The 144,179-nt window shown below is 43.5% G+C and overlaps 4 long non-coding RNA genes and 1 pseudogene across 6 annotated transcripts in view; 3 read left to right on the forward strand and 2 right to left on the reverse strand.

The window, feature by feature from the left end:
* Positions 1-15,432: 15,432 nt before the first annotated feature.
* LOC119865851 lies at positions 15,433-56,465 on the forward strand. 2 transcript variants are annotated; one of them, XR_005378254.1, is made up of 3 exons: positions 15,433-15,535; positions 16,184-16,298; positions 56,346-56,465. It is a non-coding gene; the product is annotated as an uncharacterized LOC119865851 (long non-coding RNA). The 2 variants fall into 2 exon arrangements; XR_005378253.1 differs by lacking the exon at positions 56,346-56,465 and adding an exon at positions 25,356-25,613.
* A 21,126-nt stretch (positions 56,466-77,591) lies between these two features.
* LOC119865852 lies at positions 77,592-82,461 on the forward strand. The gene is made up of 2 exons (XR_005378255.1): positions 77,592-77,756; positions 82,358-82,461. It is a non-coding gene; the product is annotated as an uncharacterized LOC119865852 (long non-coding RNA).
* Positions 82,462-98,796: 16,335 nt separating this feature from the next.
* On the reverse strand, positions 98,797-98,915 carry LOC119866007 (annotated as a pseudogene).
* A 4,328-nt stretch (positions 98,916-103,243) lies between these two features.
* LOC102154345 lies at positions 103,244-124,057 on the reverse strand. 2 transcript variants are annotated; one of them, XR_005378697.1, is made up of 5 exons: positions 123,911-124,057; positions 121,362-121,514; positions 116,460-116,522; positions 104,060-104,193; positions 103,244-103,921 (listed from the first exon to the last, which is right to left on the reverse strand). It is a non-coding gene; the product is annotated as an uncharacterized LOC102154345 (long non-coding RNA). The 2 variants fall into 2 exon arrangements; XR_005378698.1 differs by lacking the exon at positions 116,460-116,522 and having other exon boundaries at positions 103,245-103,921.
* A 43-nt stretch (positions 124,058-124,100) lies between these two features.
* Positions 124,101-144,179, forward strand: part of LOC102154197 — a 26,616-nt gene continuing 6,537 nt past the window's right edge. Inside the window, exons 1-2 of the long non-coding RNA XR_005378699.1 lie at positions 124,101-124,197; positions 134,565-134,705. This is a non-coding gene — a long non-coding RNA (uncharacterized LOC102154197). The remainder of the gene's footprint in view (positions 124,198-134,564; positions 134,706-144,179) is intronic.

A 144,179-nucleotide genomic window follows, 5' to 3' on the forward strand; every position in this document is an offset into this window, starting at 1 on the left:
CATCTGGGCAGGATGGAGAGTCATGTGGCTATCCAGGGTTGCAAAGAAGAAGACCTGGGAGCCTAACAGTTCCACATGTTGACTTCAGCCAACTGATATCTCTTTTTTTCAGCCCTGCCTCACCTTCTGTTTCTGAGGTAGCTGTTGCTTCCCATTGCCAAGACTTCTGGGGTCCTTGCAGGGAAAGCCACAGATGTGAGAGCCCCTCTGCCCCCTGTAGAGTACAGCTTTCTTAACTCTGCTACATCAGTTACTGTGCCTCTATTTCCTTTTATTCTTGAAAAGGGGAGCTGAAAGGTCTCTGTGAGGCACCCTGAACATGGATGATGGCTCTGCTCTTTCTGTGCTCAGTTTGGGAGTAGGGATCTCAACCAAGGTTCTTAAGCCAGTGACACCATGTTTATCTCCTGCAGGCATCAATGTACTCAGGCTTCTACTGAAGCTCTGACCATCCTAGGGCACTGCAGGAACTGGAACTCAGGTCCTGTTGCTAAAGATACTCACTCAGTCCATCCTCAGTCTCACCCAAGGGTCTGAGGAGCCTATCCTTCTCTTTTTATTGGTCACCACTTCTTGAACTCAATCTCAGTTGAAGTTTATCATCCAGGTGTTTGACATTAACCTCTGAAACATAATAATATTATATAATATTATTATTAATAATAATATAATGGCTAATTAATAAGTAACATAACAGCAACAACATTGACATAACCCCATCGTGGGGCCTTGGAGTCAAGGTTTGGAACTAGGTTAGCCAACTTCTTATTTGGGGGCTGGGAAACACCCCAATACTTTTGAGCCTCCTATAGCAATGAGAATAAAAAGCACGTTAACATCTCAGTACATATTTAACCATACTTTGCAGCTGGAAAATCTGGTTATATTTAACCATGGCTTTTCCAACCTTACTTGGCAACAGAATACCTTTCCCCCTTAATGTTTATTAACACCTGTATCAGTTGGAGCCCACAGGAGACAGTTGGCACGCTCAAATGGAGATAATATAAAGGAGCTTAATTTAGAAAGGGACCAGATACAAAAGTATGGGCAGGCTTTAATGGGCAAGGTGTGAACTGAGGCCAGCAGCAATGGAGTTGCTCCTACCCCATCCTGAAGGGCAAGGAAGGAACAGGGGTAATTTGGCAGGATCACATTGGTCAACCTTGTCAGTATCTGTCCGGAGTTCCCTGCTCTGTATCTTGACCGTGCCTGTGCTTTACATCTGCTGTCTGGTGGGGTTGAGAACTAGCTGATGCTGGGCCTCTGCAGCCCCAATTTTGGGCTTCATCCTTACCACATCTGCCCCTTGACACCTGCAGGAGGTGAGGAACTTCAACACTGCCATGGGGTCTCTGTTTCTCCAAGCATTATCTTAACAATATGTTCATAAATTTCTAGGGTAGAAGGAGGAGGAGTGAGGGGTTTGATGTCTGATGCCCACTCCCAGACAACTAGGATCCCAGGACAGAGCTCGGCCTAAGGTTTAGTGTCCAAAAGCCTGGCTAGGGCACTGGAGTGGGAGTCACTTGTCTAGAATCTCAGGCCTCTGGAACCAAGGTTGATGCCTATAGGAAGCACATCCTTACCAGCAGGCAAGTGGTCAACCTGGAGAGATGAGGCAGCGAGGGGTGCCCTGGATATAAAGCAATGGGGCAGAAAGCAGGACAGCTATACTGGAAGTGGGCAGGAGAACATGGAGCAGGAGCAGCTCTCTGGGCTGGAGTTCCTGGTTGCAGTGGCCTTTGATGTGTTCTTTGATCAGCACTTGGGCAGCAGAGGCACTCAGGCTGCTAGGATAAAGGGCACTGATGCTCATTGTCATGAGGTTTCCCACGTCTGCAAGCAGTTCTCTCTCCTTACCTCTACCTCATTCTCTCTGCTCTTCTCCTTTCTGTTCATTTCCCCTTCTCCTGTTTAGTTCCCCACCTCTGCCTCTATCTTCTCCCGAATCTTGTAATCTCTTTTTTTTTTTTCTGTGTTTCAGTGTCTTCTCTTTTTGTGATACAATTTTTGTGTTAGGCTGTGCTATCTATATATTTTAAATCCCAGAGGTGTATCTGCTAATTGTATTTTTAGGGAAATAATTATGCAAGTTAAGATGATTAGATAATGAAAGTGTTCTCTGGGGCTGGCCTCTTTACAAAATGATGATGGGATGGTGATGGGAATGGGGATCATTTCTACTTAAACTAGCACTACGGCACAGCTTTTACCAGAACGCTTTAGAAACATCTGGGATGTAATCAGATCCAGAGGGCCAGCTCTGGGAGCTGCATCCTGGGAACAAGAGTGGATATTTGTGGCCTCCCAGGAAGGCAATGATCAGGAAGCTCTATGATATGGCTTGGGGCTTACAACTCCATGAAATTCCTATATCCATGTGAAGACACTGGAGTTTTGAAGACACTGGAGTTTCTGAAATGTGTACACTTGTGCCTGTGTGTGTGCATGCACCCACACTCACACACACACACACACACACACACACACACACACAGGCATGATTATGGCTTCCCTCAGGCAGAGGGTTTTGCAGATACTAAATTGCTGAAACACATCAACTCTGGAATTGCTTCATTGCACACTAATGGTGGCCGTAAGCTTCCTGCTCACTCACTCTTGACATATAAAAAATGTTCATAAGACGCAGGCCTCCTTCTCTGGGTCTACTCAGGATCCAGCACTGGGTACCTTGCGGGACCCTCCTGGCACTCCTGGACCATCACAGGTGCCTGCCTTCCTTTGCACCCAGCAATGTGTCAACCTCCCTAGGCAGGAAGAGATGGAGTACATTTAATCTAAGGTCAGTGGGCACTGGAAGAGGTGGTGGTGAGGAGGAGGGCCTGAGCTGGGAGGGGGACAGAGGAAAGAAGTTTTGATAGTGTAGGGTGTGTAGGGGAGGAAAAAGGGGAACAAGGAAAGCGTGCTTCCTGCTAGGGAATGGAAAGTCTGGAAAGAGTAATTGCAGAGGAGAATGGAAGGGCAAGGGAGATGAATTCTGGGGGGCCTGCCATTTTGCAAAGGGAGAATTCAACGCTCAGGAGGTTAAATTACATGCCTGAGTCACATGGTCAGCAAATAGGGGGCAGGGATGCAAATTCAAGTTTCAAGGTCTTCACACTGGTCCATTGTCCTCACACTGGTCCACCCTGCCCAGGGAATAGGAGTTATATTAACAGATTAATAGGATTAATAGGAGTTATATATAACAGATAGGAATATCTGTTATAGAGTTAAACCACTGCTCTCCATGACTTCAAGAAAGGAGACTGTAAAGACCCTTTGACAGGAAGTACCCACTGAAATACACACTGTCACTAGGAATTTGTGATCCATCCCAGCCTTTAACCACAAGAGAAGGGCATTCCTTTCCAGAATTAACTAGAAATTCTCTCACTAAACCTTAAGCCCTTCTGCACTGTCCACCTTCCCATAACCCATACCCTGCCCCTGTTGTCCCACAGCCATCTTACACTTGGAGTCAGTGCTCTTCATTGTTTTTCACAGGTAGGAGAGGAAGTGAGTGGTTTTACACCCAGTGTGACAGACAGACATATTGCCAAAGACACAGTAGAAGGAGGAAGTATCTCAGATAACAGATTCCTATTCTTATGACTTATTTTGTTCCTCTGACTTATTTTTAATTTGTCAGGTACAAGCACAGAACAGCCTTAATCCAGGGGTGTTCCTGATTTCAGAGCCTCCTCCTCTGCAGCCTCCAGTAAGGAAAAACATGGAGCTGAATTCTTCCATAAAATTCTGCCCCTGGGTCCTGACCTCTCACCCACCTTTGTAGCATTCCTGGTGGGGGTCCCAGAGCCCCTACCACATTCACTGCAGGCAGGATTGCCAGGTTCAGCAAATGAAAATATGCAATGCTCCATTAAATATGAATTTCAGATAAAAACTAGATACATATTTAGTTTAAGTGTGTCCCATGCAATATTTAGGACACACTTACACTATGGAAGCATTTGTTCTTATCTGAAAAGATTTTATTTGGAAGATGTATAGCTGGGGATGCTATTAGCCTGATTTCACCTGATTGGGTCCAGCTAAACCAGAGTTAGAAGCCAAGCACCCCAAGCCCTAGGACGAGTTTTGTAACACCATACCATTTCCTTTGGGAGCTGCCTTTTCTTCTCAGACCTCCCTAGTCTAGACTGAAGCACTGTGTCTGCAATATCAAGTTCATGGAAACAAATGCACAGCTGAATTTTCATAGACTTCTTTTTCTCAGTGTCAGTGAGTATTTTTTTCTGACTTGTAAAATAATGCATGTGCATTGTTAAAAATTAGAGATTAAAAAAAGACAAGAATTAACAAATACTGGTAAGGATGTAGAGAAAAGGGAACCCTGGTGCACTGTTGGTGGGAATGTAAACCGGCACAGCTACTCTGGAGGTTCCTCAAAAAATTAAAAATAGAAATACCATATGATCTAATAATTCCACCATCAGGTATTTACTCAAAGAAAACAAAAACATTAATTAAAAAATATATAGATACCATATTTATTGCAGCACTATTTACAATACCCAAGAAGTGTAAGCACCCTACATGTCCATCCATACATGAATGGATAAAGAAGATGTAGTATATACGTATACGACGGACTATTACTCAGCCGTAAAAAAGAATGAAATCTTGCCATTTGTGACAACATGGTTGGACCTAGAGGGTATTATGCTAAGTAAAATAAGTCAGACAGAGAAAGACAAATACCATATGATTTCACTTACATATGGAATCTAAAAGCCAAAACAAATAAACAAAAAATTGAATAGACTCTTAAATACAGAGAACAAACCAGTGGTTGCCAAAGGGGAAGTGAGTGGGGGGTGGGATTTGCAAAATAGATAAAAGAGATTAAGAGATACAAAATTCCAATTATAGAATAAATAAATCATGGAGCTGGAAAGTATGGCACAGGGAATATTGTCAATAATATTGTGATAACGCTGTATGGTGACAGATGGTGACTACACTTATCATGGTGAGCACTGAGTAATGTATAGAATTATCACATCACTATGTTGTACATTTGAAACTAATACAACATTGCGTGTCAATTATACTTCAATAATAACAATTGTGGAAATTATAAACCAATTAAAAGAAAAATAGACATTCAGTTTAATTGTAGCAGATAGACTGTAGAGCGAGACTGCCTAAGCTCAAATTCCAGCACTTAATAGCTGTGTGGTTTTAGGCAATTTCCTTAACCTCTCAGTGTTTCAGTTTTTCAATCAGTAAAATGCAGGTAATAATAGTGATTTAAGTGGATTTTTGAGAGCTAAACATGTTTGTATGTGTTCAGGTGCTTTTAAAAGTACGTGGTACGTAAGTAAGCCCTGTATAAGGACTTGATAAAGTAAAATTTAAAAAATTGTCAGCCAGAGGTAAGTATTATTGATGCTTTTTCTATGCATTTATATATGCATTCTATTGTGCAGGTTTGTAACACAGGTTTCTATATTGTGGCAAATTACATTTTCCAACTTTGGTCATACCAATTCTGCTTGGCATGCTCTTCTATAATGTGGTCTGGACACTTCTCCATCAAGACGTGGAATGAACTCCTCTCCCCTTGAATCTGGGCTGCCTTTAACTGGGTCAATAGGATGTGGTAGAAATGGTATGCTGGTACTTCCAAGGCCAGGTGACAGGAATTTATTATGGTTTCTGCTTCCCTTCTCTGACACACTCACCCTTGGGTTTTTCCTCTCACAACTCACCCCTATGTTGGGGTAGTCCAAGGCACATGGAGAGCCCTCCTGTGGGTGTTCTGCTCAGTGCCCCAGCTAACTAGTCTGCTGGCAGCCAGCTTCACCTAACAGCCTGTTGGGTAGGTCAGCCTACCTGAGCCTTCAGTGACTGCAGCACCAGCTGCCACCTGCCTGCAGCTGCATGAGAGACCCTGGAGCAAGAGCCACACAACCACGCCCAGTCAACCCACAAAGATGTAAGGGATAATCATCAATTACTATGTTATTATCAAACAATTATTTTTTGGAGCCACTAAAGTTATGAGATGGTTTGTTATGCAGTGATAGAGCTGGAAATATATTGAAGGAAAATAATCAGGAACCTAATTTTAAATATGGGCAAAGGGTCTTCTGTTCACAGTTTCACAATTACTTTCACACAATTACTTTCAAGAAAAGGACATTTTCAAATAAGCTGCCCTGACTGAGCAAATATATTCCATTCTCTTTGGACAAGTTAATGACCAGCCAGGCTTGAGCCCTAAGTCATTCATGCTTGAAGGCAACTTAGAGATCAACTATAGTTCCTTGTCCATTTGTTGGTTTGACAGATGAGAATCAGGGAGTGGAAATGACTTGCTCAAGGCCACCTGGGTATATACAACAGAACCTGGGCTAGGGCCCAGCTCTCCTGACTCCTAGCTTAATTTTTTTTTAATTGCAGCATGCTACTTATTTATAATGATGGTTAGGGGCAGGGTAGAATTGGGGGTTTATTAAGGCCTGACAAAGATGATGAAAGGGTCTGGAGTCCTGAAGTCATTTGGGCTCCTTCACAGCTATATTTAGCTCCATGCTTCTGGAGTGAACATAGCTTCATTAAAAGGTGCCTTTCATGCTGTCTGGTGAGGAACATGTGAACTATGGTGTGTCAGGATCAAGTCTGTGGAGAAAAGGAGGGGATGGTGGTTGTGCTGAAGGTCAGGAGGAGTAACAGGCCTCAGGACATGCTGTTGTCCTGGGATCAAAGGGGTCTGGCAAGGGTGGAGCCTGTGGTGAGTATGGTTGCTGGCCTGGCCTGTGTCAGTGGGACAGCTGCCCCTGAGGCCTCCTGCTCACCACCATTCCACATGAATGGTTCAGATTCAAAGAATAGCAGAACTTGGCAGATAAGGAGGCAGTCGTCCTCATTCCAGGAGGAAGAAGACATCAGAGAGAGGTGCTCAATGAGGAGACAATGTCAAGATGTTTGTGATGAGTTGGACTATGTTACCCACAATTTGCATGCTGAAGTCTTAACTCCCAATGCCTCAGAATGTGGCCTTATTTGGAAATAGGGTTGTTGCAGATTTAGTTAGCTAAGATGAGGTCATACTGGAGTAGGGTGGGCCTCTAATCCAATATGATTTGTACCTTTATAAAAATGGACCAAATCTTTGGACACAGACACACATATAGGAGGAAACCACATGAAGATGGAGTGGGAGGTTGGGGTGATGCTTCTATAAGACAATGAACGCTGAATATTGCTAGCAAATCACTAGAAGCTGAGGGAGAGGCATGGAATAGATTCTACTTCAGAGCCCTCGGGAGGAACCAACCTTGCCCACACCTTGATCTTAGACTTGTAGCTTCCAGGACTGTGAGACAGTAACTTTCTGTTATTTAAGCCACCTGGTTTATGGTACTTTGCTATGGCAACCCTGGGAAATGAATACAATGTTATATAGGTCAAACATAGAGTTTTGAGATGAAAAAATAAGATGAAAGGGGCCCGAGAGTAATTGGTTGGAGGAAGAAAGGATGGGTAGGGGTGACCTTGGCTTATGGCAAACTCCAGTGGGAAATTCACAATGCAGGCCCCAGGGATTCTGGAACAAAGTCGTGCCATCTGCACTGGAGAATTATGCACCCTTTGAGAAATAGCTCTTGGCATGTTACTGGATCCTGGTAGAGACAGAGCACTTAGCCATAACCATCAAGTGACAATGCATCTGGAACTGTCTATTATGAGCTGGGTTCTGTCAAACCTGCCAAGTTATGAAGTCAGACAGGTCCGTCAGGCATCCATTGTGGTATGGAAATAGTACATCTGGGGTTGAATCTGGGCAGGGCCAAAGGGCATGAGTAATGTGCAGGAATAAGCAGCCCAGACCTCCTTGTCACTCACCCAGTTGAACCAATGTCCTTTTCTGATTTGTGCTTATAGCCATATAGGAAAATCCCATATGTCCTGCTAGAAAAGAAAGAAAAAGCCTGAGCTTGGTTTACAGATGGATTAACTCAGTACATATGTGCAAGTCAAAAGTGGACACCAGCTGTGTTGTCCCCACACTTAGGGGTGGCCTTAATAGGCAGTAGAGAAAGAAAGTGTTCCCAAGGGTAGAGCTATAAGTGATACACCTGATTATTTTCTTTGTAGGGAAGGAAAAGTGGCCCAAGCTGAATGGCCAATGGTCTGGTCCAGGGTCAGAATGCAAAAGGAATAGGGGGCCATAAACAAGGAAGTGTGGAGTAGAGGCATGTGGTGGACATATGGGCATAAACTGTGAAGATTTTTGTACTTCACTCACCAGTAAGTGTATTTGCATTAACTCTCACCAGCAAGCATCCATCATCAGCTAGAAAACCAGGTAGGTCTAAGGACTTGTTCTGTTGACATTATCCAACCTTCATCATCAGTCACCCCAGACTGGCATATAATGGGCTCACAAGTAGAGTAGTTACAGTGTCAGAAAGGAAGAATCTGTGGTCCCAGCAGCATGGACTTTCACTTACCAAGGCTGACTTAGTCACTGCTAATTCTGAATGTCTAAACTGTTATCACAGAAATCAATTCACTTAGGCACTATTCCTCAAGGAAACCAATGGGCCACTTAGTGGCAAGTTAACTATATTGGCCCCCTTCCATCCTGAAAGTGTCATAAGCATACTTTTTCTGGGGCTGGGTTTGCCTTTCTTGCCCACAAAACCTCAGCTTGCATCACTATCTAGGCTCTTGCAGAATGCCTGATCCTGAGGTATGGAATCCTACACAGTGCAGCATTTCATCAGAGGATCCACTTCAAATTAAAGAAGGTGTTGGAGTGGGACCAAGACTAGAGGATACAATGGTCTTATCAAATACTGCATCACTCAGAGGCAGTCATGCTAATGGAATGATGGAACAAATGTCTGTAGGCACAATGGAAGCCCTAGCTTAGAGGGAACATTCAGAAGGGATTGGGTCATCATTCAGGATGCAGTATTTACTAAATCAGTAACCCTTATATGATGCTCTATATCCCACAAGAAAGACGCAGTTTTCTAGGAATGAAGGAGTAGAAGTAAGGGCAGCCCCATTAACCATCATGACCCACGAGGAGATATTATATGCCCTGTCCCTGCAACTTTGGCTTCTGCAGGGTTGGAGGTTCAGATTGCTGAAGGGTGTATACTTGCCAGGCATCACAACAAGTGCACCATTGAACAAGTTATAGAATGTTGCCAAAGCACTTCGGACTCACTGTGCCCAGAGACAATGAGCAAGGAGAGGAGCCATTATACTTACAGGGCCAAATGACAGTGAGCAACAAGAAGATGCCTATCTACTTTTACACAATTATGATAGGAAAGAATCTGGGTGTTATAGACGAATGTGTTCCTCCCAAGTTTCTGTTTTGAAGCCCTAACCTCCCATGTAGCTATATTTGGAGATGAGCCCTCCAAAGAAGGCTAAAAGAGGTCATAAGAACGGGGTTCTGATCCCATAGGATTAGTGTCCATATAAGAAAAGATATCGGAGAGCTCTCTCTCTCTTTGTGAACATGAGCTAAGAAAAGGCCATGTGAACACACAACAAGAAGACAGCTGCTGACAACCCAAGGGGAGAGCTCCTGTCAGACACCAGCCCTGTTGGTACCTTGATCTTAGACTTACAGTTTTCAGAACTGTGAGAAAATTAATTTATGTTTTTTTTAAGCCACCCAATCTGGTGTTATGTTAGATCAGCCTGAGCAAACACTTCAGGTGATCTACCTGGGTCTCTCCTGAAGCTCCATTTCCTCATCTTAAGTATGAATGAACATATGCAATTGCCCTACCCTGAGATAAATGACTATCATGGGCTCTTAACCCTCAGGAATGGAAGTTTGGGTTACACCACCTGGAAAGGCACCAAGACCTGCCAAAGTCTTGGCGAAGCATAGCTGAAGTTGAGAAAAATTTTAAAAGGGTAGTGGAAAGGAAATTAGCTGCGGCCTCATGGTCAATTGCAAAGATAGAACAATAGTCCCAGAGATGGGGCACCAACTTCCCTCTTCTGATTCCCCCTCAGGAAGAAAAGTCCACTGGAGCCTTTTAAGGGATGCTGCCCAAATCAGTATGAAGTAAATTTGTTTGGTGCAAGAGGTGGACTGTAGTGTAGAGGTGGACTGAATCCCCAACTACAGGAAGCACAGATGACCAAGGATGCCAATTGCTGTGCTATAAAATCTACCATCACATTATACTGAGGACTCACTTCCCATGAGCCACTTCCAGTCAATGAATGAGTGTGGTAGCTATGGTAAAGAAGGTCAATTCTTGGATGACACAGAACTGTCTGATGACTGCCATTGACTTGAGGGCTCGTGAACTTTCTTAAGACTGTATCATCCTTAGGATGCTTCTACCTTCTATTCCTCTGGGCTTCCTTTAGGGTTAAACTGGCATCATGGTTTGACTGTTCTTCCAGCCTTCCCAGAGTCCCCTCCCATTTTCTCGTATAGATATTTCCCATAAAAAAATTCTTGCAAGTTTAATCTTCTCTTGGCATCTTCTTCCCAGAGGGCCCAGAAAAAGCAGTTCATTTAACCTTTGCTCATACCTCTGTAAATAGACATTTTATTAAACATCTCTTCAAACATCCCAGCTAAGGGTGACATCTGTTTTCTGCTAGGACCTTGACTGATATAGATTGTTATAGACCATAAATACCATAGCGTTTCAGAGAAGAGAAATTAGATGGTGTGGTGAGAATAAGCAGCAAAGGAGAAGTAGATTCTGAAATATGGGATCAATCTGGGATTAGAGATGGGCATTCCACACAGGGGTATGAGTGTGTGTGTGTGTGTGTGTGTGTGTGTGTGTGTGCATGCCCAGCATAAACAAAGGTATTGGGGCAGAAACAAGAACCTATGACATGATTTCTCCAAGAGTCCACACTTTTCCCCAAGGATCTCCAACTTTCCTAAGAGAAGGAAATCCATTAAAATGCTCATTTCTCCATTTTCGTTGCCTGGAATCCCTGAGGAAGCTTCATCATTTCCCCCTCTCTCACCTCACTGCATGTCTTTCTGTGTGTATCTAGAATTCTTGTTCAACAAGTGCAGAAGCAGTGGCCAAGGCCAGATGGGAGTCCAAGAGAGCACATGAAAAGCAGGGAAAGGAACAGAAGAAGAATGAGTGCCTTGAAGTTCTGGGGTCAGAGGCTCAGAGTATTGGGACTGAAATGGAACTGAAAAGCTCCATTTCTTAGGAGCCAAAGAGCCTAGCAGTTTCCTTTAGAATTCAGAGGGTGAGGAAAGGTGAGTTTGACCAGAGACACAGAAACCAGAAAGCTAGAGAAAACAGATATTTGGACAGAAACTTCTATAGTTTAGCTATCTTTAATCCACAATTTCTTACTAAGGTGGGGGAAACTGTATTCTGTTCATTCATTCATTTAGCACATATTTGTGGAGTACCTACCACATGCTAGGAACTATTCAAGGCAGTGGGGATACACTATTAAATAAGACAGATGAAAAATCCCTCTCCTGATGGAGTTTGCATCCTAGTCGGGGGAGGCAGACAAATAAGTAAACCAGTAAGGAAAATAACATGTCAGAGGGTGGTAAGTCCTACAGAGTAAAGCAAATCTGGAAGGGGAATACATTGTGATTGGGCAGCCAGGGAAGGCCTTGCAGACCAGGCAGCAAAGAGCAGACATTTAAAGGAGGGGAAGGAGCAAGCCCTGTGGATTCCTTGCAGAGTGGTTCATGTGGTGGAAATAGTGAGTGCAAAGACCTGAAGGCAGGGCTGTGCTTGGTGTTCTCATTAACATCCGTCTACTTAGTATCTCTGTAGTTGTCCTCTTGTACACAGTTGGGCTGTTATGTGTAATCTCTGAGTTCTAGGGGTTTTCATTTCCAGATTGCATTAATTTCATCTAACTGTAGCATCTCAGAGGCACCAGTAGTGTGACAAAAAGTTCTCATGATGGCATCAAGCCTGAAGTCCATAATCTCATGATCTGCATCAGGCTCAGAAGCAGATAAGGCTCCTTAAGTATAACTCCTCTCGTGTCATCTCTCTTGATTCAGAGACTCTGAACCACTAAAAGACAAGTAGTACCCTGGTTTTTGAAATTAAAAAAAGTTGAGTCCTGGTTCAGTTACAGGTGGCATGGCGCTGAATAGTTACTCATTCTCTCCCAGTCTCTGTTTCTTCATCCATAGATGAGATGATGGCAACACCTATCACACAGGTCAAGGAGGAAATAAAATAAGACTGTGCATCTTAAGGTGTTTGTGAACAGCTGGCTTTTCTATAGCACAGATACACTCACTGGACCATTACTCTATTTCTTAGTATTTTAGTTATTATTTGTGTGTAACAAACTGTGCCAAAAATTGTGGCTTAAAACAACAATCAATTATTTGCTCACAGTTCTGAAATGAGAGCTGGGCTTAGCTGGGTGGTTCTTCTACTGGTCTGGTGGCGGCTCGCTGTTGTGGTTACGGGCCCCATCCCTAGCTCAACGGGGGCTGGATTTCTCAATGTGGACTCACTCTCATGCCTCAGCTGGAGCTTTTAACTGGTGTCTGGTTCTCCTCTGCATAGTTTCTCCCTTCTTAACAGGAAAATCCATTTTTCTTTCACATGATAACAGCCATTTTTCAAAAGTGTGAAAGCTGCAGTTGTTAAGCCTTTGGAGGCCTGGGCTCAGTAGTCTCACACCATCACTTTTGTCACACTTGAGTGGCCAAAGCCAGTCACAAAGCCAGCGAGATTCAAGGGATGGATAAAGAGGTTTCACCTTTAATGAAAGGAGCTGCCAAGTCACATTGCAAAGGTGTGCAACACAGATGGAAGAAATGGGCCTTCTTTAGAAACAAGATACTGTCGAAGGGTTGCAGGGTTCTTGTCTCATAGAGTCATGAATTTGCAGGCACAAAAGAATGAAGTGAAGTGAAAGTTTATTCAGTGAAGGTGAGAACAGAAAGGAAAGAAAAGAGCTGTCTAGAGTGAGAGGGGTCTCGAGTGGCTTGCCACAGGACTTTTATGGTTGGTCTTTTACATAAAATTGATCAGGGAATTGGTAAATATGATGTCAATAACATGTATGACAAACATGATGGATTTGCAAGTATCATGAGACTATCCTGTCTGTATTTTGAACAAATATGGTAGATTTGTTACCTTCCCTTCTCTTTGGTTAATATATTTTTTAAAAAAGATTTTATTTATTTATTCATGAGAGACACACACACACAGAGGCAGAAACATAGGCAGAGGGAGAAGTAGGCTCCATGCAGGGAGCCTGATGCGGGACTCGATCCCAGGACTCCAGGATTAAGCCTTGGGCCGAAGGCAGATGCCCAACCGCTGAGCCACCCAGACGTCACTCGGGTTAATATCTTATCTATAACATTTCTTCACATGTGGGATTTCTGTGGGCCTGGTTACATAGCCCTCTGCATGAGCCTAGTTACGTAACCCCTACTTGTCCCTCCTTACCTAGCCTCACCTGTCCCCTACTCAATACTATAGTCTTATCTTCTGGCTTCAGCAAATCACTCCCTGTAACATGCAAAATACACTCATCCTTCTCAGGACCCCCAAAAGTTTTATTATGCCATTGAACTTGAAGTCCATTATCTTACAGTCTGCATCAGGTTATCCCGCAGATGAGATATCTCAAGTGTGGCTCTCCCGGTGCAGCTTCTCTTAATCCAGCAACCTTGAACTCAGAAGACAAGTGCTCTGCCCCCACACCCTTAAAATGCAGTGGTAAGAAAGGAGCTGGATAGACCTGATGGATACTTTCATTTAAAATGGAGAAGGTGGCAACCACAAAACAGTCACTGTCCACAAGACTTATGAAGTCTAGCTGGTCACATGATGGCTTCTCTATGTGGGTAAGAGAACATTCCTTGATTAGGGCCTAATTCTCCTCCCTGAGAGGGTTACCTATTCGGTTGTTCTCTGCGGCTTTTAGATTTTCCCCATGGGTTCTTGGCTCTACTCTGTGGCATGTTTTTTTCTTTTCCATAGGAAATTATCCATGTTTATAGCTAAGTACCTTCTCAGCCTGATTCCTGCTTGTAGCAAGTGGACATCCAAGTTCCTTTTTATTTTGAATTATCTCTTTCACTTGTAGTCTGATCTTGTAGTGCTTTCACTGACAAAACTCTCTGAAAAAATTTTTAGGGTTTTCTACGAATCTTATCAGGATTCGCTCCATAACCCCCATACTTCATCATAATTCTTTTTGACATAGACCTCAAACTACTGAGGGACAGTGCCCTCAAAATTCTCAGACTCCCTTTCTGTTCAGCTGAGAGGGTCTGCAGGCAACTGCCTTTCAGAGGTCTTATAGACATGTCCTTGACTTGATCTTTGTGTTGAGGTTATTGTATACTTGAGAATCTTTGTTTGGCTGGATATATAAGGGATGAATTTCTCTACATTTCTTCAGAAATATGCCTGAATTCTGAACAGTTTCTTCTTTAGCTTATTCCTTTCTGAAAGGATCTTATCGTGCAATAGGAAGCATCTAACTGATGCTATCAACATTGTGTCTAGAAATCTACTTAGGCAATTCCATAAGTTCATTAAAAATGTCATATCATTTGAGTTACAACATGCAATATTTCTGCCAATGATCTTGCCACTATGTAACACGGCCTGTCCTTCTTCTAGCTTCTAGTAACAATCCCCTCACTGCCTTTCTAGCACACACTAAAAGCCTGTCTACCATTTATCTAGTCTTTATTAACAATTGATTCCCTGCTTTCCCAGCTCCAATATGCTGTCTTGTCCTCAAGCCACCACATCTTGTAGATTTTTGTTACAGCAGCACACCTGTACTAGATAGGAACTGCTTTAGTGGTTTTCTAATGCTGTGCAACAAATCACTGCACATTTTTTCAGTTTCAAACAAGAGCCATTTATTTGCTCACTCTTCTGTAGTTCAGTGATTTGGGCAGGCTTAGCTTGGATGGCTTATCTCTGTCCCACATGGTGCTGGCCAGATTCAGTCATATGCTTGCACTCAGCTGTCAGCTCATCTGGGGCTGGCTGATGGAGATGGCCTCATACACGTCTTCCAATTGGCTGGGGCTATCAACAGAGGCGCCTTTGCTCCTTTCTAGGTGGCCTCTCCAGCAGAAAGCCTAGACTTTCTACACTGTAGTGGCAGCATTCCAAGAAGGCAAGCCTCAGTGGGCAAGCATTTATAAATTCCTGGCTTGTGTCACATTTGCTGATGTCTCATTGGACACAGAAAGTCACATGGCCAAGCTTATAGTCAATGTGAGAGTTAACTAAGCAAGGGAACAGATTCTGGGAATCATGGTCCATTGAGGGGCCATTAATATAACAATGTATCACATATGATGCCCTTATTGATCTGTTTTTGCTGACTTACCGATTTGATTTGTGGTAGAGAATTCTAACACTTACCCATTTCTTGATTTTTGTCCTCCTCTTCTTCCAGGCACATAGGAGGATTTCAATTACTCTCCTGTCCCTCCTTCTAGTGGAGTCATGAGACCAGTGGGCTGTGTGGGTTGTGGGTGAAAAGCTTATATTTTTTCCAGGTAGGTAACTTAATTGCTGGTGTGTGCACCTCTGGTCTCTTCATTTCTCTCACACTTTGTGAACCCTGAAGTCCCTGTTGAGAGCGTGGTAGTTTCTGTTGGTCTGGGTATGCAACTGAGTGATGGCCATGTGAAGCAGAGCCCCCGCCCTTGCTCCCACACATTAATTGCTAACCTACAGAGAGTTAGCAATTAATCCTTACTGCTTTAGGTCCTTGAAATTTAGGATTTGTTACCAAGCCTATCCCGATGGATACAGAAGGCTGAGTCCCTCTGTGCTCTATAGTTAACTCTAGTTCCCTCCCTGGGTATTTTTTCGTTGTAACTTAAGCAGCGAAAAAGTGAGGATATAGATAGCTAATGAGTGTCCAATGGGGAAGATGGAGGAAAAGGGGAAGGAGAAATGCATTGGGCCACTGAGGTCCTTGCTTATTTACTAAGCATTTATAAAGAGTCTCCTATATGCTTGGGCTCTGTGTACTGCCTGGGGCATGCAAAAACGAGTAAGACACGTGCCCTGGAGGAGGACACAGGCTACCACGGGAGGCTGGTCCACAAACAATGAATCATACTTGAGAGCCATGAGTGCCACCGAGTGGTGGGACTGATTTTCTATTTTCTTTTGTATTTGGCTAATTGTCCCTGCAGGCCGTTTCCATAGAGAAATTCCAGTAATGGTGTCTGGGTGGCAGCCTCATTGGAGTATGTGGCCAGCCTCCCAAGGTGACATCTTTGAAGGCCAGCACTCATCTGGATTCATAAGGTCTGTGATTTGTTTAAAAGTCAGTCTCATTACTTTATAATCACATATCAGATTCAATCCTTGCAAATGACAAATACGGGGACAAAACAAAGCTCTTCTGAGGACTGCAGTTTGCAATTTTGAGGCAGGAGCTGTGGCTGAAATGGGAAAGTGCTTTTGAACATTCAGTGCCAGCTCAGAGCGGAGGGCCTTAGGAAGTTGGACAGCATTCACGACAAAGCTTTGAGACTCTGACATTGTAAAGCCGCAGTACAGTAAGGGATTAACCCATGAAATATTAACTTCTAACTAGTGTTGGTTCATGCATTTTAAAGGCAGATCTGCCTTGCAAAGTCTGGGATGCACGAGGCTAAGCTGTAGAATGGTGGGCACTTCCTGAGGTCAGACCGTACAGGGATGCTTCCAGTTGCAGTGAGGGGACTTAACCTAAAGGGGTTAAGTGAGGTGTGGGTTGTGGGTGGGGCAGAGTTCAGCTCTAGTGGGTATGAGTTTTACTTTTCATACAACATGAGAAATAAGAGAAGTTTTCCATCCCTAACTCTAATTTAATTTATTGTGAGCCCACATCCTGCCAGGCCAAAGGACAACTCAATCTTAGCTGCAACTGGGGCTCCTTCCCCTCACTCTCTGTTTTCCTTGAGTCAAGAGTCATAGTTTCTTAAAAAGTACAGAATATTTGCTGGTCACACTCTAGTTCCGGTGAACATGTCCAGTGAGTAAGCCCACACAGTCCTTGAAGCTAGCTGCCTCTGTGCAAGCTGGCAAGGATGGCCTTTGTGAATGCCAGCTGCCCTGAGCCCAGGATCTCATCACCTAGATGTGCCTGCAGAGACAATTTGCTGAGGTCCTGATATCTCCAGGGCATACCAAGGAGTAGGAAATGGATCCACATTACTCCCAGAATCTATAAATCTTTGTCCCCTCCTAGTCCTGTAAATCTTCCCAGCCCTCTCCAAGGTCTACATTTGTCACTCTGCTCTCCCTCTGCCATCCCAGTCCCAAGCCCCAGCACATGTTCTCTTTTCAGACAATCCAGTTTATTTGTTTTTTTTGAGGGTTTTTTGGTCACAAAGATCACATGCTTTAGAAAACAAAGGTCTTTTAACCCTGCCCGGTGGGCAAAAGTGTTGCAGGGTTCTTAGACAGTTGAAGAATTAACCTCATGGACACAAAAGGTGAAGTGAACTGATATTTTATTAAGTGAAAGTGCAGAAAAGAAAGAAAAAAAGCTCTCTAAGGTGAGAGGGGTCGTGACTGGGTGGCCATGAGGGCTTTTATGGTCAGTCTTTTATAGAAAACTGATTGAGGAACTTGATGTCACCACTGGTAGCACCGTGTTTACTTCTCCGTGGAAATTTGGTAAATTTCAGTGGTCAGTTCGTAACTATCATGAAACTATCTTGTCTATAACATTTAAGACAAACAAAGTGGTCTCATATTTCCTTATCTCTGGTTTTGTTTGTAACTATCATGAAAATATCTCATCTATAACAGTTCTTCACATCTGTGAGCCTGGGATCTCTGTGAGCCTGGTGGTATAGCTCCCTACCTATCTCTCCCTACCTAGCCCTACCTGTCCCTTACTCAAAAGAAACATAGTTTGTATGACTCGGAGCCCTACTTACCCTCTTGAGAAAGAAGAGTAATACCTCTCATTTTTCCCTTTTTCTACAACAGTAAGACCAAAAATGCTATATATATATGTATATGCATGCATACTTATTTTTCTTTTTAGTATTTTCTCATACCTACATATTCTTCTCCTTCTCTCCCTCCTCCATGTCCTCTTTCTGCTTCCCTTTCTTCTTTCCTTTATATAGGTAATGAACCTTGAGTGTGGGTAAAGAGAAGAGTCAGAGAAAAAGCAAGGGCTGCAGACTGGATGGTCAGAAATTAAGCAGGGTTTTTATAAAGTGGTCATTATAGAAGATGAAGAACTGCTTTCAGAAATATGGATCATCCAAAGGGCACTGCATTTATGAGTACCCTCATGGTGTTTGACCGGCTGGGATAGTCTCATAAAGTATCTAATTGGAGCTAGACATATAGACTATCAGGGTTTAGGAAGAAACTTCTACTACCAGCAAGATATATAAAGGCATGACATTCTATTCAATGGCCTTTAACAAATATTTATCTAGGGCCTACCAGGAGCCAGGGAATATGCAAGGTACATCAGGGGCTTTGTGTAGGCAGAAGAAACTCATAATGTGATGAATTTCAAAGGCAGGAGGACACCAATAACACACGGTCTATCACAGCAAGCAGCTCTTGTAACCAGCTCCAGTATGTGCTGGTTATGGGGGAATCCACCAGAAGAAACCCTTCCTCTCCCTCTTCTTCCTTCTCTTTTCTCCCCTCCTCCGCCCTCTTCTTTTCCTCTTGATCCTGCTCTTTTTCCTTCTCTTCATCTTCCTATTTCAGGATAGGTCTCAAGTATCATAACACTTCTGACCACTGGGGATCTCCGGTCCAGAGCCAGCCCAGAGTGGAGAAGTAAAGGTTTATCAACACCATAGATTGCTATACCAGGTTATATTTAATCCCATTTTAATGTTACTATGAGTAATTAACTAGTTTTCATGATTTTTGAAAGGGTATAGAAATACAGAAATATAAATAAACACACCTCATGCCGTTGATACTCTGAAAATTGGATTCAGTTTTCATCAATTTTACTCTGAATTCCTTTCCTTTTGAGTTTGAGGACTGGTTCATGATTACATTTGGGTAAACTGCTACTTGTTAATTTCTCTCTAGGCCTGGCTATTCCAATGCATTTGGGGAGTTTGCAAACCAGTCTTCATTTTGAGTCTGAATTTCCAAGAAAGAACCACCAGGGTTTTGACCAGTGACAGTAAATGGCAGAGAGAGCAAGAGACTCGCTGCTGCAATGAGATATAATTGAGAGACATCTCCTTTTCTGGTCCAGAGCCTTGGTTCATGTGGGGATACCCTATGACAACAGTGTGTTAGAGCTCGCTAATTAACAATATCAGCATCCATAAGAGGGTACATAGCCTTTGGCATTTTTCTTTGGGAAAGAAGATCTCAGGCTAATCCAGACCCCACTTCTCAGGTCCCCAGAAAAAGCTAGCCAGAAGTGGGACCTGCTCCACTGGGATCCAGATTCTAGGCACTGAGTTTGTATAAATCTGCCTTCTCTTCCTCTTCCAGAGAAATTCTGTATTCTTCTTTGATAGAGGTTTGCAAATGGTTGTGTTTTAGGGGAAGTCTTGTAATAACTGCCTGATTCAATGTTTTATTTATATGTCAGTTCCTTCCTTCCTTCCTTCCTTCCTTCCTTCCTTCCTTCCTTCCTTCCTTCCTTCCTTTTCTTGTTAAAAAATGGGGTATCTTCTGAAGCCTTAGAAATTTCAGAGACCAGTAAGTGAGGAGTAGCCGAAAGGTGGGACTCTATCTGGGGTGTGGTGGTCAGGTGAACCCTGGGTCTTTTTGCTTTTGTTACTCTTACATTCATATCAGTGCCATGAAGTCATAATTGGTTCAGGTACGTTTCGTCTTAGTCTCATATGCTGAAGTTGGCTGTTCATACTGGAAGGCTGTCAAAGGGTTATGGGCTCGTTCATAATTCTAATGCCTTTGATTAATGCTGGGGCAGATACTTCATGAGCTTTTCCGTCAGAGAAGGAAGCAGACATATGGTTTTAGACTAATATGCCCTGCAGCTTCCTGCTTATTTGCCCATGGCTTACATTTTTCCCTGCTGGATGACTTTAACTTTTCTGTAAGCTCTGATACAAAAGGTCAGAGGGTGTGTGGCCTCCCTTGTGTTTGCAGTAATCAATATATTTCATTACCTGTCACATAGTAGGTACTTAGTAAATGTTTGAAGCTCTGGGAATATAATTTCTACAACAGCGCAGCAAGTTTCTTGGTCACTTTGTCATTTCCACTTGTCCTTCAGGACCTAAATTCAAAAATGGAGTTTGGACAAGTAACTCTCCACATAGAAAAAAAAAGGTTTCAAAAAGTAGGTGATAAACCCTTTAAATTGCTGTCTCTTTTCAGATTGTCTGACAGTTGAGGAGGTCCTGTCTCCTCTCCAACAAAAGTGATGTGATGTTGACTCAATAAAATAGTAAATGGTAATGGCAAGATCTGAGCAGACTCACAACTTTGATTTGAACATTTATTTCTGGTTAAAAATCTCTCTTGAAATTCTCTTACTTGGATCACTCCACTCTTTTCTTAAGCCACCTGCATTCCTTTGTTCTTCTGAATTGCTGTTTCACTGCCACATTAATGCAGATGTCTGGTCCCAACAACTCTCCCCAGCTCACACCTTGGGAGTTCATCCTCTCAGGAAACTAGTTTCTCCCAGTGGGCAGCTCTAGCAGGAGAACTTTTGGAAGAAGCAGGTTGAGACTCTTGATGAAGAGAAGGGGATTAATTATGAATCTCATTCAACTGCTCCATCCCTGCCTCTCGCTGTCACCAATAATTAAGAGCTGACAATACAGCTGTTTTCAATGAGAATTTTCACCTGGGAAATTCCAAGTTCTTTAGAAACATCATTTGAAGATCAATTTTAACACCCTGGTAGCAAAGTATAATGAACCCACTGGATGCATAAATGTAAAATCACTTGAAAAAGTATTAGAAAGAAACCATGTGTTACAGGGAAAGAGTACAGGGTCAGTGGCAGGAGAGGGCCAATTCTGAGTTCCAGTTCTCTGACACATTACTTGTATCATATGAAGCAAGTCACTTAAACCCTTGGATTATTCATTTCCTCGGCTGTAAACATGGAGATAGTGAAATACACAGGATTTAGTGAACATCTACTATTAATTATCTGTGAAATGCAGATAATTAATAGCTACATCTTAGTGAATTTCTTGCCCTACCAAGACATGTTACATTTTATTATCTGTGTCTCTCAAATCTATAAAGCATTTGAACAAAATCTCTCTCAACCACACACACACACACACACACACACACACACACACACACACGCTTCAAGAGAATAGCACACATAGGCAAGGGTAAAAGTAAGAAAATAATAGAGGCAGGGTAAGCCTGGCCCTCAGAGATGTGTACCTGTATATGTGTGGAAGCATTAGTTGTCCTGTGTCTTATCACTGTAATCCCTCTGCCAGCTCCCATCAGGCCACCCCTGCTCATCTGGCCCCCCACAGTCCAGGAACCTTACAAATAGAAATGCAGAAACTATTCATGCCTACATCAGCTTTGGCATTACAACACAGATCTTTGCAAATCATAACTGAGAGAAAATAGATGCTTAGGACCAAAAGTCAAAGTCCGGAAGGACATAAGGTAGAATTTCTGGAAAGAACAAATGGGGAGCCCTACTGTCCAATCCTAAAAGACAGAGCTTCCACAGGCCAAGAAGCTGAAGCAGCATGAAGGTGAGACATTGTGAGCATCCCAAATAAGGCACCAGAGTAAAGCCATGAGAAGGGCCTGAGTGATGGAGAGAACACAGCAGGAGTGAGGATGCATTAGGAGATATCACAGTATAATTGATGGTCTGGGCCAGGTGCAACCCTCCACGCCTATTATGGACTGATGTTTATGTCTCCCATAAATTCATATATTGAAGCCGTAAGCCCCAATGTGACAGTATTTGGAGGAGGGGCCTTTGGGAGTAATTAGATTTAGATGAGATCATGAAGGTAGAGCCCTCACAATGGGATTAGTGTCCTCACAAGAAGCAGAGAACAAAGTTCTGTCTTTTCATGCTTCCATAAAGAAGAAGTCATGTGACGACACCGTAAGATGGCAGTTGTCTGCAAGCCAAGGAGCAGGCCTTCACCAAGAACGGAATCTGCTAGCAGCTTGGTCTTGGACTTGCAGTCTCCAGAACTGTGAGAAGTTAATGCCTGTTGTTTAAGCCACTTGGTCTATGATATTTTGTTATAGCAGCAGAGTCATCAGCCAATGCTCCCAGCACCCAAAATGCAGAGCTCCCCCCATCCCCCGCAGTAGACAAAGGCATAAGGGGGAAAACATGCCTAATAGGCTGGGAAACCCTGAATCAACCAGAAGCAAAACCTCACCAGTAGGCAGGACTGAGGCTTGGGATAGAAAATAAGTTGAATTACAGAAACTTAAGAAAATTCCATCTTTGCGCCCCTATTTTTATGGCCTGAGAAAGCAATCCTTGCTTTTGTGAGGTGTTTCCATCTAGTTTCTGATTTCTGTCTGTGTTAGGATTAGCCAATGTATCCGTCACCATCCCTCTTTGGGCTCATTGGCCCTCCATCAACTACATTTGAGACTGGAGAGCAGGAACGTTTGAGGCTCTCTCTTCCAACACTCTAGGATGTAAGGAGCATAGGGTCTATTCCTTTCTGCTGTGGTGCTGCCTGGGCATGCTGGCACGAGAGGTAGGGGACCCTGTGCATAGCTCCTCTAGGCCTGCACCCAGGTCTCTGCTTCTCTTGGATCTACAATATTACTGGCTTGGGACCAGAGAAGGGGGAGGGAGAGCAGGCTGCAGGTCTTGTATTCTTTGTTCCTCTCTGCTTCTGGCCACACATTCCCATCCTCTGGTCTGTGCAAACATCAGCTGGTCAGAACAGGGTAGTCTGGCACTTTATTAGTTACTTCCAAATTTATTATTTATAGTATAAACCTTATGCCATGATCCCTTTATAGCTGTGGCATTTGATCCTGCCATACCGGGATTTTGAGACTTAAAAATGTGTTCTCTCATTTGTTTTCTCTGCTGTGCATCTCGGTAGATTCTGAAGTTCATAAGCCGAGCCTTGGTACCTTTTGTTTCCTTTTGTTTTCCTGCTATAACGAAGCTTTTCAGAGGTAGCAAGTGGATGTTTCCGGTATGGTTTCAATGGAGAATCACTAAAATCATCCAAAGTAGTATTCAGCCACAGATGTGTATCATTTATACTCAGTGATTCTAGACATAAGACATAAAGTTAGGCTTATGTCTTCTTGCGGCCAATAAGAAGAGAAAAGTCATTTCAGGATTAATAATGTTCAAAGATTTTTAAAAAGTTGCTTAGGAGTAGCACGACTTTTTCTGATTTGAGATCCATAAAAATTCTGCCAGCGATCTCTATAGAAATATACAATGATAAGTTGGTAACATTTAGGAACTCTTGACAGTGAGTAAAGCATCAGATTTTCTACATCCACTACTTCTGGTATCTTCCCCCTGTGCCAATGACATAATGAAGTGTAAAGCACCAAAATAATGAGATAATAAGTTAAAACAACATTACCTAAAGACTTGACTTTGATGCTCTTATTTGACCCAAGAGTAAAGTTAAGAATTTCTAGAGCACTTTTTCACAAAATGCAGTCCATGAAAAAATCTGTGCCAGTATCCCTTTGTATGCTTAAAAATGCAGACTTTTGGGTCCCACCTCTGACCAACTGAGTCAAATTCTCTGAGGATAAGTTTCATGATTCTACATTTTCAACAATAGTCCCAGGCTATCCTTCTATACACTAGATTATGTAAAACAGGAGTTCTTCACCTTTTTTAATGCCATGGACACTTTGGCATCCAGGTGAAGACTGTAAATCAGAGCCACATTTTAAAACGTAGAGTATGAAATGTACAAGATTGCAAATGAAACTGATTATATTGAAAAACTCTCAAAATATTAAACAAATATACATTTGATACATAATGCCTGTACTTCAACATGAATGCATCAAATAACAAGATCTAAAAGCAGATGTAATAACCACATAGCTTTGAAGAAATGATGATTATAAGTGCTGTTTTGAGGTTCTTGCAACCCCTGTAATGTGATATGTTTTGAAAGTCTGTGATTTCCATTAGTGACAAAGTCACAGGTATTGCCATTGCTACATTTGTTGTTTTTTGCCTACATTAATAATTAAAGGAAGTTAGTGAAAAACTAAAGATACTTTTTATTTCTCTTTAAGTTCATGGATCCCTCTCCATCCATAACCATGGGTTAAGAATAGCTATTTAGGGACACCCGGATGGTGTAGTTGGTTGAGTGCGCAACTCTTGATTTTGGCTCAGGTTGTGATCTTGGGGTCTTGGGACCGAGCCCCATATTGGGCTCTGTGCTCGGCATGGAGTCTGCTTTGTATTCTCTCCTCCCTCTTTTTCTCCCTCTGCTCCTCCCACTTGTGCTCTCTCTCTAAAATAAATGAATAAATCTTAAAAAAAAATAACTGTTTAATGGGGATGAATGGAATGCATGAGGTTTGGGACATCCTGTATAAACAAAAGTGGGTGTGTGTACCCATGCAAATATATGATATTTTTGCAACTATATGTGACATAGATTGAAGTGATTTAAAGTTATAGGCTTGGTGAGAATGAGCTCAGCTAGTCAGTGTTAGCATTTAAAAGTAGATCCATATGCTTTAGCAATCAACTAGATGGATACTAGGTCCAAGGTCTGCAAATGAAAATAAAAGAACCTGTGTAAGACATGTGACTGGATGAATGCACCCAGTGCTTTCACACTTTCTCTGTTGAGAAGATCTAATCTATTCTAGAATACACACATGTAGGTGAAAAAGGGCCAACCTCTATAATATGAAGCATCATAGCAATGACTTTGGCCTGGAAAGATTTCAAAGCAGGTGTTACCACTCAACCACTGAGACCATAAAAACACAACAAAAGATAGCAGTGTGTCCAAAGTGTGTTCTGCTACACATGTGTCTTGGAGAAGAGAAGAGGTTCAATTAAAAAATTGTTTCTCTGGTCATGTAGGCTTGGGAAATTCTGCATCTAAATAATCCAATAATCAAGTAATCCATAGTGTATTCACTAGGCTGGGAAATTAACAAGTAAGGAAACTTGTTTAATTTTGTTCACTGTGCACCAGAATTTCCTGGGAGCTTTAAAGAAATACCTAAAAAAGTATCCACCCCTCAGAGATCGTAATTTCACTGGTGTATGGTGGGGTACTTAAATTTTTTTTCAGGGAGGTGCTTGGCTGGCTTTGCTGGTGGAGCATGCAACTCTTGATCTCAGGATTTTAAGTTTGAGCACTACACTGAGTGTAGAGATTACTTAAAAATAAAACCTTTACATTTTTTCCCCCTCAGGTTAAAGACTCTCGTGAATGCACCATTTCTCACAGACCTTGTATAATTTCCTGTGGCTGCTTCAACCAAGTACCACAATATGGGTGGCTTAAAAGCAACAAAAATATATTCCCTCACAGTTCTGGAGGCCAGAAGTTCAAAATCAAGGTGTTGGCAGGACTGTGCGCTCTCAAAGTTTCCAGGAGAGAATCCCATACTATGCCATCCAGGATGAGCTCATCTTTAACTTGGTGACATCTACAGAGACCCTGTTTCCAAATTAGGTCACATTCACAGGTACTTGGGTTGAGACTTTAACTTCTCTCTCTCTTTTTTTTTTTTTAATCTTTATTTATTTATGATAGTCACAGAGAGAGAAAGAGAGAGAGGCAGAGACATAGGCAGAGGGAGAAGCAGGCTCCATGCACCGGGAGCCTGATGTGGGATTCGATCCCGGGTCTCCAGGATCGCGCCCTGGGCCAAAGGCAGGTGCCAAACTGCTGCGCCACCCAGGGATCCCTAACTTCTCTTTTGAGGGGAAACAAATCAACCCCTGACAGATCTCCTTTGGGAAGAGTTACTGGAACACACTTTGAGAAGTGGTGCCCACTAGAATTTAAAATTTTGGGCAATGTAGCTTCCTAGTAAAGCCTCCAAGATGCATTATTTACACATTCCTTTTGTTCCCCCCCAGTAACTGAACAATTTGAAGTGCGCTACAGAATTGTTAGGCAATAGAATGCCAAAAGAATGTTTTCCTGTGAAGATGATTTTGGTTTTAGAGTGGTTGATCTAAAGTCATTCCTTCTGACCTGAACAAGCTTGCCAGATAGATTGTCTGCTGTGACCACGCCTACTGCAGACAATAGCCAGTTATCATCAGCAGAGGAAATGGTGCTTACCTATATGTCCTCAACAGTAGGCAGGCTTGCTGCTGGCGCATCCAGGAAGAGTGTGACAAGCCACTCAGGTGCATGCTTAAATGAACAAGGCCCCCAATACACCTCAGTCTCATAGCCCTTGAAACTGTTACCTCGGCTAGAGGCTTCTATTATCTGGGAGGCAGAGTGGCCTAGTATTAAAATAAAATCAGGATTGGAACCCAGGCTCCGACTCTGAGGCCTGTGCTCTTCCTATTGCTGCACTGTATATCTCTGAAAATAGTAATGACGCTTGCCTTACAGGATTGCTGTGAGGATTCAGTGAGATGCTGTGGGTGCAGGTGGGTGTAAATGATAAATTCGGAAAAGAACAGAATCATTCTATAGAGTGATAGAATCAGCTGGAATGTTGGTCTTATTGTTGAGGAGCACAACACTGATAATTGGCATTGGCTTTGAACATTATGAAGTCAGATTTGTAGCTGACTGCCTACCCATTTCCATTCTCTGATACTTCTCTCCTTAAATCTTACCTGCCCTTGCTAAATGCAGCTCTGTGGTTGACCTGCTGATTTTAGTTCGTGTGGTTCTGGCTGTATAAAATGGAATTGCTGATTTCAACAGCCCTGTTATTAGGGTCAGAGGAGGGCTCTGGTTGGGAAATAGGAGGAAGCGACTCCTTCCTGTAATCAGAAGACTGAGCTGTCGGCAGGGGCTGCAGGGAGGGAGGGCACCTGGTGGATGTCCTGCTTGCCCTTGGAGGGAGCTTTCTTAGATGCCCAGCCTCTGAGGATTCTTCAAGATTCTGGAAGCATAGTCTTTAGGGGAGCTGGCCATGCTGGCCATGTGGTAGAGATGAATAATGCTAGGGCTGGTCACTGCAGGAACAGAGCCTTCTCGCAGGTGTGTGTGCTTGGAGTTCAGTGACTGTATCCAGTGGCCAGTCATAAAAAAGAGAGGGAAAAGTGTCATCTTAAAAATCTTGAAAATATCCAAAAGGCAAGTCTCATCTCAAATGTCTCCTTGTTGTAGGATTGCAGCGTTCTTGTCTCAAAGAGTCAAAGAATGAATCTCATGGAATAAAAGGGTGAAGTGAAAGTTTATTAAGTAAAGGTGAGAACAGAAAGGAAAGAAAGAAAAGTGAGAGGGCTCCTGAATGGGTTGCCACCGAGGGCTCTTATGGTTGGTCTTTTATAGAAAACTGACCAGGGGACTTGGTAACTTTCAGTGGCCAGTTCGTAACTATCATGATAATATCTCATCTATAACATTTAAGACAAGCAAGGTGATCTCCTTATGTTCCCTTCTCTCTGGTTTTGTATGCCTTAATATTTCCACATCTGGGATTTCTGTGAACCTGGTCATACATGCCACTAAGTGAGCCTAGTCAGGGAAGTCAGGGGCCTCCTATCTCTCCCTGCCTGTACCTTAACCCTTTCCTTACTCATCCTCAACTGGCCTACTCCACACATAGTCTGAATTTCCATCATTGGGAGTCCCTTCTTTGGAGCTGAGACTTGTTGGTGCAGGGTGTTTCTCTGCCAAAATGAAAATATCCCCAGATATGGGTGGGTTATGTCATGATTATCTGTTATCCGTAATGTTTTGAGATACATTTATTTGTTGCCCAAGAGTCTTGGGAACCTTACAACTACGTTGTAAGCCCCACCGTGCCAATGCAGCCCTCTAACAGGTCCTTGGTAAATGTTTGTAGAATTAGGATTGGGTTGAAAGAGATAGAAACTCTTACTCTGTGAGGGAGAGAATAAGGGAGAGATGGCACCAGTGTGTGCAGTGCTACTTGGGAACTTTGTGATTTGGGGGAAAGAGACATTCAAGAAGCTACAGAGCGCAGTGTGACATCAACGATTTGAAGATAGGAAGATTTGGGTTGACCTTGTAATTCTATGATCATATGTAAGGTTATGTTAAACTCTCTGGTCTTGGTTTTGTCAACTGTAAAATGGGAATACTGATACCTTAACACCTCACGGAACCACTGTGTGGTTATGAAGATATGATGACAGTATAGTTTGTCTGTAAATGGTGAAAGGATGGACACTTTTTACTATTATTAGCATAGCTGTTATTGTCACTATTTAAGGCAGAACATGCTCAGTGCTGTTCTGCCTTAAATGAACAATAATTTGTTTATTTTTTTAAGATTTTATTTATTTATTTATGAGAGACACACACACACACACAGAGACACAGAGGCAGAGGCAGAGGCAGAGGCAGAGACACAGGCAGAGCGAGAAGCAGGCTCCATGCAGGTACCCTGATGTGGGACTCGATCCCGGGACTCCAGGATCACACCCCGGGCTGAAGGTAGACTCTCAACCACTGAGCCACCCAGGCGTCCCACAGCAGCCATTTGTAGAGAATATCAGAGAAAGCACACCTGGAAGGGAGCCCGGTGGGGAAGTCTCAGCAGCACTAAGGGGGTGCTTTGGCTAAGTACGGCGGCCAAGTACAAACCTGAATGGGCCACAGCATCAAGGGCTCTGAGCAAAGAGGGCTCAGAGGACAGCCTGCTATGGGCAGAAGAGAATCTCAATGGACAGAATTCTCCCTCAACTACCATCAATGGGGGTTACTCCCAGCTTCTAAGGATGGAGGGAGGGGAGGCTGATATCCGAACTGCCATATGGCCTCATAGTTTCCTCTAGACAGGAATGTGTTATGCAGGAGCATGGTTTCCCCTCAGAATTGGCATGACCTGACTTTTAACCAATCCATTGTCATTTTCATAAAATTCTAAGTGCAAGAACTGCAAGGGTGTTGTTGTATATGAACCTGACCTTGCTGGATGCTGCTGGTTTCTGGCGCCTCTATAGATGGCTAGGCCAGGTCAGGAGCTTCTCTTTAAGAATGTCATCTTGGACTGGCTCAGTTTCACCTGGGAGAGCTAGCCGGGGGGCACAAGGGGTTAAGAAGATAAGGAGGAAGGAAATACCTGCCCCAACTGGGAAACTGAGGAAGGCTTCCGAGAGGATATGGCATTTGAGCAGGGTCTTAAAAAGAGTGAGATTGGGACGCCTGAGTGGCTCAGTGGTTGAGCGTCTGCCTTTGGCTCAGGGCATGATCCTGGAGTCCCAGGATCGAGTCCCACATCAGGCTCCCTGCATGGAGCCTGCGTCTCCCTCTGCCTGTGTCTCTGCCTCTCTCTGTGTGTGTCTCTCACGAATAAATAAATAAAATCTTAAAAAAAAAAAAGAGTGAGATTATAACACATGGGATAAGTTGAGGATGAAGCATGGTCCAGGGAGGATGGAGTGGAGGTGGTTTGGGATGGGAAGTCCAGAGCAGCAGACAGGCAGAGGCTCATGTGGCATGGGGCTGGGAGTGGGGCAGTGATCAAAGGGTGGGGAGACCTGCCTTGTTGACAATGATGTCCTTTAGGGAAAGAGCAGAGGTTGAGGTCTTGCCTCAGAAAGATGAGACATCTTCGATGCAGGGTGGACTGAAGAAGCCAGCTCTCCAAGGGCAGGCACCCAGAGACGTCTTGCCTTGGTCAGAGGTCGTGCCTATGGTACGGACATGCCCTTACTTTACATGTACCACGTAGGGCTCAACTTTACATGATTTCCCTCCTCTATTAGTAAAACAAGTTTTGGCATTTTTCTGGAATTACAAGAGGGAGCTTCTTACACTTTGTAAGTGCTGACTGTTATCATTTCTGCTAAGTAGATGGAGAGCTTAAAGAATCCAGGGCAGTAAGCAAGGAAGAAAACTCTGCGCTGGTGGTTTCAGGAACTCAGAGCTCTCACATTCTTCCTTCTCTGCTCAATACCTATATGACTGCTTCCCCTGTCTGTGTCCTCACCTGTCAGGAGAGAAGACTGGTTAGGATGGTTGCTAAGAAGCCTCCAGTTCTGGAAGTCTAAGTGTCTGTATCCTGTTGACCTGGCGGTGAGGGCAAACTTGCCTACACAAAGCATGACAAAGCTGTCTGCTAGCCAGTCAGTGCATACTGGGGGTATGCTTTTAGAGCTGGACTGTTAGAAAAATAAGCAAACTACTTGCTTGTAATAACCTAGATTGCTTGGTTTAAGTTGGCCTGGTGTCTGCCGTTAATGTTTTAGGAAGGAGTATCTCCCCAAACCCTTGGCAGAGCAAGGAGCTAGTGTGTGGAAAAATGCTAAGTAGGAAGAGAAGGTCTTTGTTGGTGCCTCTGACTTTAAGAATTAGAGGTCATCCAGCCATGTCAGTCTGACCTTTGGACTCACACAATCTGGGGCGGGTTGAGTCTTAAAAGACTGTGAGTCATCATCCCCTCTCCTTTGCATTTTCCCAATGAAAATTTCCCTCAAAGAAATTCTAGTAGCGGAAATGATTACATAATTGCAACCCTGTTCTGTTGTTGCAATGTTTTCCAGCTGCTCTTACTATTTATTTCCCCTCAATACCTGTTTACGTTCCAATAGGAAAGGGTGCTCAATAAAAATGTTGCTGAAGAAAGAAAAATGTTGCTGAAGACAGGTTACTTCCAGGGAGCAAGCGATTGCCCCTGGGATGTCCCCAGCCCTGAAGGCTGCTCCATGTCAGCTGGCCCAGGGGATGACTCCATTAATTAGCTCACACTACGACCCCTGGGGAGGACTAGCCTGGGCCTTTGCTCCTTGCCCCCTCTCTCTACCCTTTCCCCCCAGGCTAGGTTGCTAACGTGGATGGCCAAGTCAAATGTCTATAAAAAAATCCCGCTTCCTGGCATTCCCTAGTGGCTGTGTGACAAATCAAGGTTACCTTGAAAGGAATGCAGGGGGGGGGGGGGAATCTATCCATCTGTCAAGATGTGAGTCACCAGCGTGATGTCATCTGAATCTCAACCTGATTCCATTAATTTTAACTGTGTAAGCACATAAAATACCAGAAGAAAATGAAACACGTCGAGTTACAGAGGCACACACACTCACACTCCACGCCCCCTGCACCCCCCACGACACACATACACAGATGTGCAGACACTGGCTTCATGTGCCTGGGCATAGGTAGAAGGTCCTATTAGTGGAACAACTGGTTGTGCGGAGGGATGGCTTTTTTTGGCATCGCTAATGAGGGTGACCTTCGGGTGGGGATATGCAGGCTGCACAGAATGGAAGGGAACTGGAGACCTTGGCATCCCTCTCTCTCGAAACATGGCAGGGCTTACACAATTAGGCTTAATTATGCTCTGCTCTGCCTTCACTGAATGTGTTCCATGCAGGTGAAGCCTGGCTTTCTCTCCCCGTGCCTTCCACAGCCTCTTTTCCTGATGCTCTAAACCTGACTGGCCTCCTGCTTTAGTTTTTGGAAACCAGACATGGAGGATATTGTAATGGTTGAAGACCTGCTTCCTTGGCATTATCTGTGTCCTCTCTATTCCTAGAGATGAGTCTCTGCCCACTTCCCAGTGGGTGTTGTGGGACATCTTTATGACCTTAAGGACTGTTATGTTGACAGAGACGATTGGGGCAGCCTTGTTGTAGCCATAATGGCTCAGGGCTGCAGCCAGGAGATCTGAGTGTGAATCCCACTGCTTCTCCTGGCCTCAGTTTTGTCCTCTAAAAATGGGAATAAGAAAACCTACCCAGCCTACAGTGCTGCCACATATGGCTGCACAGGCTGGGCACTGCCCCGCCGAAGACTCTAGGAGGCATATGACTATGCGGTCCATGGAGCCCCCTGGAGTTGTGCAGAGCAGTGGCCCTGTGTGCCTGCTTCAGATATGGGGGTCACATGAGATAAATGATTATTTACTGTCTACAGCTCCCTGCTTTTGCTTATTTTCCTGGAATGTGACCTCTGAGCTGCCCGGCTAAGGTAGAAACCCATTGTCTCCCTCTCTGTCTAATCCTCCATCTTATCTCTCCCAGTCAACCTTGCATTCTTGACACCTGAGCCTCGAGTTTCCAAGAGGAAAAGAGAGGTGGAAGGACCTGCAGTGACCATGGCTTTGCTGGGGCTGTCCTGGGAAAAAGTGCATCTTATCGAAGGGCTTGAAGGAGGCAGCTTACTGAATAGAGGTTGGACGTCATTCCAGGGTGGGAAGGGTTGAGCAGGCCACGGGAAAAATGAGCACATTGCATGTGTTCCCCCACTCCATGCACCTGCCAAACCACTGGCATCCTGACATGCACCATTGTCTGTGGTTAACTGAAGCCTGGGGCAATGGCAGCAGATGAGTCTCATGTCATGAGACTCATGACAACCATTAGTTTTCACCTCACCTTTATTTATCCTTGGTGGCTCTCCTCCTCCATCATTCTCCAGCCACCAACAAAATGGTGGACAGCTGGATTGGCACTGGTTTGTGTGATAGGATGCAGCTACGGTACCATGCTACGATAAATGGGTGATTATACACTACAGTGAGCCCCCAGAGGACTCTGGGATGGTTGAGGAGTGGAAACAGGAGCATCCTAGGAACACTTCTGTTCTGGGGACTCAGTCTCAGGGAAGAGGCTCCACATAGAGGAGCAAAGCAATGCTTCCTCAATAGGTTGTGCAAGAGAAATAACCTGGAACTTTTGAAAAATATGAATTCCAGGGTTCCATTTCCTGAGACTGATCCAACAAATCTGGAGTGGAGCACTGAATCTGTATTTTTTTTTTTAAATAGACATTTAATTTGGGGATAATTTTAGGTTTACAGGAAAGTGGCAAAGTTAATTTGTATTTTAATAATTTTTAAATTGTGAAATATAAAGCACATATAGATAAGTGCCCCGAACAAAAATGATACCTTGATGATTTGTTAAAAAGTGAACGCCTGTCTCATCACTATGTAGCTAAGAAATAGGACATGGTAAGTCTCCAGAAGCACCCCCTGTGGCTCTACCTTTTCCTTCCTACCCAAAGTTTTACTACTTAAGCATGCACCCCTAAACACTGTAGTTTAACTTTTCATCATGAACATTTAGTATGGTTTTACCTATTTTTGAACTTTTCATAAATGCAATCATATAGTATGTATTTTGGGGGTCTGGTTTCTTTTACTGTATGAAATCCATCTATGTCCTTGTGTATAGGTGCAATTTACTCTTTTCCACTATTCTATCTAATTCACTGTTACCCAGCATAGTACTCACTAGGGGCATGGGGCTATTGAAATTCAAGCTGATTAAAACGAAATAAAATTCAAAATTCGGTTCTTCCTTTGCACTAGTCACATTTCAAGTGCTCAACAGCCACTTGTGACAAGTGGCTAGCATCTTGGACACTGCAGAACAGAAAATTTCTCTCATTCCAGGAAATGCTTTTGGACAGCTCTGCTCTGGAAATGCTCAATTTTCTGAATGCATCAAGATTTACCCATTCTACTGTTGATGAACATTTTGATTGTTTGCAGTTTTAGGCTATAGTGAATAATGCTGCTGAAAATGTTTTTGTACTGATCTTCTGGTGCCCACGTGTAAATATTTATGTTGGGTGTATATCCGAGAGCGGACTTGTAGGTCCACAAGTGTGTGTACATTCAGCTTTAGTAGATAATGCCACACTGTTTCTCTAGTGCTACGCTAATTTATGATCCCACCAGGATCTCCTTTCAAAAGCATCCCAGATAATTTTTGAAGATCAACCAGGTTTCACTGCTTAATTTATTCAAGGGGGTGGATTTTCTCTTGATACATAGAAAGAGACTTCTAATGACTCAAATTGTGTGACCGTAAAATAGACTCTTAGGAAAAATACTTCATCAGGTAGTGAGGACCCTGTCTTTAGAGGTATTCAAGTTGATGATGCACAACGTTCTGAAATAGCAGCTTTAAAAAAGAATTCCTAGACTTAGGAAGAAGTCTTCTTAAGTGATGTAGAAAGTCCTTTTCAACTGTGAAAGTCTCTGATTCCATGCCTTTTCATGACAATGTTTGGTTAGATACATGCTCAACAGTGAAATTCTTCATAGTTAGGCAGCAGAAGGGAGAAAAGGCTGGTGCCATGGGGCTGGATTAAACACAAATTGGATCATTAGCCCCAGAATAATTGAGTTAGTTGTCTTGATGATCAATGAAGCACCAGGTACTCACTTAAGCCCACTGTTCCTACCTGCGCTCTTGGGATAATGGGACTGATGACCACCTCAAAGTCACTCTCAGCAGACGTTTATGTGTCCTCCTTATTTCTAGTTTAATGGCTTTATTGGATATGTGCCTATTATTATAACTGTCTCAAATCATTTTTGGAAGCAAGTGTGGCCTAAATTATAACACTTGTAAAAATGCCCTCATTCCAACATTGCCTGGTAGTCTGTTCTCATGTTTCTATGTTCTCTCTCTCTCTCTCTCTCCACTCATTTTTCCTGCCCCCCCTGGAATTCCCTTCCAGCCTTGAGGGGTTTGGAAATGAAGGGATTTATTTTAGGTCACAAGAGGAATAATCTTCCTGCTCAAGCACTCAACAGGCTGCCATTTGGGATAGAATGGCTTCCTTGTAACTCACTTGAAGACTGATTGTTTCTAGTAAGAATGCTGTTAGGGGATTTGGAGAAAGGTCTTAAATCTCTCTGGGTATGTGTGAGCAATGAGATTTCAAAGGGAAAATGAGAAGGAGGCTGCTCTACTAACCTGAGCCAATGCTAGACCCATGAATGGCAACTGTTTCTGCTCCCCTGATGATCTGCAAGCAGTGCTATACTCTGGATCTCCCCTCAACCCGTAGAGTATTTTGAGTGGACATGTCAAAAGCCACCCATTTAGGATCCCAAAAAACCTGTAGATATAGCTACAACTGTGCCAACATAGAGATGGGATCATGGTGCTTGCAGGGTGGTGGCAGCTATCACTCCGGCCCCACAAAATTTGAACTAAGGGATGATGTGTCAGGCTTTGTCCACCTAATTTTTCAGATGGAAGGGCCAATTGGGTCATGAGAGAGAATCCCAGAGAGATAACCTTGGAGCCTCTGGGGAGCCTTGGAGCTCCTTCTTATGTCCATTGGTTTAAGGAAATGTCCTTGAAGGCTGCAGATAGAAGCTGTGAGAAGAAACTTAAGAAGTTGGCATGGTCAGACCTAGTACCCATGGTGTCTTTCTCTGTGGCTTTTGGCTCAGCCCCCATTTTCTTGGCTCTTGGTTTCCCTAAAACCATAGGAACAAGGACAATCAAAGGGATATGTCTATAATGCCCTCTGTCCCAGGAGACATATGAGGCTTAATTAGCTGGTACCCACAGGATGTTCTGAAAATGAGAAATGCCTAGGATTATTATCTATCAAATGTCACATACAAATATGCTCATGTTCCCATTATGGATGTGTGTGTTGCAAACTTGTTCAATCGAGTGTGACCCGTTTGGTAGTTTTAATTACAAATATCAATAAAATTGGTTGATATTTATGGGCGCAGACCCTTCAGATCTGGGGAAAGGAAGCTAATTGTGCAAGACAGTGCTGTGATTGAACTCCAAGGGAGGTGCGGGCTCCTGCTAGCTGGGTGTGAGGCTGAGACAGCTCCAGTCTCTCCATGTTAATTAAATGTGATGAAATGAATATTAACTTGTAAAATAGAGGCCTGGGCTGGGTTTACTAGGTGGGTGGGACTGAGGCTGGGGAAGGGGGCTGAGGTGGCTAGACTCAAGTGTTGATGTCTTCCTGAGAGGCAATAGTGGTTTGCATAGTGGTTCTCAACACTGGTTGCACACAGAATTGCCTGAGGGGCTTCTAAAACATACAAAGGCCTGGACTGTATGCCAGAGATCTGTAGGGGTGGGGTTGCCCTGGTTATTCTCATGAGCAGCCAGGACTGAGAACTACTGATGCTGACCCATGAGGCTCTGGGCTAGCCATGTGTCCCTGAGTCTCTCACTCTGAGCCTCAGTTTTGTCGTGCTTTGTTTTTGTCTATAAAAATAAGATTAATCAAAGCTACATTGCATATCTGTGATGACCAAATGAGATCAAAGGAGTAAAAGGGCTGGGTACCTAGTGGAGCCTCAGAAAGGGCTGGCTGGTTTCTGCAGCTCTGAAAGATTAGTACTCTTTACTGCTGAGAATAGAGTCATTAGCATCTTTAATCAGATGAGAAAGTCAATTCCAAAAACCCCAGAACCAATTCAGAAAACTCATCTTTACATTCTGTTTCTCTGGCACCACTCTTAGCACCAGGATCTATATTAATCAGAATTTTCCAGAGACACCAAACCAATGGGATATCTATGCCCACATGCACACCCACATTCACACCCATGTCCACATCGACACCCACATCCATATCCACATCCTCACCCATGTCCACATCCATCCACATCCATACCTACACTCATGCCCATATCTACATCCACACCTATATCCATCCACATCCTTACCTATGCCCACACCCATGTCCACATCTATCTACATCCATGCCCACACCCATGTCCATGTCCATCTACACTCACATCCACATCCATCCACACCCACACCCACATCCATACCCATACATACCTCCATATATGTGTGTATATATGAATACCCACATACCCATGCACATACACACATATAAAGAGATTTGTTATTGAGGTACTAGCTCATGTGATTTCAGAGGCTGAGAAGTTCCATGATCTGCTGTGTGCAGGCTGGAGACCCAGAAAAAGCTGGTGATACAGTTCAAAAGCCAGAGAACCGGAGAGCTGGGAGTGGGAGATGATCAATGTTTCAGTTCAACCAGTCAGGGGAGAGAGAGAGAGAGAGAGAGAGAGGGAGAGAGAGAGAGAGAGAGAATGAAGAGAATCCTCCTTTCCTCTACCTTTTTGTTCAATTCAGTCCCTCAATAAATTAGATGATGTCCCCCTGTACTGGGGAGGGCAATCTGCTTTACTAGGTCTACTGATTCAAATGCTAATCTCTTCTGGATTAGCAATGTTACAGACACACCCAGAAATAATGTTCAACCAGATAACAGGGCATCCCTTGATATAGTAAGGGTGACACATAAAATTAATTGTCACATTTCCCTTCCTAAGATTTAAGTGCACGTGAGCCAGGATGAATTCAGAAGACTGCAGGCCCCTGGCAGTTTAAGCCAAGGTGAATTCTTCACTGAGCACTGATAGCATTGCCTATGATAAGCACTCATCTTTCAACCGCTCATTTTCCATAGGAACAAAAAGACATGTCCAAGAAGGTGAGTGGTGCCAGGTCACAGGCTCAGAGGGCGTGGCTGGGAGTTGCTGAACCAGCACTGCAACCCCTGTTTGCTGAGTTCTAGCCCCCAGCTTGTTCCATTCCAGTTCCAAAAATTTGCCTTTTATATCAACTGAGGAGAGCTGTCCTGTTGGTTTGCTTATTGAGTCACCTGAGATGCGGTCCCTTGGGAGAAATGCCTTGAGAAGCAGGGAAAGATGGTGTGTGATATATAGCTTTTGACTTGCTTTCTCACTTCTTCTATCAAGGTGCCCTGATTTCACCCACCTTCCTCATATATCATATCTTCCTGGCTTCAGACCCACACAATGTGGCCAAACAGGGTTGTTCAACACTCCCAACAGGCTCCATTGTTTCCTCTCATGCTGTTCTTTCACCTGGAATGTTCCCTAGAACATCTGTAACCAGTCATCTCCAAAAGCCCAGGGGAAAAACAAACTGCTTCCCTGTCCCCTAATCCTTTCCTGAAATGCCCTCCTTTGGAGAAAATACAATAGCAGTGTGTATATCTTGTACCTTATGGACTGCACATCCTTGCTTTGTTATTTGTGAATGTATCTGTCTCATTCCTATTACTGGACTGGATGTTGATGAGGGTAGGACAGAGCCATAGGAAAAGCATGATCTTGGGAATTAGGCACACATGGGCCTGAATTCCGTTCCTGTCACCATTAGCTTTGTGATCCCAGGAGAATCATTTAGATTCTCTAAGCCTCTGTGTACTCATTAATTAAAATGAGGAAATAATTCCTACTTCTCAGGGCTGATGTGAGGATTAGTTTGATACATATTTATGAAAGAGTCTGGCAAAGAAAGGTTTTCATAGATGCCTGTGGAATGATTAAATGAATTGATATAAACTATCTGGCATGAATGTTGAAAAATCACTCTCACTTACCCTATAGTTAAAAATTGCATTTTGGGATGGTGGTAAGGAATTTAAAGATCCCTTTGAGATGCTCAAAAATTGCAAAGTTTGGGCCAAAGGAAAGGAAGGAAGTGGAATTTCGGGTGGCCATTATGAACCTAGAACCCTCACTGAATCCTTAGGACAGCCTCATTCTGAAGTGGGGATTATTTTCTAGGAAAGACGGGGCTATCGTATTGACTCTGCCACTTACCATGGGCCCATGGGAATTGTTTGCCTTCTTCAGCTCTTAGTTTTCTAATGTATGAACTAAGATAGCCACTCCTCTGACACATGACTTACATCTATAAGAGAGTGTCTGGGATGTGCCTGGCACTCCACAAAAGGCAGCTATATGGCTGGTGTTACGATGATGTCTGTATTAGGAACAGCATGTCGACATGGCTGGAATAGCAGAGTTGGTGTGGCAGCCCTTGTGTGTCTATGCCAAGTGAGCCCTCTTTCTGTTGAGTGGCCGCTCTGGGCAGCCTGTGTTAGCCCCAGATCACAGCATCACTGAGCAGGACTTCTCTATGGGTGTCCATGGTGCATCTTTTCAGAATTCTTTGGATTTGCTCCAATGAAAGTTCCCTCCCTTCCTGTGTTTTCCAGAATCGGGCCTGGCTCCTCTCTGGCAAATCCCTACCCGACTCCATTTCCCTTATCAACCTGCAGATCGTCTCTCATTTGTCATCTTTATTAGCTTTTAATCTCCCATCAGTTTAGTGCTGGGGTTTAAGAGTAGGATTAGTGAGGGGAGTTTAATTGGATGATCCTCCATGGCCCCTTGAACATCGGATTCAATAAAAGTTTATGAAAAGATAAAATCGCAAAGGGTTTTACAGCCCCAGACACAGCAAGAGACTGGTTCAAGAACAAGGTAGCTGTTTTTCAACCTCAGATAATCCATGTTTCAACTTGATTAAATGAGGAAGTGAGTTTTTCTGTCCCTCTCCTTTCCTCCCTCTGTTTCCTTATCCTTTTCCTCCTGGTGTAAGCAAGAAGCCACTTTCCGCCAGCCTCTCCTTCCCTCTCACTTTGATTCTCTCTGACAGGAAAAATAATGAAACCTGGGTGCACCAGAAAATAACATTTATTTCACGCAGAAATATGCTGAACCACCACTGAAGGTGGCTGAGGTGATGCATTTGATGGGAAAGAGGCCAGTCTTGAAGACTGGGCACGTGGTCCATGAGGGAGGAGGGCGAGAAAGTGCTCCTCAGCTGTGAAGTCCTGCTCATCCTGTACCCACCCTCTCCCACTTTCTGGCTTCCATCCATGGAGAGGGTGAGGGTGGGGTAGCCTGTGGGGTGATTTGTGAGTTTGTTCATGTATTCATGCAGCAAACATTTATTGTGTGCATACTATGTGGCAGACACCGTGGAAAGCACAGGAGACATAAAGATGAATAAAACCTCTTCTAACGACAGGAGGACATAGTCTCAAGGGGGAGATGGAGGTTTACAAGTAAGTTCTATTTTCTTTTTTATACTACAACCACAGTTGAAGGAAGGGATGGGCCAGAAGTAGGGTGAGGAAGGGTTCTGCACAACGAAGAGCATAGAATTTGGAGTTCCTGGTGGGAATCTGGTAGGTGTGATGTGGGTGAGACAAGAGAGGAGAGAAGCAAGGGAGGAGGTAGAAAGAGGATCTAATGAATGGGTGTTAATCTGTGGACTCCCTGGGCTGAAGATGTAAGGAAGATGTCCTGGTGTGGATGGCCCGAAGACATTTAAAGAGTAGTCTACAATACTCATCAATGCATTGTGGGAATCGTTATTTATCCATCTATCCATCCATCAATAAATGTAAAAGCTCATAATCACTGTGACCATGAGCATGCAGCTTCCCAGGGATTCACAGAAATTTGAGATTGGTTTTCGGATTTCCACGGGCCACAAACTGGGGTTCACATCAATCTTAAAACACCAAGAGACCCTCAAGGATGTGTGATTTACACAACTCTTATCGAATATCAAGTGCAATAATGTCAGTGGTATAAAATAAAGCCAGAGCTTAAGTGAAGGACTAGTTGGCCCACCTTGGTGAGGTGATCTAGTGGGCATCAAATAAATCTTCACAGAGGGGGCCATGCTGAGTTAGGCTTTGAAGGATGGATAAGAGTTTGCTAGATGAATGGGAATAAGTGTGGGGCACGGAGCACCTCAAGAGGAGGAAATAATAAGGAGACAGGAAACACTAAGATAGTCACAAATGCTGGGGTGCCTGAGCAGATGTGAGTGCAGCAATGGGAGTCAAGCTTGTAGATATAAGCTGTAGAGGGAGTGATGGGAGTCATGGAAGACCACTCATGCCAAATAAAGTGTGGTTGGTGGAAGACCACTGAAGAGTTTGCTTATAGGAGGATCAGACTAGTATCTTCATTTTGGAACAACCATCCTGGCTCAGCATGGAGGATAGGGGGTGAGACTGGAATCAGAGTGGCTAGTCAGGAACAGCAGTCCAGCAGAGAGGTGACACAGGCCTGGATAACAATGTAAAATGGAAAAACTTTATAATTGGTCGAATATGGGGATGGGGCACAGAGGAAGGTTGTATCTCCAGCTCCCAGTCCGGTGCCCAGGTGATGCCATTGTCTGGGAGGGCGATGCAGGAGAATGTTAAGGTGTGTGTAGGGATGGCTCAGTTTTGGATATGGTGAGATTTAAGTATCTGTTAAGTAGGAAAATGTGCTGGAAGACATGTGATGCATGAGATGATCCAGAGAGAATGTACACCGTGGTAAAGAGAAGATAGGGAAGAGAAGAATGGGGAAGAGAGAAGAAAGGAAATGTGACCCGTGGATTTCTGATCTTTCTCCTGACAGTGTTATAGGATCCTGTCTGCTTCCACACACCTGTGGATGGAGATGTTGGAAAGGTTTTACTTGTCGCAGCAATAGAGGATGACTCCACATTGTTCACAGATGTGTGGGGCAAGGGATGGGTGGTCTGGGTACATTGCTCTTGATGTCTGGACCTGGTGCAGTGCCACTCCTGAGCAAAGCCTCACAGCAGCACAGAGCCTGTGTGTGGCTCAAAATGAGAATAATTTGGTTAGGAGCTGGATGTTTGATTGGAACTTTTGGAATAGGAGCTCCAAAAGCTTTGTGGAGCTTATAGCTTGAATGATCATTAAAAAAAAAAAAAAAAAGAAAAAAAAAAAAGAATGCAAAATTGTGCATGTAAAGTTGGATATCAGACTTTGGAAGGGGTCACAACACTGAAGAATTCTGAGTTTATTAGCTTTATGATAAATTCTTCTTTTGAGAATGCTGGAAAGCCCAGAAGGTGCATATGTGTGTTGAAGATATGGTCGTGGTATGGTGTGTGTGCACATACTGCATTAGTTTGTAAGGATGATCTAGGGAAAGAGGGAACCCAAGTCTGGGTACTTCTTGGACCTTGCCCCGTCTAGCAGGGTGCTCACATGAAGAGGGGTCCTAAGAACATGCATGGAATATATAGCCTGGAAGTCAGCTGGAGCAGCTGTCCTTTAAGCTCTAGATAAGATTGGCATGGAACTCTTGTTCCAAGTTTAGGGGGGAGCCCAGTGCTTTCCCCAAGACTTCTATAAATTCCTGAGGGACTTATATTCTCATGGTCACCTTTATTCTTGAGTTGTACTGCTATCAAATTAGTTATGGACCCTCTCAATATCCTTGCTCCAGATTGCATTGACTCAGATGTGGAACTGATCCTCTTTCTGTGATTTATACACACATGTACACACTCATCCACTCACATACACAAGGTCTTTATGTATGAGGCAGGCTTTACTGAATAAGGATGGATATGTTGAAGTAACACAAGTGATTTGGAATTGAGTATTAGGAATCATGAATTTCTTTCGGCCTCCTCTTTCCTTCCTGCCATTCTTTATCTACTTTGCTCTTCTCTTCCTAACTTTTGTTCTTTGCAGTTTAACAATCCCTTTGGATCACTGTTAACCAGAATCCTCTGGGATTCACCTTCTAGGCCAAGTGTATCAACTGACTATTGTTGTGTAAAAAGCTCCCCCACCCCAAATTCTGTATCTTAAACAATAAGTCCTTATTGTTTCTGATGAATCTGTGGGTAGTCCTGCTGATCTTGGCTGGACTGGGCTGATCTTGACTGGGCTTGTTCAGGTCATCAGCTGGTGGATCATGGTGGGGATGACTGGTCTAAAATGGCTCAATTCCCTTCCACGTGTCTCTCAGACTTATCCTGCATGCTACCCCAATGGGGTTGTCACAGTGGCTCATGTTGTCACTGTGATTGAAAAGAGGGAGTGGAAATGTGTGAGCATTTTGCCTAGGCCTCTGTTTGTATCACGTTTGCTGTCCACATGGCCCAGCCTGGAGTCAGTGTAGGAGGCGTGCTACAGAAAGGCACGGCCATGATACATCATGAGAAGCTGGGGCTCTTAGTGCAATGCATCATTTATACCATGTCTTTCAAGAAGTATTTTCCTAAGAAAAGACTGTTCCCTCTAAGAGGCATCCTGGTTCCAGCTGTTAAGACAATAGTTTCACTCTGGTACATCTGATGCCTGCTTGGTATCTTATTAAGCAGCAAAATAGCCCATGGTATGACATTTTATAAGGGCTTAAGCATTTCTACATGAAAGGGACATTTTTGTAAAGTATTTATTTACTTTCCTAAATCTTATTGGCAGATCTAACCTCTATTTTCAGGGACCTGCCTGAGTTCCAATAGACTGTTGAACAGAGGAAGGAGGTAAAGCTGAAGTTACTTTGCCAGCACTTGAGATCCATTCACCAAAATAAGAAACTGAGGCAGTGAGAAAAGTCTCGGTGATTCTGAATTCTAAAATGCAAATGCAATCACATATATACCCCCATCCCCCTCTCCAGGAGCATGAGGGCAAAATGGACATCCATTATCAAGGCAAGGTCTTGTCAAGGTGCCCCTGGAAGGGCCTATCTGAGGAGTTGGAGAATGAGAGTCCCGGTGGCTTTCTGATCATTCTGAGTTGGGGGGAAAGGTAAGGTTGGGTAGGGTGGTTCTGCTCTGCACCTCTCTCTTCAGTACATCCTTCTCAAGGTGTGTGTGTGTGTGTGTGTGTGTGTGTGTGTGTGTGCATGAGAGAGAGGCAGGGGGAGAAGAGATGGCGTGTGTATATTCATATGTCTATACACACATATATCAACATACCTCAGGGCTTTCTGCTGAGAGAGGCACAGCTTTGACACTGCTTTGCTCTGCTTTGTGTTAAGCCAGACAATAAAAGAAATGATTAGGGGCTTTCAGAGCAAGCACCTGACAATAGGGAGAGGTGAATGTGGGCTGATTGAAGCTCCATTTACCCCCTTCCTGCAGAGCAGGGAGAGGCAGGCAGGGATGGTCCCACACCTGCATTTTGCAGGACCAGTCCCAGGATGAAACCTTGCCCTCACTCCTCCTCCCTGACTCCCCCGGGGCCTCAGGGTTGGTTAAATTTAGTGTTCTGGCGTTTCCAAATCCATGCGATTTCTTCCAGGACTGTGAGTCTAAATGTCACCCTCGCTGCACAATCACTAACACATTGTGCTGATGGGGGTGGTTCAAAGGCTGTGTGGATGTGAGGGAAAGGAAAGCGCAGGCAAGTCTTAGGAAGGGGAAAGGAGAAAGAAAGAAAAGGAGGTGAGGGGAAGGATGAACAGGCTTGCTTCTCTCACCAAGCCCAAACCAGCCCAAATGGAGTCACCCGGAAGGAGACTGGCCTCCTTGGGCAGAGCTGGTCACTTTGTAGTACTGTCTACAGGCACTGCAACAACTGTATAGCCCATCCTGAGGGGCTACCCATGAAGCTGGAGATGGGTGGTTGTTTCAATGAGCCCGGATCTAAGAGTGGTTCCCACTTGGATTCAGTAGGACTGTTGACAGACTTGGATCTGCTCCTGAGGGGCCTTCCCTGGGTTCAGTAGGGGAAGAGAGAGAGTGTGGGGTAGTCTGGAGCCAAGAAAGTGAAGCAACGTGGGCCATCACCAGTACTTGGCCACCTGTTAGCTGTTTGACCAGGGGCTAGCCATTTTTCTGAGTCTTGGTTTCTTATTTTGTTAAGTGAGGATAAATATCTCTGCTCTACCCACTTTGCAGCCATGTTGTGAGTATTAGATGAGATGATGTACAACAAAAAGTTCGAAAAGAACTCATCTGGCCCCATCAGTGTAAGGCTTTACGCCACTGCCCAGATGGAGGAAAGTAGACTTTTCAAAAGGTAGAAAGGCATGTAGTACCTCAGATCTGAGGCAGGACTTCTGGGCTGAAATCCTGCCCCACTGCAGACTAATTATGTAACCTCAAGGTGGTCCTCATATCCTTTCGATGCTTCCATTTCGTAATCTGCAAAGTGGGAGAACAGCGACGCCAACCTTATGGGGTCACTGTGAGATTTAAGTGAGTTGAAGTGTTTTAAGTGCTTGGACAACATCTAGAAAATAATAAGCCTTCAGTCAATATTGGCGATTATTATTTACCTTCCTGGACTATCTTGCTTGGGGATCCCAGAGTTCTTTCCAGATAGATTTGATCTGATGATTCTGGAAACATTAATCAACCCGTGTAGAGTTTCTAGCGCTCCCCACAGCCAAGCTGGGCATTCAGTTGTTGCTCAAGGTTTGCTGCTTTCTGTCTCTGTCCCTTCTCATCCTGCCTCATCTCACTGGGCCATGGGCTTTCTATTCTGTGGGTCCTGGGAGAGAGAACTCACAAAGGCCCTGATGAAAAAATACATCAGTGGTCTATTGTTATGGCCCCATTATACTCAGTCTCTCATTCTCAGGCCCTGCCCAGAATTCTTCTTCATGCTTTTTGTGCTTGATTAGAAAGAAACCCCATGAAGAACATACAGCAATCCTCCTCCTCTACATATATAAACCTTGAGAGAATTCACCTCTCTGGGCCTCAGTTTCCCCCTCTGACCAGTGAGATCATCTCCAAGGGCTCTTCTGGCAAATCATGACACTTTTGACTTCATTATTCCTAGCAAATGACAGGCCCCGGCCCCTTTCCATGACTGTATCCCTGGCTATTTTAGTTCTTTTTCTCTTGGTTTCTTCCTCTGGAACACGCCAAGTGTTTATGTCATTTTGGAGAATCCAGTAAACTGCATTATAGGGAGGAGACTGGGAGTAACACAGGCAAAAATCTGCTATTTTCACATGAATGCTTTAGGCAGTCAGCCATGATGGGAAATGAAGTGTGTGGGGAAAGTACAGGGTGAATAAAGAGGGCCTTAGTGAGATGATGAGCCTTTTATCGCTTGTGCCTGCGCGTGACATGGTGCCGATCTGTCAGCCCAGGGGCTGTGGCGTGTGGGGAATGGTTCTGCCTTGAAGTCTTCCTCTCCACTCCCACCGCAGGTCACGTTTTGATGGGGGAAGAACTGGTGGTTCTTTACCCAAGTTCGGCTAAGCATAAAGCAGGAGGAGGAGGGGGGCCAGCCTGGCAGCTTGGGGATTCACACTGGGTGTGGGGAGCTGTTCCTGTGGATTACGAGATGCTGAGAGATTCAGGGTCCTCCACCCATGGATGGAGTGGCAAGGGCTCTTAAATCACAGTCCCTACCACCTTGACCTTGGCGTGGTTTCTCTGCTTAGCAGCAGGGTGGTCTAGGCCAAGTGCCAGGGCGTGAGGATCAAGAACAGCTGGGGTTCTGACTAGCTGTGCAGTTGGGGGAGTGGGTGGGGAACAGTCACCCGGTCTCCTGCTCCGCACTGAGTGTCACTCAAGCTCAGGCCTTTTGGAGAGAGGACAGTGCCTACATGTTTTCACTCTGGGCATAAGGTTTTTTGTTTTTTTAATTTTTATTTTTTTGTTAATGAAAACCCTTTATTTTTTTAGAGCAGTTTTAAGTTGTCTTTTTTTTTTTTTTTAAGATTGATTTATTTATTCATGACAGACCCAGAGAGAGAGGCAGAGACATAGGCAGAGGGAGGAGAAGCAGGCTCCCTTCCCTGCAGGGAGCCCGATGTGGGACTCGATCCTGGGACTCTGGGATCACGCCCTGGGCCAAAGGCAGGCGCTCAACCACTGAGCCACCCAGGCGTCCCGAGCAGTTTTAAGTTTAAAGAATAATTGAGGAGAAAGTACAACGAATTCCCCTATATTCCCTTTCCTTTCTCGCAGGTTCTCCTATTAATAGGTTGCATTGGGGTGGTCTCTTTGTTACAATTAGCCAATATTGGAATGTTGTTATTAACTAAAGTCCTTAGTTTACATTAGGCTTTACTCTTGGTATGTATTTTGCGGGTTTGGACATGTGTCCACCATTACGGTATCATACAGATTAATAGTTTCATTGCCAGAAAAATCCCCAATGCTCCACCCGTTCATCCCTCTTTTCCCTCCCCACGGAACTCTTGGCAACCACCAACCTCGTTATGGGTCTACTATAGTTTCACCTTTTTCAGAATGTCATATGGTTGGAATTAGACACATGCAGCCTTTCGACTCGCTTTTCTCACGTAGCAAAGCGTATGCATTTAAGAGTTCTCCATGTCTTTTTGTGGCTTAGTAGCTCATTTCTTTTTAGTGCCGAATAATATGCCATTGTATAGAGGTGCCAGTTTGTTTATCCACTCACCTGTTGAAGGATAGCATGTTTGCTTCCAGGTTTTGGCAATTATGGCTAAAGCTGCTATAAACCTTCATGTGCAGGCTTTTGTGCGGACATAAGTTTTCAACTCATTTGGTTAAATACCAAAAGCGTGATTGCTAGATCACATAGTAAAAGAGTGTTTGGTTTTATAGGAAACTCCCAAACTGTCTTCCAAAGTGGCTGTACCATTTTGCATTCCCATCAACAACGAAGGAGAGTTCCTCTTTACTCCACATTCTTGCCAGCATTTGGTGTTGTCAGGGTTCTGGATTTTAGCCATTCTAGTAGGATGCAGTGGTCCCTTGTTGTTTTAATTCATATTTCCCTGATGACATATGATATTGAACACATAGAACAAAGGATATATATTTTCATTTATGAATAGTTTTAATAAGTTTTTAAAATCTGTCTTCCCCACCCCCACCCCAGCCAATAGGAAATTAGAGGCAAGTCTGTGACAGGGATATAAGAAGCAGGCGTACAGCTGATAGGGTTGGGAGTCAGAAGACTTGACACTGGTCTTTGTGCCCCTGAGCCGCTTGACCTTGGGAATCACTTCACTTCTGGTGCTCAGCTTCCTCACTTGCAAAATGTGGCTTTTGTACTGGATCAAGGCCACAAAAATTTTCTCAGGCCAGTGCCCACCAGCTGGAATGAAAAGGGAGAGGTGTGCAAGGCTCGATATTGTGCCTGAGAAGTGCCGTGTTGCCAGACAAGACAGCTGTTCTCGAGAATGATCTCTAACTTCCTGTCCTGTTTCCAATTCAACTTTAAGTGACAACTGACAGCCTGGCAGAGAGAAAGAAAAGGTAGACTTTAAAACGTCCATGTGGTGGCTCAAAAAAGTTCATTAGTATGGGGCAGACAGTGTTGTGAAGTTAGCAGAAGTCCTACCTCGTCACCTGCTGGAACCCCCTACCCCTGACATTCCAGGCCCATATAAGCATCGCTGGCTGGACTGTGAGCTCTGCCTAGAAGGAGAGGAATCCATCTGTCTCCTCATCCCTAGAGCACTGCACCAGAAGGTGCTTTGCTTATGTCTTCTGGACATCTTGCTAGTACCAGCCATGGTTCTAGGTACTGGGGATGCACCAGGAGGCAGGGAGACATAAGTCCCCACCCTCACGGGGCTTCTATCATAATGATGTATGTGAATAACAACAAAAAAATTATTTTTTTTCTGTATATTCTGTTTCAGAGAGTAGGAGATTGTCATCCAATTTAGAAAAATGTCCACCTTAAACATTAAAAATAAGAGAGTGAATTTCAGTTACTTGGAAGCATCTCAGAAGGCGCCAACAGAGTGGTAGTGAAGGACTGACTGATTTCCTGGCTGGGTGCAGATGGGTGACACTCTTAGGTGGCTGCAGCCTACTGTGCCATGCCTACCTTGGCCCAGGCCAAGGACCCAGCAGCACTTGAGTAGCTTTTGTGGTTGAGGACTCCCCAGTCCTCTGAAGGTGAAGGGAGAGTATGGGGAGGATGTGTTCCCACTCTGAGCCCAGAGGTCCCTCTGGGAGGGGCGTGCCACAGCGAATGAGCTACACATACAGCCTGCAGCAGGCGTGGACTGGGAGGCTGCGGTGAGCGCTGGCTGCCCATTGCCTTATCTCCCTACAACGTCCCAGGGAGATTATTTAACCCACTTGAAGATCGAGTCACTTTCCTAGATTAAGTGTTGCCTGTAAAGAGTGGAAAAAGTCTAGGAAAGCAAGGAGATGCTTATCAGTGTTTGGGTGCTGCTGAACTCTTCTTTCTTAGCGGAGTGGTTTGGTAATGGCTTTCTTCCCAGCAGAATGAGATAATTTCTCCTTTTTGCCATCATGAAAACTTCCTGTGAGTAGTGACCTTGGCCCTCTCAGGAGAGGCGGGAGAAAGCTTCAGGTATCAGACAGACTGCCCTGCAGGATCTGGAAGGTTCAGGAGGCTCACAAGTGGCTGTGGGGTGTTTGGGCACTCCCTTAAGGACAGAACAAGAAGAGACTGGAAGATGGTGAGTGTTGAAGCCATCAGGGACTACATTGATCTCAGGCTCTGATGTGCCTGTGACTACTTGAGGACTTTGTTCAGAGCCTGATTTGGTAGATCTGGGTATGTATTTCTAAGGAGATTTATTTCTAAGGAGGAGTACCCAGTAGGTGCAGCTGGTCCAAGACCACACTGGGGTATGAGAGGGTCGAGTCACCTATGTTATTTTACAGAGGAGAATGTGGCTTGACAGAAGCCACCCAGCTAGGAGGTGATGGAGCTGGAAGAGGATCACAGGTTTCCAGAATCCTAGGCCCATGTTACATTTTGTTTCTTCTTTGTAAAGACAGGGAGGTGTTGCCCACTTGCAGGCAGGCTCTGGAAGACCTTTAAGGTTGTTTGGAGTTCTTTCCTAGAACTTCAAGGTTCATGTACTTTTACCCCTATTTAATCACTCAGACAATTACAAATATTTATAAACTCCTACATATCCTGAGCACTATGGTGATTTACAGGAGTAATGGGTAGTGCACAAATTAAAAGAGGAGATGCGACTTTTCTTTTTCTTTCTTTCTTTTTTTTTAGATGCAACTTTTCTATGCAAAACATAGTCAAGGAAAAACAGATGATTCAGGGCTGATAGCAATGTCAGACTGCATTCTTCATGAGTCTGAAGGAGAGAGAGCAATCTCTTTGGGTCCTGGTAGTCAGGGAGAGCTTCTTAGAGGAGGAGGCCAGCTCCAATGGGGCTTTGAGGGATGCATAGGATTTGAAGAGATGGAAGGGAGAGGCAGGTGGCTTCCCCTCTCACTGGATGGGCCCTTCCCATTCATTTCTTTCTGTTTCTTCTCTATCTTCCTTCTCCTTTCTCTGCTTGTGCTCTCTTCCTTTGCTCTCTTTTCCTCTTATCAGTGCCATATAAGTAGAAAAATAAGGAATTTATGATCAAATATCTTCCCTTATCTGTTTAGCTTAACAGTCCTATAAGGAAGGCAGCACAGGGTGTTAAGCCCATTTAACAGATAAGAAGAGTGAGGCTCAGATTAGGGATTGAGGGTTTTCTTGGGGTGTCCAGCTTTCATTGTTACAACTAGGAAGCTCTTGAGCAAATGAGATGAGTTGGTCACTGGAATTTTGTCCTTACTTGCCAATCCCTTGGTGCTGGGGCATGACTTTGGCCCATTGGGCAGGCTGAATGAGTCATTATGGTGGGCTAGTCCAGTACATTGTCTTTTCCTTCAGAATGGGGAGCTGGCCACATAGAATGGAGGGTACAGAGGCATGTTCCATGATTCTGAGCCTATCTGCAAGTACAAGTAGGCACTTGTGAACCTGATCTCTGGATCATCCCTGGGGTGTCCTTTGTCTTGAAGTTGAGCACTCCAACTCTTCCTCTTCCCCTTTGCCTTGCTAGGATGACCCTCAGCCTCTGGAGTTGAAGTTCTTCAACTTTGATGCTACTACTTAAGGACTTTCTCTCCCAATAATAACAGGTCAGCTATAAATGCACAGGTCTGTCCTCTCAAAATGACCCAAACATGAGCATTAAAAAATAAGAGACTTGGCAGGGGTCTTTGCAAGTGACAATGTTGGAAGCATGGGATGGATGCAGAATTTCAAAATCTGTTCTTGGTAGGGATTCCTAAGCTATACCAGTTCAACCTCTCTCACTCAGTTTACTTGACTCCCTTTTGGATGCCTAAAAAGCTTCTAGTTTCATTACTCTTGATCTTACACAGTAACAGTCGCATGGATTTTGATTGCAAACATGGCTGTAAATATGAAAGCAATGAAAAGCACAACATCTATCCCTTCATCACACAGTCTGGAGGGGAGCCTCTTTCACACCAGAGGGGAAGAATTGCTTGGGCTGAAAATCAAAAGAGCACAATTCTAGTTCCAGCTCCATGGCTAAATGACTGTTTGAACTCAGACAAGTCGTTTCCTCTTCCTGGATCTCAGATTTCTCATCTTAAAAGAAAAAATTGGATTGGAAACTTCCCTAAATCCAGTCCAACTCCAGGGTGCCTGATTTCTCTGCTTTTGCAGGAAAAGCATGATGGTTCCTGTCTAGCAAAGTTGGAAGGAGCTAGAGACACCCAACTGGAAAAGCTAACAGCAATGGAAGAGTTGGAAGACATCACAGCTCAGCACAGGGGGTGGGGCTATCTAATGCAACGGCAAATGGCTCTAGGACCCTGATCATTCCTGAGGGCAGTACTCAGCACTTGCCGACTGAGCCACCCAAGCACCCCAGTACTGTATGCTTACACAGCACTCAGGAGTTTCCGAAGCCCTTTCACAGACCTTCCACCCTTTCTTCCTCACAGCAACTGAATGAATTAGAGGGATTCACCATGGTTTTGGGTAGATGAGAGGTTAGAGATGCACAAGTATTAATGGGCAGACAGGACGCAACTGCAAGCCTTTTGGCTTTGAGTCCAGTGCCATTTCCACTAGAGGAGAGGTGTTGCCAATAATTTTGTTCATAGTGATAAAATGGTGTCGTCATATATGGAAAATGGCTTTCACCCAAAATGGTCAAAATGATACAAGTTTCTACCTGAAAGCATACGTTTCAGTTATCTGGAAACTTTGCTCACCCAGAATACTTCTTTGATTTCAGACAAAGAGGCATGCATGAGGCATTATTGTCGTTCAGTGTTCCATGAAATCAGTTCCATGCTAAGTCATTAAGATGGGGGGTACAAAGCATATACAATTATCCCCCCATAAATCACATATTCAAGTGCACACAGAGACAATATAACAAACAGTAAAGATGTATACCTGCCCTTCCTAGATTCACCTATAGGAAGAATCTACTCAGTAAGGGAAGGCTGCATCTTGCAACCAGGTGTAGGCCTGTGTGGCCTGCAGGCCTATCCCCATGATGACAAGAATGATGAAGACAATGGCCAACATGAGATGGTTGCTTGTTATGTGACAGGCAGCCCTCTCAGAGCTTCATGTGCATTAAGTTGTTCACGCTTTACTCTAACTCCTCAAGGGAGGTATTATCACTATTATTATTCAAGATGAGGAAACTGTGGAATACAGAGATTAGCTGGAAGGGTCTGATACTCTTGTTCAGGTGAGCAATATTTGTTCTGTGCCATGTAGATAAATAGACTTCTACTTGGAGCTTGGACAACATTCAGTGTTCCTTCCCTCCATCCCTTCTTTTCTTTCTTCCTTCCACATTCCTTGAATGTCTATTAATTCCAAAAACCATGCACAGACTCTACCTTTAAGGAACTTAAAGTCCAAGCAGGATTTGGGAGTAGTCAGGAAGATGTAGACATGCGCATGAGTTTATCAGCTCATTTCCTTCCAAGATAGAATGAAGATTCTAGTAGAATGGAAGTGTGGGCCTCCTGTAGCAGATACTTAAAGATAGAAAATGGATGAAAGGGATGGCAGTAGGAAAATCAAAGGACTTTAATAGCCTTGCCTTGTAGTTCACACTGGGCCTGCTGTAGCCTGTTTTCTTCCAAAGATACAGGGACCTGATGCCCTGGAGGAGTTTGGATCACGGATCTTGACTGTTAGAGATGGTGCTCATGTACATGAGGCAGGCTCAGAAGGGAACTGGATGGATATTGGACACTTTTCACATGAGAGAAGAGCAGTTCCCTCATGAATCCCAAGGGCTGTGGATACAAGACAGCCTTTCTAGGAAATACCAGCACTTTTCATCAGTCAGTTAATTCTTAGATGTTATTCAAACTTGGAACAAAGAGCACTGCATATGTGCTGGGGGCAGGGCACACAGATGCTGAACCTGGGGCCCTGCCCACTGGGGGACTGGGGAGAGGAGGCAGGTGCTTTGCTGGGTGCGAGCTCGACAATGTGCTCAGTGCCCGAAGTGCAGTGCCCACCTCTACGGTGGGGGAGGTGGAAGCTGGCTGGGCCAGGTGGGCCAGCAGGTGATCGGGGAAGGATTCTTGGGTACGGTAGGCCTTGAGGGAAGATGAAGATTGGGCTGCTGGGGCAAAAGCTATTTGGGGTCAAGTTTGCTGAGCAAACAGTTCCTCTACCAGCCCACAGGCTGAAGATACTGAGAGGCCGGATGCACACTGGACAGGCAGAGGTGGGAGGAAGAAGGTGGTAGAGACTGTCTCCCTCTTCTAGGCTGGGAAGGAGGCCCAGGGCTAACTGACCACCAGCACAGGTGGAACAGACCTTGACTGGAGGGATGTGGGACTGGGAATGACTCTCAGAGAGGACTGAGGGAGTCTTGTGTAGTGGTGAATGGCCCTTTGGCCATGCTCAGAGAACACTTCACATCATCTGAATGGTGGCATGAATGAAGACCTTCTGGATGAAGGTCTGTGGGAGCTCACTGGCCCTGGTGGAGAAGCAGCATTCACTCCTTCAGTTGCCACCTCTGTCTCTCTCCCTCTCTCATTGGTCTGTACACACTACTCTCTGTCTGTCTGTCTTTACAGAGCCATTTTTTCTTTCAGTCGCCTCTCACTTTCTATTTTAGACAGTTTATCCTCTCTCTCCTCCATGCTCTTTTCCATATTTTATCACATGTGCCTGTGTGTGTGTTTGTGTGTGTGCACGCATTGGGGCTTGGGGGAGTTCTTGTGGATGTCAATTTCCCTTGCATTTTGAGGACATGGAACTAGTAGAAGACTAATGCTTGGGCAAGTGAGTGCAAATGCCCAGCTCTAGAAAGGCATGAGAAATGCTCCTTCCTTCTATGTTCCTGTGTGGGATTATTACTTTAGTAGGTGTATGTGTGTGTTGCATGTGCATGCATGTGTGTGTCCATATGCGTGCATGTGTGCATGCTCAGGGTTGTCTGGAATGAAGCCACATTGGCAGCCTACAAGAAAAGAAAGGTAGAGTAAGGTAGTAGGAGCCCTGTTATAAAAGAAACAGTGAAAATTCCCTCTGTACCCTCCCCTAACCATGGGCACAGAGGCAGAGGAGAGATTTTGCTGGCCCTAAAGGAAGCAGTTTCCCAGTCTCTTGGAAGATGAGTCCATCCATCAGCAGGCATGGGAGTAGATGCCATGCCCTGCTCTAAGCCCTCACAATGTGGGATCTGCAGTCTCTCTCCTTGTTGAAGACTGTAACTCTATGAGGGAAAATACAGTCCGGCTTCCTAACATGTTGGTCTGGTCTTGATGATGAGGTGCCTAACCCAGCCCTTGCCACCCAGGAGGCACTCAACAAACATTTGTTGAATGGGTGTGTAAATTCAGAGGCAAATCAAGGGATTCCCAGTGAGCATGGTCTGTGTGGGAGAGTGAGAAATCTATCTAGTATTTTCAGAGCAAACATAGTATAGTTGCTGAGTGTTGTGCATGGTCTCCCTACTACTTTCTCTCCTGAAGAATTTCAATCCTTCTTTTTAGCCCTTGGAACCTCCAGACCCATGGCTCATTCTTACTCCCTCTTATCAACGTGGTTTGGTGGGCTTCTGAATCTAGGCCTTGAGTTGTACACTTTCCTGCCATACTGGGATGGGGGGCTGGTTGTGGGACTAAGAAATCTCCCCCAAGACTTCTGCTACTCCTAGCCAACAGAGAGCAGAGTGTTGTCTTTTTGTTTAGGGCATGGAACATAGGTGCATGACTTGTCCAGGATCCCAGCCCACAGGAGGGTGTGGGGATGGGACTCTGCCTTGGTCTTCATGACCTCAAAGCATGTCCCTGGACCTTTTTGGTGTTCAATCCTGCTGTTTTCATAATGATGTTCAGTGTGAACTGAAAATGCTGCTGCGGTCACCTCCTCCAACCTAGAAGGAAACAAAGGAATCTACTGGGACTGTGATGCAGGAGCCTGGCCCCAGGGTTCTGGCATCAGGAAGGGAGCTGGTGGGGACGGGGAACAGATAGGTGACTTATGCCAGCAGGTGGGTGCTGCCTCCGTGGCGACATCAGGCAGATACCCAGTATGGAGACTGGGGGTGCAGAAATGGGCTGGATCAGAGGAAAAAATGGGGGGAGTCTCTCTCCTCTGTATAATAGCCTTCTTCTGACAAGGAGCTTCTGTTCTGTTCCACTGGAAAGCTTTTAAGAACGCTGAAAAGGACAGGCAATTACAGGAAGGTTAGGTGCGCCTGATTGGATGTTGTTACAAATCACTCATTGTCATACACGGCGTTTGGAAAGGAGGCCATCGGGGATGATTGCCGTTTAGGGTAAGTGATTTCTGTTTAGAGTGAGCAAGCAGATGAAGGCTTGGCTGGCGCTCAGTGCCCTCTCTCCTTGTTTGCTGTCGTGCTGATGATTTTTCTTGGCACAGTGGGGTCACTAGAGGTGCTCACAGAATGCACCATGGGAAGGGGCTGGAGATGAGCCTTCTAATTCCATCCCCACCTCACCCTAACGTTTACTGTACTGATGGGGAAACTGAGACTATGGAGAAGGGAATAGACGGGTCCAGCTTCATATAGGTCAGTAGAAGAGCTGGACCAGAGTTCATGTCTAGGCCCCAATACAGTGCTCTTGCTTACAGCAAGGCCCCAAGCTGAGGATCCACTAGGACTAGGAGTTTCCATCAACCTGCCTAGTGTGCACTGTGCACTTTGAACATATGTCACATGGTAGCCCTTGCAACTCCAGGCACTACACCTAGCCTTACTGTACAATGGATCCTCTGGGTCCACTCACACACTGTCACTTGGGATTCCCTTGACCACATGATGTCCCCAGGAGGCAGGAGACAGGGAACACAGCTGGACTGTCCTATTGCTCTCCTTGTATATCCTGATTTACCTTTCTCTGTGTCTCTGCTTCTGTCTCTGTCTCTCTCTGACACACAAAAGTACACACGCACACACCTCTCCTCTACTATTGTGTCTGAAATACAATTATAGTGGGCAAACTTCCTGGATTCTTGAAGTCTATTCTATTTTTAGGTGTCTAAATTAACATATAAGTGTTCTGGGAAGGATCACATGGTAAGCAACTAGGTGACAGCAAACAAATAGTAGAGAAACCCACAAAACAGGGAAAGAAAGTGGTAGAAGAAAGGGCAGCATAAATAAATATCAGCAAATATGCAGTTTGGCCCATCAAAAATTTTCCCACGATTTTGTCAAACAGGAACCTGAAACAGAGGACCGTTATAGAATATACTATGGTTGTATGCCTTTGGTCCACTAGTTTTTTTTTTTTTTAATTTTTATTTATTTATGATAGTCACACAGAGAGAGCGAGAGAGGCAGAGACACAGGCAGAGGGAGAAACAGGCTCCATGCACCGGGAGCCCGATGTGGGATTCGATCCCGGGTCTCCAGGATCGCGCCCTGGGCCAAAGGCAGGCGCTAAACCGCTGCGCCACCCAGGGATCCCTGGTCCACTAGTTTTGAGCATGGAGCTCATAGGTTTATTGTGTCCCCTAGAATAGTATGTTGACGTCCTAACCCTTAGTACTCGGAATGTAACTTTCTTTGGAAATGGGGTCTTTATAGAGGTAATCAAGTTAAGATAAGGTCATTAGGGTAGACCTTAAGTGAATATGACTAGTGTCCTTGTAAAAGGGGAAATTAGCACAGACATACCCAGATTATGTACAGAGACTCAGGGAATGTGCTATGTGATGGCAGAGATCTGGGTGATGAATCCATAATCCAAGGAACACAGAAGATGACCAGCAAACCACCAGAAGCTGGAAGAGAGGCATGGAACAGATTCTCCCTCACAGCCCTCAGGAAGAACCAACCCTGCTGACACCTTGATCATGAACTTCTGGCCACCAGAACTATGAGAAAATAAATTTCTATCATTTAATCCACAGTTTGTGCTATTTTGTGAAGGCAGCCTTAGGAAATGAATATAGTGATCTTCCTTCTCCACTATTTTTCTGTTTTACCTCCTATTATTTAACTGGACTTTGTTTTATTGAGGTGAAAATCCTCAGGTTGTAATAAGTGTTAATGTTACCAGGATTCGAAATAAAACTGTGATAGACCTGTGGAAAGATCCCACCATCTTCACTCCTGCCCCAAGCAGGAATCCATCCATTTAACCATACAACTGTTTGCTGAGGGCAACCAAGAGCCTAGTACTGTGCTCTGTGCTGAGGCATAAGGACAGGTAAAATACAGTCTTCACTCTCAGGGAGCTCACAGTCTGGTGGGGAAGATGGTCCCATGGACAGGTAATTGTGACATAATGCTGGAGTGGTGGTGACCACTGAGTATTATGGGCACTTAGAACAAGGGAGGTGATCCCAGGAAGAAGTGGGAGGTGCCAGGGAAGGTACCTGGAGAAGACACCACAGGAGCTGAGCCTTCAAGAGATTATCCAGGAGGAGGAGCATAATGAGCAAGGGGCAAGCAACATGGGATAGCATGTGAGTACATATGTATGAGTGTGTGTGTGTGCGTGTGTGTGTGTGTGTGTGATGTCCTGTAGAGCCATGGACCCATCAATGTACATTGTGCCAGCCTCTGTAAGGCATGGCAAGCCTTGCTCAGGTTAGATTCCTCATGAGCTGAGGAATGCCAGTTCTTAGCATGGTCTCCAAGCTGACTTAGAGCCCCTCTGCAGAATGTGGGCTAAATGTGGGACTTTGTCTTCAGCTCCTGAGTCAGTCTTTAACCTTGCTAGTGTCTTTTGCCTATACTTCCAAAGGGAAGTTTCTGAAGTTCTTTTGCTGATAATCTTGACTTTTTTTTTTTTTTTTTTTACAGAATTTTCCTTTTTTATCCCTAAACCTTTGATCTAACCCAGGATACCTAAGTCTATTCAAAGATTTTCTTTGTATCTCTCGGCCAGGGTCTATTCAACATGTGTATATGTTTATGTGTGTGCATATGTTTCACTTAAAATTCTTTTTCATTTGAAAATGAACATTAACATAGCTCTTTTAAAAAAGATTTTATTTATTAATTATGAGAGACAGAGAGAGAGAAAGAGAGGCAGAGACACAGGCAGAGGGAGAAGCAGGAGCCCTATGTGGGACTCGATCTTGGGACTCCAGGATCATGCCCTTAGCCGAAGGCAGACACTCAACCACTGAGCCACCCAGGTGTCCCTTAACATAGCTCCTGATCACGTTTGGGAGCAATGCCTTGCTGCTTACTAGCTGAATGTGAGAAGCTGAGCTGGGAAAGTGGAGAAAAGAAATAGGTTTGGAGCAATAGCTTCACACAAACATTTAGAAATTTGCCTAAAGCCCAACTTCACATATGAAATGTTCTCCCCAAATCAGAGTAGACTTCCCATATGCATTGCTCTGGGACCAAGCTCTGAAGAGGCAGATGAAGAAAGCCATTAACATTGATTATCAGTGATTGGAGGATGCCTATGGCATAATTTATTGTTGTATTTGCTGTGAATGATCCTACCGAAGGAACATGCAGCCAAGAATCAGGATACCTGGATTCTAGCACTGGTTCTACTATAAGTGACCTTGGGCAAGTCACCATCATTCATTGTAGCCTCGGTTTGCTTATCTGCAAAATGTCCCTTCCAACTATAACATTCTGTTATCTTTCTTTTATGTATTCCCATCATCACGGACCTGGAAATGCTCATTGTTCTATTATGGTCATTTGCAAGTCAGGCACATATGAGAATGGCGTGTATAGTAGAGTCAAATTCATCACCTGTTACTTCCTAGATAATAAGCCGGGGGCCTGGAGTAAGGTCAAAGGTGTGTGTGTGTGTGTGTGTGTGTGTGTGTGTGTATTAAACTCTCTTTTCCTGAGACTGGGAATTATAGTGATGTTTAAAGGATAATTCACAGCTCCAGGAATGACTATCTGAAACAGCATGATGTACGGAAAAAAGCATAGAGTTAAATTTGAATTCTGGCCCTGCCACTGACTAGCTATTGGGAACTTGCAAATCATCTAACCTCTATGAACCTTGGTTTCCTTTTCTGTGAAATGGCTATAACTGTAGAGTTGTGAAAATCAGTTGATGTATTCAAAAATATTTGCTGAGTGCTGGCTGCATGCTGGGCATTGTGTCGGGTGCTAATAATCCAAGATGAGTCAGACAGACTGGATTCCTACCTTTTAAAGAGTTTATAGTTCAGTGGGAGAGACAGGCAATAAATAGCTAAATTAACAAATACACAAACAATTAATCAAGTGCTATAAAAACAAACAGAGTGTTAAGATGGGGAATAAGGGTGGGAGAGGCTCCTAACTTAGATGGGTTGTCAGAATAGATTTCTCTGGGAAAGAAGAGAAGTTGGCAAGGGATGTACAAGTACATAGGAGAGGATAGTTCACTAGTGGGCCCTTGAGGTGTGAGAGATCAAAAGATATGATATATGAGGAAATGCCTTGTCAACAATATGATATTAATTCATATTAATCTCCTGATGCCGTTCTCTGACAGCCCTTAGGTCTGCCCCATATTTTCCTCTCTTAGGCCCTTACAAAAAATGTCCTCACTCTAGTGTTCCCCTATGCCTATTGCCCTCATGACATTTTTCTCATATGTGAGTAGGTGTGTGTGTGTGTATATGTGTGCGTGCGTGTGTGTGTATGTGTTGTGGGAGGAGAGTGTGTGTGAGTGTATGCACATTCCTATGTGTGCATGTTTGAGGAGGGAGGACTCTATAGGCCTGTCACCAGCTCATACTGAGAACATCGCTTGGATCACTTATCCCAATGATTAAATTAAGCCCATTTTCACAAATAAAATCAGTTTGCAACTCTCAGCCAGGGACAGAGTGATCTGGCCCGCTTTCCTTGCTCTGCTTTTCCCAAAGATAAAAAGGTTTGCAAATTGTGACATCCATATCAAATGCTAATGGCACAGTGGGGCCTCTCCAAGAGAGCTGATAAACTTCTCAGATTGAGGGCAGGCTCTTAAGGGAGAACAGCTCCAGATGTAATATTTGGTGCCACATCCAAGAAACACTAACATTTTGGAGTGCTCAGGAGTAAAACTCTAGGAAATAGAAGTCAGGGAGGGATTACTCTGGTGGATTTGATCCAACAGAAGAAAACAAAAGCTGGTCATCTTCAGCTTTCTCCAGGGACCTGAGCTTTACTGTGTCAATTCTAGAAAACAAACAAAAACGAAACAAGGAATATCTAAAACACTAGTCTAAGGGGTAAAAAAAAACCCCAAACCCAAGATTCCTAATCTAGAAGAGCCTTCCTCGTGCTGAGAAGAGGAAATTGAGTCCTATGGATATAGAGTGTGTCAGAGGAGCCCAAACAGCAGCCCCCTGGCCTCTGATCTCCCTGTCCTCTGCCTTGTGCTATATTCTTGGTGGGACATTCAGGGGTGTGGGAAGGCACTTGTGTTTCTCCATTTCATGGTGTGACCAATACTTACTAGTGTTATAAAGTCTGAGAATCAAGACATTAAACCTCAAATATGTAGCATGTCCTATTTTCCTGTTGGTTTATGCATGAGCTCTTAAATGTGGGCGGGCGCTGGTGCATGTGCTGTGGGAAAAGGCTGCAGGAGAGGCCCTGGGCATTGCTGTGGGGGAGCAGAGGACTGCATCCCTAAACGAGGAGGGTCTCTCTGACTTTGCCTGACAGTCACAAATAAGTACATTAGAGTAACCATCTTAATGGGAAATAAATTGGAAGGTTAGGTTAAAGAAGTCTGGGAGCAATTTGCCATGTGTTCCTTCAAGGGAGACTCAGCAGAAGGAGCAGGGGCTCTCATTCCAGTCCTGAACATTTCTAACTATGGCTCTTGAGAAGAGATTAGGCAATAAGGCCAAAGGGGGTGGCTCTGGACAGGGTGGAGTTGCAGGCCTGGTGTAGAGGGGTGGCAGCAAATGACAGCCCTCCTGGGCAGCAAATGCTCTTTACCCAGAACCAGCACTGCCCAGCTCAGGGCCTTTGTCTTGAGTGCTGTTGGATTCACTCTACTACATTTTCTTTTTAAAAAATTTTTATTTATTTATTTGAGAGAGAGAGAGAGAGAGAGCAGAAGCAGGGGGAAGGGCCGAGGGAAAGGGAGAAGCATGCTCCCTACTGAGCAGGGAGCCTGATATGGGACTTGACCCCAGGGGTGTATCAGGCGGGACTCAGTTCTGCTAGGATGAAGAAGCGACGCTCAGTCAGTCAGTGGTTCCCTCCCTCTCTCTGTCTAAGTTTTGGGGAATCTACATAGAGCCAAGACTTATGGCCATGCAGGCATCTGTCCTCACAGATGTCCACACAGGCACATTTATTTATTTATTTTTTAAATTTTTTAAAAAAGATTTTATTTATTTATTCATGACAGACACACAGAGAGAGAGGCAGAGACACAGGCAGAGAGAGAAGCAGGCTCCATGCAGGGAGCCTGATGTGGGACTCAATCCCGGGTCTCCAGGATCACATCCCAGGGCCAAAGGTGGCACTAAACCGGTAAGCCACCCGGGCTGCCCCACAGGCACATTTATTACCTTGACCTGGTTCTGGGGCTTTAGAATGTAGGCACCTGAGGAGACATTCCAGCTCAATGGGGCGCTGCTTCTCCCTACCCCCTGTCCCTTCCCATCCCCCTGCTTGTGCTCTTTCTCTCTCTATGTCTCAAATCAATCAATCAATCAATCAATCAATCAATCAATCTTTAAAAAAAATCAATGAAAAAGACAATAAAACAGAAAAATAGGCATAAGGCATGAATAGGTAGCTTGCAAAAGAGCAAATCTTAATGGCCAGTAAACACATTAAGAAATGCTCAAAGTTGGGGTGCCTGGCTGGGTCAGTCAGTTAGTCATCCTAGTCTTGATTTCAGTTCAGGTCATGATCTCAGGGTTGTGAGATCAAGCCCTGCACTGGGCTCCATGCTCAGCAGGGAGTCTGCTTGAGATTCTCTTTCCCTTTCCCTTTTCCACTCCCCCCCCCACTATCTCTCTCTCTCTCTCTCTTTTAAATATTTTATTTATTTGACAGAGAGAGAGAGAGAGCACAGTCAAGGGGAGCAGGAGAGGAAAAGGTAGGGTCCCTTCTGAGCAGGGAGCCTGATGCAGGACTTGATCCCAGGACCCCAGGGTCATGACCTGAGCCAAAGGCTGATGCTCAACTGACTGAGTCACCCAGGTGGCCCCCCTCTTTAAAATAAATAAATGAATAAATAAGTACATCTTAAAAAACGAGAAATGCTCAAACTTACTAGAAGTCAGAAAAATGCAAATTAAAGTAGTATTTTGAGTTATCACTTTACACCTAACAGACTGGCAAATATTAAGAAGACCAAGAATATCTACTATTGGAGGGGATGCAGGGCAGAGAGTATTTACATACACTGCTGGAGGAAATGTAAACTGTTGCAGTCTTTTTGGAAAACAACCTGGCAATAGCTAGTGAAATTTAAAAAATGCATATTCCTTTTTATCCAGCAGTCCCACTTCTGGGAATCTATCTCATAGAAATAAAAGCACTGGTGAGTAAGAGTGTATATGCAAAATTGTTTCAAGGGGAGTGCCTATCATTGGGGATAGTTGAATAAATTACAGTGAGGGAAATCATCAGCAAAAATGAAAAGGCAACCTACTGAATGGGAGAAGATATAGCCAATAATGGGTTAATAAAAATATATAAAGAACTTGCACAATTCAATATCAAAAAACCCAAACAATCCAATTAACCAACGAGCAGGAGACCTGAATAGAGGCTTCCTCAGGGAAGATATACAGATGTCAATGTGCACATGAAAAGATGGTCACTATCACTCATTATCAGGGAGATGCAAATCAAAACCACAGTGAAATTATCACTTCACACTGTCAGAAAGGCTATAACAAGTGAAGACAAGGATGTGGAGTAAAGGAAACCCTCGTACACTGTTGGTAGGAATGCGAAACTGTGCAGCCACTGGGAAGAACAGTATAGAGGCTCCTCAAAAATTTAAAAAGAGGTGATCCAGCAATTCCACTTTTGGATATTTATCTGAAGAAAATGAAAATACTAATTTGAAAAGACATATGCACCCTTGTGTTCATTGAGACATTATTTACAATAGTCAAGATAATGGAAGCAACGTATGTATCCACTGATAGACGAATAGATAAAGAAAATGTGGTATATATACAATGGCATATCCCTCAACCTTAAGAAAGAATGAGGTCTTGCCATTTGTTTTTTTTTTTATTTTTTTTTATTTATTTTTTTTTTTTATTTTTTTTTTTATTTATTTATGATAGTCACACAGAGAGAGAGAGGCAGAGACACAGGCAGAGGGAGAAGCAGGCTCCATGCACCGGGAGCCTGATGTGGGATTCGATCCCGGGTCTCCAGGATCGCGCCCTGGGCCAAAGGCAGGCGCCAAACCGCTGCGCCACCCAGGGATCCCAGGTCTTGCCATTTGTGACAACATGGATGGACCTAGAGGGTATTACGCTAAATGAAATAAGTCAGAGAAAAGACAAATACTATATGATTTCACTGATACGTGGAATCTAAAAACCTCACCAACCAACCAAGCAGCCAAACATCAAAACAAACAGAAACAGACTTATACAGAGAGCAATCTTGTGGGGGGTGGGGAGGAGGGGATAGGGATGGGTGAAATATGAGAAAATTAAAAATTAGTTATAGTTTTTATATAATTTTATAACAGTCCAGTAATAAAGTAAATAAGACATGGGGATACAATGTACAGCATAGGGAAAATGGGTAATAGTATGTAACAGCTTGTATGGCCACAATTATACAGTTAGTGACAACTAGACGTTAACTAGATTTATAGTTGTGATCACTTCTCAATGCATATAAGTGTTGCATCACCATGTTGTGGACTTGAAATTAATATAGTATTGCATATCAATTATACTTCAATAAAAGAATACTACGCTATGCCTGTTCAAAGTCCAGTTAAAGATGTGTTCATCATGACTGTGCTTTGCAGTTAACTGTGAGTCCTCCACAAGACTTCTCCAGGTCCAAATTCAACTAAAAGGGGTTTAAATATTTCTACTGACAGTTTTTGTGTCTTCAGCACCTCTTCTGCCCAAAGATAGGAGTCTCCATGACTGGGTATTCTCAAACTCTTAACAAAAAAATAAGGCCTCTGTGTTCCCTCAGAAAACGCCCAGCTACTCTGGGGAAGCTGAATTTGGATAGTCTATTAAATATAAAATGGCAAGAAGGGTTAAAATTTAACCTCAAATCAATCAGCAAGAAATACCCAATTTATTATTCTCTGCCTATGGGTTATATCACCCACCCTGGGGTCCTTTTGTTTGTTAGGACTGATGAGTGGGCCAGCATGCTGACTCTCCTGTTCTGGCTTTGTGACAGCTCCAAGACTGGGTGTGGCCCCATACCCTGGCCCACTTGAGATTCTGGTCCTCTCTGGGTGGAGGTTTCAGCAAGACCAACATTTCATGGCTCCTGAAGCCCCTCATCTGGTCTGTGCTCCAAATGTGCCTTGCATTTTGGTTCCTAATCCTACCTGATTGTCCCTCCTTTGAAAAGCTTAGGATCTTACTGAGGCATGTTTATTTCTGCTTGAAAATAGGATTGTTACCAATTTAAAAATATATATTATTAAATACCAAAGATATGAAAAAGGTTTATAGATTAATATAACAAAGGCCTGTGTAGTCAACACTCACAATGAAAAGTTCCCCTGTGTGCCATTCTCCTTGCATCTCCCTACCCTCTGCTCCGGGGTAAATATCTGCTTTGACTTTGGTGTTTGTCATTCTCATGCATTTCATTTTTAATACACATATATGTGTCTCTAAATATTATGCTCAGCGGTTTAGCACCACCTTCAGCCCAGGGCCTGATCCTGGAGACCCGGGATCGAGTCCCACATCAGGCTCCCTGCATGGAGCCTGCTTCTCCCTCTGACTTTCTCTCTCTCTGTGTCTCTTGCAAATAAATAAATAAAATCTTTAAAAAATATATTATGCTCTATATATTTTTAAAATTTTATGTAAATTGTACCATAACATTTGTATCATTCTACTTTTAAAAATTTTGTTTCAGTTTTATTTTTACTCTGAATTACGTTTAAGAGATTTATTCATCACATATTAATTTGTTTGTATTCCCGAATAGTTTTTCATTGAACATACCTCAATTTATATGTTCATTCTCTTGTTGATGAACATTAGGTTGCTTCTGATTTTAGCTTTATAAATAATGCTGCATTGAATATTTTTTTTTTGCATTGAATATTTTTATACACATTTCTAAGAATCTAGGGTAAATACTTGGTAGTCAATTTCTGGGATTCTAGGTATGGTGCCAGATTCCTCTCCAATGTAGCCAGTATGTGTTGTGTGTATGTTCCTAAACCTCTGCATCCTCACTAGCAGTATAGTCAGATGTTAATTTTTTGTTATTATTGTTAATCTGATGGGCCTGACATGGCCGCACTTAGGATTGTACATTTTTCTGATATCTAGTGAATTTGATCTTTTTTATTGTTCTTTTTTTCATATTTTAAAATGGATCTTTTTCTTCTACGAACTGTATGTCATATCTGTTGCCCATTTTTATATCGGTTCATTCATCTCTTTCTGTAAGTAGGCCTTTAGATAGTCTGAAAACTAATTATCAGTTGGTTGTATGGCTTGCAAAGGTCATCTCTCAAGTTTTGGCTTGTCTTTTTCACTTCTGTTGAAACCTTTTGACAATTAGAATGTTCCCACTGTAACATGTTGCTAGGCTCCAGTGCCATGAAGTGTGCTGGGGAAGCTGTGTGCGTGTCGGGGGCAAACTCAGGGACTCGGGCACACATATTTCTGTCCCTTCCTTTGGCCATCAGCCCATGGAGTGATGCGGATAAAAAGGAATCACAGGGTGGACGACAAGGCAGCCTGTGTTCTCTGCTTAGTGATTTTCCAGGCACTTAATGTACTACTTTGAATCCCATGGTAATATTTGCAAAAAGCCTCAATCGTAGAATAAGTTAATTAAACATTACTTACAAGAGTTTAATATTCATTATTTGGCTTCAATTACTGTCTTTGCCCCCTCCTCTCCTTCTTTCCCACTGGATTGCTCTCTCCCCTCTTATTCCGAGGGTCTAATTAGACTAATGGCTGCTGCTTGCAGTGACCTTATGTCTGTTGAAAAACAAAACAAAACACAAAAAAATAAAGGCTCTCTTTGGTTTGAGTTCCCCGATGGTCTTTGCATGTGGCTGCCCCAGCTTCTGAATTCCATATTTCTTTTCTCTTTCAAATGCCTGATCCTACTTGTGCTGCATAGCGGAATTAATGATGTGTATTTGAAAAAGGCTTGGCAGCCAAATTGCAACAAATACAAGAGGGCTGGGGCACTGGAGAGAGGGAGGAGTAGGAGAAAAACTGAGCCTTCCAGCACTGACTCCGCAGCAAAGACTGCAGCTTGCTCGGCTGGCTGCTGGCAGGGAAAAGCTTTCAAAGGAGGGGGCACAAGCACAAAGCAAAGCAGGTTCTTTCTTATTCTTTCTTTCTCTGTCTTGGGGCTTAATAGCATCCTTGGCTCCCCTCTAAGCAGGTTCCTTCAAAGGCTTTGTGAGTCTTTCCTGTGCCCTGCTGCAGTCTGCATCTGCTGCCTCTGGTTCTAACCCCATGGAGGGTTCTTATGACACTGGGGCTCAGGACCAGTCATGGGTGGAGGAGGCCAGTTGAGGGGTTGTGCTTTGCTCTTTTGGCTCAAAGGTCATATCCATGCACATGCAGAGAGCCTATTTCAGGTGCTACACATGGGACTGGCACTGTGGGGGATGCATACATGGAAAGCTCCTCTCTGTGGGGTCAGACAAAGGCTGTAAGAACAGCACTACCAATTTAGGAGGGCAGTGAAATAAGCCTTATCAAAGGACATGGGGATCCCCGGGCAGTGAGGGACTGGTTCTGATGGAGACTGAGTGTAGGAACAGGGAACGACCAGGACTAATACAGGATGTGCTACCTGAGGTGTGCCTTAGGGGCCAGAGGAATATGGGTTAATCAAAGGGAGGGAGGACATTCTTGGCAGTGAAAAATGAAGTGCCAAATGTCCACTGTGTTTGGGGTGCAGTGCTTAATTCCATGTGTCTGAAACACCAGGGGTGCTTTGAGGAAGCAGGAGGCGGGTGTTCCTGGGAAGATGTGACTAGTTTGGATCCAAGTGGTGCAACCTTGAATTCCACGCAAGGCAGTTTGGTCTTTATACTGGGAATACACTAAAGGCTAACACATGAGGAATGATTCAGTCAAATGTGTGTTTCAGAGCCATGGCTCCTGATGTGGTGAGAAGGGAATTCGTGAGGAAAAACAAAGAGACAAAGCACAGAAGAGAATGGAGCCAGACCAGTTGGGAAGCGGTAGCCCATGTGAGGGGATGATGGGGAATATGGACTCAGAGTTACTTGGGAGGTAAGTTTGACATGATGTGGTGACTAATGGGTTGTGGTGGTGGTCATAAGCTGGTCAGCCCTGATCATGAGCCTACTGCTAACTCCCATGGGGAGAGGCCAAGCAGAGCAAATCCACAAAGAAGGGCTGGCCACAGTGGTCCAAGCACCAGATCTAAGTGGACTGAGCCAAGTCAAGCTTGGTTCAGCCTATACCATAGGCTCAGAACTAAGGAGGTAGGCCAGGGCATCAGGACAGGGCTCTGCAGGTGATCCCAGGGAGGATGTGGGGGCACCAAGACCTCCTTCTAACTTGGAGTTCAGGATTCAGAAGTAGTGAAGAGCCCAGAATGTAGCCTTAGTTCAAACAATCCCCACTTTTTGCTGTTTAGGAAGGGGAAGTGCCTGCATACGGCTTCTACACTTCTACACTTAAAGGCCAGGCTTACCTCCAGATCACCCAAACCACCTGGCTTAGGAGCCATAAAACTCTAGAGTCTGTCTACAGGCAACAGGGGCATGTTCTCTCTCTCTTTTAACAGTTCATATTGCTTTGCAATTTCCTGTTAATGTTTGGGTCTTGAGCAGAGGGGAGACTTTGGAGAGCTGGTTATTGTTGGGATCATCCGGGCAATGCTGCAAGTAGAATAGCCTCACAGTAGACCAGAAGAGGACAAGGATGCAGGAGGGGAATGAACTTGCTCCTAGGACATGGCAATTGAATGACACCATTGAAGTTGTAACTTTTAACTTCTTTTAACTTCTATTCCTATGACCCTGTATACTGGAACAGAGAGAATCTTCTTCATTTTTCTTAGGTCTTGGACACCTGGGCCAGTGGTTGTTGGACATCTAGGCCTGCCTATACAATGTGAGATCTGTGCCTGAGGCATATATTAGGGTGAATCTTTGTTCTTATGGCTAGATTCCAGAAGGCTGAGCGAATTCAATATGGCATTGAGTGGTGGTCAAGTGCTCTGGATTTCAATCTGTCTCTGTCATCTACTAGATATGTGTCCTTGAGTGAATTACTTAACTTTTCTGTGCTTCAGTTTTTTCATTTGTAGTGTGGGTAGGATGGCCATACATTCCTGTTAGTATTGGCTAATCCCTATTGTCCTAGTGTAATTATTAATAGTGCCCCCTTTCACTGTCAAGTGTCTTTTTTTGAGTAATAAATCATGTGATTATACTAAATATGAGATAATAATTGTATCCACCTCATAAGATTACAAAAATTAAATATGTGAAAGCTCTTAGATTAGTGTCTGATAATACATGGGTATCTGCTATTAATTGTATATTGAGTTTTATATTAGTTTCATAAGGCTTCTATAGCAAATTTCTACAAACTAGATGGTTTAAACCAACAGGAATTATTTTTTTCACAGTTCTGGAAACTAAAAGACCAAAATCAGGGTATCAGCAGAGTGGTGCTTCCTTCAAAGTCTCTGGAGAAGAATTTGCTGACTCTTCTAGCTTCTGATGGTGGTCAGCAATACTTGGCATTCTTTGGTTTGTGGCAACATCACTTCAACCTCTGCCTTTTTCTTCATATGGTTGTTTTCCCTCTGTGTATGTCCGTGTCTAAATTTCCCTCTTTTTGTAGAGATGCCAGTCACTAGGATGCCTGGGTGGCTCAGCAGTTGAGCATCTGTCTTCTGTTCAAGGTGTGATACCGGGGTCTTGGGATGGATTCCTGCACTAGGTTTCCCATGAGAAGCCTAATTCTCCCTCTGCTTATGTCTCTGCCTCTCTTTCTGTGTCTCTCATGGATAAATAAATAAAATCTTAAAAAAAAGATACCAGTCATTGGGTTAGCCCCCACCCCCCCAATCCAATATGACTTCTTAAATTGGCTGCATCTATAAGAACCTATTTCCAAATAATGTCACATCATAAGTTCCATGTGGACATGAATTTTGTGGAGACATTGTTCAACCCAATACAGATATATACGCCTTATTTCTCAATTATACTTGAAGCTACTTGACTTTTATACCTAGCACAACACTTGCTATACTAGCTAGCACATAGTAGGTGCTTGATTAATTATGGATAGATGGATACAGTGTTCCTAATGGGTGGCTTTTGTAAATTTATTGTAGAGGCAGTAGTGGGACAATGAAATTATGGAAAACAGGGAGAAGAAAAAAATATTTCTTTTTGTCATCTGTCCCTTGACTCAATGGGAAATCCTAGTTTCTAGGAGCTGTCAGTCTCATTGCTTGCTTACCCTTTGGCTAGACTTTAAAAATAAAATAAAAAAAGAACAAAAATCTTCAATCATTCTAAAAAAATTCAACCACGCAAATCAACAACCACACACACAAAACCCAACAAAAAGACCCCTCGGCACATCAAGAAGATGCTGATACCAAAAGCTGAAATAGCTTTTCCATAATGCAATGAAATATATTAAATTCAATAGACATCAAAGGAACTTCGGGAGCAATTGCTGAATTTCCGAAGTAAACAGGGCTTTCAAAAGAAACAAAAACAGCACTGGGATCTTGGGGGTAGGAACACATTTTGAGGGGGCAAAGCATGGAATCCCCAGGCTCTTGATCAAAGGGTGAATTCTTTAAAGAGTGGTAATAAACGAAGGCTTGAAAACTGTTTTTGATCCAAACTGCCCCAGGTATGGGTACTGACTGCAAACAACAAATCTATTTCCAAATAAGGGAGGCTGACGATTCTCTGTCCTCAGCCTTGCATTTTGTGGGTTTTTCCAAATGAGAAAATAATTCCAGACAAAAAGGATCCATATAAGTAAAATACAGCCTCATACTGGCTGCAAGGCAGCATAAAGCCTTTGTGTATGGAATAGTTTAATGACAATTGTAGTACTCTCAATCTTGAAGACATTAACTTTTTAAATTTAAAAAGTAAGTGTGTGTGTATACTTACATACCTACTTGTGCAACTGAATACCTACCAGAGAGGTGTACGGGTGCTCCCAATAGGGGAAAGCTATGGCCCATAAACTGGTCTATGGAATTAATTCCACTCTTTCAAGGAGAGTGAGTAGGTTTTTTGGAGTTCTTTGAGATCACAGATGCATAGATTCCTGGAGTCTGGGAGTCATTGAAACTCCCTCCATGGTTCAAACAAATAAAATGGAGAACTAAATAGGTGAATGACTTGCTCAACATCACATAGGTTCATTAAAAGGCATTTCTCTGCCAAGTAGTTGACTTCTTAATTCAACTATGTTCTCCATTTATATAATTATTTGAAGAATATGAGAATTTTCCAGAGCAATTATGTTCATCCAAAACCTGTGGCATAATGGTTCCCAAACCTGACTCATTTTTAGAATCATCTGGAATCCTTTTATTTATTTGTTTATTTATTTATTTATTTTAGAGAGAAAGAGAGAGGCGAGAAGGAGTGGGAGGGATAGAGGGAGAGGGAAAGAGAGACTCTTAAGCAGGCTCCATGCCCAGCCCAGAGCCCAGTGTGGGGTTTAATCTCACAACCCTGAGATCATGACCTGAGCCAAAATCAAAAGTCAGATGCTTAACTGACTGAGCCACCCAGTTACCCCTGGGATCCTTTTAAAAATTAAATTGTTATTATAAGTAAAGTTGCTATGAACATTCACCAACAGGTATGTGCTTTCATTTCTCTTGGGTAGGTACCTAAGAGTGAAGTGCCTGGGTCATATGGTAGGTGTACATTTAATGTTTTGAGAACTTACCCACCTGTTTTCCAAAGTGGTTATGTAAGTTTATGTTCCCATCAGCAGTATATGAATGTTCCACTTGTTCTTCATTCTCACCAACACTTGGAATGATTAGTCTTTTTAATTCCAGTCATTCTAATAAGTGTGAGTGATATCTCATTGTGGTTTCTATTTGAATTTCTCTAATGACAAATGATGTTGAGCATCTTCCCATATGATTATTTCCCATCTGTATATCTTTTTTGGTGACATGTCTATTCAAATATTTCCCCAATTTTTAGACTGGGTTGTTTATTTTCTTTTTCTTTGTTGTAAAACCCTTTACCTTCTTTTTAATTTTTACTGAAATATTGTTGACACAGTATTACATTAATTTTGGATGTCCAACAGAGTGATTTGACAAGTTTGTACATATTTTCTTATTATTATGGTTTGCGAGCTTAAGTGTGAATGCACATAGAAGCCTTATTTGTAAGAGCCTCAAACTGGAAGCATCCCAAATATTCACTAAGAGGCAAATCGGTGGACACATTGTGGTATATCCTTAAGATGGAATCTACAAGGCGATATAAATGATGCATTGATACACACAACATGAATAAATCTCAAAATAATCACGCTCAGTGATAGAAGTCAGGCAAAAAAGAGTACATACTATATGAGCAATCAATGTAAAATCCAGAAAATACAAACTAGTCTATAGTGACAGAAAGTAAGTCTGTGGTGGTCTGGAGATGGGGGAAACAGGGTAGGGCAGGGTGGGGGTGAGGGGAGAAGGATTATGAGGGCTGTGAGAGACTGGATGTTGGGTGTTTGATATAGTCACTCTCTTGATGGTGCCATGGTTTCATAGGTGTTTATGAATGTCAGAACGTGTCAAAGTGTTCACGTCAAACATAATTAGTTTATTGTAGTTCAGTTACACCTCAACAGATCTGTTAAAGCAAGAAAAATGAAAAAAGCCTGTAATAAAATGCAGATTCCTGGACCTCACCTCAGAACTACTGTATCCTATGGGATCCAGGAATCTGGGGCAGAAAGAGGATACCAGTTGTGCTGTGAAAGGGAAACATAGTACTTGATCAAACAAACAAACAAACAAACAAATCTAGACTAGAATTTTCCATCTACCACTTACCAGCTGTGTATGCCTGAAACCAAACCCAAAACCATATAACCTCTCTGCGTCTTAGATTTTTGCATCTGTACAAATGGTACAGATATCTGGTAATAACTAGAAAAATATTTTCCTAGTACTCTTTCTTGAGAGGCTTACACTAAGTAACCAAATGGAAATGCCTGGCCCAAATAGGTCTCCATAAATGTGGATTCATTTAATTTCAATTTTCCCAGGAACCTCCAAAAGAGGAGTGATTGACTCTGGGAGGAAAGCCAAGGTGGGGGTTAGAGAGTGTGTGTCTGTATGTGTGCATACATGTGTGCCTTGTGAGGTTGACTCTGACAAGCTGAGGTTAGTGAGCACAAAGGTCCCTGAGGACTCTGGGAAGGGACATTAGCATCCTCATCCTGATCCACTGACTTCATGAATTCCCTCCCAAAACACATTAGGGAACAACCCCAGCTCCCACAGGGATTGTGATGATTAATGTTTGTTCCTTCTGCATTAGGGCTAAGGCTGGAAGCTTCTCTCCTTTTTTTGCAGTCCTTCATCATGCTGTTAACTGGTTAACTGGCCCCACTCGTGCAACCAAAACCAAAGGGAGGCAACCAAAGGGGCGCCTTCAAAGGCGCGCCTTTCTTTACTTCCCTGCGTTTTCCTCCCCCTTTGTAAGCTCTGTGCCTTCGCTCCATTGTCAGGCCAGCTACAAAGGCCCTCCAGGTGCATGTGCATGTGGGAGTGTGACACATGTGCATGCACGCTCGCACGCACACTCTTCTTCCATCCGGGGCCAGGGTGATGAATTGTGGCGTTTGAGCGTCTCCTTATCGCAGTGGTGCACATGTGCTCCGATGTGTGTGCCTGTGTGGTGTGGGAGGAATGCAGTGGGAAGCCCAGAGTCAGAAAATAGAGCTCCTGGCTGCCTTGTCCCTGCCCTCTTTGTCGAGATGGAATTTTAGATGCTGCTGGGTGTCTTGTCAGCAAGTCTTTTGCAAAATAAATGGAGGTAATTTTTTTTTTTAAAGCTGATTTGTTCAGTGTTTAGCCTATGGAGAGAGTGTGTACAGATGCCAGTGAAACTCTTGATCCAGCAGACAAAAGACAGACAAAAGACAGCCAAGAAGGAAGAAAACAAGTCTTTATTGAGTACCTACTGTGTACTGAGTCCTTTCATGCACATAAGCTTTCATTAATCTTGGAACTTCCCATATGTGGGAGGTACTCAATAAATGCTGCTGGGCCTGGACTCAGTGAAAAGTTGGGGGATTACCTCCATCCTCTGGTAAATCACTGATGGCCTGATGTACCGAAACGACCCTCCAGCAAGGAAGTGGGGGCCACAGCAGCCAGGACAGGGCAAAGCAACATCTTGAATTTATAGAGCATCATTGCACTTCCCTAGGAAATCAGACCCCTTTTTGAATTTATTTACTGGCTTCATTAAGGACACTCTGCTTACTCTCAGGCTGTAGGCTACACTAACAGAATTAACAGGAAAATAAAACTACAAGCAATTTAATAAGTTCTTTTGTCCCAGAAACAGCTCTAAAACGGGGAAACATCATTTCTCCTGAAACAAGAGAGGGAAGTGGCAAAGTCTCCTTTTGCCACTCACTCTTCTGCTATCTTCTCTCTTTGGGGGCAGGGAATGTGGGATGTTAGCACTTCTGGGACTTCCCCTCCTCATTTATTATATTGCCATACTGTCTTCAGTGACGCACTCCAGCGTGCGTGCCTGTGTGGTGTGGGAGGCATGCAGTGGGAAGCCCGGTGACGATTGCACTGGGAGGTTTCAGTGCATGTACTTGTCAAAAATGTTACTACTGGAGGGTTTAATTTTATGGGAAGCTGAAGGGTGTTCTCTGGGTAAAGAAGGTGTCAGGCATCAACAATCACTGGCTGAGATAAGCAATACACATATGGTGCTTTCTTACACACATCTCTACCCCCATTTAATTCTTACAGCCCTCCTGTAACACAGAAAGGTAGTACCTCCCTGGCCTCATTTTATAGATGAGGGAAGCAAGGCTCAATTTAAGAAAAATTTTAAATGTGCTGAAGGCCAGGGAATAGTAGAACCAGAACTCTGATCTCAGGTCTTCTGACTCCTGATACTTTCTCTTCAGTGACTGGGGGGAAGCCTGTTTTCTGCATCAGAACTCCAGGCACACAGTTTGAGCAGGATGAGTATTTACACTATTTTCCTCAGGGCGATCCTGGCCAATTAAGGTGTTCTATCTAGACAACCATACCATATTGCTAGGCTGGAACCCACCAAATGTGAGCCGTGGAAACTGGCATGTGTGAGGCTCTAAGTTGACATGTCAAGAGGTCAGAGGAAGCACAGATTCTCAGGACTTCTGCTTCCTTGGCCCCTGGCATCATCCAAGCAAATGCTACTTTCTCTTTATGATCACCAGATGGTCCCCCAATGTAGATGGAGCCTTAAAACACAACAGCTTTGAATTTGATTATTGATTTACATGTATGATTGGCTTTTAGTTACCCATCTGAAAACTGTTGGTGGCTATCCATTCTGTATGGGCAGCCTTGCCCTAAATGCCTGGCCATTCTCCTTGTGACTGACAGCCAGGGCAAAGGGAGGGAAAGAGGATTAAAAATTGGATCTTCACTTTCTTTTCTATTGACAAAGGCAGTTTGTTCTCAGTTCACTGGAGTGATTCTGTCTTAGGTTCTTCAAGGATGGAAATTTCATTAATATTTAATAATAGCGATAGCATCAATAGTATTAATAGAATCCTTTCCAAATACATAGAGTGTTGGAGTTTGCAGAGAACCCAGTGAACAGCCACAGGCATCTCACATGCAACTTGTCCCAAACTGGGCTGTTAACTTTGCTGTTCCCTTTTCATGGTGTTTCCTTGACTCAGAACTCACCGTCATCCTCAGTCCTGATGACCCGTACTACTCTCCACATCCAGGCAACCTCCCAGTGTTTGAGTTAATCGGTTTAGCTTCTGTAGCTTGTGACCAAGGACCTTGACTAGGACAGGTTTCTGCATAATAAGCCCCTACTCTGGGCAAGACATCACCCCGGGTGCTGTGTGAACAAAATGAAGAGTGTGCCAGCCTGTGGCTCTCTGAGCCCACGGGTGCTGGGTGACTACTGTCTGAGACCTGGTCAGATATCACTGATGTGGACTCCTCTAAGCTAGTCAGAATCAAAGGAAGACTCCGAGACACAGCATTTAAAGCATTTGAGAAGAAAGGAAGTTTACTTGCGGAGAAAGTTTTATTTTTATTTTTTTTATAACCATTTATTTTTTTAAAAGATTTTATTTATTTATTCATGAGAGACACACACAGAGAGAGAGAGAGAGAGAGAGAGAGAGAGAGAGAGGCAGAGACATAGGCAGAAGGAGAAGCAGGCACCATGCAGGGAGCCTGATGTTGGACTCGATCCTGAGATTCCAGGATCATGCCCTGGGCCGAAGGCAGGCGCTAAACCGCTGAGCCACCCAGGGATCTCCGCAGAGAAAGTTTTAAAAGGACTGACTTGTCAACAGCAAATTATGACACTTCTGTAGAGGAAAGAAGACACAAGATTTTCCAAAGTTACCAAGTTTATGGTTAGTCTGTTCCATATGGACACACACACACACACACACACACACACAGTTTTCTTACACGATTATCCTATTGCAGAAGATGATGACGAATCTTCAGTTATTAGCTTTGGAAAGCCAGGGACGGAGCTGTTCACGTTCTGGAGTCAGTAACTTACCAGAAGGCTCAAGGCTTTCTCTACGTTTGATACTAGAGCCAGACAGGGTGATGCTGGTTTTCTTTTCCTTTGTTACGTGTGCATGCACAGCTGACTCTTGCCAGCTTTGGTTGTTACGTACCATAAAGTCGCTGTGAACACTGGCTCAGTGAATGCTGACCATTGCTTCTAAAGAGGTACAGGGTAAGGCTCCTGCCAACTTCCGCTCACATTCTAATCAACTGATCACTACATAATGTTATTTGAGGTATGTTTCTGTTTAAAGACACCTTAAGAATTACATATTGTTGGCTCATTAACATCAAACTCCCTACCAACAGCACTAAAAATCATGCCTGAATGAAGCTTCTCTAACATACAGGATTTCTCCATGAGGCACATTCCAGCCTTCTTACACTTAGAAACGCTAGACAGCATTTCAGTACTGCACTCGGGGGCCGTTTTATTTTTTATTAAAAAAAAAATTTTTTTTTTATTTATTTATGATAGTCACAGAGAGAGAGAGAGGCAGAGACACAGGCAGAGGGAGAAGCAGGCTCCATGCACCGGGAGCCCGACGTGGGATTCGATCCCAGGTCTCCAGGATCGCGCCCTGGGCCAAAGGCAGGCGCCAAACCGCTGCGCCACCCAGGGATCCCTCGGGGGCCGTTTTAAACAGAAATCACCACCAGAAAGCACAGAAATGCAAACACCATGGCACTACATGGACTTTGGAAAGGGCACTTACTTCCGGCATAGGAGCTGAAACAAGAAGGCAGGGTGCTGGGCGTTCAACCCTCCACTAAGAACACATGTGTTAGCAGGTCTCTGACTCCTGCGCATTGCGGCCCCTCCTGCCTCCCTGACCCTGGTTTGGCCGTGTCCCCGGTGACTGGCTGCCTTTGGATTTCTTTTCTACTGGGCTCACTGTGGCTGTGGAACAGGAGTAGCCATCCTTCCTGACCTTCCTCTCTGGTTCTCTGAAACAGGGTGTCAAAGCTTCTCCCTGGGTGTGCTTATTAGGCAGGGAGGTATCCTGGAGTTAGGGAACTGTGTAAGAATGGAAAGGGGACTGGGTAGGGGAGGGGACTGGGTAAAAATGAAAAGTGGTGGGGAGGGGGCTGAGGCTGAGGGCCACCTCGTGGCTCTGCTACTCAAACAACGGTAGCCACTGGGAGGTAGTCCCTCCTCCTCTTCTTCCCTCCTCTCTTCATCCCTCCTCCCTCTCTCCATCCCATCCCTCCTCCTCCTCTTCTTCCCTCTTCTCTTCATCCCTCCTCCCTCTCTCTCCCTCTTTCTCCTTCCTCCCCCGTCTCTCCTTGTTCTCACTTGGCTTTATCCAAATAGGCAGCCCAGTGGATTTGTATCAATAAGAAGCAATCAGCAACAGCCATAATACTTGCAATCAATATATAATTGCATCAGGGTTATTCCATTACCTCAGGCCTGGTGTGCTGATTACCACTGAGGCCCTGTGATTCCAGCAGTCGTTTGCCTGAGCTCGGTCTGGTAGAGGAGCGTGTGGGAGCACTGCCAGGCCGAGCCCTAGGTTGTCCACCTCCCGAGGCCATCAGGGTCGGGGGCTGCACAGACACCAAGAAATCAGGGACAAGGGTGAGGGTCTGCTGGGCTGACAGGAAGGCAGCTCCAGAGAGGCCTGGGGTCAGGCAGCAGGGTCAGTAGGACTAGAGCTGAGAGGGTGGCAGTTCGGAGTAGCTTCCTGGGACACAGAGCCCCCATACCACATTAACTGACATTTAATTTGCACCGTTTCCATGCAGACAGTGCTTCCCTATATAAGACCTCACACCAGCCCCGGGGGCTGATTATGACAAATTCTCATTTTACAGATGAGGAAGTTGTATCCTGGAGGACAGACAGGACTTGGCACCACTAGGCTTGGAAGTAGAGAAGCCATGACTCAAATTCAAGATTGAATTTAAGTTCTGAATTTGAAGTTGAGCCCAAGGTCAGTGTGCTTTCTAGTGCTCCCAGAAACAAACAAGCTAACACCCCACTGCTTTTGTATGGCACTTCTACAGATTTTTTTTTTCTGCAGACTTTTCATTGGCTTTTTCCGTAATTCTCTGAGGAAGACAGCACAGTATATCACACCCATTTAACAGATAAGAAGACTGAAGCTTGGATTAGGGTGACCAACTGTCCAGTTTGCCCAAGACTAAGGAAGATTCCTGGGATTTTCAGTGCTAGCTGGACAAGTCCCAGAACAGGTTGGTCACCTCAGTTCAGGTAGAGCTTTGTGGATTTGTCATAGTGGCTGAGGGACTCGATTCCTTTCCCACAGCGCTGACTACTGTAGTGATAGTGCACCCACTTTCTCGTGTCTCTGTGAAGACTCACATAATAATAGCGAACACAGCAGCTGTGATTTAATGAGTGCTCGCTCTGTACTAGGGCCTGTTGGATATTTGGTAATAATCGCGAGCTCTTACATGGCACTTACTGCTTTCCAGGCACTGTTTTAAGAACTTTACGAAACTTAACTATGTCGGTTAATCCTCAGTCAATCCTTTTATGGAGGAGAGAACAGAGCACAGAGAAATTAAGTACTTGGTCCAAGGTCATACAGGGCATGAGGGCTGAAACCAGGATTGGAATGTTAGCTGCCTGGCTGCTGAGTTCACTACTGTCTCTCTGATCTCGACTAAACACTTCAGGCAATAGCAGGTATCATCGGCGTGATCTTAGAGAAGGTAAATTGAGGCAGAGGGTAAGTTCTGGTTAAGTGAATGAATGAATGAATGAATGCATGAGAAATTCTATAACTTTCTCAAGATCACAAAATGAATGGTGCATGATCTCCCCATAGGCAATGGAGTATCAGTCAGCAATAAAAAAAGAAATAAATATTAAAGATAATACTCAAAAAACAATATGTTGAGGGAGAAAAGTCTGGCAAAAGGATGCCATTTATATGACATCCAGGAGTAGGGTCAAACATCTATAGTGATAAAGCTCAGAACTGTGGTTGCCTATGGGGATTGACTGGAAAAGGACATGAGGGAAATTTCTGGGGTGGAGATGTTCTCTATCTTGATTGGGGTGCTGGTCAACATGACTGTATGAATTTGGCAATGCTTGTTGAGTTGTGTACTTAAGGCCCATGCATCTCATATATATATTTTACCTCCAGAAAAGAGAAATCATGAAAGAACAGATGAAATAGAAGAGACAGGATTCACAACTAGGGGTGTCTGACCCCCATGCCATACTCAGCCTGTTGCTTGGATATAAAGTGCTTTCATACTCAGTCGATTCCAGGTGGTGGCTCAGGTGAGCCCCTAGCATTAGGGCAAGCTCACACATGGTGGTGCCACCAAGGCAGAAGCCATTTGAGCTGCCTTACCTGAGCACCTGCTCTGGGCTATGCTGAAGTAGCCCCTGCAAATGAAGATGCATTAGACCCAACTCTAGCCTGGAGTAGTTCCAGTTTGGCGAGGGATTAGTACAAGAATGACCACAGGAAACTGCCCCCATTGGGCAGACTCCAATCCTGTTTTGTAGGAACAGAGATCCTGGACATGTTACAAAGACAGAGTTCCAGCTATAGGGAATAAGGATGGCATTCAACTATTCAACGTGCACTGTAACGTAGAAATATGGTATGCAGAAGAAGTCAGAAGCTCAGGAACTGTAATGTGGGTACAGGGTGAGAGCTGGCTTTGGTTGGGTTTTGGGGCATAGTCAGCATGGTCAAGGCTGGTCAAGGTCTACTACTTACTAGCCTGAGACCTCAGTTGTAACTTATATCCTTTGTTTCTCAGTTTCCTCATCTAAAACAAGGACAGTGGAAATCATGATAATACTTTCCTCTGAGGATTAAATTATTCAATATAGGTAAGGCAGTTAGATCATGGTCCTTATTATCACAAACCTTAGTAATTTAGAGCTCTTAAAATGGCACTCAGTAAAGGGCTCTACCTGTGGACTGTGGTTTATTGTCCAGAGATGGGCTCAGGGAGATGCAGGACAGGAACTAGGGGAGTCTTTTTTTGAAAAAAGATTTTATTTATTTATTTGAGGGAGACAGAGAGTGAGATCACACAAGCAGAGGGAGGGGTAGAGGGAGAGGGAGAAGCAGACTCCCTGTTGAGCAGGGAGCCTGATGTAGGGCTCGATCCTAGGACCGTGGGATCATGATCTGAGCCAAAAGCAAATGCTTAACTGACTGACCCGCCCAGGCACTCTAGGAACTAGGTGGGTCTTAATGAGAGAAATAGAAAAAATATTATTATACCATTACAAAGGACAACATATCAAGGCCTAGGGAGGTAACATTAGTCTGAGATTGCACAGCTAGTTAGTGGAAGGCCCGGGGCTACATGTCAGTTCCCCTGCTCCCTTGTCAATGCTGCTCACACCAGCTCAGAAACCTGCTGGCACCCCCAGAGCTCTGGACTCATTACCTGTCCCTCCACAGGGTGACCTTGTTGAGGAACCAGGGCTGCTTGTCTGATCTTCAGTTTATATCATGTAGGGCATCCTGCCTGGGACTTTGCTGGTGGGTAGGCAACATCCTCATTACGTTCTGGCTTGTATTTATGTCAGAGACGCCTGTCATTATGTCACCATGTCACCTTGATCACATATTTAGCTGTCAGATGCGGAAGCTTGGGGGCTGTAGTCTGCCATTTTTACAGAACGCACTATTCTTCACTGTGAGTCTCTGAACCTGACCCCAATCTTTCCTTTGGTTTTCATGTCTCTACACCTGGGGATGTCTATATCTGCAGCAGATCTTGCCCCTCCCATTTCCTGAGAGAGAGAGATTAAGAGAGAGAGAGAGAGAGAGCAAGTGGAGGGAGATCTTTAGCTACAGCAATGTTGGGAAGAACATGGAACCTCCTCCTATCAGAAAACCGGATAGGGCAGGGCTATGAAGAGCAGGGGTGGCAGTAGATGCTGGGTGTCAGTAGAGCCTGATAAGTGGCAGCAGCCATGGCTGGTGATGGCTGGGACAGCGGCTGCGGCAGTAGGCAGGTGGTACCTGGCCCAGCTTCCTGCATGCTCTCGTTTGGTAGGACTCAGGAGGTGTCTCCCAAGAGTAGCTGTCCTAACATTTGCAACAACAGGAATTTCAGAGTACTCAACTTCCAAGAAAGAACAAAGCCAAACAAACAAGGAGAATCAATTCTGATTATTATAGGCAGGCAAAATTGATTTAGTTGATTTGTTTCCTTCCTTCCTTCCATCCTTTCTTCAACAATGCCTAACTATTAATTAATAAAGCACCAGAAATCAGGAAAAAAATTTTTTGGCTTCATGTGGAGAGTTAAAATGAAGCTTAGATAACTTAATTGGGGGTGGTTAACCCAGATTTTGATAACATTAATTTCTCCCTTTGAAATCAAAAATTATCTTAACACACCATCAATACAATGCACACAAACCACATGTGGTGCTACAGGAGCAGCACATTTAAGACCCATCTGAGGTTGGCTTTGGCTTACAGGTATGCATTGTTCACCAGAGGAGCTGCTCCACTCCTCTATGCTGACTTTGCAGGAGGTGGTTGTAGGGGTAAATCCCCTTGGGCCCCAAGAAAGTGCCTTGGTTTTCTGGTGAGACTCAGAGAAGCACCAACTTCATTGATCTTGGGGCCCTGAGAATGGCCTAAATGCTGTGCGTGTGTTTTCTGTACAAGCTCTTTATCTAAGAAGAGGCTTCTACAAATGTCCAAATGTGGATTGGCTGACGTGTAGCCTTTATTTAGTGTAGAGTTTGTGCTTCTGTTCAGGATACCAGTACAGGATAAGGTGTGACTTGTGTCAAAAGGTTCTTGATCTTTCTCTAGGCTCAGGCTGTGTGCCGCTCTGCTGAGTACTGCTAGGACATGAAGGGTGAGCCTTACCATCTGGTGTTTGTGTCGAAACTCTGCAACCCTACTCAACAGTGTGCGAGGCCAAGGGCAAACCACATGTCCTGCCTGGTGGCAACCACTGCTCTGGGTGGGTTAAATCATGTTTTAAAATGAACACATGGAAGGCAAAAATGCCACATAAGTGTCCAAGGAAAAAGACAATAGAAAAAGAAACAATAAGAGGAAAAGCAGATTGAGAGGAAAGTGGCTTGCAAAGAAGATGGCTAAAATATAAATGCAGTTGAAGGATACCTAACTCCAATAGAATAAATAAAATTCACATGGAGTAGTGAAGGCAGGAGTTAACACTGCTAAAACGCAAATCACTGGTGAGAACAAAATCTCCTTGTATTCAGAGGGAAAGAATAAGGAGATGGAAGTGATGAGGAGATAATAGGTATGGAGAAGAGAGAAGGAGATCCAATCTAGGAATTACAGGTATTGGCTGAGGAATAAACCAGAACAATTTATTCAGAAACAACAATCAAAGTCATAATTGAGGAAAATGTGTCTTGCAAAATGGCCTAAATGTGCAGGCAAAATAAATTTAAAGGGAAATGCATCCATATACATACTGGCTAAATTTTTGAATTGAAAAGATAAAGTATTACAAGCAAGCTAGAAGTAGAGGAAACCCAACTATGCTGAATATATAGTTACAAAAATTAAAATTAAAGTATCTTGCAAGAGCTCTCTGCACATGCCCCAGAACAACAGGGCAGCCATGTGGCACAGACAGGGCTCTATGTTTATCAAATCATTTTACTTTCCTCCTGGAAACAGAGAAAGACAGAATTTCCCAGTTTCTTCTAATATAAGTGGGCCAGGGACCAGTTCGGGCTGATGAGTTGTGGACAGAAGTGACACATACTACTTCTGATTTGGATCTTTAAATCTGCTATGATATCTGCTAGTCTCTTCTCTTTCTCTCTTTCTCTGCTCCTCCATCAGCCAGATGCTCAGACTGTGGCAGAGGACCCAAGGGGACAGTGCAAAGAGCCTGAGTTCCTGATTCACCTTCTGGGAGGCTCCCTCTGAGCCCCACATGGGCTCTGTAAGTGTTAACCACACAAGTTCAGTGTCTTGTTATAGTATTTAACTTGCTCTTATATAAAGGGCTAGAGAGTTTTGAGGGAACACAATCATGATTCAAGTACTTTTTTATTTAGTCAAGCTATCACTTAGGTATGAACATAAGAGAAACATAACCAGAAATAAAAGAGTTCAGAATGTGTAACCTTCCTGAAATGGTTTATGTTTCCTTCCTGAAAAAAGTATTTAAGAATATATTCCAGTAAATAGAGAGATGTATCAAAATAAAGACCCTAGCATGGGGAGGTTATCAAATAAGAAGCCTGGTTGAAGCACTGAATTGCTCAGTCATGGGGCAAGTCTGTATAATTCTTGTTAACACAGCTATAAAGAAGAATGGTAAGTAAGAAGTTTGTCTCAAAAGTGGGAAAAAAACCTGAACAAAATTTGACTCTAATACTCCATCTTTTTCCAGGAAAAACAAAGAAATGGGGTGAAAGAAGAGTAAGTAGTAAAAAGAGTAAGTAGTAAAAAGCATTCTATTTTTTTCATCTTCAAGGGGCAAGTAGATAGACACTTTTATTTTTGATATTGATTATGGGAAGAATAAAGCTCAAAATTGTTTTCTAAAACCCAGAAGAGCCATCAAAAGAATTAAAAATATGTTTTCAACTATCCAAGCTATTTGAGAAAAGAAGTCAAGGAAAATAATTCATGGTCTCTTTAATAAATAGAAATTTAAAAAAGAGAGAATTACAAGGCAAAAAACAAGCATAATAAGTAAAAGCAAGGTACTTTCATAGAAATAATAAAATGTAGTGACAGAAATAAATTGAGATATATAATTTATGGCAATAAATAAAAGGGTCAACCCTCACATTAAAATACATAGACTCCCAGGTTAGGTCAAATAATAAATGTCAACTATATGCTGTTTACAAGATATAAATCCAATACAAAATACAAAATGACTGACAGAGAAAGATTAGAAATAAAAGGCTTGGTAAAAGATATCAGGAAAACATAAAAATTCAAGAATGACAATATTAATATAACAACAATTGAATTGGAAAATAAAACCAGAATAAAAATGTAGCAGTCATAAACCAAATAGTAGAAGATGCCAAATCATTTAATATCAGACTATTTAGAGCAAATGCATTAAAAGATATGAGGAGAAAATAACAAAAATTATTTGTGGAGAGATGACAATGTATTTTTCTCAGAACATAGCAGATGAGGCAAGGGAAAAATAAATATTTATAAAAATATAAAAATGCATAATAAACTTTTAATCCTGTGAACAGATAGTGAACCTTTCACCCATTCTCAGAACAGTGATAAAAATTAAAAGAAAATCTCATTAAATACTGAAAATCAGTGTTTATGTTGAACACTGACCACTATACAGAAAGAATAGACTATAAAAATGAGTAGGGTTTTTGAAAAGGCACACCTGAGATCTTGGAAACTAAAAACTGCTCAGCTTAATAATTTTTGGGTCAAAGAAGAAATACAGACTGTCTATAAAGTAGCAAAAATTAGACACCATGTAAAAATTTATGGAGTAAAGTCAAAGCCGTACAAAAGGGTAGATTCATGGGCTAAGTGGTGTTATTAACACATTAGTAATAAAAATTAAGTATTTGATTAAATATTTAAGTAAGCAACACAGAAAGACTACATATAGAAAAAGGGGAGAAACTGAGGAGCTTTCCTTAATTAGAATAGTAGTGTGTAAATCCAGAAAGTTCAATAGGAAAAAAGGAGAAAAAAGTGCAAACTAGGATATTAGAAAGTAGATGGAACTATATAGATGCTTTTCATGAGATTAATATACTGTATTCTGTCCTATTTTTTACAATGCTGATTATAAGACATAATGTTATAGCAAGATGGTAATCAACAAAATTGAGTCAAAAATAGAAAACTTAAAGAAATTGTAAAAAAAAATTACTGTAGAATTAATTTCCCCCGAATGATCTTGACCTAATGTTGTTGATCAGCTCAGTCGATCAAACCTCAAGAAATATGTAATTTTTAGGGGGAAATTAACCATTTCCAATTATATAAAAAGATGGAAAACTTTCAAAATTATTTTATGAAATCAGCATAACCCTAATAACGAAACACAAGTCAAAAACAGTTTACTTTGTGGAGTGGAAATGACATTCCTTAGATAAAATGTCATCAAATCACACCCACTGCAATGTTAAGAAATGAATGCTATAACATGTCCAGTTAGTCATTATCTCAGGAATGGATGAGAATAATGTAATGCTATGAATTCTATTAATACAATCCAAGGATCAGTGAGGCAGTGGAAACTTCAGTTGATACCTTAAAAGACTTTTGATGAAATAACCATTTTAAAAAAAATCTCTTGGTAAAAATTTAATAAATGTTAATGTAAGATCACTTACCTCAAAGTAATAGTTCAATATCAGATGTGATGGTGAAACACAAAAGAAATTCCCACTGAAGTTGCAACAGTAATAAGGATCCTGCAAGACTTGCATCATCCAATGGCATTCAGTATGTTTTAACTGTACAACAGTAATGAACAGTATAGCTAAATGATGAGATACCATAAGGCAGTGATTCTCGAAGGGGGCAGTTTTATCCCCCTAGGGACATTTGGCCATGTCTGGAGCCCCTTTGGGCTGTTAAGACCAGTGGGGTGAGGGTGCTACTGGCTTAGTGTGAGAAGATCAGTCATGCTACTATACATCCTATGTCCGTATACAGGATAGACTCCCACAACAAAGAATGCCCACTGGCTAGTTTTAAAGAGCTGTAAGCATCTCAAACCCACCTTGCCCCAAACTGAGCTCTTACCATATGCCAGGTGTCACATGAAAAACTTTACTTATTTCTCACAAAGTCCCTATAAATCAAGTGCTGTCATTATACTCTTTTCACATATGAGGTCATTAGGATACTGCAGGAATTGTAAGGTCACGCGGATGTTCATACTAGATACAGGGTTTGAACCCAGGGCATCTGGCCACCTTTCCCCCTACAATGAAGTAGCCTGCTGTCATTGAGTGCACACACAAAATTACACACACACAGCATGATGATCATTCCAATTTTTTTTTTTGAGCAGACAGAGAGGGGCAGACAGAGAGGGAGAGAATCTTAAACAGGCTCCACGCCCAGCACAGAGCCTCATGTGGAGGTCTATCTCACTGCTGCAGGATCATGATCAAAGCTGAAATCAAGTCAGGCACTTAACTGACCGAGCCACTCAGGCATTCCAATGATCATCCCAATTTTAGGAAACATTATATGTATTTAAATAAAAGTAAATACAATTTGGTTGGTAGTAGCAGTAGTGGGGTTTCTCCAGTGTCTTTAATAGACATGTATTATTTTGTAATGAGAAGACCCAAACATCTAGTAAGTCATATAAAAGGATCAGTGGAACTTAATGTAGTTTTGGCATCCTCTTTTAAAAACTGAGAGCTCTGAATGGAGAGCTATGCTGCCTCTAGGTTGATTTGTACTATTCTAGAACAAACATCACTATTCAAGTGCATGTACTTAGCCTCCCTTTGTAGCTAGAAGTTCTGACTGAAACTGATTCAAACAAAGAGAAATGAATTGGCTCATCTAACTGAAAGTCTGGAGAAAGGGCTTGGTCAGCTTCAGGCAAGGCCCGATCTTACAGCTCAACATGCTTGACCTTGACATATTTTCTCTTGCCATTTCTCGACTGCTTCCTTTCGGCTCTACTGTCAGCAGACTTTCTCCTCTCTTTCATATTCTGTAGGAAAGAGCAAGTCTCCTCAGGGGTACTGGCAGCAGTCTAGATGTTCCCTCAGACTGGACCACCTTAGGTCACCTGGTGACCAACTGGTGGCCTTAGTCTTAAGTCCCACTTCTGGAACCAGGCATGAACTCAACATCCCTGGTGTCCTATGCTCCCCAAATAGAAAAAGGCAGCCCCAGGCTGTAAATCAGAACATTTATATCCATTGGGAAATGGATGGTGGGTATTAAATCAAGCCAGATACACTGCACTAAGGGACTTCCAAGGATGGAATGACTTTGTTAAATGTCTACTTAAGCATATTGTTATCTAATATTGTAGACAATGTGTCCTCTATGTTCACATCAAGGAGTGTCACTGAAAGATGGAGTCATAGACAAGGCTTCCAGGTAGAGGAGGGCCTGAGGAGATCCTTCAAGGATAGGTGTGAGCTGGATAGGCAGACCGGGGAGGGGCGTATTTGGGTGTTTAAGACTAGTATGGCCAAGACAGGGCTGTGTGAAGGGCAAGAACCCACACAGAAATAAAGAAGGGCAGTGAGGAAGACTATGTGTGCAGGAAGGGGCTAGGTATAGAAATCGAATTGTTTAAATCTTGACTTTGCAACTCTGTGTCTCCAAAAGAAGAAACAGCCATGGGAAGCCTTTTTGTGAAGGATGTTCATAACTCATTGTTAACATTTTGTATTACCAAGTTGTTTTACTTTTCTACGCTCATTTTCTGTATTTTTACATCTGCAAACTGGACATAATAGCCCAGACTTGATACGCGAATTAGATAAGGTTATGTCTCTTAAAAGACTCTGCAAACTACAAATTGGTAAATAGCAGGTAAGGAAGGAAGGTTTCAGTGGAGTGTAACAGGAACCAGGGGGCAGACTCAAGCTGTAAAAGTTTACAGGAATAATTGAGTCCCATCTTTCCCCCAGCATGCACCGCTCTGACTTCTTGGGGCCTTGGGATCTCCCTGTTTCCCCACAACATGGCCAAGTCATGTGAGCATGGGAGTGGGGCCACAAGGAGAAGACTGGGTGCAGATATCGCAGCCCAGCTGGGCTTCGGGAAAGGAGGGGCCAGGAGAAGCAGTTTCTGAGAAGGGGCAGTAGTGCCCTCGGAAGAGACTAAATGACTTCTAGGGTTGAGTCTGCCAGAGACCATAAAAACCTCAATGTATGAAATTAGCTTGATTCTCTAAAATAGTTACATCAAGGCGGCTGTCAGGAAATCAATAACACTCTGTAATTATGTCCATAAACATGCTGAAGAGGCAGGACAGGTCAGAGGCAAAGGAAGGGGGGTGGCTGCAAGGCCTTTGAAGACATGACTCATGAAGCTTGTGGGCACCGGAGCCACCCCAAAGGGGGCCACCTCCTTGCTTCTGCCATGATTAATCTAGGGGGAAGGAAATTCAATTTGGCAAACATTTATTGAGCATTTACTTTGGGCCAAGCTGGGGCAGCTGTAGTCAGCTAGGCTTTGGGTTGGCAGGCCAACCCTTCTCATCCAGTTCTTACTTTGGAAACCTGCAGGGGGAGAAGTTCCTGGAGTTGACATTGGGCTAGTGAATTTGGACCTTTTAAGAAAAGAGCTGAGAGGCCTCTGCAGACACTCGGAACACAGCTAACTTTGCTCCTGGGGTTTCTAGTCCCTGATAAAAAGCTCTTTTGTACTCAAAAGCGCCTCCTTTAAGATTTAATATTGTCCTTTTTGGAGAAGGAAGACTAAAACAATTTCCTAGCACTTAGTTCTATGCTTTGCCTATATCATTTTATCTTCTCAAAAATATTGTGAGCTGGGAATTTTTATCTCCATTTTATAGATGGAAATATTGAGGCTTAGTACGATGAAGTGATCTTTTCAGCATTATATGCAGGTAAGTGGACATTTATGTATCGCTTATACTTTATAGTCTGAATTGCTTTAATTAAATTGTCACAGTGGCGGTTAGCCCAGACTCATGGCTGACACCGATTTTGCACAGAAAATTGGAATGTGAGAATATGGAGAAAAATGAAATGTGAGGTTTTGTGTGTGGGCTGGGATTGTAGAGAGAAGCAAGAGGATAAATTTGAGCAGAAGAAATAGGAGAGAAGTAGGCAGGTCTGGGTGAGTTTGGGGGTTAACGGACTGGACAGATGTGGCAGGAATCATGGAGCTATGGAAGGCAGCTGGGAGGAGAGGTGCTGAGTGAGAGGTGGGTGGGCTGGATTCTTGTGTCCTCCTGCCCGGGGCTCTGGGAAAGGGTCTCAAGACATCCTTGTCCAAGGTCTGACTCAGACTGACCAACCTGTGCCTGGTGGTGTATTCTGGGTGGGAATTCTTTTCTAGCATTTCACAGGAAATGTGTATGTTTTTCCAAATGCTGAGAAAAATCAGTTGAGAAAATGGGAACATTTAAGTATTATAAGTCTCCTGCGAGGGACACCTGGGTGGCTCAGTGGTTGAGCATCTGCTTTTGGCTCAGGTTGTCATCCCTGGGTCCTGGGCTCCTGGGATGGAGTCCCACATCAGGCTCCCCACAGGGATCCTGCTTCTCCCTCTGCCTGTGTCTCTGCCTCTCTCTGTGTCTCTCATGAGTGAGTAAATAAAATCTTTTTAAAAAGTCTCCTGTGTAGGGGATCCCTGAGGGGCTCAGCGGTTTAGTGCCTGCCTTCGGCCTAGGGCATGATCCTGGAGTCACAGGATCGAGTCCCACATCGGGCTCCCTGCATGGAGCCTGCTTCTCCCTCTGCCTGTGTCTCTGCCTCTCGCTCTCTCTCTGTGTCTCTCATGAATAAATAAATGAAATCTTTAAAAAAAAAACTCTCCTGTGAGAATTTAAGCTTAACAATTAACATAGAAACATTACTGCTTTGAAAGAATCCACTGACATTAAATCGAAAATAAGAGCAGGAAACGCTGGCCCAAGGAGTTGAAGGTGAAGTTCAAAGTTTCCAGGAGCCTGGACGGGTGCAGGTAGGCCAGCAGTGTCCGAGTCCCATTGATCAGTCTTGCTTGCTGTCTTGCCATGAGAAAAGTATCCATTGCCCTGTCTGTGGCTAATGGAGAGTCACTGTTGCAAATAAAATAAATATTAGTAAGCTTTATACCCATGGAATACTTTACGGGTAGTGTTCCAAGAAATAATAAGTTTTGGAAGCGAAATATGTCTTCAAGTTGCAATTTCGACACGTGATTCTGTGTAGTGCTTTGAGGAGCATTTGTAGGAGATCTGGATGTTGTCTTGTTCCATTACTACTCAAAATCTTTATAGCTCAAATATTCACTGTCGGGTGCAGTTCTTTGCAAATACTTGAACAGAGAAATGCAGAGGGAAGACATGAATGCTGTTGTAGGAATATAACATTAAGTCAGAAATGGATTTTAAAATCTGAATTAGCAAAAGCAATAACAAATCTGAAGGCAGAACCAAAATCAGATTGGTAGGCAAAATGCTTTCATCATTACGAAAGGGAACAAGCTTACAGAAAGCAACAGTTGCTCTAACACTCAGCTCCAAGTTGCTTTTGGACGTGTTCTTACTGATTTGATAAAGGTCAAAGCAAGATGGAATAAATTCTTTGTGTCTGAACAAATATGCCACAAAAAAAAAGAGATCCAAATACTATGAGCTATTAATGCTTATGCTCCTGTGTCAGCTGTCATTAACCCTATCAGATATCTGGTTACAAAAAGCCATGTTGTAATTAATCCCCCAAAGGTTCCAAATTGTATTTCTAAACAATTATTACAAGTTGATCTCACCCTGATATAGACATCTGATAATCAAAAACATTAAAGAAGGAAAAGCTGACAGAAATAAATGCCAAATAAAAATCACTTAAAAATGAAAAGATAATACCATAATTAAATATTATAAGGCTTAACTGGTAAATCTGTAAAGCTGATGCTAGTTTAATGTGGTGCTACTGGGAGAGGTGTCAGCTCTGGAAGGTTCTCAATCTTTGTTTTCCCTTCTAAAAGGCTATGTGGGATCCCTGGGTGGCTCAGCAGTTTAGCGCCTGTCTTCGGCCCAGGGCCTGATCTTGGAGTCCTGGGATCAAGTCCCATATCGGGCTCCCTGCATGGAGCCTGCTTCTCTCTCTGCCTGTGTCTCTGACTCTCTCTCTTGCTCTCTGTGTCTCTCATGAATAAATAAATAAAATCTTAAAAATAAATAAATAAAATAAATAAAGCAAAAGGCTATGTGGCAGACACTGTTAGTTGCCATACAGAAGTCATTGCATCTTCTTCCTGCCAACAGAATCTAGATTTTATTCAAGTACTGTGATGAGGAGGTGCTTCATGGACCCTTCTCCCTCTCCTGGGGAAAAATGCTGAGCAGGCAAAGCCAATCATAGAAATTGCATTTCTTCAGCCCCGGCTGGTAGGCGTGGGCTCGTGGCCCTACTTGGCTAATGAGATATAAGGGGACATTTACTGGGGGGTTGGGGGGGAGGGGGTGTTTTCAGTCTTATAAAATGGAGAGACACTTTTTCCCTTCTGATTGCAGCTCTGTGGAGGAGAGCTATCAGCTGTAGCGATTTTGTGACCAAGAGGGGAGTTGCCAGCTTGCTGAGGATGCAGAGCAGAAAGCTGGGAAGACTTGGGGCTCGGGGACCTCTTTGTGTGAGTTTATTGACAGTCCCGGAGCTGTTGCATCTCTATCCTGAGACCTCTTCGCATGAGGATAGTGAGCACCTCTGCCTGTGTGGGCTGTGCTTGGCAGTGAAAAGCATCTCAAATACAGATAAGCCCTTGCCCTCTCACGAGATGGGTTTTGTGGTGAAACACGCAGGAGGACTTTCCGAAAGTTAAACACTTTATAAATTGAAGTCATTTATCTTTACCATACACATATACCCAGATATCAACTGGTACAATTTCATGCCTTGTGACTGGATAGCCAGGGAAAAATTGGGTGGCAGGAGGTCTTACTAAGGTCTCTCAATTCACCTCATGTACCTGGCCAGCTGCTTTGCTCGTGTATGCGACTGACTCTGCTTTCACTGGAGGCAGTATGCTCTGGGGTGAACTGCCCTTGCGTTGGTTGTCATGAGACCTAGTTTTATCTCTGCAAATAGTTAGCTGTGTGACCTGAGCAAGTTAAATAACCTCTCTGAGCCACAGATGCCTCCTCTGGAACATAGGAATAATAGCCTGTTTCTTCTCTGCGCACTTGCCAGCATCAAATGATGGAGCACATAGTTTTCAAAGGACATGACAGGAAGGTGATGGTGATTGCTATGGATTGCCATCTTGTATCTCCATCAAATTCCTATCTTGAAGCCCAACTCCTAACGTGGTGGTATTAGGAGGTGGGGGCCTTTGGGAGGTAGAGCTCTCATGAGTGGGATGAGTGCCTTTATGAAAGAGACTCCAGTAAGCTCCTTACTCCTTCCACCATGTGAGGACACAGAGAAAAGATGGTCATCTCTGGACCAGGAAGTGGAGCCTTGGGTTCTGCTGGTGCCTTGATCTTGGACTTCCCTGCCTCCAGAACTATGAGAAATAAATGTTGTTTGAAAGTCCTCTAGTCTGAGGTATCTCTGTTACAGCAGCCCAAATGGAAGGAGGCAGTGGTGATGGTAATGATGGCGATAGGGACACAGAACATGAAGACTCCTAACTCTGGGAAACGAACTTCGGGTGGTGGAAGGGGAGGGGGGTGGGGGGTGGGGGTGACTGGGTGACGGGCACTGAGGGGAGCACTTGACGGGATGAGCACTGGGTGTTATTCTGTACGTTGGCAAATTGAACACCAATAAAAAATAGATTTATTATTTAAAAAAATGATGGTGATAGTGAACGTGACAAAGATGAGTCTGCTCCACCTGGCCATCAGTAGAATTCTGAAAAATCACAGTAGAGAGGGTGGCAGGTGGATGGAAGAGGATAATGGTACAGGTGGGAAATCTGTGAACCCTGAGGTATGTAACTTATGAGGGGGTAGATGTCAATGCAGCTGAGAGGAGCGCTCAGAGAGCTATGGGTAGCCGTTTCCTCAGCGCCCTACTGCACACCTCCTGAGTGGACACAAGACCTCGTCACATGCTTTGCTCTGATGCATTCAGAAAGGGTTTCAGTTCAAGTGGATTTTTTTCTCTTAACCCAAATCCGATCTGAGTGGCCCTAAGCATTCAATTCCAATCCTCCCTTTCCTGGATCTGCCCGTATGGCAGCAGAGCACTGGACTTGAGCCGAGCATTGCGTATTTCTGTATTCTGTGTGAACACCCGGACATAAAAATTCTTTCCTGACAAGTGTACCTTTCTCCACAAAATCAATGTTCCTCTTAACTTTTTGTAAATTGAGTCATATTATTAATATGGTAGGAGAGCTTGCTAGCTGCATGAATCCCACGGTGACCTCTCAGGTACAATAGCTAAGCGGGTGAGGAATAAAGGTTGGAGTGTGGCTAAATCAGATTCTTCAGTGTAGAGCATGCTATCTGTCCAAAATATTTCCTTCCATTTCTCATGATCCTTCCCTCACTAGTCCTGTGTGTTCTATAGGTAGGAACATTAGTTCCTCATCATGCTGGGCACAGCCATGGTCCAGCCCAGTAAACTCCTACTCAAACTTAAAAGCCCACTCCAATTGTCCCCTCTTTTCTGCAGCTTTCCTGGACTATTCTATGATTAATGAATCGTTAGGTTTATTTTGATCCCCTGGAAGTTTTCACTGCATGACTTAGAGTTATTTGTTTACTTTTCTGTCTCCCTTCCTTTGAATATGAGTTTCTTAAGGGCAAGGATCATGTCTTAAATATCTTTGTTATCACCTGCACTGGCAGGATGCCCTGCATACGGGAAAAGTAATCAATAAACATTTGTTGAATTAAATTGAATTTGTAAGTTAGATTTGCTTAAGGGAGAACACACCTGTATTCATTTCACAAAAGGATTCTTGGCTATGATTATGCCAAAAGATCTCTTTAAAGGGTAAGCCCCCTGGTGTATTTACAGCAGGATGTAATTTCAAATTCCGCATCACTTTTTTGCAGGAACACATTTCCTGTTTAAAGTGGAATGGGCCAACATTCACACTTTGAGCCCGCAATCAGCGCCTTGCTCACACGCAGGCACAGCTTTCACAAGATTAATAGTTCACAGATTGATAGTTTTTTCCCTCTACCCTCCAGCCTCTGAAGGGAACTCCTGGGCCTGCAACCCTGGTGGGTGGGGGCATCCAGGGCACAGCCTGAGCTCCTGCCTACAGTGTGCTGAAGACAGGGGCAGTGGTGGCAGGCCGATCCTCTGGAGTGGAAGTGCATGTGCTGCCTCCGATCTCTCAGCTCCCATAGCAGCCCATTTCGATTCACCCCAAAACTGCCAGTCTGTCATCACCCATTAAAGGTGTTTGTAAGGAACTGCAAAATATTGAGGTTGATGCTTTTTGGCACTAATATTGCTGTTCATGCTAATATCCCCTGTAATGCCAGCATCATATTAATATTTCTTGTAGACACCCAGACTTGTCCTCATCTCCACTCTTCTGATCCCTCGTCTTGCCCTGCAGCTTATTTTTAAGGATTTTAAGAAGTTATTGATCACATGATAAAGGGGAGCAAGAAATCAAACTTGGCCTTTATCGGCTGTAATATGGCATGTGGTGGAATGGTCCTTCTCTAAATGAAGCTGGAGGATGGCTTTCCTCTTTGACCAAGGCACAATCTGGTGGATCTTTATTTACTCATTTATGCCCTGGAAAGTTACTGGGCTCAGCTGTTGCTCAGGTTCTGTGCAAGGGGCTGGGGGCCAGAGACAAGAGTCAGGATCCTGCCCTTCTGACGGTGGTGGTGGTGGTGGTGGTGGTGGGGTAGTTAGGTGAGCCGTAAGGCGGTGCAGGGGAGTCCCCCCCCCGCCCCCCGCCTCCCCTGACACAGAAGGCTGCCCTCGGCAAAGATTGCCTGGGGTTACTGACAGCAGACAGCAGGCCTGTTATGCACTGAATTATGTCTCCTCCATCCCTGGCTTCAAACCCCAATGCTTCAGAATGTGACCATATTTGGAGATAGAGTCTTCAAGGATGGGATTACAATAAAATGAGTTCACTAGGGTGGGCCCTGATTTATGTGACTGGTATCTTTTTTTTTTAAGATTTTATTTATTTATTCATGAAAGACATACAGAGAAGAGAGAGAGGAGAGACATAGGCAGAGGGAGAAGCAGGCTCCATGCAGGGAGCCCGATGCGGGACTCGATCCCAGACTCCCTGGGCCAAAAGCAGGTGCTAAACTGCGGATCCACCCAGGCATCCCAATGTGACTGGTATTTTTATAGAAAGAAGGCATTAGAAGAGAGACACACACACAGGGAAGGCCGTGTGAGGATCCAGGGAGGAGACAGCCATCACTAAGCCAAGGACAGAGGCCTCGGGAAAACCAACCTTGCAGAGCCTTGATTTTGGACTTTCAGCCTCCTGAACTATGAGAGAAACCCCCCTTCCGTGGCACTTTGTTATGGCAGCTGTAGCTGACTAATACAGGCCTTAAGGCCTGTGTCTTCCCAGCTGCATCAACTAGACAGTCCCTATCTGGGGGTGATTTGGAAGCCAGAAGGGTGATCGAGATCCCACAGGGAGAGGATGTTAGTGGAGAAGAGAATAAGGGAACACTAATACCCCTTGTGAACTGGGCATCTCAGGCTTCTCTTTCTTTACAAAATCTAGCGTAGGGTGCAAAAACACAGTCAAAGCTATGCACAGAAGGCATGATGGATCTTTACTTGCAGGCCTGTGCTAAGTGAGTGCTGGTGTCACCGAGTGGGCTTTCTGGTGGGCACAGACAGAAAGCAGGCAGTTAGTGTGTTGTGTGATTTTTCCAATTATTTGTTAATGCCTTTATGTTTATAAAGTTCTTCCTTGTATCTTAATCACGTGCACCCTACACTTTGTGTGCATAGAGTATGTTATTTATCATCCAGAATTTATGAAGGGGGAAACGTAAGTTCAGAGATGTCCCTTGGAAGACCCCTGCCTGCCTTCTTAGCTGGGAGGATTGCTTGTAGGGACACCTTCTGTGCAGAGAGCAGCAATGGGTCAGGCCTATGTCCATCAGATGACCTGGAGCAGGTTACTCCTGTCCAAATTCTACCCCATATGGCCTCCCCAAGCAGGGTGTATCCTGGCCTCCAGTGGAAACCGAAGCAGTTATTTTATTATAGTAGATTTTAGGATATAATTTGCTCCATTATTTGGTAAAAGGTGGGATTTTCTTGTAAAAATGTCCTTATTCCAGCAGGCTCTTCCCCCTACCCCCCGCCACCAGCCACCCCTATTTTATATTTCTATTCTTACATTCCTCCCCATTTGGGTCCTGGCCTTCTATGCCATCATCTCCACCTTTACCAAGCACCACCAACCAGATCCCAGCCCCAAGCCCTGTGTGTTGTATGTGCTGCAGTCCTGGGCTTGGGCAAACACTAGCAGGTCTTCCGTGGCTCAGCCTTTGCTTACTTTAGAATGGGGAGAGATGAAGAAGCCAGAGAGAAGCCTCAGAAGCTTCAACTTCAGAGCTGCGTCTCTACTACAGAACCACTGCTGGTGTCCTTCCGGGAATTCCTGAAGGCAAATGGAACTTGAAAATAAATCCTCTTGCTAGACCCTCTGGTCTAAGCTACATGAGGACTCCTCCCTCTGGTCTAGGAGGAAACCAGCTAATGTGTACCTACTTCTTGATAAATAATAACCTCGACCTTGTTTTGCTCAAGGCACATTCTCCTTTCATCCTGGCCTGGTTTTCATTGCAGAATGTTCTTGGATGAACTCTGGGCCATCTGGGGTGAATGGCATCATGTGCAGAATTTTTCTCTGATCTCCAGATTTCTCTCCTGATAGCAGGGGAGGAGATTTCAGTGCACACTCCCCTACGTGCTTTGTCTAGGAAACTGTTACTCTGCTGGGGCTGGAAGCCAGGCCTTCAGGTTCCAATCCCACATCCTTCCTTGCCTATACATTTTGAAAGGATGTCTAGCAGACAGTATGATTCTGGGTGAGCTTTGACTTGGTGGTAGCTTTCTTTTTTTTTTTTTTTTAAGATTTTATTTATTTATTCATGACACACACACACACACACACACACACACACACACACACACAAAGGCAGAGACATAGGCAGAGGGACAAGTAGGCTCCTTGTGGCAAGCCCCATCCGGGACTCAATCCCAGGATCCTGGAATCATGACCTGAGCCAAAGGCAGACACTCAACCACTGAGCCACCCAGGTGCCCCGGTGGTAGCTTTTTAAATCCTGGCATACAGGGGGTACTCTTTTGTTAATCCAGACTGTAACACCTTTGTATCATGGTTACCAGATGATGATCTAAGTGTAGGCAGTATCGAGATAAATAAAACAAAATCCTTCCTCTCATTGAAAATAAATTAGGGATGAGGAACGTGTAAATTAAAAATTGCAATAGAAAGCTCATGGTTCTGCCCTTTGAGAATACCACCTTCCTCAGTGAACCTCAGGATGAACATTCTGAAGGAGCTCAGACATAGAAAGGAATAATCCCTTCATTTTAAAACTGCAAGGTCTGAGGCCCAGAGAAGAGAAGAAAGAAGGAAACTCATACCTGGAGAGCTAGTGTGGCTGGCAGTGTGCTGGGCTCTTACTTGCACAGTGACATGTGGGGAGTGGCTGGTGTCAGGGCAAAGCAGAGACTGGACTGCAGGCTCAGTGCTCCCCTCAGGGCTTGGGGTAGACTCTGTGTTTTCCAGGGGGACCCTTCCCTGCAGGCCCTCCAGTAGTCTCCAACACCTGCAAGGTCCATTACAACGCCTCAGGGGGCAAACGAGCTGCTCTCATTTACCAGGGAGCCCTACTCTCCTAATTTCTCCTTCTGGGAGCAGTCCCGCCTGGCCAGCTCAGCTGGAGTCCTCTTCAGGCGCTGCCACCCTTCAGGATGAGGAGTTCACCTTTCTGCCTTCTCCCACGCTGCACGTCCTGGAGGCAGGGCTGGAGCCGCTCCTTCCATCAGGCAGATGGGGAAACAGCGGTCTGGCACAGGCTCTCGGCCGGTAGGGTCAGAGCTGACAGCCGCCTTCTATTTTGGTTCCATTCCTGGGCTTGCTCTTTCACCCCTGGGTTTGTTTCCTAAGAACTGCTTGGTGTGGCCAGACTGAGGCTTGGTGTCCAGCACCCATGAGCCATGTGTGTCTCCCAGTGCCTGGGCAGGGAGGGTGGCTGTTCCTGGGCAGCAGGGGCAGTTGTGAGCAGCATGTGACAGTCAGCAGCTCCCATGTCCACTTCCTCCGCCCTTTTTGGGAGATGTGTCTGCACCTCCCCACCCCACACCACCACCACCAGCCAGGGCTCAGCTCTCTGCACCCCCAGCATGACATTTCCGCAGTGGTGCGGCTGGTGCTGATGCTGAGCAGGCTACAGTGGGCTGGATGCGAGGGCCTCTCCCCGGTCCTACCCCGTGGGGAAGGCCGGGGCCTGCGGGTCACAGCGGCTCCAGGCCAGTGCATGTGGCCGGACCCTCTGCTTGGATCCCACCTCAGACTCCGGCTTTATTATTTTTCCAGGCACCGTGATTATCCCCCTAATCGTGCCAGGAAATGAAAAGCCACAGACGCTCTCTGTTCGGCGGCCCTGTAGAGCTCTGTTGTATTATGAATGTGAAAGTTGATTGAACCTGGGGAACAATTTGAGGGCAGAGTTTCTGAAGCGACCTTGATAAGAGGAGGCCTCACCCGAGGTGGATGGCTGCTCAGACCGGCTCCGAGCGCCAGGCCGAGATGCGGAGCTGCCCAGTGTTGCCCCCCGCGGCCCCGCCTCAGCCCCTGCAGGCCCGAGTGGCACAGAAGAGGAAGAACACGGATCCCCCAAGACCGACTCACATGTTCGGGCCTCTGCAGAGTTAGGGGCCCCCTGCTCCGACTCCTACCTCCCAGCTCACCTGTCTGGTGATTGACTCATGTCCACAGTTTTCTTCCCCCATCGTGGGGAGGGGGCTTTCTCTGCTTACTTGCGTTCCCCAGTGCCGGCTTTCCAGGGTGAACGAGTGTCCCCTTTATAAGTGCAGTGATGATGATGACCAGAACGGGGAAATAACACTGACCATGTGCTTTGGGTGTTTTCAATATCACAACTAATTTAGTCTTTGTAACAATTTCAAGGGAACTCAGGTTCATTGCTTCCCAGTTTGTCACCTGCCCACCACCTCCTTTCCCACACTCAGGTCATACCGTATCTTTTTTTTTTTTTTTTAAAGTATTTATTTATTTATTTATTTATTTATTTATTTATTTATTTATTTAAAAGATTTTATTTATTTATTCATGAGAGACACACAGAGAGAGGCAGAGACACAGGCAGAGGGAGAAGCAGGCTCCTTGCAGGGAGCCTGACGTGGGACTCAATCCCAGGTCTCCAGGATCTTGCCCTGGGCCGAAGGCAGGTGCAAACTGCTGAGCCACCCAGGGATGCCCAAGATTTTATTTATTTATTCATGAGAGACACACAGAGAGAGGCAGACACACAAGCAGAGGGAGAAGCAGGCTCCCTGCAAGGAGCCCGATGTGGGACTCGATTCCAGACCCTGGGATCACGCCCTAAGCTGAAAGCAGATGCTCAACCGCTGAGCCACCCAGGCGTCCCTCTACAGCACCTGGTACTCCCAGGTGGTCTCCCATCCAAGTAGTAACCAGGCCCAACTCTGCTTAGTTTTTGAGATCAGATGAGATGGGGTGCATTCAGGGTGGTATGGCCGTACAGGACTCTATCCTATCAAGACCTAATTGCAAGGGAATGGAAAGAAGGGGGAAGGTTCTTCCCTTCTGGCCTTTAATCTAAAACACAAATTTCTGCCGGAGAATTTCTGCTTATCTCCCCTCTTTTCCTGTCTCTCTCTGCTCGCCCTCCTCCCTCACCTCATGTCCCCAGTGTGTCTGCAGGTGCTCCTGGACTGCCTCTGCAGCCAGCCGATCCCCTGCGATGTGTACTTGCTGGAGAGCTCAGACAGACCGGCCGGGCGAACCCCGCTGCAGCCTGTGTGCACTGCTCCACGCTTTCTCTGCTCTTTGGCTCCCGCCATGAATATCTTTAATTTCATCATTTACCTCCTGCCTCCTCTACTGAATGTCATGAATATTGTTTCCACAGACAGCCTGCTCATTTTTAAAAGTGTGTTTGCTATTCTGTGGGCTTGAGATGGGACAGCCCAGGTGCACACAGAGAAAACAACTTATAAAATGAATATTGTGAGGACCATCCTTCCTCCCTGAGGCAGAGAGGGGCTACCAGGCAGAAAGGGGAAGGGGAGTTAAGCTGGATCATTTGGGCCTGGGTCTGCAAGGGCTCCCATACTACAGCAAACCCTATGTCCATGGCTTCTTTAAAAAAAAAAATTTATTGGAGTTCAATTTGCCAACATATACCATAACACTGTGGCTTCTTAAAGCTATTTTCCCAAGTATACAGCAGATGCTCATTCACAAACATGTATTGAGCATGCATTGCAGGGGACATGCTAACTGTCTTATATGCCATATGTGCTAAGTACTGTTCTGAGTGTCTGACCAGCAGTCACTTACTGAATCCTGGTAACAACCTGAGCAGCTGGGTAATGGTGTATCATCCTCAGCATGTTACAGATGAGGAAACTGAGGCACAATGAGGTTAAGTAAATTGCCCAAGTGTGCAAAGCTATCAAAAGGCAGAGCCGGGAGTCAAACCCAACTGGTGGGACCGCATGTTGCCTGTCAAGGCTCTCTTGCTTCTTACCGGCCACATAACAGTCCTGGAAAAACCAACACGGCGAGGCATGTGTGAGGGGTACACACATGAGGTGCAGCTGGTGTTCTGAAGAATAAAGCTCTCCTGGGCTTGGGGAGGCAGAGGAAACTTCTTGCAGAAAGTAGCACTGGATCTGGGTGTTCGTGGAGGGATGGGATTCAAAGGGGTAAAGGAGACGGGCATTTTAGACAGGAAGAATGGAAACATCAGGGACAAGGTTTGAGGGGCCAGAGAGAGAGAGAGAGGAGGGGATGGGGAAAGAGAACTTGTGTGTGTTGACCTATGAGGAAGGGACAAGGATGAAATCCATCCAATCTATCTCCTGACATTCTGTTGGCAGAAGGTCTGAGATTCCTATTTGGGGGATCTGAGCTGAGGTGGTGAGGAGGAGCTCTGGGCTGGTAGGGGCTGACAGGGAGAGTGACCATGAGCCTTCTCTAACCTTATCATAGATTTGCTACAATGTGTTTTCTGCTTTCTCCCCTGCCTTTCCAGATGGAAAGCACCTGCCTGGTGCAGACTGCCATTTCCAGCTTTCTTCACCTGTCATGGTATTAAGTGTAAAAAAACATAACATATATTTATTTTATGTTATTTACAAACTATAATGTTCGGAGGGAAAACAAATTGAGATTTCTGGGCAAAGAGGAGGCATCTGATGTTCTGATTCACTCAGCTAGCAGTTGCAGATGCCTTTGGAGGAGAATGGTCCCACCTGGGGGTAGGAGGGAAGGCTGTGAGGGACAATGGTGAAGGATGGGGCACCCAGAAGGAGGAGAGTGGGCAGTGAAGCCTTTAGTGTGGTGTTCCTGGGATCCAGCCCTCCCAGGTCGGAAGCACACCATTTGGTTGCAGTAATGAACAATGATGAGTAATGGCAGTGCTCTTGTTGGTGAGCCTGGCTGGGCAGCATGTACTCTGTAGTGTGTGTGTGGGTGTGTGTGCGTGCACGTGCACATGCACACATGTGTATGCTCTTTGGTGTTGTTGTGTGTGCCTACTCCCATATTTCTTCCTGAGAAATTCCAACCTACTCCCTGTAGCACAAATCAAGTAGACCTCTCATTTTCCAAGCCTCATTTGGTAGCTATGACACCTTTCCCTGATGGAGGAGACAAAGAAGGGGGAGAAAGTAGAGGCAGGACATTTCACTTTATATTGATGCAAGATTGTATTAACTAAAATTGCAGAAAAATGGTCTTCATATCTCCTTTCAGTGGTTGCTTGTTTACACTGGGTTCCCAGCTCTCCTGAGGTATTAGGAAACACAACATCCACCTCTACCCAAACTTTGCTACATCCTCCGTCTTCCCTCTCATGAGGGCTGGACTCCTGATCTCGGCTGATCTGCACAGCTCAAATCTATGGTCTTTGTGGGAACTCTTGGAAGAAAAACCCTGGATAGCCACCTAGAATTGAGGCAGTAAGAACAGAAGAGTTGTAGTGACCTATTAGCCCCCAGACGAAAGAGCCTATGTGCAGGTGGCCCCTGAACAAGGGAAGGTTAGGGTGGTGAATGATGAATAGGGTCCTCATAAAGTCACCGGAGCCTCTGGATGAGTCCAGGCATGAAGCTAGTCAACTCTCGGACTTGGCAGGTGAGGAAGGAAATAGATAGTGTTTTTCTCCTTTCCATCACAGTTTATGTCACTTGCAGCTGTCCTAAATGGTGCTGTGCTGACCACAGTTTGGTGAATTGAGCAACTGAGTTGGAGGAGAAAAGGTATCAAAGGAGGCCTAGGAGAGAGACCCATGCTTGCTAACCTGAGGCTGTTTCTGAATGACTTCAGAAAGTTGCTCATCAGCTAATATGGGGCTGGGGGAGCAGGGGATGGAGCATAGTGCGTAGCTCCTCTCTGTGCACCTGTCAACATACTACTGATGATTTAAAAAGCGAAAGAGTGTAAAAACTGGCAGGAACCTTGCAAACTGCTTGTCCCGTTTTGTGGCTGGAGAACTAGAGACCCAGGAAAAAAGCATGACTTATCCAAGACCACACAGTGTGTCAGTGATGAATTCTTTATTTTAATTGGATTTTTCCAGGGCATGGAGTTGTTGGGGGTACTGAGGCTGCAAAACCCACTAGCGTTGGTGCCTTTCTAATAGAGCAGCAGACAGTCCTGGGGGTGGAGTTGGGCTCAGGGGTGTGGAATTTAAACGAAAGATTTGGGGGCTTAGGGATCCTACCCAGTCACAACTGTGTTCCCTCCTAGGATTTCACTTAAAAAAAAAAAGATTATTTATTTATTTGATAGAGAGAGAGAGAGAGAGAGAGAGAGAGAGTGCAAGAGAGAGCGAGGTGGGTGGGGGGATGGAGAGAGAGGGAGGCAGAAGGAGTCTGGTTGAGCAGCCCTGTTACAGGGCTCAATGCGGGGCTCAATCTTACGGCCCTGAGATCATGACCTGGGCTGAAACCAAGAGTCAGATGCTCAACCAACTGAGCCTCCCAGGCACCCCACCTGGGGTCCACTTTTAAAGCAAGCCACTGCCAGCTCTACTTTTCTTCTGTCACTTGCTTCCCAGCTCCATCTGGAACTCGCCCCCTCCTCTTGGCCTCTCATCCTTCCCTCTGGGTGAAGTGGAGCTTCATTAGTGGCTGAGTGTGAGGATGGCCCAGGTATAGATCTGGAAGGAAATTGGCTATAGGTTGGTGGTCAGGACGGACAGAGCCAGTCAGGGGAGTGACATGAGAGAGGGCTCTGCTTGGGGTGGCTTCCAACCCCCAAATGGCAAAAATGAGCATTCACGTAGATCAATCCATTGATCTAAGCTCAGAATCACTCTTGGAGGAAGACAGTTTCTGCCCCCTGAGGTCTGATTTAGTTGTCTCTGACCTTCTGAAAGAAATGACCAAAGATACAAATACATACACACGTACACACATGTATATACACACATTCACACACACACACATACACACACAGAGCAGGCTGTCTTTTTTCTCCTCTGACTCTGGAGCTGAAGCTGAAGTCCAAGCTCTCCCACAGGACACAGGAAAGCCTGCTGCTAGGGCTCCACAGTGTACAGCAGTTCCCCCCCGCCCCCCGCTTCTTCGTGGCTTCACTTTCTGCGCTTCCAGTTACTGACCATCAACTGAAGTCCAGAAGCGAATGATCCTCCTTTTGACGCGTCATCAGAAAGTCAGTAGTTGCCTGCCAGGAAGTCACAGTGCCTGTGTCATTCCCCTGCCCTCATCTCACCACAGAGGTATTTTATCATCTTGTGTCATTACAAGAAGGATATGTACAGTGCAATAAGATATTTGGGGAGAAGGAGCAACCACATTCATGTAACTTTATCACAGTATATTGTTATAATTGTTCTATTTTATTATTAGTTGTTAGTCTCTTATTAAACCTCATTTATAAATGAAACTTTATCACATGTTTAGGAAAAAACTCTATATAGGGTGTAGTACGGTCATAGTTTCAGGCCTCCACCAAGGTCTTGAAATGTATCCCCCATGGGTGAGGGCACTACTGTGCTCAAGAGGTCAGCAGTTCCATTCCTCCTGATGCTTCCAAGCCTCTCCTGTTTGGGTCTCCCAGTTTGCAGAGGGTGTGTGAGTCCATTTGCCTGGAAGGTCTGAGGAAGTCGAGCTGCAGCACCACTCTATTGTCATTGCTGCATCTCAGGCAAGTCACTGTCCTTCTCCTGATCCCAGGCTTCTTACCAGCCACTGTTGACTTCTCTGCCTATCTTTAAGGTTCTCTGTCTTGACCCCTGGCTTCCTTTCTGGTTACTGATTTGATTTTCACAGCCTGGCTCCTCTCAGCTCTTCTGGCTGCTTCAGGGCTGGGGAGAGTGGCCCCCGTGAGGTCTGAGGGGCAGGGGGCACACCTGACAGCACCTCACCACAGGAAGGGCCTTCCGGGCCTGTGCAGTGACCCAGGAACCTGAGGGCCCCTGGGGGGGGGGGTGAGTCGAGCAGGGCCGAGTGGAGGGGGGCAGAGAGCATTCAAGTTAGTTGCATCTGATTCCAAATCCTGCAAAGATAAAATTCAGATGATTTCAAATTGTCACATACAAGCGTTGTTAGATTCTGAACTTTTGCAATAAGAGTAGTGCGTGCATGTGTGTGTGTGTGTGTGTGTGTTGTGTGTACATGTTTTTAATCTACTCACTCAAAAAGTTATTCACTCCTTCTAAAAGTAGAGGCCAAGCCGGTGATAAATTGCTGACTCTTCGACATGAATATTGTTCAATTATTCACAGATGTGTTTGGCCTGACAAAAGCCTTTGCTTCAGCACATTTCTCCTGTTAACCAAAAGCATTCATGTTAATGTAGAATCAGCTATCATTAGCACAGACTTTCAGCAGCTTTCAGCTACTCCAGTGTCTTCTTTCTTCACTCTATCATTTTCTCTTATGATTTAATTAGTGTGAGGCTGGAATCCTGGATCTGAATTTATCCAGAAAGTTGCACGGACTGAATTTTGACACCTGCTGATTCCCCAAGCTGGGCTGTCTGCTCCATTCCTCACCCACTAAACTAAATTGTGGGATATTGGCTTTGCAGTTCTCCCACACTGGCCTTTGGGGAGACCAGCTGGCCAGGCCAGAATTTTGGGTTCAAGACAGAGGCTTCTTTCTGTAGGTGTGGCCTCTCTCCTTCCCCTTTGGATTAGATTGACCCGAAGGGCTCTGCTTCATGAAGGGTGTGCCTTTCACCACCCTTATCCTATTGCTTCAACTGTCTGCATGGTCTCCTCATGTCCCAGGATGATCAGGTGCCTCAGAGATCACCAAGGGCAATGGTTTTCAAGCCTTTCATTTTCAGCAGCGCAGCTCTTTCAAAGGAAATTTTGTACAGAATGTTAAATGTCTGAGACAGAAGAGAAAAGCTATCCTGGAGGAAATAAGGTGATGCCATGTGCTCCCTCTTCTCCCCAGACCCAGAAGCCTCTGTCAGGAACTCCAGGGCTCTGCAAGTCACAGGCCTGAAATCTATGACCAAGCAAAGCCCAACTGAGGAAGGCTGAGACTTGCCCAAGGTAAGACACTGGTCACTGGCAGAGCTGAACCAGGATACAATTGCTTTGAGAGCTCGGTCGGTATTCTCTCTCAGTTCCTTCTTCCAAGACTCTTCCTAAATACCATGTCCTTCATTAGGGAGATCCTTCAACACTTAAAATAGGTTTTGTTCATTTTTTACTGAACAAGTATTGAGCTCCTCCTGTGTATGAGGCACTGTTTTATGTTCTAAGGAAGCAACAGGAGAGAAAATATGTGAAGATATTTGCTCTCAGGAAGCTTATATTCTACTGGGGAGAGAGAAAAAAAATGAACAAATGAATAATTAGATAAATGAGGAAAAATAAAACCAGGAAAGAAATGCCAAGGATCAAGTGGAGATTACAATTAGAAACAGGTGTTCTTTTACTGGAAGATGGCATTTCAATGCTGACTTGAAGGAGGTGCAAGAGTAAGAACATATGAGTATCTGACTGAAAAATGGCCCAAAGAGAGGAGACAGTTCACACAATGGTGCAGAGGTAAGAATGTACCTAGAGAGTCGAAGGAAGTGTGAGGGGGCCAGTGTGTCTAAAATAAGAGATTCAGGGGATCCTTGGGTGGCTCAGCAGTTTGGCGCCTGCCTTTGGCCCAGGCGTGATCCTGGAGTTACGGGATCGAGTCCCACGTCAGGCTCCCAGCATGGAGCCTGCTCCTCCCTCCTCCTGTGTCTCTGCCTCTCTCTCTCTCTCTCTCTCTCTCTCTGTCTATCATCAATCAATCAATCAATCAATCAATCTTTAAAAAAATAAAATAAAATAAGAGATTCAAGGGGAGGCCAGTAATAGAAAGCCAGAGAGGTAATGGGGCCAAATTATTTATGACCTCACAGGTCATCGTAAAGTTTGTGCTAGCACTTGGATGAATGGCAGACCACTATAATGGTTTGAGCCAAGGGACTTAGGTTTTGACGGGATTATACCTGCTGCAGTGTTGCATGAAGATATAGGGGTGCTACAGGTGGAAGTAGGGAGACTTCACTATGGCAGTAATCTAGGGGAGGCATGATGATAGTTTAGCTTGTGTGGTGGTGACTGTTAACAATCCAAATATTTTTGAGGGTAGAGCAACAAATTTTCTGAAAGATTAGTTGTGAGGTGTGATGGCAAGAGAATGGTCGAGGGTGATTATGCAGTTTTTAGCCCGAGCAAATGAAAAGATGATCAAGATGGGAAAGACTGTGAAAAAAAGTGGTTGAGGGTTATATTAGAAGCTCAGTTTTGAAGAACTTCCCTTTAGTACCTGTCAGACATCTAAGAGATGAAGTGATTTGAAGATTCTGTCCACTTGTGATGTTTGTAACCCCCAGGCCCCAAAACAATGCTGCAAGTTTCAAAAGCAATTTGATCATATTCTGTGCAGGATAGCAATTAATTTTGCATGTATATGACTGTTGTTAGGACAATATAAGCATCCTGGTGTTGGTTGGGAACCTTATTCATCCTGGTATCCTCTGCTGCTTCAGCACGATGCTGGGCACATGGCCTGTGCTTAATAAATACTTATTGCTGTGAATTCAACCAACCTTGTGGAAGAGCTACAGAATTTAAGAGCAGCATGACATAGTCTAACATCTTCCAAATTGTTTTCTGCTGAGCACTAATCTCTTAGGATGTTCAATTAAAAAACCAAGTCTATAGTCATATAAGTTTAGGAGACTCTATATTCTACACCCTTGTCTTTGAGCATCACAAAACAGAGTTGCATATTAAAAGGGATTAAAAATCCTTCAAAAAATCCTTTGAAATATATCTAACACACTGTCCACGTCAGTGTCTCCCAATCATATCTGGCTATTGATCTCTCTCCTCATGTAGCCCTTGCAGTGTCTTCTGGAACTGGTTGAATAGAACATGTCTTGGAATATGTTGGGAGACAAAAAGAATGCTGGAATTAGGACGCTGAAGACCTAGGCTTTGAGCTCTTACAGTGTGATCTTAGACAAACATTATTACCTGTCTGGGCTCTGCTTCTTCATCAGATAGACTCAGACTAGTTAATTCTATGGCTGAAATGTGTAACATGCAAATTTTATTCATTTCTTTTATTTATATTTCTCCTAAGTGCAGGGCTGGGTTTTAGCAAATTAGTAAAGACCCCCCATGGTTTATATTTAGCATCTAACTTATCTCTTCTTTCTGCTTTCCCCAGTCTCCTCTCAGTTTCTCTAGGAGAGCTCATGCTACCTGTTAGCCATCCAGCCTCCTAACATTAACATGTGTCTTTCTCCTTAATCTCCCACCCTTACTTGCTCTCTAGGCACTGCATTAGGTTCCAGAGCTTTCCTGCCTTCTCCTTGCCTCCTCTAATCTAAATATTGTGGGGAGATCTGGCTAGTAGGAGCTACCTAATGTTTGCTGAGTGAACAGGTATCAATGGTTCAGACATTGCTCCTCCCAGGAAACCCCATTTTCTGCAGCTCTTCTGGAGATTAGTGCCTGATTTTAAAGAAGAATGTCTCTGATGGTAAGAACTTTAGGACTGGGGGGTAACTTGGGTGCACATGGGTCCTGTGACCCTCGATAGCACACTAGAAAGAATATTACTTTTTTGGTTTCTGTATAGGAGTCTTGTTGGTATGTTAAGAAACTTGGCACATGATGTCTGTAGAGAGCAAGAATGGAAAAAAGATGTTCAGAACTCCCTTGAGTATAGCTTACCTAAACATGCTGGATTTAAAAAGTGTCTTTCAAATGCATGAATGAGCTGGTAGGAAAGTAAGGGAATTCTTTAGAGACCAAATGCAAGAAAGTCTGAATTAATCTAGGCTCTGGAGCAGGCATATGTTCTTTTAGATTACACATATAGGAAATAAGAAAAAGGGACTGGGATCTAAACAAAGTGGGAATACCCATACATAAAGCTGGGGTATCTCAGTGGGTGACCTAAAAAATCACACACCCCACAAAGGGAGACGATAAGAAAGTATGCCCTTAGGCTCTGGATATTACAGAATAAAAGAACATATATCCCCAGAGAACTCTTATCCACAAACTCTCCATCATGTAGACTTGGTGTCTGGGTTTATATTACAGGTGACCTAAAAAACTGTGTTCTGAAAATTTAGTTTTAAATAGTCCCAGGTTAGCAGTGCCCCTAGGCATTTGGAAGAAACAAATATAAACACTCTCTGGAGAAAAACTCTAAATGCAGGGCTGGAGAATTCTCTCAGATAAAGGTCTTAGGAACATGAACTCACAATGAGAAATCAATAAACACATGGGTTCACAAACCACCATTAGCAAGAGTCAGCAGAAACAACCAACTACAAAATTAGAGCTGCAAAGACTGCAGATATTGGAATTGGCAGATAGAGAATTTAAAGCCAGGATGTTTAATACATCCTTGGAATTAAAAGTTTGTTGAAAAACAAATCATGAAATTATAAAAATATATCAGAAAGATTTTAAAAAGGAGCCAAATAGATATTCTACAAATGAAAAACATTTATAAATTAAGTTAAAACTTAGTGGATAGTCACAGAGAGGGTTAATGAACAGAAAGATAGGTCTGGGAGAGAGTTTGAGAATATCAATGGCACAGTGACAACATCCAGCATTTCTATTATTGGAATTAAAAAAAAAAAGAGGCAAAGAGAGAATAAGGGAGAGGCTACACTGGGGTATAAAATGACTGAGAACTTTGCAAATTTGACAAGAGACACTAAGGCTTAAATTCATTAAGTCCATGAAACACAGTGAAACTTCAGGACACCAAGAAAAAGAGATCTTAACAACAGCCAGGAACAAAGGACAAACTATTGCAGAGAAAAGAAAATGAGGCTAATAGATAACTTCTCTTGCTAACAATCAAAGAGGAAACTAGGAGAATGAGCTCTTCACCTTTTGGAAAGAACATGACTGTCACATAGAACACTATATTTAACAAAACTCCTTTTAAGAATGAGGAGAACAAAAAAAAAAAAAAAAGAATGAGGAGAACAAAAAAATATTTTCAGACAACCAAAAAGTAGGAGTGTTTACTGACAACTTTCACTTAGGGAATTTCTGAGAGTTCCTAGGAAGAAGGAAATCTTGAAGTCCTTAAAATCTCAAAAGGAGGGCCTAAAATATTACAAGAATGGTGACCAAAGGAAATAATAAGTGGATAGATCGAAATGAACATTGTGTAAAGTAATATTAATCATGCCTAATTTGTGGAATAAAAAAATTTAAAAAATCCTGGACCATTACATATAAGTCAGGATGGAAGTGATGGGATTTAAAACATTCCAAGATCTTTGTTTTTTAGGAGGATTAGTAAAGATGATTTATGTAATAGATACTATAGTTGTACTGCACGGTCATCCGTGACCTCAAACTCATGCTGACAGTATCCTCCCCTGATGCACCATGCTCCTTCTCTCTCTGGGCTGCAAGGATTTCTCCAAACCTATGGGTGACCACCAGGTTCATGTGCAAAAGCAGGACGGAGGTTTGGGTGAGTTATTGTCCCTGGGGGCAATTCTCAACTAATGAAGAATGGAAGGTTATAGATAACTGCCCACATTTCCCATCTTTCAGATGGTTAATTGTAGAATTCATTTCTCATGCTCCTCAGAAAACGTGGTAGAATCAATACCCCATTGGCCATGTCACTGGCCTTGATAAAGACCCTTATCAGGGCTTTCTCTCTTCCCTATATCCTCATTCTCTTACTTCTGCTTCTTTAGGTTGCCTGCTAAATATCCAAGTCCTTGTCTTATATTCTGTTAATCAAGGAGCTCAAACTAAGACAATTAAGTTATCACTTTAATTTAATATCTAATTTAATTTAATTTAATTTGTTAAAGTTAATTTAACAACTATTAAAAGTATAAAAATAGCGTGAATAACTTTTAAAACCAGCATAAGAAAAGATGGAATGGAAGGGAAACTCGGTTAATCTAAAAGAAGGGAGAAATAGGTTTTTTTTTTTAAGTTTATAATAAGATGGTAGAGATGAACCCAAATGTATGAGCAATCACAATCAATGTAAATGGGCTAAATGCTCCAATTAAAAGATAAAGATTACTAAACTCGATTGAAAAGCATAGCATAGGGGGAAAAAAAGAGACAGGCAGACCAAGAAATAGACTTTTAACTATAGGGAACAAACTGATGGTTACCTGAAGGGAAGTAGGTGGAGGATGCATGAGATAGGTGATGGAGATTAAGGAGTGCACTTGTGATGACCACTGTGCGTTACATGTAAGTGTTGAATCAGTATATTGTACACCTGAAACTAATATCGCTCTGTATGTTAGCTACTAGAATTGAAATAAAATCTTTCTAAAAACCCCCAAAAACAAAACAAAAATAAAAGCATAGCAAAACAAAGCAAAGTCTAGATATATGCCAGTTATTAAGATCAAAACCCAGAGATACAGAAAGGTTGAATAGGCTAGGAAAAAATCTTACACCAGGCAAATGCTAAAGGAAAGCTAGAATAATATTTTTAGAGATTAAAAAACCCCACTGTCTTAGGGTGCCTGGGTTAAGCACCTGACACTTGATTTTGGCTCGGGTCATGATCTCAGGGTCTTGGGATTGAGCGCCATGTCCTGCCCCATGTCCAGCCCCAAGTCAAGCTCTGTGCCTTACTTGAGATTCTCCCTCTTTCTCTCTCTGCCCCTCCTCCAGCTCTCTTTCTCTCTCAAATAAATAAATAAATCTTAAAAAAAATGCAAATCCTCTCAGTATCCATTGGTAAAAGCTTCAATTTGCTATAAATATGTAACAATACTAAGTCTGAGTGTATCTAATAGTATAACTTCAAAATATATAAAACAAAAATTGATCCAACTATAAGGACAAATTGACAAATTTACCACCTAAGTGGGAGATTTTAACATCCTGCTCTCAGAGACTGATAGGTCAAGCAGATCAAAATCAATAATAGCAGAGAAGGTCTGTATAACACATTTAACAAGCATGATTTAAGGGATGTATGTAGAACACTGCACCAATAATTGGAGAATATACATTCTTTTCAAACACACATAGAACAATTTTACAAAAAAATTGATTGATTACTAGGTTGAATGCATTTAAAAGAGTCTATCTAACAGATATTCTTAGGCAATGATGCAATTGCATTAAATAAAAATAAGACAATATAACAGAAATTAATGAAATTCTATAATGAATATATAGTGGAAAAACAATAATGAAAATAATATAAATCAAAGCTTGTGGGACACAGCTAAATTGGTACCCACAGATGAAATTATGGCCTCAAATGCTTTTATTATAAAGAAAGAGAAGCTGAAAAAAAATGAGCAGCTAAGCATCCAACTTTAAAAGGTAGAAAATAATAATAGAAAAAGTCCAAAGAAAGAAGTAAGGATATAATAAAGGAAAGGTCAGGAATTAAAGAAATGAGAAACAAAAGTCCAATAGAAAGGAGCAACAAGGGTACACATTTCTTCTTTGAATGTCCAAATAAAATTGACACACCTCTGCAAGACTGACCAAGCATGACAGTGAGAAGAAACAAATAAACATTAGGAATGAAAAGGAGCTCAACTATGCATTGAGGCAGCAGAGATTAAAAAGTAATAAGAGGATATCATAAAAAATTCATGCTAATAATTTCAAAACTCATACAAATTGCATAAATTTGTATAAATTCTTAGGAAAATTAAAAAATCACTAAAATCACCTTAAGAAGAAATGATTCTGTAGAAAGGTATTGACTCAATATTTAGAAATGTCTTCAAAGAAGGCACCAGTCATAGACAGCTCTATCAATAAGGTGAGTTCTACAAAGCTTTCAAGGAACAAATAACTCCAAACCTACATAATGTCTCAGAGAGCCGAAAAGAGACAAGCATATCCTCATTATGAAATCCTGACAAAGCTAGTAGAAGAAAGGAAAGTTATGGGGCAATTTAACTCATGGCTTTTTCTGTAAACATCCTAAACAAAATACTAGAAAAGTGAATCCAAAACCAATGATAACTTTATGACCAAGTTTATATTGTTCCAGGAAGACAAGGTTAGTTTGACATTTTAAAAAAGTAGATTTAATTTACCACAATGGCAAATTGAAACATCTGATAAAAACAATCAATTATTTATGGTAAATGTCTTAAGTGAACTCAGAACAGAGGAATATTCCTTAGCCAGATACCTACGTCAACCTGAAGTTTATAGCCAACATTATATTTAGTGGCCAAAACATTAAAAGCATTCCCTTTAAGGTTAAGAACAAGAAAGGATCCTTGCCACAACTACATCAATAATACACTGCAAGTCCTAGCCAATGCAATAAATTAAGAAAAAAATCCATTAGGACTAGAAAGAAAGAGATAGTATTATTTGCAAATAATACAATAAAAAACTCAAAATGATCTGTAAAAAAGGATTCAAAATAATAAAAGAATTTAGTAGGTTGTCATGTTTTAATACAAATATCAGTTGTATCTGTATACTTTGGAAAGAATCAGAAAATGCAATTAAAAATGCTTGTCATGGTAGGAAAACAAAATATAATGTATCTAGGGACAATAAGAACAGAGATTTACATAGTAGTTATCATGGACTATGCACTATTCTAAACATTCTTTTTATATTAACCTATGTAATCCGATCACAATGCCATGATGTAAGTGCTATAAATTAGTCTCATTTTATGGCTGTGGAAACTGATAACCAAAGAGATTATGTAAGTTGTCCATATTGTATGGTTAGTAAATTGCAGAGTAGGAATTCAAATGCAGCATCTGTTTTCAGAGTATGTGCTCTTAACTACTATTCTACAATTTTCTTTTGGAAAAAATAGCAAAACTTCATTGAAAGACATAAAAAAATTAAATAGAAAGGCATACCATGCTTATGGATAAGATAACTTAATATTATAAAGATCCCGATTCTCCCAAAATTGATCTATATATTCATTGGAATTCCAATCAAAATCCTAACAGGATTTTCGTGGAACTTGACCAGTTAACTATAAAATTTATATAGATGAACAAAGGGTCAAGAAGAGTCAGTGCATTCCCCAAAAGTAAAAACAAGGCAGAAGAATGATATTTGCACTATCAGATAACAACATAAAATGCTAGTACTATAAAAATAAAGAATGTGCTTTTGGCACAGGGATAGACACAATAAAAATCTTATAAACTGACCCATGCATGTACGGAAACTGAGAGGTGACAGAGTGAGTCAGTGGGGAAAAGATGAGCTCTTCAATATGTGGTAGTCTATCCAGATGGAAAACAATGAGAATGGATTCCCACTTCACACTATACACAAAAATTAATTCCCGATGGACTAAGGTCTTATATGTGAAAGGCAAAACTTTAAGACTTTTAGAAGAAAATGTGAAAGAATATTTTTATGACCTAAGGGTGGTGTTTATTTAAAACAACACAAAAAACCCTAATGATAAATAAAAAGATTGCAAAAACAGGGTAGACTGAAATTAATAATTTCTAGTTATCAGAAAACAACAGAAACCGGACAGATAAGCAACAAACTGAGAGAAGAGATTTGCAGTATACATAACTGGCACTGGTTCAGGGTCCAGAATATAATAAACAACTTCTCTAAATAAATAAGGAAACGACTAACAGCTCCAAGGAAAGTGGAACAAAAGATATGAGCAGAAATTTCAGCATAGAGTGTGAATGGCTAATAAGCATATAAAAAGGTGCTCAGGGGGAAAAAAAAAAAAAGTGCTCAGGGGATCCCTGGGTGGCGCAGCGGTTTAGCGCCTGCCTTTGGCCCAGGGCGTGATCCTGGAGACCCGGGATCGAATCCCACGTGGGGCTCCCGGTGCATGGAGCCTGCTTCTCCCTCTGCCTGTGTCTCTGCCTTTCTCTCTCTCTCTCTGTGTGACTGTAATAAATAAATTAAAAAATTAAAAAAAAAAGTGCTCAAACTCTTTAGGAATCAAGGAATTCACATTAAAATCATGTTGTGGTATAGTTTCTTACTGCCTAAATAAACAATAATCAGAGAGTCTGAAAAATACCAAATGGAATTAGTAAGAGTGTAGAGCCAAGGAAACTTTCTTCCACTGCTGGTGGGAGTATTAATGGCTACGGTTGATTTGGGAAACAACTTGTTACCTAGTAAAGTTGAAAGTAGGGTATCCAACATTTCCACTCATACATACATAGTCTAGAGAAATTCTTGCAAATGTGCATCAGGACAAAGGTACAAGGATGTTAACGGCAGCATTGTTCTTAATGTTACAAAACTGGAAACAACCCAAATGTGCATTGACAGCAAGATGAATAAATACATTTTTGATGTGCTCATAAAAGGAGTACTATACAGTGATGGGAATGAGTGAATTATGGCTCAGAGTTCCCTATGCAGGAATCTCAGAATGATAATATTGAGCCTAAGAAACATTTGCAGAAGAATAAATAGGGTATAATTCTACTTATATGGAGTGAAATCAGGAAAAACTAAATACTATTTTGTTCAGGAATTAAAGATATATCTAGTAACACTATAAAGCAAGGCAAGGTAATGGTGAATATAATTCAAAGTAGTAGTCTCCCTAGGGAGTAGGTAAGAGACTATGAATTCAAGAGGGGCATACATGGGGATCCCCATGATACCAATTACATTCTATTTCTTAATTTAGGTAATAGCTACAGGTTGCTGCATTTTGTTATTATATATTTTTTTAAAGATTTTATTTATTTATTCATGAGAGAGACAGAGAGAGGCATAGACATAGGCCGAGGGAGAAGCAGGCTCCTGGTAGGGAGCCCGATGCAGGATTCCATCCCTAGACCCAGGATCACTCCCTGAGCCAAAGGCAGCCGCTCAATTGCTGAGCCACCCAGGTGTCCCTATCATATTATTTTTATACTTTAAACTTTATATATACTTTGTAAGTGATACATTTTCCAATTAAAAAAAGAGGAAAAATGTTTACGGAGAAACCTCCTCTTTCAAATTGTGAAGTGTTACCATTCACTTCCCCAGGCTCCTGATGACATTACAAAAAGGAAAATAGAAAAAAAGAAAAAGACCACATTTACTAAAACAAGGAACTTCCCAACCCCTCACAACAAAGTATGAAGTATCAGTATCAAAAAATGGACACTGAACTGAGCAGAGGAAGTACGCTGAAAGCGGACACTTGCCACCTTGGGCTATGAGCAGGATGCAGACTTCCCTGAAGACCAGTGTCTCCATCCTGAAAGATAATGATCCTTTGGTTGGAACAGTGAGCCCCAGGGGTGTGACTCGGCCCCAGGAGATGTAGGATGTTCCTGGAGAGCATACTGCATGACTTTGCAGAAAGAGAAGACAAGGGGAGCGGAAGGAGGAGTTGATGCTGGTCATTTCCATGACGGGCTTATTGATGATCTGGCTGTCTATTCCAGCCTACTGCTTAAACCCCAGTGGGCTGAAAGGGAGAGGAGATGGTCCACAGGTCCCAGATTCCTGTTAGCGGGACCATGCTTCCATTCTGCAACTGCTGGGAGTGTTGGGTGCTATGACCCACAGCTGCCCTTCTCCAGAGAACTTCTCACAACATAAGAGGAGCTGCCTCATCCAGAGATGCTTGGGAGGTTACACCGGAACCCTGGGTGGAGCTCCCAGCTCCCAACCAACCGACTAATGTGAGGGAACCTTGTGCTGGGCCATTCTGTGTACCAGTCCTGCCCCAGGATCAGGCTGACAGTGGGATTCCAGCCGAAACTCCATCCTCTGCTCTATCCAACCTCCTCCACTCCTTTACAGGTCCTTTGCTTGAGAATTGCCTTTCTTGTCTCTGCTTTGAGGGCACCTGCTGTGTATAAATTCTGCTGATTTTTTTAAAAGCTCTTTTTCCCACTTCCTCTTACCTTACTCTTCAGAAGGTAATTAACTTCATTTACATATACTTTATTATTTTATTTAAAAGGCAAATACAAAATCTTTGTATAGGAATAATAAATGAAGATTGAGTAGGGTGGACAGGAATAAAAAAGCTACAGGTAGATGAAAAACATATCCAGAGGAATGAGCAAAAAACTACCAAAAATTTCAGATGACTATTAGGTCCAAGTGCATGAAATTTTTGATTTTGACCATTATTGACTCACAAAAACACAAATTCATGTGGTCCCATCTGAATAGGTTTCCAAATTCTTACAGAAGTTACAGGCAATATAATCTCTCAAAAGTCGCGCTCAAAAGGAAGTAGATGGTTTGAAGAAAAAAAATAAAACAAGACAACAGAAAGAAATGGCATGTAAGTTAGCGGAGCTCCTGAAGAAAAATGGAAGATAAAACAGAAACATTATGGAGATGAAAGCCACATTAAAAGCAATAAAAATAAGATGAAACTAACTGAAAACAATGACACAGTGGCTTCAAGAAATCATAGTAAACAAAATGGGAAGTGGAGTGATATAATCATGATTATAGAGAAGGTAATAGACACTGCTGTCTTTGACAGGGTTCCCTATAAATAGGCTCTGAGGTGGAGTGATGCATGCAGAAGGTTTACTGGCATATTCTCAAGCAACACCTCTTAGGGAGACAGGCAGGATTGGGCAGAGGGAAGCTGACCTGCGATGTGGGTGCAGCTGAGGTCTGAGCAGATTCCACGTGGAGCTCTGGAATAGGGTGGCCCTACAAAAGTGAAAGAAAAGAGCTAAGCCTTTGCTTCCCCTCATTAGTGCAGCCCATCATCAGCCCTGGGTTGGTCTCTGGATGAGTCCGTTTCCTATGGCTGAAGGCTAGTCTCAGTGAGCAATGCGGCAACTGATATATCTCGCAGCTGGGGGGTAGGCACCTTGGCCTGAACAAGGAAGCTGGTACCTTGACATTTTTGTAGAGTCCCTTCCTGTTCTCAGCACCGCTGGGCTGGCAGCCTTCTGTGTCACCCAGTAAATGGGCTGTATAGGCGGTCTCCTGAACTCAGAGAAGTCTTTCTTTTTTTTTTTTTTAAGATTTTATTTATTTATTCATGATAGACATAGAGAGAGGGGGGCGGTGGGCAGAGACACAGGCAGAGGGAGAAGCAGACTCCATGCCGGGAGCCCCACAGGGGACTCGATCCCAGGACTCCAGGACCACGCCCTGGGCTGAAGGCAGGCGCCAAATCGCCGAGTCACCCAGGGATCCCCAGAGAAGTCTTTCTTAATTAGGGACATTTATGTAACACAATAATCTGCCCTTTACTTTTGAGGGAGTGAAGCATGTCCCAAATCCCTGGGCCCTAAAAGCTTTACTGAATCTCAGAAGGGTGTATGTGTCTGCAGAAGACCTCCAGTGTGCTGGCCTCGGCCTACTCATCCACATCATCAGTAGAATGGGTGTCTAATTGGTGTGTTACCTGTTGTGTGATCTGATCCTTGTTACTGGTCTGCTTAGTAGGAGGGAGGGTAATGGGAGGTTCCAAGAGGGACACACATTACCTTGTAAGGCACCAGTCTCATTTAAGGTTCCTGAGTGATTTTCAAGCAAGGGGGTTTCATTTTGTTCTGGTAGAGTGGACTACTTCTGCATGCCTAGCAAGTTCTGGGGAATCTGGGGGTTCAAAATTCTCAAATGTAAATATTCAGATACCCCAAATCTCAAGTTTCAGGGTTCTCTGCCTTCCCTGTTAGGGCTTTCTTTTGCTGAGCTCATGAGCATGGTTCTCCCTGCTGTTTGCCCAGCTGCTGCAGTCAATTACGGTGTTCTTAAATGCTACCAAGGAAACCCTCTGGTTTTCTTTCTTTCTTATTTTTTTTTTTTTTTTTTTTTGTGAATGGGAGGTGACGCTCGCTGAGCTATCACTGTTCTTTAACACATCAGTGGCACTCAGCTACCCATTCCATTGTCCTGATAGTCACATCATACCTTCAAGCTTTTCCATCTACCAGGATCATTCCCTCAGGTAACTCATTAAACCATATCCCTGACATGTTGCTCTGTGTATCTTATCTTTGAAAGCTAAAGGAAGCCTGTTAATTTTATCATGTTGGTTTTGGCCCATTATACGAAACTGACAAGATCTTGAATCTTGATTTCTCATTCGCCGCATTATCCTCCAGTTTTATATTATGTTTATTCAATTTATTGATAAAAATATTAAATAGGACTGGGTCAATGTTGATAAAACTGTTGAGCAGGACAAGGGTAGAGACAGGCTGTTGAGGCATGCCATTAGGAGCCGTGCCTCATTAGTCTCACTAATTCAACAAATATTTATTGAATACTTAATATCTGCTGGGCAACCTGTCTTACATTGGGGACATAAATGATGAACAAGAAATGTCTCCTGACCATAAGCTCCTTATGCTTCTCCATCTAGGTTTACATAAATCAATTTATTTACTGTTGTATGCTATGGCATTCAGCTAGATTATATTTATACCAAAATGTACTATAATCTAGCCTTCTGGTTCTTGGAAATTTTAATTTAATGGATCAGTAAAAGTCCTAATACAAATAATAAGGGGTGATACAAACAGAGTTCTTTTAATTTTGTAAAAGAAAGATATTTAAAAAGTGCTAATAACTGTTATTTCATAACATATAGGTCAGTTCCTGCCCTCATGGAGCTTACAGTCTATTGAGAGCCAGACTTTGAACAGAGAAACAAAGGAATAAAATGCAAAGTGCAAGTTATGAAACTTGTTAAGAAGGAAACAAATAAGGCACAGGAGTGCAAATAATGGAAGCAACCAGAAAAGGCCAGAAAAGAAGTGACAGGTTCTTCAAGAAGCGATAGCAAGGAGCTGGCCATCTGGAAAGTCCAGGAGGGCACAGCATGTGTGAAACTCCTGCTGGGCAACTTGGTGGATTTGAAGAAGTGAAAGGAGGCTAGGTGAGCTGGGGCAGTAGGAGCAAGGAGGAGCATCCAAGGGTAAAAGTGGAAGAGTGTGGGAGAGACAAGCAGGATTAACTCTGAGTGACCATCAGGGCACTCTGCATGCTGCCTGCAACCACCTGGTGGGTGACTTTGTTCCCCTCAGTAGGAAGGCTGTGCTGACCCCCAGGTGCCATCAACACTCAGCTGCTGGCTTTCTCAGCAGTAGCATGCAACTCCCCTGAGCATCTAGCATCCAACCTCCTTCAAAGATACTTTCACAAGAGCCTTAAAAAAAGGGGGTGGAGTTCACAGGGGGTGGCATCTCTCTCTTAGACTCGGCACAGCTGCAGAAACTCTGGCTTGCACTCTATGGTTTGCCTGAGCCCTTCCCTCCACCAAGAGGTTGGCTAAGTCAGAGCATGTGGGGCTTGCTAAGCCACAATAAGGAGTTTGGATTTTATTCAAGATACAAAGGAAATCGTTGAAAGGTTTTGAGCAAGGAAGTAAAGCAATCTGATTTACATTTAAAAAACCTCACTCTGCTTGCTGTGCAGGGAATGGATTATATGAAGACTTGGGTTGGAGCAGGGGAACCAGTTGGCACCTGTTGAATTAACCTGGATGAAAGAAAGTGGCTTGAGTAAGAGTTCACATGGGGAATTGAAAGAAGTAAACAGATTCCAAATACATTTAGGAAGTAAAATGATAAGACTTACTAATTGATTAGATGTCAGTGTAATGGGCCAGAAGAACTCAAACATGGTGCCCAGATATGTTGCTTTAGCCACTGGGTAAATGGGGTTCCATTTACAACAATGGGAGAGAAGGAAAAATATATGATTTTAGGGGAGAAAAGAATGGCTCTCCTTCATAAATGTGAGGTTTGAGATATTTGTGAGGCATTCAAATGACATGTCAACTGGACTATTGGGTGTATTGATCTGGAGTCTAAAACAGGGGTTTGGGCTAGAGCTACAAATTTTTTGTCATATTTATTGTATAGATGTGATTGAAGAGAATATGGAGAGATAAAAGTGGGCAACAGTATGGAATCCTAGAGAATGTCAATATAGGACGTCAGAAGAGAGGGAGGGTGGGGGGCAGGGAGAGGAAGGAGGGGGGAAAGAGAAGGGAAGAGATTGGAGGAGAAAGGAAAGAGGGCCAGGGTGGTGAAAGGGGAAAGGAGAAGGAGACAGGAGAGGACAGAAGAGAAGAGAGAAGACCAAATGAGGGTTTTTAAGGAACAGCAGATTCTAGGGAATTTTTGTAAGCCAATGGGGATGATGTAGAGGGAGGGGTGTTTGCTGGTGAAGGAGAGAACTACGGCCAGAGTGGAGCTGATGGTCCACGTAAATGGGTCAAGTCTTTTCCTGAAGTTTTTAGGAAAATAGACAATGTGTCCTTCTATTCTTTGAATCTTTAAATATACAAGTAGAGCCCGTATCCTCCCAATTAGACGTTTCTTTCAGTGTTCTGTGATGAAACAGCCTGGATGTAACCCCCAGAGCTCACTGGGAGTGTCTGGGGATGCTTTTCTCATGTCACGCTATCTTTTGACAGATGTCCTCTGAACCATAATTGCTCCATCTTTCTGATGAAGACAGAGGCAAAGCAGAGACTGAGTGGCAATGCCCCCCGTCCTGCGTCTTTGGCTGACGTTGCACTGTTTACCTCGAGCAGGGTCCTTCCTTGTCCTATTCATACAAATGTATCTGAGAGAACACTGGTGTTGTCCTTTCCATTATCACCTCAGCTCGTTATTAGCTGTGACCTCTAGATAGTGTTCTTATCAGTACATACCACGGTGGCGTTTCTCCCTGGCAATGTGCCCATCCGTACTGATTATTCTGGTGGATTCCTCAACATTCATTATATCCTAGGTGATGATTCTACTATAATTTTATGAAACAATTCTTCACTAGTGATTGGTGTAGGGAGGACCCAATTTCACCCAGCAGGAGGGTAAAGCTAGCACAAAGGGGATGGCAGGACTGAGGAAGTCCTGGAAAAGTCTCTCTCAGACATGCCTGTAGCCAACCCACTTTGAAAAGTGAGTTTTTCTAATATGTTTCTCCCCTTTAAGTTAATTTGAGTTGCTGCTTCCTCTGGGTTTCCAAGTCATCCTTTTTCTAACACCTTCCTTTGTCCCCTTACCCCGACATTCTTTTGAAATCTGTATTCATCAAAGAGCTCCTGTGCAGATGTGTTGACTTCTGTAGATGTCTCCATGTCTTTTTAAATGGTATTAACTATAATTGTATCCCAAGAATTTCTTGTTGTATGGCCTTCCAACATCTTTCAGTGTTCCAGTGTTATAAAATTTCAGGCATCCAGTATTTTAGATAACCTGTCCTGTTATTCCCATAGACTATTGAAATGTGTGCTACAATCATCGTTTTGGCATCTAGGTTTCTTTTCCTCAGAGTTGCCCGTTGCACCAGCTGCCATATAAAATCTCTTGGCCTGTGACGTGTCCTGATTTTTGGTTTGGAAATACAGTCACCGTTCTTTTAGAGTCTGTCCATGGCACTAGCCCGATTTGAATGTTTTGAAACCTACATTTCAAAAGTGACATGTCTGACTATATCTAATGCTTCTTTCATTCACAATAATAACCTCCAACATGACACGGTCCCTTTCTCCCAAGGTTCCCGTCACTTCTACTTTACCAATTTGTTCTTCCTTGTTGGTCAGAATTAAGTCCAGAGTAGCAGCTCCATTCTTACATCCTTTTCTTTCTAAGAGACGAAGCTGTCAGCGTGGAGCGTCAGGTAGCTCAATTGGGATGAACCCAAGGGACGTATTTGTGGTAATTCACATGCCTGGAAGAAAAGAGTTTGATGTGAGCTTCAGATCAGCAGAGAAATTGGATTTATTTTGGACACTGTATCAGGAGGAAAAGGACCAAGCCACTGGGAGAAATTGAGGTGATTGAATAGACTGGACCAAGGCTAAAGGCTGTGTTCATTCTCTTCAAGAAATGAAACGCTGGCTCTGGGAGATAGTGTGTCTGTATAGTGTGTATAGTGTGTATAGGAAGACACTGTATAGTGTGTGCAGATCTGAGAAAAAATGCAGATCACTCGGGGTTTGGACAGGCAGATGTCAGAGTAAGATGGAGATGTGGTAGGAGTACAGGTTGCTGGCCACTCACTAGATGTTTTCATAGCAAGCCAGGTAGATCTTTTCTCACAGAGGAGATAGTTGTATAGGGCCAGCAGGTGCAGAGGCAGGAGTGTTGGGGGCACAGCACCACTTTCTGTACAAGTGGCGAGAAGCAGGAGAGTGACGTGGATTCTAGGATTAGTTAGCTCTGGGTTAGAAAATGCCATAGGTGGATAAATTACTATACACTTTTGCATGTTAATACCCTCTTCTGCAAGGTGTGGATAATAACACCTGCTCTGTGGGTTGATGAGAATTGAATTTTAAGGCATGGAAAGCACTTCATACAGAACTGGCACAGAGTAAAACTCAATAAATGAGAGGGGCAGACTCCACTCAGGGTCAGAAAATTGCTGATAAGGTCCACAGGAAGTGGGAAAATGAAACGAGGGGAAACAAGGGAGAGAAAAAATAGGCAGGAGTGAGAAGAAGGGCTTCAAAGAGAGTAGAGGACAATAAAGTCACCCAGAAATAGGCCTAGGAGACTGTTGCACCACCAGACAGGCAGTGAAGAGCGCCATTGCGCAGAACCACACCTGTGTTAGACCAGAGGTGCAAATATAAAGACAACAGTGCCAGTCCTCAATGAGCTGTTCTCTGGCTACCTGTGGGTATCTTATTGCAAAGAGAAAGTATAGAACCACGGGAAATGGAAGAAATGAACATGAGTTTATTATGTATATTAGTATGACTGGCTTAAGTCAGCAGTACCTGCCCTTGGAGGGAAAAGATGTCTGAGAGTCCTGAGTCTGTCCCCTGCTGGCAATGCATGTGGACCTTGGGGCCCCTTACGCACATGGATGGCTGTCTAAGCAGCTATGCAGACCAGGGTTCCTGTAACTGTGAAGGTCTCTCATGTGTACAGTGAACTTATAGAACTGCTATTTTCTTGGTTATTCTTAGGGTTTCCTTCCTCATACACCCCAGAGTGTGAGCTGTGCCTTGTTTGCAGGTTATTCTAGTGTGTAAAAATAGTCTTGTAAAGTTGGAGCTTATATGGAAGCATTGTTATGCGTTGCTATATATGTTATATTGTAAAATATGTCAGAGTATAGAGGCTAGCACACACATTCACACACACACGTACACACAACTTAAAGAAGAAGAAAAAAAGCATCTCATGAAGTCTCCCTCCCCAAAACATTCCGTCCTTTCCCCCAGGGCAAACACTATCCTGACTTTCGTAATAACATTACCTTGGTTTCCTTTATAGTCTTTCTGTCTATTCAGATATCCTTAAATATTATATTGTTAGGTTTTGTGTGTCTTTGAACCTTATATAAATGGGGTTATAAGTATTTTTTGTGATTTTTCTCTTTTGCTTCTCAATGGGTTTGTGAGCTATAGTCAGTTTATTTTATTGCTGCCTACTATTCCATTACATGAGTACTCCACCGTTTACTCACTGACTTTACTGTTGACAGACATTTGTGTGTCTTACATTTTTTTTTTTTTTTTTACCACCATGAGCAGTGCTAGTGTGGACACTCTTTCATGGCTCCTGGTGTAGAAGTACAAGGTTTATCTAGGGCTTGTGCTTAGAAGGGGTCTTTCTGGGACATAGGATATGTTCCTATTCAACTTTACTGGGTAATACCAAACTGTCACAATGGCTGTACCAATTTATGGTGCCATCAACAAGGTATGAGAATTTCCACTGCTCCACATCCTCTGCACCATCACTTTGTATTGTATATATAAAGTTTTATATGTGATTTATACATAATATATATGTATGTGATGTACATATACACATATGTATAAAAATGATGTGTAGATTTATTATCCATTTGTAACAATGTAGTAATGTACAGAGCTACATTCTCTAAACACTGTACAATGTAGAAAATTTAAGGAATTTGCAATAGTAATATTGCCCATATTCAATTTCTGCTCTCTTGTTTGATTTTAGAATATACCTGTGACACACACACACACACACACACACACCCCAACAAGCCAGCTCTTCTGTTTGAGAGCTTAAATTTTCAATAGGTCATGGGAGATTTCTGAGAGAGGAGACCCCCAAAATTTGGTTGAGGACTGCTTTTACCCCTTTTTGATCTATGATCAATGCATCCCCAAAGCACTGAGTTAGTGCTCTTAGCTGAAACAGGTTTTCTCAGCCAGGAGGGCTCATCTTTCCTGGTAAGAAGTTCTGGAAGTGTGGGACTCAGTAGTTGCCCTTGCCGAGGCATTCAGGGACTCCTCAGGTTCTAAATGACTGGCATTGAATGACTTAATAAAGGATCCAAGGACACAAGAACCATACAAACTGATTGGGATTCCAAGGGCCTCCTGGAGCATTTGCCACTTCGTGTTCTATAATTGAATTACATGGTGAGGTAGAGTGTGCATAAGTATAGAAGTGTTTTTATCTGGTTGATGGTTGATCAGAGAATTGCAAGCATAAAGAGAATGAATATATTTTTTTACAGCAAATCAGAGTGGACTGAATAACACAGTAGTCTCTGCATATCTATATTTTTTTAGATTTCTTAAAAATTGTTTTCTTTGTTTTAATAACAGACTTTAAGATAAATAAAGTACAGTAGGAAGTTATGATATATACAAAGTATAAAGTACTGCTTTATTGGAAAATGTTAATCATTTACTTATAAAATTGGTAAATGGGAATAGTTATAAAATCTATGTTTACATGAATACATGCTTGCAAATGGTAATGGTTGCATTTGTTTATTTATTTTTAAAAGATTTTATTTATTTATTTGAGAGAGAGAAAGAGAGAGAGAGAATGAGTAGGGCAGGAAGGACAGAGGGAGAGGGAGAAGCAGACTCCCCCCTGAGCAAGGAGCTGGGGGCCAGCTGATCCCAAGACCCTGGGGTTATGACCTGAGGTGAAGGCAGATGTTTAACTGACTGAGCCACCCAGGTGCCCCTATTTTATTTATTTTTAAATATAGACTTTATTTTTTAGCAATGGTCTAAGATTCACAGCAAAACTAAGCTGAAAGTACAGAGTTCCCATACATCCCTTGGCCCCCTCCCAGCAGCCTACCTCATTATCAATAACCCCACCAGAGAGGTCCATTTGTTACAATCCATGAACCTACACTGACATATTATTACTGCCCATAGTCCATAGTTTATAGTAGGGTTCACTCCTAGTGTTGTACATTCTATGGGTTTTGATACAAGTTTAATGACATGTATCCACCATTATATCATAGAGTAGTTTCACTGCATTAAAGATCCTCTGTGCTCTGACTATTCATCTTCCTCTCCTTCTCCCAATGCCTGACTTTATTTACTTTTTTAAAAAAAAGAAGGTGGAGTGTAGGAAGTTGTTATATCAAAGTGAAATACTAACAGTATATAACACAATTTGCATATTTCAAAATAAAAAGCCCCTGAACATTCCATTAAGAAGGCAAGACTGGGAGAAAATTTTCATAAAACACATATCTGGCAAAGAACTTGTATCCAGAATAAAAAAAAAAAACAACCCAATAGATCAAGAGTAAAAAGACAAGCAAGACTCCAAGAAATGAATAAAAGACTCAAGCAGAAACTTGATAAAGGAAGATATGGAAAATAAGCAGAGAAAAAATATGCCCCACAACCAAAAACCAAAACCATCAAATGTATCTAGTAGCCTCTTCATACATAGGAGAAAAGATAAAAGAGATATTTGACAACACCGAATGCTCACAAGGATGTGGACTGACTTGAATTATCATACTTTGCCAGTGTAGTGTTCCAACTGGTTTTGAAAAAATGGGGAGTTTCTTATAGGGTTAAACTCTCACCTTACCTATGACCCGGAAATTCCATTTCTAGATATTTATCCAAAAAAATGAGAACACATGTCTGTAAAAAGACTTATACGTGAATAATAGCTTTATTCATAGTAGTCCCAAACTGAAGGCAACCCGTAAGTACCCCCATCTACATGTGAATGGATAAAGAAAAAGTGACACATTCACATAATGGAATACTGGTCAGCATTGAAAAAGAAATGCTCATAGGCCTATATTAATAACATGGGTGGGTCTCAAAAATATATTGAGTGAAAGAAGGCAGACACAAACAAGTACAAATTGTGTGATTCCATCTAAATGCAGTTCAAGAACAGAAAAAAAACCCCAACACTAATTTACCATAATAGAAATCAGGCATGTGGAGATGGAGATCCACTAGAGGAGGGCATGAGAGAAATTGAGTATAGACAGAAATCTTCTATACTTAATTTGGGTTTCCCAAGGCCTATGTTTCCACAGGCCTGTGTATGTTTGTCAAAACTATCAATTAAACTGTTAAGATCTGTGCATTTCATTGTATGCAAATTTCACCTCCATAAAAACGACCCAAAATACCAATTAAGAATCACACATAAATTATTGTAAGCACTTCAACTATCACCACATGACGCTGTGAGTCTCTTTTCACTGGTGATTGCATGAAGATTGTGTGGGGAGAGGGAGAGGACACTCCCGATAGCACACTCTGAGCCTTGCCCTGTGTTGAACTGGTCACTGCCCACCTATGCACCCACAACATGTTTTCTCTGACGGCCTCACACAATGACACATGTGGAGATCTAAGTTAAAAAAAAACAAAAAACAAAAAATAACACGAGAAAAGACCCCAGAGCAAAACCACATTCCTAATCAATGACACATTCACCAGAAGTTTAAATATTTGCCACAGATGGCAGAAATTATTCTGAGGTCTAAACAAAGATGATTTAACCTGGCATCACAAATTTACTTGGTGGAGGTCTTCTGTGTGCTAAAATTTATTATGTTGCACATTTTAATGCTCTTGCTATTTTGCATTATGCATTTAACGTATTAATATATACGTATATATATTTATAACAAGAATCAAATGTTTGCAAAGCCTCTGAAGTCCATGTGAGGTTGGAAACCACTGGTCTAGCTATACTAACTCCAGGTTGGGGGCCGGATGCTGCCTTCTGTTTATGCTAAATAGCTTCATTAATGGCTGGACTGAAGTGTTAACAGTTTAAGGGTAATGAGTAAGCAGGCAGTCTGGGAGACTAAATGACTCCTGTTAAAAAATTGATAATGGCTCTTCCTGAGCAGGCACAAAGGACAGATAAATAAAGAGAATCTGTAAGCTGTCCACTGAATCTAAATCAGACAATGTGATTTCAACCCATTCTTGGCCATGTGAACGTTTTCTGGACCTCAGGGTCCTCATGAGCGCTGTCTAACTTAAAAGTCACTTGGAGTTCTTGTTAAAATCCAGATTATGACACAGTAGGTATAGGGTGGGGTCTGTGATCCACCTTTCCATAAGCTCCAGGTGATGCTGCTGCTGCTAGTCTGAGGACCATACTTGGTGTAGCCAGGGGCTAGGGAACTCTGTTGGCCCTGGGAGTAAGGACTGGGGGACAGCACCGAAATTACTATTTTCCAAGTGGGGTTCTCAGTGATAATTTGACTTAGATTAGGTGGGGAGAAGGTGGAATTGAAAAGGAGATACAGATCCTTCAGGGTTACACTGTCTAATATCGCGGACATTAGCTTCATGTGGCTGTTTATATTTAAATGAAATGAGATTAAAAAAATCAAATTCCTAAGTCAAAATAGCCACATTTTAAGTGCTCAATAGCAATATACGGTGAAGGATGGCTAAATGTGTTGTATTTCACAGCACAGAATCAGAATATTTCCTTCACCAAAGAAAGTTATATTGTACAGCACTGCTCTGGGGTAGTTGAAGAGAACCTGACACAGTAGCAGGCTAGGACCTGGGAGCAAGGACAGTCTTCCAAAATGGGAAATCTCTCACCCACAGATTTATCAACTAAGCTGGGTGAAGCTGGAAAGCTGGATACTGCATCTATTGGTAATTGGTTAGTGCCGTTCTAAATCTTTGGACCTGGAACAGAATATTGTTCTGCTCAGCTTGTTTGCAGGTTAGATCGCTGACCTTATGTAGTACCCCCAGGCTATTCCATGTACTTAGCACATGCGTTTTGCATTATAGCAAGCCTGGTGGACCTACAGACCACTCAGAGCTGTGAGGAACCCTATTTCAGTGTTTTCCAAACCATATTCTGGGGAGACTGTGGCATCCCAGCTCTGGGCTCCTTCTGCTGCTTCAAACAGATCAGCTTCACTTCTCTCTGTTTTTTTTTTTTTTAAATATTGCTTTCCTGGAAAACATCCCTTTGGGGGAAAAAATGGTCCTACTTTTAAACAAAGTCTCAAAACCAATGATTCTAGTTAAGCCATCATACTTTATAAATAATGAAACTGAGGTCCAGGGAGGTGGAGGGTCTCACCTTTCCAAGATCATATGGCCAATTAGCAAGAGAGCTAGATGAGAAGTCATGTCTCCTGACCTGGGCAGTGTTACTTCCACTGGCTCACTCTTAATTATCTTTGCACATTATGTGTCTGGCTGCCCCAGCTGGACTGCTGGCTCCTGGAAGAGAAGATGAGGCCTGAAGCCTTTCTAGTAGCCCTCCTGGTTCATTGTCTGGCTTGCAGCTGGGCAAGTAGTACTATTTAGTTGATGGTAGGTTATGGCAGCTTCCTGAGAGTGGAGGTACTGAGGGGAATTGAGAGGCAGGACACCTGCATGCCTCAAGACATCCAAGTTTATAATTTAGAAGTGATACTCTCTACACAGCCAGATTTTCCAGGTGACTGTGACTTATCAACTCCAAGGGCCAGAAAAGGGTCCTCAGAAGATATGGTGGTTCTTTATTCTCCTGGACCTGAGCCTCTGTCCCAGAACTGGCCTCCAAGTCAGGCCTGAGCTCCCTGGGCTGGAACATGGCTAATTTCTAGTCTTCATCCAGAGCTCAGTGCTTTTTCATTGTTGGCCTCATTAACTATACAATGATGATTGCTGGCTCCCTAGCCGGCTGTCTTCTTCCTTTTTTGTTTTTATAGTAGATCTTTCTTCAGCTTCTATCTGTCCCTCCGGTAACACTTCATCTCTATATTCACACATGTTAACCATATGCCAAGGAACAGAAGTTTCTGAGCTTCTCCTAAACGGCACTGATGGGGGATTGGATCCAGTTAGGCCACTGGATGCTGAATAGGGATTGTTAGAGAATGATGTGAGGAACAAAGCTCTGACGATGGAGTGTTCCTTTTAAATTGTATTCCGCCCCAGAGACCTGGGCTGAATGTTCCAGATAGACACAGCTTCTTGCTTCACAAAAGGGTCCCATTTGCCAGGCATGTATAATTTAGGTTAATTTGAAATTTATTCTAAATTTAGCGTTCTCTTTGCTTACTCCCAACATAATGATGATTTATTGGCATATGCATAATGCATCGGATTTCATGAATCCACAAGGGCATTAATATTGTACATCCTAGAGGCCTTTCTCAGATGTCTGTGCCTCTGGATGTTTCTATGTGTATCCTCCCCTCCCTTTTGGAGACTGGCCATGCTAGTCATCCAAAGAGCCTGGCCAGCCACAGGTGGGTTCCATAATGAGAAAGAAATGAAGATATAGAGGATTAGGGTAGTAGCACCATACCTGTTCTTCTCCCTGGTTTGTTTGTTTGGGCTCCCTCTTTTGGAACATATATGACAGTTACTGGTTGGTTCACTCAAGACCCATTTTACCTTTCTTCCTTGTCTGATAGACTCTAGAAAGCAAAATACCTAAATTTCTAGCCTCTCTTGTCATCAGGTGGCCATGCGACATCATTCTGGACAACTGGGTGTTGGCAGAAGTCCCAGGGAGAGCTTCCATTCTTGGTTAAAAACAGCAAGTCTTGTAAGAAGAAAGATTTTGTCTTATATTTTATCCTATCCCTTTAATTTCTGCTTTGTGATGGTGAAACAGTATCAAAAGTGTGGCCATTTTTGCAGAGAAGGAGAATGAAAGCTCTACATTAAGTATGACAAAGCAAAAAGGAGGAAGAATTTTAGTTTCCTGGAGACAATTTCTAGCAGCTGCACTTGCCCTGCACTGCCTCCTCTGAACATCTTATTACCTGAAGAAATGAACCCCACTTCTTTAAACCAATGTTTGTTGGATTTTAGATGAGCTTCAGTCAAATATATTTTGAAGTGGTGAAGGATGTATGGACAATCTTTCAATACTCCACTTTTCCCGTGGAGGAATTTCTTGGCTAAGACCATGTGGTTACCAAGAAGAGTCCTCGATTAGAAGTTAGAATCTGAGGTTCTAGTCCTGGATTTGCCATAAACTTGGGCCCATAAGTTATTAGAATAAAAAATCCTTCAGATATATTTTCTGTATCTGTTTCCTCATCTGTAAAATGAGAGTGTTGGACTATTTCTGACTTTACTGGGACTATGTGAAGTCTTCCCAGTCCACCAGGAAGAGATAAATTATGAAATCTTCTCTGTTAGTACATGAGTCCCTTTCCACTAATGGCATTCTGTATCTACTATTTTTCTGCCTCATCCACAGAGTTACACTCTAAAATGGGCAGGAGAATTGTGTAAGTACTATGTGATAAACCACTCCCAAAACTTGGTGGCTTAAACCAAAACAACAACTATTTTGTATTTCCTATGATTCTGTGGATTGGCTGGCAGGTCTCTGGTCTTGCCTACACTGACTCATGTAGCTGCATTCAACCTTCAAGATAGCCTCACTCTGACAGTGGAGTTTTCCTCTTAAACTGTGTTGGTGTTGGTTGGTGGCTGGGATTTTCACTGCTTGGCTTTTCCATCATGGTAGCTTGGATTTCTTTATATGAAGACTTGAGGTTCTGAGAGGATGAAATAGAAGCTGTGAGATGTTTTAAGGCCTGGACTCAGAAGCTCCCTAATGTCACTTCCACCACATTCCATTCAGAAAACTTCTAAAGCCTCATCCCATCATACTATCAGAGGAGTTGTCCTTGATCTTGTGTTTTGCATGAGATCCAGATGTAGATGAGGTCCCTGTGTTTTGCTGCACCCATGGGGCTACTAGTGATGAAGAGAACTACAAATTAAAAAGACAAGTTATCCGCCACTCACACACCCAGTGTACAATGTGCCAACAAACAATAGAGAGGCAGAGAAAGGACAGTCATAGTAGACAGACATTCCAGACAAGAGATAGAGAATAGGAGGCTTACACTGGCTCACAGAAACCCTGAAACTCAGGTACAAACATGTTACCAATTCCCCCAGCTCCAGGAGCACAGAATTTCCTTTTAGTCAGGGCCCAACTTTGTTCCCCTGGAGTGGTCTTCTCATTCCTTGATCTTAGCTCTTGTCTCCATCCTTTGCATTTTGGTTCTGTCCTTTGGATTACTGGCTCAATGCTCTGAGATGTTCTTCCTTTTCTGGAAGAAGTGGCTCATGTTCTTAGTTGAGAAGCTTTTCAATCTGCTTCCTGCCTATAGAAAGTTAGAATAGGGGCAGAGGCCTCTTCTCATTCTGAACTGTCCCTTTATTTGTAAGAACCAATACAGTTCCTTTAAAGACTCTGTGAGCTTTCCGTGTATGAGATTATTGTCCACTCTATTTGGTAAATGCCACAACCAACATTTCTTCTGAGGCAGACCTCTCTCTTTCTCGGGCTGTGAGTCACAGTATTGTGAATTTTTGGAACTCATGGTACTGTGAGTTCTTAAAAATCCTTTAGTCTTGCTGAAAAAGGTCTATGTAATGCATTGTCTTCAATCTTCCTATGTTCTAAACAAGGGGTTTTATGGATTTGATCTTTTGTCTAAGGATATTTCTCACTTCTAGAGTCTTTTTCTGGCTGAAGAGGCTACTTTGAGCTCTCTATATTTTACTTAAATTCTTCTTGAAAACAGAAAATTATTCCTTACTTAGCTCATTTCTCCCTTCATGTACTTCATGCAGTTAAAAAAAAGTTAAATGGCACTTTCTACCCTCTGCCCAGAAATTTCTTTAACTAGATCCACAAATTCATTAGTGTGATGGTCAGTATTATATATCAACTTGACTGGGCCAAGGGGTGCCCAGATTAAACATTATTTCTAGATATGTTTGTGAGGATGTTTCTGGATGAGATTAAAATTAATCGGTGAATTTAGTAAAGCATATTGTCCTCCCCAGTATTGGTAGGCCTCATCCAATCCACTGAGGGGCTAAATAGAACAAAAAAGTGGAGGAAGGAAGAATTCACCATTTTTTATTTTCTGCCTGTCTGCATGAGCTGGTACATCTGTCTTCTCTTTTCCTTGGTCTGGGATTTATACCACTGGCTTTGCTGGCTTGCAGGCCCTTAGGCTTGGACTAGAATTATACTATGGACTTTCCTGGGTCTCCAACTTGCAGACAGTGAATTGTTGGACTTCTCAGCCTCCATAATGGCATGAGCCAACTCCTAATAAATGTCTTCAAATATAGATATATATCTCCTATTATTTATGTTTCCTTAAGAACACTAATACAATTAGGAATCATTTCTACCTTCCACAGCATCATAGTACATGGTTTTGCCAAGCATTCTACTTCTACGTAACATGAATTACCAACTTTTTAGCCTCTAGAAATTGGTACCTAGAATGAATAATTATCATAACTAATCTTAAAACTTGTGACTGGCAGAGGCTGGAAGGATAGCAAAGAGATTATTAGTAGATGCTGGAAGAGAAAGGAAGTTGGTATTGGTGGCTGTCATCCCTGGGCACATTGTATGTTGGCAGTGTAGAAGCAAATAACTGGTCTTTTAGTTCCCATCTAAGGAATTGCATGTAAGGATTCTCATTCATATCTAGATCTGATTAAGATAATGATAAGATTCTGAACTTTAAGCATGTACTATAGTGGGATTAGGCTTTGGGGGTCAGAGGTATATGTGTTTTGCATGTTATGTTCAAGAAATATGAATCATTGGGGTCAAAGGTAGATTCTTTCTAAACATGGCCACAATAATCCTTCCATTGTGCATGATTTCTTACTGTCTTGCAATGGGACTTTGCCATTTCTTCCAATAAGAGGTGGAGTCTATTTCCCCTTTCCTTGAATCTAAGCTGGCCCTATGTCTTGTTGTGACCAATGGAGTAAGGTGGAAGAAAACTTGCAGCCTACTTCCCTCCTACCCTCCCTCACTTTGTGGGGGCATAAGTCACCTTGGAAAGAAGTATGGCTATCCTTCTGAGGAAGTTATGTGTGTGTGTGTGGGGGGGGGCTTACCTCACAGTAGAGCTAACCACCAGACAGGTGTGTGAGGCCACCTCGGATCATCCAGCAGGAGTTGAGCTGCCCTAGGACTACAGCTATGTGCATAACTCCAGCCAGCAACACAGGGAGCTAAGTCCAGCCAGTCCACAGAATCATGAAAAGTAACAGATTGTTGTTGTGTTAATCCTTTGGGTCTCAGAGTAGCTTGTTATGCAGCATTAGGTCATTCACACAGGGGTGGAACCCTTGTTTTCTGGGTTTCAGACTCTAGTTCTTGCAGTGGTTGTGAAAGCAGTAGTTTTCCTTGCAAGACCCAAATTACCTGGAAGCCCAGAAATGATCTTCCTAAACCTTGCTGATGGGGCCCAGCAGGTGTTTAATAGCTCTCCCTGGAGTCCCCCACCCCTCCCTTCCCAGAGCCTGTTCCCCATGGACTGGAGGGGTATAGTGAGAACAGTCACAACAGCTGGTGGGAACAGCTGCAAGACAGAAAGGCACTGGGAGTGTAATTACTTAGGAGTGAGCAGGGGTGCTGGCGATTGAAGGTGTACCCATAAGCAGTGCCTGGAAGGACTGGTGGCCCTGAGGAGGCCCCTACCCCTTCAGGGAATTCACCAGCATTCAGGTACTTCCCATTCCTTAAGGAAACACTGTGCTTTCCTGTCTCTGTACTTGCCTGATGCCGCTCCCCTACCTGGAGTGCTTCATCCTTCTTGTCTACCAGAGGAAGCCCTACTTCATTTTAGACTCACTCACACATCTTCTCTGTGATTCTTTTTTTAACCTGCATGGGCAGAGTCAATTGATCCTTGCTCTGCTCCCACTGTGCACTCCTGAGAAGGCTATTAGCCCTTACTAGAGTCTGACTTGTCTGTTGGGTGCTTGACTAATTAGGCTTACATTTCACTGAATATGACAGAAAGCTCTAAAGTAATAGTATCTTAAGCAGGTAGAACTTTTCCCCTCATACAGGAAACCTGGAGGTTGTGAGGGGATAGTGAGGGGTCCCCCCATCCTCACCTCAAGGCCTAGACTTGTTGGGTTTTGTGCACACATTCCATTCCAGAAGTCACCCCAAGGTCAAAGGTAGCTGCTGGAGGCCCAGCATTCACATCCACATTCCAGCCAGCTGGAAGGAGGAAGGACACATTCCTTTCTTTTCAGCATATTCTTTAGAAATTGCACACATCTCGTCAGCTTATTCCTTTGGCTCAAGTTTGCCATGAAGCTGGGAAATATGGTCTTTAATCCCAGCTAAAACCAAAATTGTACTTCTAAGAAAGAGGGAGATGATTAATATAAGGGGGACAATTAGTGGTTTTTTGTCTAAGTAGTATCTGTCTCCTTCTTTAGAATGACCTTGAGACAAGAAAATATACTCCATTCATCCATGTTTTCCCATATTGATCAACACTGGCCTGATACATGATAGATATTCAATGAACAATGACATAGAAAATTTACTTGCTGATTAGAAGCCAATGCCCCTGGGAGGAGTAGCATGATTCACCATTAATAACTCAGTAGGAATTTGTCTCTGATCTCCAAGTCCTGGTTTCCTATTTTCTTTTCTGTATTTCTCTCTGACTATCCGTATCTATTTTCTTTTGCCTCTGGATTTCTAGACCCAGACCACATACTGTCCCTTGGGCTGCCCAGGAGAGCTACAGACTGGAAAGTGAGTGTTGCTTTCATTGGCTGAGGAAGTGGTGAGGGTGTGTGTGTGTATTTACAGCGGAAACCAGGATACCTAGTTTGGCCATCAGGTAAATCTGTTACTTTGGTAAACCATGTTTATTATCTTTAGCTTGGTTTCTTTTACTGTAAAATAATAGAGATATATACTATCCTCATCCTAGAGGCTCAGAATGTGCAACAGCAGATTAAAGACCATGTCTATTTTATCTGTATGTGTATGTATATATGTGTATGTAAATATATATCATATATACACATTTACATATATAAAATAAAGTTGCAAGATATTATTATTATTATATGTAGATATGGAACAAGCAAATGACAACTACAAAGATTCTTTATATCCTCCCCCCCTGTAACTCGTTTCCAAAATAAATATTACACTGAAAGGGGTAGGAGGAGACTTGATCTCTTCCTTCTTCTTCTCCCCTCAGTGTTTTTTTTCCTGAGCTGCCTGTGCTGTGACGTAGAACCTAGAAGCCCTTCTCAGTCCTGAAACATGACTCCCAGTCATTTCCACGGATGGGCCTGGAATGACAGGGTGATGGATATTACTGTCACTGCACTGAGATGGGCAAATGTTTTCTCTGGCTGGCCATGGAAGCCTCCCTGACATAGATTTTTCTAGGGATTCAGAAGCTTGACAGATATGAACCAAAGGTGACCTGCAGGGCTCTATGAGTGGACCAGCTTAGTTATCCACCTTCGGGGTATTTTCAAGCACTGTTTGGCCTTTGAAGAATTTACTGTGTCATAAGACTTTAGAGAAGGGAAGAGGAAAATAAGTGGGGAAGGAGGTCTGAAGCCCCTGCAAGTAGATGGACTGGGCAGGCTCTCTGTCACCTCTTTGCCCACTGTCCTCCTCTGCCTGAGGGATGTGACAGGGTGGGAGAGAAAGGGATCCTTCTAGAAAGAATGGTCTCTTGAGCCCCCACCCCAGGATTTCTTGCAGGTGCAGAAGCCATGACTCTGTCACATGCTTCATCTATGTTTGTAGAGAAGCCAGTGGGAGTGAGGGAAAACAAGGAGGTGTCTCACATACACATATAAGATCATAATCCTACTCACGTCCTACATTATTAGAGCACAGCTTTTCTGCCTTGAAATGGATCCTTCTGAAGGGTTAACTTTGACATCTTCAAACTCACTGCTATTATGCATAGAGCACAGTATGCCTCCTGTTTTGTCTTTCGAAGGGCACGATAACAAAGTACAATTCCAATAAAAAAATAATGCAGAGAACAAAGCTGCATGATTTTAAACTGAAACAATCATAGCCCTTCATGGCTCTCCCCTTTCCCTAAACTTTTTTGCTCAGATCTTTACCCCCTGTTAGTCCTTGCACGTTCATATCGAGCCCTTAAGGCTAAAAAGAACAAAGAAATATTCCTAATCTAGGAAGTAGAGACCAAAAAGGGGGAATTGGTCTTCTTGGGAGCTCTGCAAGAGAAAAAATATAAGACTCCAAAGATTTCCATTTCTGAGATGTGCAGGGGCTTGCAGTGGGTGGGGTGGGAGTTCTGTGAGTTGAAGTCCTTTGTTTTCCTTCCTGCTCTCCACTACACTGTGCTGCTTCTGGCTGCCTCCTCTGTCTTGACTTGGGTAGAGGCCCTGGATGTAAGCTGGGGAAAAGTTGCTCCACTCAGGTGGGCTAGACCCTGGGGCAGGAAACTCTGGGTTAGGAAGAGCAGATACTGATTTCAAACCCTGGTCCTTCTGAGAGGTGGCAGGAATGTAGCTTGCACATGCTGCTGGAGCAGATGTGGGCTCTGGAACGTCCTTGAAATGTAAAATTCTGAGTATAAAGGGAGCTTGGGGACCAGTAGTTTCCATTGAGAGGAGTTAATTACATGGCCAGTTCCACTAGATGAAATAAGGAGACCAGGCTGCATAAACTGCTCCCTTGCAACACTGCCTGTGAACGGCCCCTCCCTCCCTGGCTGTACTCAGCTCTGGAAGGGGCAGCCATGGGATGGTGAAGTCACGGCCAGGGTTCTGGAGAGCAGATGGCTCCTTCAGGGTCAGGCAAATGCTAGGGCAGAACCAGAGGTTTTAAAAGGCAAACTTAGCCCAATGGGGGTAACTACACTAGAGAGGGACAGAGAGAAAAAAAGGGGGGGATGGGAAAGAGGACAAAAGGAAGCAAAAAGAGAAGGAGAAAGATCACGTGACACAGGCAGGTGTAGCTAACAGAGAAAGGAAATACTACTTGGGAAGAAGGAAGAAAACGGGGGTAAACTTAATGAAAATCCACCTGTTTTGGAAAAGGAACCCAAATATGTGATTAAGAAAAATCCTGGAAAAGCCTTTAATGTTTTTGGAATGTTCATGGCTCTGCCGTCTAGTCTCTAAAAGGAAAAGGCAGTAGTGGGCAGCCCAGAGATCCTGTCTCTCCTAAAATAGTTTGATCATGATGGATGCTGCATCTTCTGTGCAGAAGCTTGCTGGGAACCAGCCTTGGGTTGGTGGGCAGGTGCCAGGCCAGGGCCTGTGGCAGTTGCTTGCCTTCTGAGTCTCTCCTGCAGAGGGGCAGCATGTCTTCCGAGGAGGAATCCTGGGCAGGGACTCGGACAGAAACATGTGCAGGAGATTGGGCAAATCATTTGACTCCCTGAGCCTCAGTTTCCCTACCAGTAAAATGGGAACTACTCCCTTACTCATCTCCTTGCATTTCTGAAAAGACCAAATAAGACCACTGTCTCCATCCACCCATCCATCCATCCATCCATCCACCCATCCATCCATCCATCTATTGCATAAAAACCTTATTGCAAGCTCAATTGTACTGGGTGCTGGGCTGAGTGGTAGGGCAATAGGGTGACTAAGACAACTTCCTTGTTCCTAAGAAACTCATTCTCATGAGGAAGGCACTTAAATGGATAGATCCTAAAGTTCAGTAGGATAAATATTTAAACAACAGCGTGCATAAGGCCTTGCCCTTATCTGTGCTGGGAGAAAGGCCAGCCTCTTCTGGATGGCTTATAAGTGACTGCATGACCTGAGTCTAGCATCAACATCTGCCCCAAAAGCCTCTTTTATCCTGCCCTATATACTTGCTACACCTGTTTGTGCTTTTCTGCAGACAGGTGGGCTCATAACAAAGTTTGTGTTACTTGCCAAGTTTGAAATGCCAGTTTTGTTCCTACTCATTGTCCTTACTCTCACTTCCAGACTCGGGTCATTAATCTTCTCCTGCAGAGAGAGCCCTCCCCACTCACCTCATCAGGCTAGGCTAGATGACTCTCATTCATGACTTTTTCTTCTATTACTATAGACACAGAGGGAACAGGGGACCTACCTTAATTCATGCTTATTTCTCAGTCTACAACACATAGTGTAGGAAGTCTTTAATGAAGGCTTGTTGAACTGAACTTCGCTGTTCTGACATCACAGGGGCAAGACAGACTGATGAGCCAGGGAAGCCACTCATGGACCGGGTCTTGATGTATGTGTAGGAGTTCAATGGGGAGAGGATGGAGGGAAGAGTGTCCCAGATAGAGAAACATGTATGTAAAGACCAGAGGTCTGAGACCAGGTGCCTTGGTCAGGGGATGTGAGCTGTGGGAGTGGGAAGAGAGGCAGCTGCAAAGTTGGAGTGTGATGGTTAATTCTGTGTCAACTGGACTGTGCCACCAGGTGCCCAGATATTCGGTCAACACCCAGAGTGTGTCTGGGTGTTTCTGGATGAGATTAATGCTTGAATCAGCAGACTGAGGAAAACAGATGGCCCTCTTTAACATGGGTGAGACTCACCCAGTTGGCTGAAGGCCTGAATACAACAAAGAGGCTGACCTCCAGTGAGTATGGACAGTCCTCCTACCTCTGAGCTAGAGCTTTTTCTGCCTTTGGACTTGAACTGAAACACTGGCTCTCCTTGAATCTCCAGCCTGTTGGCTTCTAAACTGGAACTTGCACCTTTAGCTCTCCTGGTTCCCAGGCCTTTGACCTGGACTAGAACTATACCTTTGGCTCTCCTGGGTCTCCGCCTGATGGCTACAGATAATGGAACTTCTCAGCCTCCATGATCACATGAGCCAATTCCTTGTAATGAATCTCTCTTGACCCACAGGTATGCATGTATGCACACATGTACACACATCCTACAGGTCCTGCTTCCCTGCTAATATGAAGAGGATATCCTAGGCTTCTAGGCACAGTAAGGTGATGGGGAAGGACAGAGGATGTTAAGTTCAGGGGGACATGATGAGGCCTGTGTTTTTGCATCATTGGCACCAGTCCTAAGGGCTTGGAGGGCCTTCATCAGCTGCTCTGACCCTGGGCCTTTCTCTCTGTTCCAGAGACTATTGCACTGGGCCTGCCTCATCCTTGAGCCGGATATGCTGTCCTCTGTGTTCTGGGGTGCTCCAGGTCATTCCCTTCTTCCCTGAGGCCCCCTGGCCTCTACTTGCCTGTAGGTGCTCCCTGGAATTCCCTTAAAGGGACAGATCTGTAAGCCATGATATGGACTCACTCTGGCAGAATTAGAAGCCGATGCCTTGGTCTCCACATGTTTTTATGCTTCCTGTTTTTCTTGGCTATTTTCCTGTACTAGCTGGCAAAGTCTTTTTGGATATTCCAATTGCCTCAGTTGTTCAAGGAGGAACTGAAGTCATCATTTGTACCAATGTTTGTACAGTGCTCTAAAGATGGGTAAGAGTTCCTTGGGGCCAGTGAAGTGGCAGCTGCAGGCCAAGGGATGCAAAAGCCTCTGCGGTGAGGGTCCTTGCGAGAATGATACCAAAGCCACTTGCTCCAGCTTGTTTTATCCACCTGGAGGCTGTCCTGGCTGAGACAAAACTCTGGGAAGTGCTATTGTATCTTAATAAAGGGTCCCTTTGCAGCCTGTCACTTGGCAAAGCCATATTATTGGCAAGAAAAGATTCATTTTCCTTAGACTTTGGAGTTGCCCGTAGGTTTGAATTTTGGCGCTCCTGCTGCATAGTTGTGCCCCGAGATCATCTCCTGTGGATCACTGAGCCTCATCTTCCTCGTCTGTGAAAGAGAATTGGCTGCCTTCACAGGCTCGTGGTGAGGACTGTTTAATGAGGAACATACGTGAAGGCACTTGCCATGTGGGGAATGCTCCATCATGTCATAGTCCTTCCTTCTTCTCCTTCCAAATCTGGAGAAAAGCTCTCTAGATAAAGTGACCCATCCTTCCCTAAGGACCCCCTTAAGATTTCTTTTATTTCTCTATGTTATTTATTCTGAAAATGTTTGCATCCTTCTCCATAATAGAATCTGAGCTCAGTATTGCAGGCTTGGGGTCCTCTGCTAAGCCTGCAGGCAGCTAAGGCCAGTGGGAATAGACTGAGCATTCAAACTCATTTTTAGGATATAGTTTAGTACTTGAGCATCCAGGACTGGACTGAGGCTGAGGCAGAATGATGACTCTGTAATCCTTCTATTTCTGTTCACAAACACAGGAGTCCCCTGAGAGAGGCCAGAGAATGGGGCTGGGGGGTGGGGGGTGGGGGGAAGACATTTGGGTCCAGACATATGGGTGAGCAGTTTTGGCTTCTCTCATATGATACATGATTGTTGAACCTTGACTATTCAATACAGCTCAAGTTTGTGCAATTCATTCATTCATTCATTCATTCATTCATTCATTCATTCATCACCATGCTTATTCAGAGATGAAAGCCATAGCTCCAGTTGTTTTACTAAATCTGTGGAGGAAGAACAGATAAGAACACCACTGCTTGCTGCACAGGTTGATAAATAGTGTGATAGAGGCGTTTGTTGGACAGGAGTTAACAAAGCACAGCAGAGGATTCCCATGAGGTACCCTGTGACCTGGGTCTTTAAGGACAAGCAGGAATTTTTCAACACAATAAGGGTTGCTTGAGGGAGAGAGTCCCTGGCACAGAGAGATGATCTCATGCGAAGCTTGGAGGCATGAGAAATTGTGGCATGTCCAAGGTGGGGTCTTGACTGGAAGGTGTGGCTAGAGAGGGACTGTGTGTGGGCAGGAGGTGTCGGTATAACCATGTGTGCATGTTTGGGTGGGGGCGGGTAGGTCCAGGGTGGCAGCTGGGAGCACAATGCCCAAGAGGGGGGGTTTTGAGGCTGGAGAGACAGAATCCAGATGATTGCAAGGTGGTTCAACTTTGTTCTGTGAATAATGGGGAACTGCCGGAGGATTTTAAGCGGGAAGATGATGAGGTCACATCTCTTTATTGATTATTATTTTGTGCCTAGCAATATAGATATTCAAAGAGGTATAATAGGGCTGTTTCTTGTTTTTATGGAGTTTAAGGTTTGATTGAAACAATATGCACATTCAATGCCCTTTACCCTTTCCTCTCTGGGCCTGTCTACTCATTTGCAACATGAATGCCATAGCCAGGTTTTCCCAGGCCAGGAACCCCAGCCCATGGTGGGGGTGGTGGTCATGGCCTGCTGGATTTGTCCTGTGCTTCCCCAGAGCATAGACCTGGGATCCCATCCCTTGTCACTGGTTGGAGTTCTGCTGTGATGGACACACCTCTCCTCGAACCCCAACCAAAGGACCCCTGGCTCCTGTTGCACCCACATGTCAGTTAACTGGAAATGATGACTGCCTGTACTACCTCAATCCAAGTGTGCAGAAACATCTGGGAGGTCACATTCAGTCCTCACTGTCCCTCATATGCCCCAGGATAAATCATGGCCTCTTTCTCCCTATGGGGAGCTTTCGAGAGCCCAGCATATTTTCTGTTTGAACCATCCCTTCTCCCCAGTGCATAATCTGTCACAGACCCAACTCGGTGGTTTCCAGCATGCCACTGAATCTCTGGGTAAAGCCAAATTGAGAGGAAACCAAAGTATGGGGGTTGTTACAAACCTTTAGGTGAAGAAGTATCACAAGATGGAAGAGTTTGGAGATAGAGGAGAATGTTGGCCAGGTACAGAGATGGGCCAGTTCCCTTAAACTTTCATCCAAGACCTTTCCAAGGCCTTGCCTCTGCTTTTGTATTTTTTCTGCTTAGCTCTGGAGCGAGCCATCCACCTGCACTGCAGGTTGTGGGGGTGTGTTTTGCTCCTCTCACACCTCTGCCTGTGCTGGGCCATGGCTCATTCCTGTCCTTGGTGCCAGCCTCCCCTCTGACAACGCCCGGAGGTGGAGGTGAGGGGCTTCCTCCCTTACCTGCTCCGTGTCTGAATCTCTCACTTCTATAGGCTCCTTCAGCACATACGCACTTCTTGACCCTCTCATGCATGACACAGAATGGGGGCTTCATGATTGGTAGGACGATGTGATGGGCAAGTGGTTCATTTTCTGAGGGTTGAGAATATATCAGTTATCTGGAGTCACTTCTTTTGTGAAGGGGCTGAGAGAACCCAATCCACCTGAAGCAAGATTGTAGAGTAAATGAAGTTTATCTTCAGTGATGGCCCCAAAGCCTCTATTTTGATGAGCTTTCCCTTTCCTTCATCTATCCCTGCTTCTGGGTGTGATCTCCACCTGTCAAGTTGTCTTTCCAGACATTGTAATTTATATGAACACTCACGTGGGAAAGAGCCTTGCTTAATGCAAGAGGGTGAATTATGAGTCCTAGATCTCTAGGATTTATGAGATCCCTTTATAGCACTTCCCTCTGCCAAGAGCAGGCTGGTGGGGCAGACAGTGGACAATGCCTGTGAGCTCTCTGATGGCTGGCACTGCTGTATCTTAGTGCCTGCCTCAGGACTATGCCCTGGCTGGACAGGACAAGGCAAGACGTACAGCTTCTCGAGTGAATGAATGGAGATTTCGTTATTTAATAAACAAGACTGAGTCCTCTACTACCTCCTGTGTTTTAACTGTAGCCAAAATGAAGTTCTTGGGTTTTTTTTTTCTCTCAAAAATGTAAATCCCTGAGATTCTTAGCATTCTTGAATGGTATTTTCCTTCTCCTAGTATTGGAAGAAAGGCGATCCATCCAGATATTTACAGAGGTACTCTCAGTTCTTGCTAGAAACCCCATATGGGATAAATGATGCTAATTTATGCATATTTACAGGCAACTAACTCCATACCCTAGTGAGCTACATAGCCTTGTAAGTTCAAAGTTAACCTTCCAACAATAGGAGCAGAATTTTAATTGAAAAAGGTAAGGCAGGCATCTGGCAGATGTGGTTTGTTTAGGGGGGCATTCTATTAAGGAGTCACTGAAATGGCTCTGTAGCTGTTGTAACAGATTCTTATTTAAATGAGATTTCACTTTTCTTTTTTTTTTTTAATAAAGAGAAAATCGCCTGTGTTTGCAATGTTTTTCAACAAACTGAGATTTCTTTCTCTTTTTAAAAAAATCATAATTGATTTATTTTGTAATGCAATATTGTCTAACATTCACAGGCTCATTTGAATAAATTATTCATCAGCTTTTTTCTTTCTTTCTTTTTTTCTCCTCCTTTTCTTCTTCTACTTTTTTTTTTTTTTTTTTTTTTAAGTGACATACCAACCCATGCCTGCTGGAGCTCTTGTGGCTCCCTTCTTGCCACTGAGGTATAGGAAACAAGCACAGCCACAGCAAACACCATTAATCAAAAGCCAGAGCAAGTTGTTCTTAACTAAAGCCACAAAGGACTATGTTATTAAAGACACTTGATGGATTCCATTTCTAATGGGGAGGTGGGAAGGGTGGAGTCAAGAGGTGGTGCCCACTAATGTGCCTGTCACATGTTATTATCCTAAGGAATATTTCCTTGAAATCAGTTACGCATTGTGAAAGTAGGCACATCAAGTGCATACACAAGGGAGAGCATATTTATTATTTCTTTATATGGATGAAAATAACTTCTCTGCATGTCTTTGTCCAACTGGGTTGTTGTAACAAAATACCATAGCCTGGGTGACTTAAACAATGGAAATGTATTGCTCACAGTTCTGAAGGCAGGAAGTCCAAGATCAAGGCACTAGCAGATTTGGTGTCCGGTGAGGGTGTACTTCCCGGCTCGAAGATAGCTGTCCTTTTGCTGGCTCTTCACATGGTAGAGACAGAGAGCTCTCTGGGGGCTCTTTTATAAGGGCACTAATCTCATTTATAAGGGCTCCATCCTCTGACTTAGCCGTCTCTTCCAAAGGCCCTGCCTCCTAATATCAGCACACTGGGGGGTCAGTGCTTCAACATATGGATTTGTGGGGCGGGGGAAAGGAGTGCACAGACATTCAGACCATAGCACTTGGTCCTAGTCAGTGCTATGGTTTGTGATTCAGAATGTAGAGTGAAAGCTGATCACAGATTTGGGAGGCCTGTGAAAAAGGCAAGGATCTTATAAATATTAGTCTGAGAGCAAAAGGTGATATAAATACTACCCCCCCAAGGCTGAGGTCAGGAAGGTCTCTGTGGGGCCATGTGGTCCACCTCTGCCTCCAGTGCTCTCACCAATGTCAACAGGAAAGTATGAGCACAGGCAACTCCGCGCCCAGGAGCGAGCTGCCTGGCTCTTCGTGGCCCAGGTGTCCTCCAGGAGCCTGGGGCCTGGAGGTGTGAGAGGGCAGGCTCCGGGCTTTTTGTGACTCTGGGTCTTGCCCTCACACCAGTGGGCGCTTCAAGGAGGCTGTGACTTCT

Source organism: Canis lupus, chromosome 25 (genome assembly GCF_011100685.1).
Source record: "Canis lupus familiaris isolate Mischka breed German Shepherd chromosome 25, alternate assembly UU_Cfam_GSD_1.0, whole genome shotgun sequence".
NCBI lineage: Eukaryota > Metazoa > Chordata > Mammalia > Carnivora > Canidae > Canis > Canis lupus.